Source organism: Orbicella faveolata, unplaced genomic scaffold (genome assembly GCF_042242905.1).
Source record: "Orbicella faveolata isolate gen_17 unplaced genomic scaffold, um_ofav_v1 contig_13, whole genome shotgun sequence".
Lineage (NCBI taxonomy): Eukaryota > Metazoa > Cnidaria > Anthozoa > Scleractinia > Merulinidae > Orbicella > Orbicella faveolata.
The window spans coordinates 13,289,802-13,417,352 of record NW_028301540.1 but is presented as its reverse complement, the minus strand read 5'-3'; the positions used below and the strand labels follow the sequence as shown (position 1 = coordinate 13,417,352).

General features: G+C 39.1%; 10 protein-coding genes and 1 long non-coding RNA gene across 13 annotated transcripts; 7 read left to right on the top strand and 4 right to left on the bottom strand.

Annotated features, from left to right (window-relative positions):
* Positions 1-3,155: 3,155 nt before the first annotated feature.
* Positions 3,156-4,443, top strand: LOC110057023 (pancreas transcription factor 1 subunit alpha-like). Its single transcript, XM_020763601.2, has 2 exons — positions 3,156-3,623; positions 3,945-4,443. The coding sequence occupies exons 1-2, from the start codon at positions 3,239-3,241 to the stop codon at positions 4,100-4,102; spliced, it is 543 nt and encodes a 180-aa protein (XP_020619260.1). The 5' UTR covers positions 3,156-3,238; the 3' UTR covers positions 4,103-4,443.
* Positions 4,444-16,336: 11,893 nt separating this feature from the next.
* On the top strand, positions 16,337-27,679 carry LOC110057029 (dnaJ homolog subfamily C member 1-like). The gene is made up of 11 exons (XM_020763607.2): positions 16,337-16,515; positions 17,717-17,818; positions 18,481-18,527; positions 20,030-20,201; positions 21,583-21,688; positions 22,783-22,974; positions 24,394-24,536; positions 24,969-25,088; positions 25,616-25,679; positions 25,810-26,186; positions 26,614-27,679. The coding sequence occupies exons 1-11, from the start codon at positions 16,360-16,362 to the stop codon at positions 26,683-26,685; spliced, it is 1,551 nt and encodes a 516-aa protein (XP_020619266.2). The 5' UTR covers positions 16,337-16,359; the 3' UTR covers positions 26,686-27,679.
* Positions 27,680-33,219: 5,540 nt separating this feature from the next.
* Positions 33,220-42,076, top strand: LOC110057016 (uncharacterized). The gene is made up of 5 exons (XM_020763592.2): positions 33,220-33,688; positions 36,611-36,787; positions 37,163-37,810; positions 38,089-38,278; positions 39,938-42,076. Exons 1-5 carry the CDS (start codon positions 33,316-33,318, stop codon positions 40,314-40,316), a joined length of 1,767 nt encoding a protein of 588 aa, XP_020619251.2. The 5' UTR covers positions 33,220-33,315; the 3' UTR covers positions 40,317-42,076.
* LOC110057017 (RNA-binding protein 45-like) lies at positions 42,034-50,397 on the bottom strand. 2 transcript variants are annotated; one of them, XR_002297496.2, is made up of 3 exons: positions 50,067-50,397; positions 46,408-47,652; positions 42,034-42,460 (listed from the first exon to the last, which is right to left on the bottom strand). XR_002297496.2 is itself a non-coding variant. In XM_020763593.2 (2 exons), the coding sequence occupies exons 1-2, from the start codon at positions 50,361-50,363 to the stop codon at positions 46,471-46,473; spliced, it is 1,479 nt and encodes a 492-aa protein (XP_020619252.1). In that variant the 5' UTR covers positions 50,364-50,397; the 3' UTR covers positions 44,299-46,470. The 2 variants fall into 2 exon arrangements, 1 of the variants encoding a protein (XP_020619252.1); XM_020763593.2 differs by lacking the exon at positions 42,034-42,460 and having other exon boundaries at positions 44,299-47,652.
* Positions 50,398-50,842: 445 nt separating this feature from the next.
* Positions 50,843-66,477, top strand: LOC110057021 (zinc finger protein zfp-1-like). Its single transcript, XM_089284687.1, has 10 exons — positions 50,843-51,100; positions 51,192-51,271; positions 52,365-52,419; positions 55,083-55,192; positions 56,806-56,909; positions 57,784-57,880; positions 58,546-59,627; positions 60,353-60,441; positions 61,804-62,927; positions 65,220-66,477. The coding sequence occupies exons 1-10, from the start codon at positions 50,989-50,991 to the stop codon at positions 65,274-65,276; spliced, it is 2,910 nt and encodes a 969-aa protein (XP_089140813.1). The 5' UTR covers positions 50,843-50,988; the 3' UTR covers positions 65,277-66,477.
* A 3,607-nt stretch (positions 66,478-70,084) lies between these two features.
* On the top strand, positions 70,085-76,949 carry LOC110057015 (calaxin-like). Its single transcript, XM_089284685.1, has 7 exons — positions 70,085-70,238; positions 71,513-71,647; positions 72,472-72,576; positions 73,397-73,482; positions 75,004-75,069; positions 75,333-75,437; positions 76,617-76,949. Exons 1-7 carry the CDS (start codon positions 70,172-70,174, stop codon positions 76,662-76,664), a joined length of 612 nt encoding a protein of 203 aa, XP_089140811.1. The 5' UTR covers positions 70,085-70,171; the 3' UTR covers positions 76,665-76,949.
* A 1,449-nt stretch (positions 76,950-78,398) lies between these two features.
* Positions 78,399-83,445, bottom strand: LOC149115086 (uncharacterized). The gene is made up of 5 exons (XM_089284686.1): positions 83,308-83,445; positions 82,399-82,513; positions 81,457-81,573; positions 80,517-80,595; positions 78,399-79,681 (listed from the first exon to the last, which is right to left on the bottom strand). Exons 1-5 carry the CDS (start codon positions 83,391-83,393, stop codon positions 79,590-79,592), a joined length of 489 nt encoding a protein of 162 aa, XP_089140812.1. The 5' UTR covers positions 83,394-83,445; the 3' UTR covers positions 78,399-79,589.
* Positions 83,446-83,461: 16 nt separating this feature from the next.
* On the top strand, positions 83,462-96,591 carry LOC110057022 (glycylpeptide N-tetradecanoyltransferase 1-like). Of its 2 annotated transcripts, XM_089284684.1 has the most exons (12): positions 83,462-83,915; positions 85,825-85,949; positions 86,663-86,754; positions 87,941-88,057; positions 88,807-88,977; positions 89,608-89,716; positions 91,144-91,215; positions 91,598-91,636; positions 91,811-91,870; positions 93,033-93,200; positions 93,964-94,101; positions 94,727-96,591. In XM_089284684.1, exons 1-12 carry the CDS (start codon positions 83,531-83,533, stop codon positions 94,745-94,747), a joined length of 1,497 nt encoding a protein of 498 aa, XP_089140810.1. In that variant the 5' UTR covers positions 83,462-83,530; the 3' UTR covers positions 94,748-96,591. The 2 variants fall into 2 exon arrangements, with proteins under 2 accessions (XP_089140810.1, XP_089140809.1); XM_089284683.1 differs by having other exon boundaries at positions 93,964-96,591.
* A 2,481-nt stretch (positions 96,592-99,072) lies between these two features.
* Positions 99,073-105,691, bottom strand: LOC110057018 (uncharacterized). The gene is made up of 3 exons (XM_020763595.2): positions 105,468-105,691; positions 101,499-102,181; positions 99,073-100,153 (listed from the first exon to the last, which is right to left on the bottom strand). Exons 2-3 carry the CDS (start codon positions 102,013-102,015, stop codon positions 99,348-99,350), a joined length of 1,323 nt encoding a protein of 440 aa, XP_020619254.2. The 5' UTR covers positions 102,016-102,181; positions 105,468-105,691; the 3' UTR covers positions 99,073-99,347.
* A 1,955-nt stretch (positions 105,692-107,646) lies between these two features.
* On the bottom strand, positions 107,647-114,690 carry LOC149115085 (uncharacterized). Its single transcript, XR_016205979.1, has 4 exons — positions 114,188-114,690; positions 112,802-113,165; positions 109,241-109,301; positions 107,647-108,295 (listed from the first exon to the last, which is right to left on the bottom strand). It is a non-coding gene; the product is annotated as an uncharacterized LOC149115085 (long non-coding RNA).
* A 9,736-nt stretch (positions 114,691-124,426) lies between these two features.
* On the top strand, positions 124,427-126,205 carry LOC149115084 (uncharacterized). The gene has a single exon (XM_089285637.1). It carries the CDS (start codon positions 124,601-124,603, stop codon positions 126,203-126,205), a length of 1,605 nt encoding a protein of 534 aa, XP_089141763.1. The 5' UTR covers positions 124,427-124,600.
* Positions 126,206-127,551: the final 1,346 nt, after the last annotated feature.

Sequence of the window (127,551 nt, the reverse complement as noted above, 5' to 3'; positions counted from 1 at the left end):
AAAGACTGATTGGTCAATATCTGAGCTTTCCGCTTGAAAACGGCTTTCGCAAGACCTTGGTTACTCATGGCGAATGTGTTTAAAACAAGACTGGACACCGTACTGTTATGAAGTTTATTTACCATGGCATCGCTTTCAGTTTCTTTAGTAAATCAAGACATATGGTTTGCTATTAGCGTCTGATCTGTGGAATGTAATCCAGTTTTCTCTTTTTAGCCTTCGCCGACTTGCTTCGTACGAAAATCTACATATTAAGATCAAAGTATTTCAAGCAATGACTATGTTAATTAGGTGGTAATCTTTTTTGTCATAGCATTAACAGAAAATAACCGCTATCATAATTGCAAATTAAAACAGTATATGAACACATCTAAGGATGTAAGATTTAAATTATGTTTCTTTTGATTACGGAATGACTTAAACTAAAAATTGGTAATTCTTAAAATAATATTTAAACACGGCGGGTATATCTAGTAGCATTTTAGGATTGTTTACGCGTGTAAGAATTCTTCTTAGCGGTGGTTAGGTTGCTTTCTCTGAACTTACTCTGTCTAAACAACACGTACAGAATATTTCTCAACCGTATGAAAGGGCAGGCAAAATTTTCCGTTGCTTCTTCTGCCTAATTATCTCCGCCGAATTAAAATGACTTGGAGGAAAAAGAAACATTTGCTACCGTTTATCACTCTTTGTTTTGACAATAAAGAAATGTAACGACTGACTCTCCTTCACTGGCGAGTGAATCACAAACGCAGCGCTCATCGTACCATATTGATTGTCACTGCGTATCTCTTATTGTATCATTTAGGTTTTTGTCCGCAAAACTTCTAGCTTCTCGAGTGAAGTCCTGTGTGCCATACATAAATTCTACGTCTCAATTTTTGCGGATTTTAACCAGCGTTAGTTTTCCGGCTATTTTTCAATGTCTCCACTCGATGGCGCCGATCCAAAATGTGAAATTCGCGGGATTTGCAATATAACAACAGTATATCACTAGCGGCAATTAACCAACTCACAACAATTCCATATATACTTTTAATATGCCAAGCCATCTGCTAGCCTCTTACAAACGATGAACAAAATGCCCGATTATTTTAGTGCTTCAAAGACAAGACGCCTAACAAAGGCGATGGAGATGAAAGGCACTCGAAGTGGGAAAACGTTATAGAGACTTCGACACAAAACACGTGCAGCCCGAGCGTGTTGTTTTTTTATGCACTTGAATTGAAAAACAAAATATCGTTGACTCCGCCATTTTTCTCTTCGTTAGAAGGACCAATTTCTTTTTTGTTGCTCTCTGTTGCCCACGTGACAAAGCTAAGTGGCTTAATTCCGACTTTTACAAGAACACTTTGTTACCATCAAGTGATTAACTGATCAACAGCGGACTGAAATGGAAACATTTCAAAATATTCGATTTCGTTAAGTCCTCGCGGCAAATTATCACATCGACTGATTTTGACCGAAGTCCCTTAATTGAAAGTTAACATAACCGAAACCAGAGAGGCGTATGCTAATGAAGAAAATATATATTCTTTTCCTTGTTGTACTTTACACAACTTCGTGCATACATCCACTGCTGATAAGGCAGGCTACAGGAAACATCTGTCTACATTTTGATATTTTAAGGCAAATTATAACCTTACGATCGCAAACTATACTGCACTACGAATTCTAATTGCCTGTAAAAGCGATCTCCTGTCCAATTTGTCCTACATGGAACTGATAGAGACAAATTTTTCTGCGAATAAAGAGAATTAATTAACTGGTCCTAAACTACAGTGTTATCACATCATTTTACCCGCGAAGTATCTTTTTGACAGTTCACCCCCTAATCAGGACCTATTGAAAATTTGGCTTGAGGCTACAATAAGTTTGGAACACGACATTAAATAGCAGTGAAGGTTCGTAACAATAGTTTCCTCCACTGTTTCGATACAATACCGCAATCTCGTTCAGTTTATTATCTTTTATACATTATTTACTCGCCTGGCGCTGTCCTTTTGTTCACCTTAGAAATCTCAAAAACATCTTCCTCAACACCAGTTGCGCATCGGCCATACTTAATGAAGCCCTTTACGTGTAATTCACATAACATGGTACAAAAAATATCCCGTCACATTTGCAGCAACTCGCCGTTTAACAGAACAACGTTGTCCGGAAATAACAGATTGGATGCTTTGCCATTACACGGTCGACAAATAATACGAAATTCATTTTTGACAACTCTGCATCCAAATTAACTTAATTCAGAGAAATGTGCATTCGTTGGTCGGAGAAGGATCCTTCGCAACGCTCAAAAAATCGACTTTTGATACAAAGGACATTCGAGGCTTGAGAAGAGGGATCGAGGCGAGAAAAACGTGGTTAATAAAAAAAAGTTTGTTCTAGACTCCGAATCAACATTTGTTTTGTTTTTTGTGTGTGTGTGTGTTTTTTTTTTTTTTTTTTTTTTTTTTTCATTTTCTCTCATTCTGCCTTTGTTTGTCGCATAACAGATGACGTCAGAACAATTTGATGGGAATTTTTGCCCGACCACTTGCCAATTGAAATGCTTGGTTTTTCGTTTGACGTCCTCGGCTGAACTCTTTGCTCTGCGATTGCTTTGTTTTAACAAGGAGACGTCTCGCGTTTTTATTCATGTTTACCTTGTCATTCAACGCGAAAGAACTTTGTTTACGGTTTCGAAGTCACAAGAGGTTACTCCGGGCTGTAGCGTTTTAGTTACCATATTTTAAGTAAGATATTCATTGTTTGACCTGACTTCGTGATCGATGCTAAAATCTGGAAGAGAAGCGAAAAAAGAGGCAATAGATCTTGCTTCCAATAAAATCTTGATTCGATTCAAGAAAATTAGGCTTTTCCTAAGCTCTGAACAATACGCGACGGCAGCAGGTTGCATCCTCTCGACATCATGTATGTCTCATTTGCTGCTTTTTAAACGCAAATCAAGCGTTATGAAATTTCGTCGTGTATTGTAAGTTTTTACATAGTTTTATTAAACGTTTAACTCTCACTTAGTTGTAGTCGGCAGGATGCCTCGCACAATAGGAAGTGTCACAAACCTTGTATCGAGTGATTGTTTTTTCATGCTCGCTCGTGATTGGTTCGTTGGCTGCCTAAAAATGGCTATAAGCCGGGCGACTTGTAAGAAACGTGTGCCCACGAAACCATTAGTTAGATTTAAAGCCTTTCACGAGCTTCAAGTCTCCCGAAGGAAAATCTTAATCGTTAACAGATGGAGAGCCCGATCTCATTCCGTGAAAGCCAGACACAAATCACAAGCCAGTTTCATTACGCCTCGGCGGAGCATCATGACAAGAACTTGAAACGAAAGCGAAGGAGGAAATCCCCAACGCAGCAAATCGCGCAACGACATGCTGCAAACCTGCGCGAGCGGAAACGCATGCAGAGCATAAACGAAGCGTTCGAGGGACTTCGGCATCACATACCGACTCTACCTTACGAGAAGAGACTTTCTAAAGTCGACACATTGCGGCTTGCTATCGGTTATATTGGTTTTCTCACGGAAATGATCAGTTCGGACATGAGCCACAGCCAAGCACTACAGCCAACATCTTCAGAACAACCGCGAAAAGTCATGATCTGCCATAGGGGCTTCGGTAAGTGTGAGCGATTTTCATCTGAATACGTCGCTTTAGTATGTAGTTTGCGCGCATCTGGGAAGTTCTCACATACATGTAGGGCTGATAGCTAATAAATAAAGTGACGTTTTGGTAATGTTTTTGCATTTTATAAGCTGCAAATTGAGGGAAATCTTGTAATTTTCTTGCGCCAAATTCCCGTAAAGCAAACATATGTTTTCCCTAAAGCCGTGCAGTGCGAACGAGGAAAAATCCACACACATTTTTTCAAGATCATTTCTTTTATTTATGTTTTCATGTTTGCTCATTTTTTCTTCTTGTTGTTTTACCTTCTGGCAGGTACTCAAGAATACGGTCTTCCTCCATTAACAGGGCATTCCTTATCATGGACAGACTCGAAGAAGCCAAAATTACCCTCCAGTATAATGAAGGCAAAAATCTGGACCCCCGAAGACCCTAGAATTCATAACAATTCAATGTATCCCTCGCCATTGTAAGTTTAAGGAAATGTTGTTCAATTAAACTGTACGTCAAAGCAGGGAAAAATTGGACTTTAATTGTATTTTAGCAGAGGTAGAATTATTTTTTAATTATAACTAGTGGACGAGAAAAACATGAATGTAACATATTTGAATGCTCGAACGAAGTTTTAACTTTCTTCTAAAAAATGCTATTCTACAGACCAATGCTGTCAAGTCGCCTCGATCTTCTGTCGAGAAAGAATGCGAATGAAACCTGTTTCAACGGCGTTCGGTTTCTGTAAAAACATATTTTGTAAATTTTTGCTCCAAGCTAAGCACATTGAGAGTTTGTATATTAAAAGACATTGAATTCGTCACTGCCTGTTGGTTTTAATTGTTGGGAATTCTAAGTGGTATAATCTCTTTGATAAGTAAATTTATGAAAAAATATAATTCGTTGTGGGGATAAACGCTCAGTCTTTTATTACATTGGGGTTTAACAAAAGAGTGAATGTGCTAGTTCTGCGCGGGAGACTTCATTTGCATAAACTGCTTGACTTTTCGTAGTTTCAGGATTCTTTGGAAATTAAAAATTAATGAGGTGCATAAAACGTGATCCGCTCGAAAACGGGTCGCGTTCTCTTCCGTTGATCTCAATTAAGACTCAATCTACAAAACGCTTGTGTAATCTCGTTGAAGGGTTCACCTAACGGGAGTTCAACTTTGTCTTGTGTGCCCCTCGTGTGTTGAACAACGTTATCAGATTTCTAAAGACTCCTGTGGAATCGATCTGTAATCTTGTTTCCCAGGAGGTCTATTGGGTACTGCAGACCTCACGGCACCAACAGACGAAACACTCAGGTTAACTTGTCGGGTTTCCTAAGAGAAAACGTGGGTCTGTACCAATGAACACTTGATCTTATCGATTAGTCATGTCTACCCACACGTGCAGACGTGTTTGCTCTTCTATGGGTTAGAACGAAAACATTTGTGCAGTGAGGTATTTAAGGGGTGTCACACCCTCTGAGCTGCGGGAAATCGCAACCTAAGCGGCTTTGTTCTGCAGAGGTGCCTCACATAAGCATTCCTAAGTGGGATGGGCTCAGTAAATGATCTTGGGGTGTTTGGTGTAAGGTACAATTCAAGTAACAGGTTGATAAATGTCATATACACTGCCCAAGATCCCCAGGTATGGCATTTATTACACTAACTGCGCGAGACAAACGAGTTTTTAATCCATTGGTGTGAATATCAACCACGAGTCTTGATACTTGTATTTGCACGAGGCCTCAACGTGTTATTCGCTTTATCAGGGAGATATAGTTAAATGATATTGGTACACACATCTACTGTGGAGGATTAAAGCTATAATGGACGAAGTAATTGCTTGTGTCGGTTCTGGCCTATCAATACAAAATGCTGTCCCCGTTGCTGAGACTAAGAGCCATATTTCTATCACAGCTGCGGGGAAAGTATTGTTTAGAGGACAACAGGCAGCTGCGAGGAGCCATTTCCAAGAGCTGCCCCATTTAAAAGAAAGAAGACAGGTATTATGTGTGGACACGTTCGAAGATTTACACAATTGGTTGCAACCTGCGTGCTGGTGAATAGCTCTTTTTTTTCATTAAGACACTGGTCGATATCTACCCTGTGGAGACGAGAGCTGATTGGCGGAAAACACGACACATGAGTTTTGTATAGCCCGCCCTGAATTAAGCAGACCCTGAACCAAGATCAATTATTTGACTCTTTCAGATCTTTGTTTCAATTGTCAACGTCTCCTTGCGTATTCAACCGCTGCATGCAATCGCTTACTTGCTAGATTTCCATGTCAGTAGAGTCTAGGAAGTGAAGATACAAACTCATTTACGATGCAGTCCCCTCAGATAACCCCCATTGTCTCCAAGAACGAGCGTGAATTTCAAGAGCGGAGTCTGCTCTCAACTTGTATCTTTTATTAAAGGTGTTACCCACGCCATGCAGTGAATTAGATTTTTCTTTTGTTTGTAGAGATTTAAATAGGAGAAGCAGATGTTTCTTGGGCTTAAAAATAAATCATGAATGAATAATCAGGGAGTTATCATTCACTAGCTGCCTTTGGAGGGAGCTGGCAAATTTTCTATCCCCACAAAGGCCCCCTTTTTCGTCCTGGTATCTCCCTTCCCCTTCCGGCAACCAAACAGCAGCAAAATATTGGATATTTCGGCAAAAAATTGTTTGTGATGTGAAATATATTAATTAACGATGGATAGAGAGAGTATTGTTTTGTCGTAATGTCAACACATTTGACTGTGTCTTGTAAAAAGCTTTTAAAAGTTGCCAAAAAACACAAGATACCTAGCACGTTGAGCGTTAGTAATTATGTAAACAGGCAAATTTTATCATTACTGTGATAAAGCAAGTCATAATAAACTTTCTTTTACAAATGGCACTTTCGGAGCCGAGTGAATATTGCACGAGCGCTGAGTTACAAAAACGAAAAACGCTAAAAACTTAACAAAAAATGCGGCAAATTTATGCAAAAAAGAGGGTTTTTTTCATGTTTTATTCAAATTGATCTAATGACTGAAATTCAAGTGCCTTAAGAAACTTTTTTAAATTATAAAAGGTAGCTCCCGTTAGATGTCAAAGTTTCAGCGAAAGCAGAAAAGTGCGGATTGCAGTGAAAAACTACTTCGGTGTTAAGTTTAAAGTTCTGCGCATGCGTTATGGGGATAAAACAGATTGAAATCACACATAACCGCAAATGACAGGCATTTTAGCGTGAAATTGACCACGAATGTTCATCTTTTCCAGGTGTGCTGGGCATTTTCCGTTTTCCCAGCTAGTTTTCCTCGCTGCCAGCGCGACTAGCCTTCTCTTTCAGGGAAATCGAAGACTGCTTCGGCCTTTCTCTACCAAATATGAATATTTAATTAACTGCAGTTGTGTAGACACAATCGTATCGTAATCACACTTTGCGGTTATTTGCTGTAAAAGTTCTTGAAATTAAACCTACACGTGAAATTCTGTGGGCGTTGGAAAGTCGATAGGTGGTGTAAATCCCCGTAGAACCCTCTTGGATCATCTCTACTCATAAGCGGCTTAGAATTTCGCGATTAAAACCTCAAATTTGTCGTTTACTCACGCGAAATGTGCTTCGCCAACGGGCAATCTCGAGACTTTTTCAAGATATCTACAGCTTTCATATTTCATAGCAAATGAAACACTCTAATAAAGTACACCGCAAATGAGTTCTTAGCTAAGCCTAATTTCGCTCGTTTTCGCTTAAAAGTTAACTTAAGCTTCCTTTTGAAGTAAACACACTCGCGTGCGTTCAGGTTTTGCATTTCAGGACATGAACGTTTCAAAGATTGTTAAAACCAACGTCAAAACAAAGTCGACAGTACAATTAGAAGAGTTTAGTTATGGCAATTCGCAAAACGTAATCACTTTAACTGCTTGGATCGTGCCAGAATTGAACAACACGTGCTGGAAATCTTAGCTTTTAAAAAGCTGTTGTTTTCAATGTTAAAATGCATACAAATTATTCCATTATTTTCCCATTCGGGGCCAAAGGTGACTGCTATTCTATAAGCTCTTATTTTGATCAATGGGATCTGTCTGGAAAAAATCGTCCTCCTTTCGGAAAATAACCGGAATGGTTGCCACAGTCGTTTAAAATCTATTGAATAGTTGCGAAAAACATGTACATGTAATTTTTATTTAGCTCATCACCGTTCATTTATCACGCAAGTAATTTCTTCATGGTCCGAAAGCGCTGTCAAAATTCACTTAAACAGTTGTATAACTGCTCTTCTATATTGCTTCAATACACAAGTGTTACTTAACATCTTCGTTCAAAACAATGCCATATTAAAGAAATGAAGTTTCCTGCGGCGGCAGTATACAGGTTATTTTCTCCACCGGACGTACTTCACACCAAACAATAATTAAAACTCTCAGGAAAATAGTTAAATAATTTACCGACTTTACAATGAGCGTATCAAACTTTCCGATAAGAACCGCAAAAAGGTGACTTCATTAAACGGAACAATAGAAAACACTACGGTGATAATATTTCGAGCTCTATTAAAAAGAAAAATCTTTAGAATGCTTGTTTTATTTTTGCGGACGATTTCAGGGAGAGAAAAATATACTGCAATCAGATATTGGTGGCGTGGAGGGCCGAAAAACTTGTTTACTCGCTCCGGAAGGCAATATTAATGATTTGTGTTTCGCTTTTCTAAGAGTAAAAATAAAAGCCTATATTCCGTGAAAATAAAACTATAATTCGGGAAATTTGAAAAAAAGTAATACTTGTAATAACGTGACGATAATAAGCTTCTTAAATTGCCGAAAAAAAATTTCCGTAATAGATGTGCCTCTATATAATTGGGTTTCAGCTAAATGGAAAATAGTATTGATCTAAATTGATAACTTGTTTCTGGTATCTAAATATAACTGACATGGAAGAAGAAGGAGTCCGGCCTGTTAAAGTCGAACACAGCACCTCTTGGGTAAAGAAATTGATAGAAAAGAAGTCAACACATTTGCAAAATTTGTTTTAAAATCCGAGCCACTAAAATCAAACACAAAAGCTATTCACAGACAACTTAAATCATTATGTATCGCTTGTGTCCGGTTAACCTGCTTAGTCTTTCATTTAAATGGCTTCCACCTTTTTCGTTTTTCGTTTCTTTTTAAGATAAAATCTTGGCTGTTTCAAGGTGTTTAGGGCAGCCTTGTCTCGCTTACGCTTCCGAGCGAGAAAGCATACAATATATTAACATGGTGTCGTGCTTTTCTTTTGTCTAATCTTTCTGTACAGAGTATGATACAAATGCACAAGATATGCTAATGAGGTTTTAACTGCTACATACATAATAATGACACGATCCCTTCCATTATTAAGCTCAATTAATGCATTCTTCGTTAATAATTGTTTGTTTAGTTTTGACTACAGCTGCCTGAAAACAGCTCTTACCGTGGGAAAGGAACATATGGACAAGTCATTTCTTCGCCCACAACAGAATAGAGAAAATTTCAATTTATTTTGGTGTGATACTTGAGCGCAAAACAAGCAGAAACAGCTTCCTAATGTTGTGCATTTCTCGAGGAATAAATTCACCAATCTAAGACTCACCTGAATAAACGATTTACCATTTACTGAATTTCGCGTAAATTGTTTTACAAAATAGAGGAACATGCTATACTTTTGGAAGCGAAGCGAACTAAATCTCTTTGCAAGGGCGAAACATACAATTATTATCATAAGTACATATCACTCTGAGCCACAGCATGTGCTGTAAAATGGCAAACCGTGCGATTGAAACTGAGAAAAAAATACGGTTTTTTCTTTCAGCTTCGCTGGAGAGAGTATTCATTTTGAAAAAAATGACAAATGAGTTGCCCTGTGTGATTTTCAAAAAGTCTGTTTTTTTGATTTTTAATTTCATATTACACAAGTGTCAAACACACTATTGTTTCATTACCCGATCGAGGGAAAGTCTAAAAGTTGTCCCTTTTTTGTTAGCGGACATAGTTTGGTTTCGGGCCAACACAAATTTCATTTTCGCTAAATTTAAAGGAGAAACAATTCAGAGCTTTAGCGGTTGATTTATTAGAGTTGAGCGATATTGATTAAAAATATTTACTTTCAGTGTCGGGCGTTTCGCGAGGCTCGCTGCAAATTTGCTTTTCAATTAACCTTCCTGTAAACTTTCTACAGCGAATACTGACCGATTAGCATTTCAATCTATTTGCATTTTAGTGATTAAAACTTGGTCCGAAGTCAAAAGGATCTTTAGATCTTTTAGATAGCTGACAATACGATTACTTAGTTCACTTCCTATCTCGTCGAAAGGCTTGGCTAATGGCGAAGAAATTAAAAATTAATGAGAACTTCAAGAGCCGACGGAAACGGCGATGAAGATGTATCAAAGAAACGACGAACTCGGTTAATTGTGCTTTCTTTTTTCTTTAAAAGATCTCGGACGAAATTTGTTTTTCGGTGGAAAGTGGTTTATGGCGTCAACTGTTTTAAAATTTTTAAGAAGGCAGAAAAAAGTACCCCTTCTTCTTCTTTTCTTGTAAATTTTCAAACACGCAAATTTGACTTTGTCTGGATCTGTTTACCATTCGATTTGTTAACGGCAAATAACTTTAAAAGTGTGAAATCTGTGAAATTTTAAATCAAACCTGACTAACTTCAAGCTCTATTTGAAGCTTTCACGAACTAGATCACCTCCCCTATATGAAGTCAGTTGGTTTTTCAATAACATTTGCCTTGCCAAAATCTTGTCTAGCTTCCGAAATAAAATACGGTTGAAACCCTTCGTCCTAAGATCTGTCGTTTGCTAAAAATCGTCGTACTCTTTTACCCTTTACACTTTGACGTTGCTGGAATATTTGATCTAGTGTTAGGACGCCGTTTTTTTTTCCTTATAAATATATATAGCGACGTTTCGACGGAATTCTTCGCTAACATTACTGAAACGAAGATGGCTTGTCAAATATACATGAAATCGAGCTTTCTAGCCGTCGTCAAGCGTTTGTGAATCTCTAGCTATCAACAAAAAAACTAAGTTACAGGATAAACTTGCCTGTTCATAAAGCTAACACGTTTTCGTCGCTTTTACTTGAGGAGACACCAGTTAAATTGTTAAAGTTCGCTTTCGGTCCTTAACCAAAGCCGGCCTAGGAAACTCGATTTTAAAAGTGGAATTTTTCATGCCCGAAGCTACACTAATATCAATTATATTTCAATTTTTCTCAGGTAATTTTTCTTTTTACCGTAGTGTTCAATATAGCAGAATTTTCTTCTAGGAGATAGTGTCAGCGATTTGGAATTTTAATTGCGGCTTCATCTCCAGTTTTTGGCTTTTCCCGGCTTTAAGCACGAAACTCAACTAGTTTCACACTGCTGAATTTGCTTAAAGTAGTCATAAAAATATCGTCCTATGAAATCTTACAAGCGACTTCAAATGAGATCAGTATTCTTTGCTATAGAAGGTACATGAAATTTGTCCATCTCGTGAGAGCTGACGTGCGTATGTGAAGTGTTAACGATATGCTATTCAGCTTAGAAAAAGCTCGATCCCCTGAAACACAGGCTGGTTTTCGGAAATCACTTTTGAGAGCTCAATACAGACAAGTAAATCACCAATAACCTGAGGTGAGTCTTAAAAGTCTAATTTGCGCTCATGGAAACCGCACAGAAAGGAGGTACGATCTAGAACTGCTTTTCGAAGATTTTCTGTTAATTAAAATCGCGAGGGTCTACCTTTACCATAGAAATCAAATTCGTGGCCACGTAATTGCGTTTCCGCGTTCATCGATACGTTATTTACTTTCGCTTCTTGCAGACTGTTTTTTCAGCTTTCAATTTGAGGTTCCCTAAATTTGGAGTACGTGCGACTCGAACAATAATCCGGCTGCTTCATGAAAACCAAATTAACTTATGATGAATTTCTTTCTAGGAAACGTATTTTTCCACAAGGAATTTATGTGTGGCCGTTGTTAGTGCATTCGAGCTGTTCTTCGACTTAACAGCTGTAACTTTTAGAAAAGTTCGCAAATTGGAAAATTATAGACCGTAAACTAAATCGCGTTCTTGTATGATGAAATAGACCCGTTTCGAATGGAGTCCTCGCTGCGAAGAACAGTGGCTAATTTAAACTTAACATTTAATTTCAGGTGGTTGGATCACTTTAATTGTGTCTTTCCGTTTCGCTTGTGGTAGCGATGTTGAAGTAAAAACAATACTAAAATAAAAACAGTAATACGTCATTCTGTGATACGAAGTGATCTCTCTGAGAAATGACTAAGTGCACGAAGGCTTTGATTCAAACGCCACAAATAAATGATACAGTGACGATGTACTAGCGAGCTGCGTGAACTAAAATAAAGATGAAAAATATGAAAAATAGTACGCAAGAGGATATCTAATAAGTGAAAAATTGCAATCACTGCTGATAAAGATTGAGTTAAGTCTTCGTATCTAATCAACTGACTTCTGTAATAATTTTACCACTGTTTGACACGGTGGATAAACTTGCCTTCTCAAATGAGCTTCGACGTAGTGAATGAATACGACATTGAAGAGCTTGCCTTCTCCGAGACGGAATCTAATCTGAAAACTAACTTGGGTAAATTGAAGCAGTATACCGTTAATAGCGCTGAGGACGAATGTTCGAAAAAGTAAATGTAGACATTAAACTTTGGAAGGATCGAAGGAAAGAAACAATAATAATAAAACAGGCGTTGAAAACGTATACAAACCTTGGAGGCACAAAGTATAAAGTGGCTGACAAGAACACGTCAAACTGCTAGTGAGCGCGTCCAACGAACATTTGATCGCAAATGAGACTCTGTTGATTTCATGCGCTTTTTATCTACGCCTTGAATCAGGCAGGCCGTGAGAATTTTCAGGGACAAACTTAGAGCGAACATAGTGTCTTTTTCTCACGGACTGTTAGAAATTATTATGGAAAATCATTAAAATCCTTTTAAACAAACAACCCATGGGTTCCATCTGTCCAGATCTTTAAGCTTCGGTTTGACTTGGAACATCCGTCAAAAGCGAATTTCTCTCCTCTATAACTGATTATTTCTCTTAAAACTTTTTGGTAACCGCAGTTTGGACAACCCGGCTAAAGGGGATTTATTTCTTGTAGCAAATACTTTCCAGTCAGTCATGACGCCATCGGGTTGCGCCTTCAAAGAGAAATTAAAATTCAAACTTTGTAAATCTCAAAAACTTTCTCGCGGCCGGATTTTCAGGGATAAGCGACATTAGCCTATTCATCAAGATAAATTGCTTTTTAATTGATTTTTGTCCCCAAGCGATCGCCTGCGTATGGAAAACTAAAGAAAAACAACATATGTACATTTAGGAACGATATTTCAGCCTTCGGAGATTTTAAATAAAACATTGCAATCAAAACAAGACTTTGTTGACTCGGTCGACAAATCAAAATATCAAAATTCACCTGTGCAAACTGCATAATTATTTTATCAGTGTTTCACTGCTGTTGAACAAAACTACACATGCACTGCCGGTATACCAGAAAACCAACCGAAGAAACTTTAAAAAATAACGATTTCGAATTTTGAGATGTGTTGGTTTTCGCCGCTTAGAGACTTGCTTCATTTAATTGGCTTTGAAGTTTCTACCAATCATTATAGCTCATTTGTAATGTGTCAAGTTTTACCAAGCACATTAAATAAAGCTGTGTGTGTTTTTCTTAATTAAGGCACGTTACTAGATATAGTTGATTATTTATATTTCTATCGTTTTGCACTTTTTGAAGTCTTGGACCAAATTATCAACCTCGTCGGGTTTTTTTTTATTGTTATTATCCGTCCATTTGCCGAAATCGCAAATCTAATTCTTGGAAAACCGGAAAGTATTCAAGAACATTAGGGACTTCTCATGTAAAGATTCGTAATCTCAGGAAGAGAAAAGTTTAAAATCAAAATAAAGATCAGCTAAAATCGATTTTTTTCACGTGGTCACTCAAGAGATCTGTATTTCGCTTCGTTCCTACTTTCTTTAGCTAAGCAGAGGAACACAACACTTCCCCTTGAAGCAATAACGACCAGTCGTCCCCATAATTGTTCTGGGTCCGTTCAGCTGTTTCGTATCAAGTTACCATCACAAATCGTTGCACTTGGCTTTGAGATGATAAAAATGCAACAAAAGAGTTCATTGAAGACCTTGAAATTGCGTGGCATGATGTTTTCTTAGCTGACCTCCTTCTTTTCCAGAATTTTTAATTTCTCTTTCGACCCGTGCCTTCATACTAAAAGGAAAAAAAATTGTGTTAACTGTAAATGTGTAAATCGCGTCGCAAAATTCCCGTCAACTGATTTCAGGTAATGAATTAAAAGACCTTGAAAACAAGCTTAAGAAATCTTACTCTGGGGGTAATCATGATCTTTTTCAGGCAAACAAAATTCCAAAATTTTTGTTCTTGCGTGTTTTGTTTCGGTTGTCACAACCAAGTTGTAATTGTGCCATTAATAAAGCAGTTACTTGGATCCCTTGATCCTGAGAAGCGAAGAGTTTTGGTTAACTGGTAATCTTAACGGATGGCGTTAGCATGTGCTCTTGATAGTATTTATAGAGAGGTTCAAGACCATAGTTCTCTGAGCCTGGAAGTTTTGAAATTTCAATCCTCGCGCAAGGTAGACACTTTTAAGTGTGTGCTGGCCTGTGTGCATGCTTCACCTGTTTTCCTTTAATCGTCTTAAATAGTGGAGCGTATTGTGGACGGAAAACATTGATACGTTTTCAGAGTGAGACCTCTATTTTCAAATTCCTCCGCGTGGCGTTCGCCGACTGTTACGGGCGTTCCCGCGCATCAACACAATACGATCACGTTGATTCCTTAAATGTGTGCCTTGTGCGCGACGCTTTATAGAATTTTCGCTATCTGTAATACTGACGCATGGACAACAAAAAGGTTGTTCAAGATAACATTAAGCTTTACTACTAGGGACGCTAACTTAGCAAAAAGCGATCAGTACGAAAGGGTCCGCTTAAAGAAAAGTTCTACTGACTATGTAATCTAAAAATTAGGAACTAAAAATTTCCAATAGTATCGTACAAGTCTACTCGGGAGTGAGTGATGTATCCAACAATTATTTATACTCCACTTTGAATTGATCACATTTAAAAATGGATTCATGATTCAGTTTTCCTTTGTACCAAATTCCACTCGGCATTAATTCGGCAACAAAGTTAATTATGGTCGAGTGGCCCCTCTTTCATTACACTCAGCTTTCCGAGGGTTGGTTAACCCAAATTGCTGTTACATTAAGGTGTGGTATCTACTACTGCGCCAAATGATATTTCTCAGTTTTAAAGTTACGTACAAAACTGTAAAGACATTTGTGGTTCCATAAAGCGCGAGTAAGAAATCAATTAAATTACTTTACCATAGGACAATAACACGAATAGTGTCTGACGACTAACGGGGCTACTGTACATGTGGGACTATGTTCATACTTGGCGCCCAAGCACGCTGCCATAGTACTATCCTCTTTGGGCATTAATCTGAACACACCTTTGTTCCAAGTATTCACACCAGAATTCGGGCAGTGTTCTTGCTGGGCACAAGGTCTCGACCTTGTACTCGAGCACTAAATCCGGTACTTGGGCACTTAAGCCGTCCAGCGTCTGAAGGCAATGCTCGGGCACCAAGTCCTGAAACAGTCTAAGTTATTAAACAGCCATTAAAACAAGAGAGAGTGGTTTCATCAAGAGACATTGCAGAATTCAAGATGGTTGGAATCTCTGACCACCGCACCTCTGCTTTGAGAATTGAAACTAAATCTCAACCCGCGTGAAGCTCGCAAACTTTGGTGAAATATCCAAAACGTGTTATTTCACTTCTACCACTTGTTAATTGACCAAAACAATTTATGTGGTGGAGGTGCGTAAATTTGCCCTCGTCAACCAGCCTACTCTCGTCTCGCCCTCTACGCAACTTCTTGTGATCACGTGATCAGTGCCTGGCTTTAACTAATGGGCGCAGAGTTATCCATGAAATTTCCTTCGTTCGTCATTTCTCAACCCCAGTACTCATCGCTTGACTACCAGCGCTCGTCTTGATAAACTGCGAACTGCATAACAATTCTGCATACTGTCATACACTTTATACAAAACCATAGAATGTAATTACTTTTGACTCTGAGGTTTAAAACAGAGCACCCCCTTAGCTTCCCTCTGACGCAAATAACGCTGTAGGTTAATCTGATTTTCTTTATCTGGAAATCTCAAAGCTCTAACGAATTCCAAGCGCGGAATACCACCCGAAAGCTAGGTAACAATTTTCAAACAATGTGCTATACTGTTTGTTTATAATTTTCTGGCAATTTTCGTTTGAAATTACATGTATGTTCACACCGTGAAAATAGAATAAAAAAATTCTTGTTGAATCCTCCTTGCAAAAATCAGACGAAATTTTTTGAGAGATAATTTTTTCTAACACTGCCGATCTGAAATACCTGCATAGAAAATGAACGCCCCAGTGCTTTTATTACTATCTAAGCTAAAAGCCGCGTCTATTTTGCTCTGTACACATTAGGCATCGGAAGTGGTTTCTAGCTGCTTCGACTGAAATCTGGTAAACGGGTACGCGACCAACCAAGTCTATACAAAATTTCCCTTCAGATAAGAATTCAATTTCACCAAACAAGAAAGAGGGAAAAAAACCAAAGAGAGAAAGAGTGGAAAACTGTTTCCCAGGTTCCTGTGAAGATTAGTCTTAGGAGTCTGGGCGCTAACATGCCAGAAATTTTCCAAGATGGCGGCTCCTTCGACAGGACACAGAGTTTTTCTCTTGTTGTTTATTTTGCCAAGGTGTACAGAAGTTCACGGTTGGGATTCTATTGATCTAGAGCTGTTTGACCTTGTAGAAGAAATCAAGGATAATTTTTATGATGTTCTTGGGTTGAAACAGGTAAGATCAATCGATATCAAAGACTTCTTTCGTGCCAGAGAAATCTGAACAATGAATGTCTTTTATCGAAGAATGATCGATTGAGCTTGAGTTCATATCATTTTTACTTCCAGCTGTCTTGAATTAAAGGCAAAATTTAGATCTACAGAAAACCAGAGAAATCAAATTGTTGAAGTAAATGTTTAGGAAATTTTGTCTGAAAAGGATTTTAGATATTGGGTTAGTACTGGCATACTTTCCGACGTCACAATGTGGTTTTAGGATCGCGTTCCATTGAATTCCCTCCTCCTGTATATTTTTTTTATTTTTTTTATTTTATTTATTATTTATTATATATTTATTTTTTCCCCACTATGACAACATTTTAAGTGTTTTCTTGCGGTTTAATAGTTCCGCGGGAATCATCATAATGAGTATCTTTATTTCTAATAGTTCTATAAACAGATTGTAGGGCTAAGAATAAACCTGCTACCAGCCCTGGAATCCAACAGTAGTGATTCAGTCACAAATTGCACAGGGATTAAGAACAGGGCATGTATTCTAAATTAGAAAACTTAGGGTGCGTTTCGTTAAGAAAATCCAAGATTGGATTCTTACATCCGAAAGAATCTGAAAACGGATTTTGCGTTTCTTTACTGAACAGATCAATCCAAAATCTCTTGGATCATGGTGCGTCAAAGGAACCGAAGAATCCACTATAGGAGTGGATTCTTCTACGCACCATGATCCAAGACGTCTTGGATTGATCTGTTCAGTAAAGAAACTCAAAATCCATTTTCGGATTCTTTCAGATTTAAGAATCCAATCTTGGATTTTCTTAAAGAAATGCACCCTTAGAAAAAATATACAGTTCAACCCCTATTAAGCAACCACCCTCAGGAAAATGGATAGTGGCCACTTAAAGGGGGCTGGCTGCTCAATAAAGCTGTAAAGGTAAAAACAACAGAATAGCCCTCGTCGCGATTTTGATTACTGGGCGCCTAATAGGGGTGGTCATTTAATAGGTGGCCACTTAATAGGGGTTCGACTGTATTATATTTCGAAGGAAAATGAGCAATAAAAGGGAGCAAACTGACATCATAATTGGAGACACCAAATAACAGTTCTTTACCATGCCCAATACACTCACAGGTACACTCTCCCCTTTAAAATATGAGCTTAATGAAAACTGATCAATTTGAATGTTGCTATTCTACTTCAGGATGCAAGCCAGGCAGATATCAGAAGAGCGTATCGTAAACTTTCCCTTCAACTTCACCCTGATAAGAACAAAGCACCAGATGCCGAAGAAAAGTTCAGACAGGTGAATGTAAAATTGCAATGAATTAATCACTGATCATGTCAAAATTTTTATGATTAAAAATGAAGCATCACATGGCTACATGTAATTTACAACCTCCTCTTCCTCCCTTGGAAGACAACTTGGCCTAATGGTTAGTGCGCTGGACACTGGATCAATCAGTCTGTGTTTGATTTTTGGTCAGGATCACTGCATTGCGTTCTTGGACAAGATGCCTTATGCTCACTGTTTCTCCATCCAGGCATAAAAATGGGTACCTGCGAATTTCATGCTGGAGGTAACCCTGTGATGGCTTAGCATCCCATCCAAGAGGGAGAAAAAATATTCCTAGTTGCTAAATGCTATGGAAACCAGGATGAGCTCCAGCATGGACCACTTGACTTGACCTTAATCCTTAATCCTGCTATGAAAAGTACTTACTTTGACTGTGACTTTCACTTAAAATGGGTTTTTTTCCCATTTCTCCCCCTCCCCCCCCCCCCCCTTCCCCACAGATCAAAGTATCACAACAGTCATGTATGTTGAAGCTTCAGTTCTTCCTTAGCTTTCTTTCTTTCTTTTTTGCACAGGGATTTTTAAACAATAATCTTCACAATTCTGTATATTACTTTTATTTTTAATACACAACTATGTTCATTGAATTATTGAAATTGTTATTTTCACAGCTTGTTGCAGTGTCAGAAGTTCTGAAGGATGAAGACAAGAGGAAAAGGTACAAAACAAGGCATTTAGATATTGTATGCTGGTCTTTACAATCAGCCTCAAATTTTGAAGAAGATAGATGAAAACCTGGTTCAAACTTTGCATAACTATTTTAATTTAGTTATAGACTGTCCACAGATCCTCTACTTTGTCTTGAGTTCCTCATGATCACAAACATAACAAAATATTAAGCTGGGCATTAGCATGTCAAGGATCCATCACCTGTGCATTGTACGATTAGAAGCAGTTTTTGTCACTTCATTTAGAGTCGCTTGCTGCCAAATTCACGTAATGGGACCATAATGTCACACAGCTGATCTTCTCATATGGAAACAAGCTCGCCTCTTCATTGAGATCTTTTGATTTCAAGCAGAAATACCCATACATAGTCTTTTTATTTAGTCATGGAATGTTTTCCAAACTCTACTTGTTTACCACAAGCAGTATATATAAAATGTAAGATGGCAGGGAGGTCTGTTGCGTTTTGTATCTTTCATGACAAGTTTGTGGCTTCTATCTTGCAAATAAATATAAGGTGCTTTCCCAAAAACATCATAGACAGAAAGTAACAGCTTCATAGGCTACAGAAGTCAAATGGTTCCGATTTCCCCTCTTGTTTGCTTTTTTTCCAAGAACTTTAAAATAATTTTGACTCTACATACTCCAATACATGGGTGACACCATACATGTACAGTTGTTATTTTGTATTTTCATTGATCCCTTCAGATGTTGCTCAATTTAATTTAGGGAGCGAGGGCAGAGGTGATTTGCTCCATAGCCACTCTCTCACTCCACGCTCGCATCTCTTGTGTGCTCAAAGAAAAGTAACTCGTAGCAAAAAAATAAATGTCTGTGGACAGACTACTAAAATAACTTCCATTAGTTACAAGCTTTTTATGTATGTGTAGTTACCTTTGCCACACTGTGATTGAGTGATATCAGTCAAATGTCTGAGTGTAGAATTAAGAAACTATCTCCTGAAAGAGTAAACATTCTCCCTTTTTTTTAATTTCCCACATTTACTAAAGACACAGTTGCTGGCACTACAGCACTATATCTGTTGATTAATTTTGTTTCACCTCACCAACTAAAGGTGAAGCTCAATAACTGAGCAGACAAGGTACATAAATTATTTGTGTACCTTGTCTGTGGTCCAGATATCATCTGATGACAAGAGCCACAAAACTATTTGTTAAATACAGCCTGTATCATACATGTATGAATACTGGTGAATATGCAACAGCTTTTGTGTAATCTTAATGGAGGTGCAGGGCTGTCTTTAAGTTTTGAGTCACCCTGTAGCCTTGGTCTCCACACCCATAGTAAACTTCTTACTTTGTGAGTGAATTCTACCAACAAAAGGCAATTTCACCCATAGCATCAAGGGAAAATTAACCGTACTCAGCCATAACAGGTGTTACGGGTTATGGCCAGTGATAGTCTTAAAGTGGGAAATTGTATTTAATTATTAGAATGCAGTTTTGTAATATTACTTTAATTATTTTTTTTCAGATATGATGGCATTTTGCGGGATGGATTGCCGGACTGGCGACAACCAGTATTTTACTACAGGAGAGTCCGTAAGATGGGACTTATAGAATTTGCACTCCTTATTTTCCTCATATTAACAGTAGGACACTACATCGTGGCCTGGTCAATATACCTGGAGAAAAAATTTGAACTGGTATGTTGCTGATCATTCCTAGGAAATTAAATATTAATAATAATGTTAGCATTATAAAGATAATAGTGAATACCAATTGAAGAATTTGAATAATAAGCCCCTCTCCCTGAATAAAATCCCCAAAATAAGCCCTCCAAATCTTGTGTGTTAATATCAGTTCCTATTGAACAATAATTAGATTATGAGCTCAAGATTTCTATGAGGTGATAGTTGATGAGGCCGAAGGAATAATCTAATTGTTGTAATAGAAATCTAACTGAAATTTCCTTCAAATATCAATTTCAGTTATTTCTGGTCTCAGTATTAAACTTCACACTTAAGAGAATTCACGCAGACTGAATTGTCAATTTGACATTTGCAGCTGAGTATGCATAGATATCAGTTTCTTTCAAAAATTTCAAGCTTTTTTAATTAAAGAAAGTGTAATGCCATCCTTTTAGTCTTCTCGGGAATTTGATTGTCCATTTGTTTCTATTAGTAAATGTTATTTCAAAACTTCGGACTAACAAGGAAACATTGCAATTTTGTCGATCACACCAAGCCACTGCACACTAATTAAACAATAGAGTGTTTCTGTCGAGGAGCTATCGGCTGATAGTTGCCTCGCGGAAATTTGATGTTCTTAAAACAAATATTTGCCTGACAAGCGAAGCTTCAAGGGCAAATATGCTAGTTTTATGAACATCAAATTTCCAAGGGGCAACTATCAGACCGATAGTTCTGAGACATAAACACTCTATTGTCTTTGTTGTTCACAACTAAATTTTCTTCTGCGCACCAGTTCAAAAATCATATTGAATTATTTTCAACTTTTTTAGATGAAAGCTGTGAGAGCCAAATGTAAAATTTAAAAAGGAAAATAAACAAAACCCACTTAATACAATTTCAATTGTTTATTTTTTTATATGTTTGCTTGTTTACAGAAAATTTTTCACGGATGAGTACTATCCATCCAGGTATTTTCCTCAGATGGGCACTATGGGCTGATAGTGTCTCTCCGTGCATGAACACTATTGCATCACGTGATCAATTCAAACCAATAAGAATCAGGGAAAATTTAGTGGTGAACTATAATGGATGATAGTGTGCAATGGCTCAGCCAATCAGATTGAAGCATTTGCATTAGTATACTAGTAGAATTCTACTAAACAATTTTAGAAAATAGCTTAACAGATCATAGAACTCAAAAAAAGAAAACAGAACTCGAGGAAGTTGTGGAAACACTTGCCTGTCGGCTTGTGTACCTACAGAAAAAAACTGTGTCCTTTGTTAGCCCGCACAACTGAATTTCCTAGCTAATAATAAGCTTTACTGACTCTAGATACTCTCAAGCAAGGCTAACAATGTTGGTAATTCGTTTTTTGACTTTTCAACTCCCTAGGAAGAACTCTTATTTTCCAAGAGGAAACGAGAAGACAAGAAGAGAAACAAGAAAATGAAATCCAAACTGACTGATGAAGACATTCCTGATCTAGCAGATTTAATGGGTGAGAAACGTTTTCCTGTTTATTCTGACAATTTATTGTTACAAGGAAATGCTACATGTATTGCAACACTGACAGAGTGGCCTTCAATTGACTATGGTAAAACCAAAACCATAGTTGTCACTCCTACTAAATCGTAAAGGGCGCAGACAATTCACTGAAATAGTTAAAACTCGAAGCAAATGCATGTAGCTGAAGCATTAAGCAAGTGGGTTTGCATTGCCACACTATATGATTGGCCTTAAAAAGCTCGCGCTACTTTGTTATTCAATCAGATGTAAAACCAAAACCAATCGTGGTTCACTCACTAAGACTCGTTTTCCCACGATTTTTATCAACTACAAGTATTTGCTTCGAGTTTTGATTGGTTCTTTTGATTGCCAGTGTGAAACTTTTGATTGGCTAGAGTGCTTACTTTGGTTATGCGTCACACAACTGAAAACCAATCCATTATAAGAGTGCATCAACTACAGTGTAGTGTGCGTGATTATCACGTGCTACTGGAATATCAGTCCCAGACCCTCTGCTTCTACCAGGCAGCATTATTAAGCAACGATGATTGTAAAGTAAAATTAATTTGAAAAAAAAAGAGTTGTCTTCATACTGTCCCCTAATTGATATCGTATAATATCATGACATTGATGTCTTCTCCTCCACTATTAAATGAGAGGGTTTCAGTGGGGCTGTGGCTTTTGCAGCTAACCGTTTTACAAAGTTATTTTCCGTACGGTTAACAGAAATTAGAAATTAATCGCCATTGTTTTCAAAAGTTAAAAATCATCTTTCATCTTTTAATAAAGTGAAAAATTTATTTTGACTTCTGTAAAACATATTTAAGGCCTTAGGATCATTCCGGGATGGAAAAAGGTATTATTATAAAAATTGTAGACCAAAATAGCTTTCAAGCCACAAGACAAGACACAAAAAAAGTCTTGCTTTGAGATCTTGAGACTTTCACTTTCGTGGCTAAAATTGTTGTACGGTTAATATTTTTTACGGCTAACGGTTAAAATTGTCCAATTTTGACGCTTAACGGTTACATTTGTGTCCCGTTTTACCGCTGACGTTTAACCTCTTGTGTGTTTGTCCCCTTTCAGTTCAAGAGGTGGGGGTGTCCAAACCCACATTCATGGACCTGCTGCCATTTAAAATGACTCACGTGCTCATTGGATTCTTTAAATCACTGCCTGAACGATATCAAGCTCTCTTGGAATACTGGAAAGAAAGACGGAAAGAAAAGATCGAAGAAGACGAAGAAGATGATGATGATGACGAAGAGGAAGAAGAAGGTAGGTAACTGTGGTTATTGTATTAAATCTGCGACAGGCTAAAGTTCGAGGCGTCAGGTTTTCAGATTTGTCACAGCGGTAATTAGATCATTTCCGAGTTACCTTGTGCCTCTGTTTCGTGTTCTCTTGCAAAACCTTTCTTATGAAAATGAGTTTGATTTACATATTTATGAACTTGTTGGGGGGGGGGGGGGGGGGGGAAGACTCATCTTCATATGATTGGAATGGTTTCACGCGGACTCGTTTTGACACATAGGTAAAAGACAAAATTTGCCTTGATCACGTTTACGATGGTAGTTGACTTAGGTCCGGTTCATACGTCGCATTTCTGCCGTGTCGAGTTCAATTCAACGAATTAAATTCGATAGAAATTCGACGTCTGAACCGGCAGCCGCACTTCTGCCGCACGTTCGACTGGTCGCATTATCCGACACAGAAATACGACACCGATTCAAACGTCGAATTTCTGCCCTGTCGAATCTAATGCATACATTATGTCAATGTATTGAGCATGCGTAAATTTGGTACCGCTAAAGAAAAAGAAGAAACATTGCCAATCTGCCAATCTCATCCCAATGTAACCTGAACATATTGCAACACATACTGCTGCATTGTCAGCCTTCTCCTCGTTCCATTGGTGGACAATTTTTCGCAAAATTAAAGTCCTTCGTCGCTCGGTATCTTCGTCGGCCATATTGAATACTCTACGTTTAAAAATTTTCTGCTGACCAACACGCCCAACAGTATTATTTCAGAATTAAGTCCTACGTATGAAGCGACATTTTCTACAGTGAGAGGAGAGGGAGATGTATATTTGCTCGTGTACTCATTATGAAGGCCCTCTCTCTCTGGTTTGCACTGAAGGATGTTGTGTTCGCGTCTGTCCTCTTATTTAAAGGTGATCACCAAAGCCTTTAACAAAGCAGCCAAAGGATACACTCTGCGAATGACCTTGTGAAATGTTTCGCACTGAATTTCATTTCGAAACAAAGACGTCAAGGTGAATATTGCGAGGGCAGACTCATTGCAAAACTGATAAAATCATAATAAAACTTCATTCAGTAAAAACACAATTACTGGTGACCCAGAAGTTCACACTGTGGCCCTCACTAAGTTAAAAATTACAAAGCTGAAAATTGGACTAAGAATAAGTGAATTTTACGTACAGATTAGATTAGGCTTATAAACTCCCCCGGATATAAACCCCTCCGTTTATGAGCCCATCCAAAGTTGTATTAGCTCAGGGCTTATAAGCGGCGGTTTACGGTATTTCCCAATTGTCTTTTATACATACATAGTCTATTAACTGTGATTTCTTAAAGATCGCAAGACAGCAGCGGGCAATTACGACTACACCAACTTTGTATTTAATTAGCTTATGAGCCTAGGTTTATTTTGCGAATATTTAAAATCCCTTAGAGCAACCATCCAGACCAAGGAGACGACAAAGAGTGAACATTCCTCAAGAAGACACAGATGACGCCAGCTGGGAAGGGGCACCCGTCACAAATGCGATGAACATAGCAACAGAGAGCGTGCAGGAAACCACTGCAGTAGAGAAGGTATGGATCGCACTTTAAAGGAGCTACGTCGCGGTTTGTACATCTTGAAAAGTTCAGCCTAAATTTTTCAAGTTCGTACTTTGTAATCTGTGTTAATCTTCTCCATCCTTAACCAACCTTGGTCCGTTATCGTTTATTATTATCTCTGTGGTGTTTTACTATCTTAGTAAACTACTATTTTCGCATTTCCTTCAAGCGCGAAAAATGGAGCGAGTTTTTTGGCTCTCGCCCCATTTTCCGCGCCGACAAAACACCGAAAATCCCGTTCCTCGGTCTTTCTTTGCTTCCAAACCCCACGGAAACGCTTGCTACGCAGGCTAGGGAATTTCGAAAAGTGATGTCCGTGGCAGCCATGACAGTTGCAGATGTAGTTTCTGTTTTCTTATAATATGGGGAGTGTAAGTTTTTCTTTGTTTTTTTTTTTTTCCTCAGACGGGCGAGTGGACAGATCACGAACAGTCTCTGCTGACCCGTGCTATGATAAAATTTCCCGGGGGGACCCCGAACCGCTGGGAGAAAATTGCTGTGGAGATTGGACGATCAGTAGAGGAGGTTAGTCATCTGGCAAAGTGTTTGTGCTTTGTTTTAAGCCGTTCAATATCAACATTAACGGCTGCTATATCAGACTTCTCATACTGGACGCACATCATCATACCCACTGAATCGGACTTTGATTAACTGAAAAATATTAGATCAACCGATATGAGCCTCGCTGTGTTTCATATCACAGCCTAAACTACCATATCGAACTCTCCCTGTTTATTGTTACTATGGGATAATTCGAAAAGGCTATAGGAACATCAGCTGCAGGCAAATGTTTCCACGGCAATCTCGTTCAATGAATGTTTGTTAAGGAGATTTAATGTTTTACTTTTGGCATTGTTATAACGACGACATGACATCAATGACTGTGACCGGATTGGACACTTAGTGTCTCTTTTATATCGGGTAAAGAAAAGACCTGGTCCATGGCACCAAATCGTAGGGCTGACTCTATGTACTTTACGTCATGTAAAAGTAACCAAGTGTTTCAGCTGGTTTGGTTCCTTGGTTTTCTGAGGTCTTCACTACTATTGCAGGTTACAAAACAAATGAAGAAGCTGAAGCAGTCCTATGGAGCAAATATTCACTCAGCGAACACAGGTAGAAAAAAAAGTTTAAATACTGTTCCACACTACGTCATTTAGTTTACAGACCCTTTCACTTCAACTCGTAGTCTTTTGGGCGGAAAAGTTTGTCTTACTGAAACGTTCTGTTTTCTCGTCGTTTTAAGGTACAGGAGACCTGGGGTCGTTAGTGATGAACAAGAAGAAGGCGATTGTGAGCGATGAATGCCTTTCGCAAGCGGATGAATGCTACAACTTTGGGACTAATACAATTCAAAATCACAACAGATCAACGAAGAGCAAACAGACAGCGGCAGAGAAGGCAGCGGATCGGCCCGTTAACACAGCATCAGTGGTGCGTGACGGAAGTAACAAGACGTCGGAACAGATGGATGGCGTTACCAATGAAAACGTGATTGGTAACGACAGCTCTGTTTGGAGTCAGAATCAACAGAAACAGCTGGAGCTTGCTCTTCAACAGTTTCCGAAGACAGTGACAGATCGGTGGACTTGCATAGCACAGGCGGTGCCTGGGAAAACAAAGGTAGTACGGACCTGGTTCGGTGGTAATTAATACCAGAGCGGTTTTCATTGGTCTAAAATCCAAAACTGCTTTGGTACAGATTTTGCTATACTACCGGTTTTAAAATGCGCGCCATCTGCTTAGCCAATCAGGTGCAAAGCCCATGCCAGTCACGACTTGGTCACGTGCGTTTTCCCGCGCTTGGAACCGGTTAAGTAAATTTGCGTCCAGTTTTCGTTGGTTGACTGTGTTGTTTAGAGAGGTATTCATTCCATTGTCGCAGATTGTCGATAGCCTCCTTTCTTTCGCATAAACGCGCCACTCTCTGTGAGATCTGATGTAGGACTTAATCAAGGACGTTTTTCGTTAACTGTTTCTGCGCACGCTTACTGAGCACGTAATTCATAAAGCTTCATCTTGATCAATATACTTTTTCGTTCGCTTGCAGGAGGAGTGTATTTTGCGGTACAAATTTCTTGTGGAATGTGTGCGGAAGAAGAAGCTGGCTGGACAGCAATAACAGATATTAATGAATTGAAAAGAGTATTTAAATTATTTTTAGTTTCTCCAGTAACTTATCAAAAATGTCAGAATGGATGTAAAAGCAATGTATTTCGCGACTCTACTGTCGTGTTTTTGGACAAAATAGAAATATTTTTCTATGTAAATGAAGAGAAACTGATACCTGAAAAATGTTTAAGTTGTTATAAAAGAAATACAGACTGGTTTTGCAATGTGAAATTTTGGTAAACACAAGCCTTTTGGCGAGTGTTATTTGTGGTAAATCGCATCGGGAAACAACTGGAAAGCAACCAACAGTGAGGAATTACGCAATAGTCTGCTTGTCCTCAGTTACAGTCGCCTTCACCACTATCCTAGCTGCTAATTATTTACAGTGTAGCGAGACAATTTTTTTTTTTTTTAAGTATGTTTGACATCGACCACCACAAACAAATCTGACAAATTTTATTTGGTAGAGAAAGGTATTTAAATCTGAAAAAGCATTGGGGATTAACTGATATAGCATTAATCCAGCTGACAGAATACAGCCAGAACATTAGAAAATTGAATCAGCAATTACACAACTCTGACTAGTCTCTTGTCAACCCTGTGCACAACGTAACATTAGAAATGTGCAGACTTGGAAAGGACACGGACATTGTTTTCCCGTGTGCCTTGCTGGAGTATTTCCTTAAGTACATCACACGGTGCATGGAGGAACATACTTCTGTATAGGCCGGTTTATTTATTTATTTTCTTTTTTGAATCGTCGTCGTTCTCCGTCAAGTTTTCTAATGGTCCACCGCTTAATATTTAGATTCTGTTTTTTGCAACCTTATGGCTGGCAATTGGCAAGTCACTAGGTATTATCACGATTAAAAATGACGATTTTCAGATTATTTTTAATCCGCATTTAAATGAATCTGAAGTTGAGGTGGGTGTACGCTTTGTTTGTTGGCGAGAGGTTGTCAAGTCATATGATTAGAAAAAAAAAATAAACGAAAAAGTAATTATCTGTTCGATCTGTACGGTAGAAAAGACGGCTATGGAACGAGTCTGCTGGCGAAGTTTTTGTTAAACATCTAATCGAAACAGACAAACCATCATAACGTTTTCATCCTTAAAGTCAAAGATTGACTCATGTGATACTGTTTATTGTATTGTACAAGGCGGTTCTAACTTGCAAGGCCGTGGATAAAACTCTAGTGTGTGGCCATGCAAATCAAAACTATTGAGCAGTATTTTCATGTGGTGCTGTTTATTATGCTGCACAAGGTGGTGGTAACCTTTAAGGCCGTTGATAAACTTTCAGTGTGTGACTATTCAAATGAAAGCTATTTAGCAGTACTTTCATGTGGTGGTTCTTATGCTGTACAAGGTGGTTCTAACCTTTAAGGCCGTGGATAAACTCTAGTCTGACCATTCAAATGAAAGTTATTTAGCAGCACTTTCATTTGGTGCCGTTTATTATGCTGTACAAGGTGGTTCTAACGTTTAAGGCCGTGGATAAAACCCTAGCGTGTGACTATTCAAATGAAAGCTATTGAGAAATACTTTCACGTGGTACTGTTTATTATGCTGTACAAGGTGGTTCTAACTTTTAAGGCCGTGGATAAAACCCTAACGTGTGACCATTCAAATGAAAGCTTTTGAGCGGTACTTTCACGTGGAACTGCTTTTTTTTTTTTTTTACTACATTGGTTGTTCTTACCTTTGCTAAATCCTGAGTGCACATTTCAAGTGAAAGCATTTGAACTGTGCACCCATAATACATTGACATAATACAAATATATTGACACATTAATGAAACTTTTATTTACCTACTTACACCCAAGCGCGCGGTGCTTTTAGTCAACCTCGTTAAGGTATACGCATTAAGGATGTGGAAATTATAAAAAATCTAGTCTTTCTGGGTTAAAACGAGCTGTACCTGCAAAAATTAGAGGTGTCTGTATTATTTGGATATTGATAGGAAGAGGTCTGTTTTACTGAATGGACCGTTTATTAAACAACAGAACCCGCTTAACGAAGTTAGTTCAAGAGGATTTAAAAAAGAAATACAGTCATTTAAGGAACGTCCGGGGATTTTGAAATAGTGGGATTCTTGGCAGGGATATATCAAAATCCAATTACAGTTCGTACGTATGTTCGAGTAATTTTTTACGTCAAAGAGAGTTTATTTGCAGTAACAATTATTCAGGGCCTTTGAGGTTTTTGTACCAAGTGACTGCATTTGGTGGTAAAAACACATGAAATAACTCTGAACTAACTAAAAATGATGAGGGTATATGAGAATAAATTTTCCTTAGCAACGGCTTGAAAAGATCGGTTAATGGGCCCTTAACTGGAATCACTCAAGAAACCAAATATCAGGTGAGCCGAGAGCACAATTGAAGACTATTCTATGCGGGAAGTAAAATATCAAACACGAAAGACCGTTACCACATTCCAAACACCGAGAAGAGAGTTGAAAATACGAAGCGTAGCGGAGTATTTTTGACGAATTTCGAGGTGTTTGGAAATGTGGTCAAACACTGTTTTGAGTGTTTGATATATCTTCCCAATCGAAATCAAAACTAAGAAGAAAACGGAGAAACAAAACCGTAAAATTGCGAGTTGCCTTTTGCCTTTGTGTCAAAACGAGTCTTCGTGCCAAACTATTATATGAAAATGATTCTGCCTTCATGTCCATTTTCACCGGTCAATCAAACTCATTTTCATATGAAAGGTTTTCCACGAAGATTAATTTTGAAACAGAGACTTAAGGTAACTCGGAAATGTTGCTATTAAGATCAGATATCCAAACGCAGTCACGGTCATGATTTCCATTGTTTAAACTTGATGAATGAGTTTTAGAAGACTACCGATCAAAACTACTGATCGAGAAGTTCTGGTTCAAGTCGAAGTCGGAGTCGCCTCAATCTCGTTCCCAGAGTCTTCGTTCCCCTTGACCAGCGGTCGGAAAACGAGAGCTCTGGGCGCAACCATTTTGAAATAGCCGAATTCTGGTGATTCTGCCTATCCGGTTTCACTGCGCAGTCTGCATTATGTCGCATGTCTGAAATGGCTGCTCCCAGAGCTCTCGTTTTCCAACCGCTGGTTAAGGGGAACGAAGACTCTGGGAACGAGATTGGAGTCGCCTCCCTACAAATAATGGTCTGCTGATGCGTAATACCGTCTAAGTGTGTTTTGCTCATGCGTAATTCTAACCACGATCTTGTGTTGTAAGGTTATTCCCCTGAAATAAAACTGCACATAGTTTTTGTTCAAACTTTGTCCAATGAGTATTTATCATATGAGAACTCAAATTATAAAATAAAAAAGGGGTGCCCATGCTCGTCAAGGAGCAGTGAGGCATTGAAAATGTCCAATTTTAGCGTTATTTAATGCTATTACAGGAACGCATTCCAAGTTATTGTAACTCTTTGTGAGCCCAGACTCATGAAAACACGCCTCAAACTACAGTCAATATTTGTGTCGGACACAAATAAACCTTTTAAGTTTGATTTTGGCGGACAGCTGGATCTTCGTTGAAATATTGGAACCAAATTGCTTGCCACGGCTATCAAACTGCAAAATAAAAGACTTCAGTGCAGCTGCTATTTTTCTTATTTATTAAATTTTCAAACATAGAAATCAGATCAGTCTTTTCTCACGCAAAGCTAATGGTTAGTTGATTAGAATGACTGGAAAAAAAATGTGGGTTGCCCGAGCTTGTTAGTGAGCTATAGCCATTTTTCAACTGACAGAACTCAATATCAAGGTAAATCCGCCATGTTTTAATTTCAATGTGCGCGTGCACGAACGCGAGCTAATGACGCCATAAATTATGTGCAGTAAGGATGCGCAATGCAATACTGGGGAATGACCTTAAATGGCGGATCGCTTCCCCGAGCTGTCAGAGAGAGATTTAAATATGAAAACAAACTTGGTGATCGAATGATAAAATAATTATCAAACTCGGTTATCGCAAAATATTGTGATTTGGCAGTGTCACATCAAATTATTTGCCTCAGCCTTCGGCTTCGGAAAATGAAAGACCGGTTGGCATCAGCAGATTACTGACATTTCTTATCACAAAACGGCCATGCAAAAACATTCAGTCGCAAAGCAGTAAATTAAGCCGGATGGGTTTAGAGCTTGTGGTGCACTGATTTGATTTCCTGATTGGAACGTTTCATCAGGTGATGCTCTCACCCGATCTTCGCTCCGAGGGTGAAACTAAATAAACGTTGATGTAACCATAAAGGAACGTTTTAGTCCCAGAGCACACACAACTGAATGTCAAGGTTTTAGCTTCCCGCTGTTCTCATGCGGTGCTCGATGTTTACGCTGGCGTTGATGATCATGATTACCACTTCTAGCCTTAATAAGATCTAAACTATTTTTCTCCTAAACTGACAGTCATATGATTCGTTTAACGCGATTCTAGAGAGTTCCAGAGAGAGGTTGCTGGCATGTGAGGAGAAAACATGTCACACATCATTCCCCTTGTTCTAATAACATGACTGTTGCAGTCGGTTTTGATACACGTGACATGCACGCGGCGGGTCGGAAAATTGTTGATGCGGTCGAGTTGTTGTAGTAAAAAAAATTGGAGTATCCAAAAATTTTTAGGAAAGAGTTATTTCTCTAATTAAATCAATTAACAATTGGATACGGGGGGGTGCTTCCAAAAATGGGTGGGGGTTGCAATGCACTTCTTAAAAACCTCACCCTAATTTAATCAGACCAAAATAAGCTATTTTTCTCTCTCTCTTTCATAGTAGACTCTCTGCAGAAACTGCCCCTCCCCCCACCTCCCCCCACCTAACTTCACACGGAGGTTTAGATCGGTCAAATAGGAACGTTGTTCGTGCAGGATCCTATCAAAAGATTACAATCTAGAATTGTGTATTTACACGGCAAAGAAGATTAGACAAAAGTCAGTGTGGCGTCACAAATCTGAACAACCTCTGCCCTTGGTGATCTCAAAATATACCCTGAAGCTTCAGGACAAATCCATGACAAACTTCCGAGAGAAAAATCTGGAGCAGTTTAAGATGATTTCCGCAGGACATTCAAGCAATAATGGCACAAATAAAGTCACCAAAAAAAAAACCTTATAGCATGGTAATATTTTGAATAAAGGTAAGAAGATCTTATCGAGACTTAAGCTCTCAAGCTGACCCCGCGAGAGAAATTGAACTTGAAGTTATCCATATTTCAATAAAAACGGACGTTTCGCGTTAGTTGAAAACACTATAACACACGCATTAAGAATTCTTACGAGGTTTGACATTAAATTTCTCGAGAATGCTTAGGGATTTAATCGCGGGGCCACCTAGAGAAATGAATGACAGTAAGATGTTTTAAATTGTATTCAAAAAGTTACCGTGCTGTGAGCCCGTAGATTTTTAGTAAATAATTTTTGCACTTATTATTCGAATTTTGAGCGGAATCCGTCGTAATAAATTTCTGTTTTTTTTTTTTGTTTTTGCCTGATAGCGAAAAGCCGATCAAAATAAAAGCCCCAAGTCTTGTTGCGCAAAAACGTTCCAATTCTATCGTGTTCGTTCAAGCCGTAGACGTCAGCATTCAAATTCTCTTTACCATTCCCCATACAATTCCTATAATCTGGTTGGGAGAATTTGTAAAGTCATCACGACAATTTAACTTTGGGGTATTTCATCCGTGACCTGTCTCCTTGGAAACGCATTGGCGCGCGCATATATAATAATAGCAGGACGAAATTAAAGCAAGGAGGTCTCTGCGATCATGCGAATACAGCCGCTTTTCACCGCCCTCTACTGCTTTGGGCGTTCAAGTCTCTGGCGCGTAGAGCGGTCAGATGCCATCAGATATAGCTGTGTTCACTGGCTGAATAAAGATGCATGCATGCATGCATTAATTTTACGATTTTTAGCGATCTTGTGCCCAATATGACCTTGTTGACAACGGTGAAAATTTGCGCAAAAGTGAAAGAGACCTCCTAAAACACAGGCATTTAATTAACGCTAATTCACTGGGAAGCATGCAAATGGTTCTTCTCACATCTGGTTGCATTCATTCGTTTAAGTGATAGTTTGGCACGCTTTCAAGGAAATCGTATGTAAAATTTCGGAGTTTTGCCATGGCCTCGTTCGTCTATGGGAGTAAAAGAGATCTATTCGAATTCAGTGTCCTTTACAGAGTTTGGGAGGTCAAATTTAGCTGCATGACTTTCTCAATCTTCTTCGCTTCCTATTTTCTCCGCAAAATAGATTAAAACAACTTAAATACGTGTGAAATTTTCGGCAAGTTACAGTTCCTCTTTCCATGTGACCGAAATATCTGTAAATGCGCGCACAAAAACAAACCTCCTGCACACCTATTTGAACAAGGAAAACGCCTTTCTTAACCCGTCGGCATCCTGTTTCCATTGACCTTGACGCCAATCGAAATTGAAGAACCAGGAAAGAGATAAAAATGATGTTTTAGTTTCTCATATAATCAATCCCCCATCAAAAAACCACGCAAAGAATAGAAAGTAAATAATATGGGAGATATTGATTTCACCGACCCCTCACGACCCGCCTCGCTGACAGCTTTATGTACATTATATATACACACTTTCGATAGAGATTCACGCATTTGTGTTTTCCGATTGTACTTGTAGCCGGTTCGCACTATGACGAAGGACAAGAGTGTAATTCAAGGCTCCTACAAAACGTGGCTGTGTAACGCTGCGCTTTTTGCTCTGATCTGCACGGCTTTTGCAGCGGGGATACTTTTGGGACCCATCGTTTCCACGCGGGGAAAGGACGATTTGAAAGAAATGTGCAACAGTCCGGGTGAAGCTCGAGTAAAGTTCGCAGCAGAAAGAGGCGCGAAGTCGGAATGCATCTCTCAAGGGCAGCTTAAGGTGTTTATGGAGCAATGGCGCAGCTCCATGGACGATTTGATTGAGGAAAAAATGTTCAACGTCACTAAGAGAAAAATAAATCCTGCAATAAGGAAACTGTGGAGGGTTAAGGATGCTACTACGAAGAAAACAATTCAAGGTAAAGTTACAATTTCAAGAGTTGTTGTTGCATTTCAAATGTCAATAATGTACAAAGTTATACCTTAATCTACTTTAGTTTTCCGCACTCTGCTGGCTTACGAATTAAAACGGAGACTGAATCGTGTTTAGGGAATTGAGTGATCGCTAGAGATTGCGAACATTTCTAAGGGCCGGAGAGCTGGAAGAAGGCCACGATCGTTTTTTCAATTAAAATACTAAACATTTCAAACAATGACGTGCAGTTCCGAAAGGGAAAGCATTTTTTCACACTGATTTTATGTCATCGAGAATCAATGGAAAACAAACGACTTGTGATTGTTCCAAAAGCAACGTTGGCACGCACGTACCGAATCAATATATATCTCAAAAAGGAATTAAAATTTAATACGCTTTCTCAGTGTAAAATATAAATCCTTCCTAAAAGACTTCATAGACTTTATTTCAAAAACTAAGACAACAAATTGTTGTGAATAAAGTCAATTTCAATAACAGATTTTTGCAATTTGCACGCGGTAATCTTAAGCGATATCTCTCATCTGTTAGACGAAAATAATAATTAATTGCAGAGATTTGTCATGAATTTATGGAAGGTCCTAAACTTGTTCGTGAATTTTCACTAAGGCATGAAAAAGCAAAAAAAAGCTTATATTAGTTGGAGCAAAGGCCAGTAAAGGCCACCCAGAGGTTTAATATGACATTTTTTTAACAAATTCCAACTAAAGTTAGTTTAAAACAGACACAAAACAGTGAAAATTAATTAGAGAGCATCGTAGTTAAACGAGGTCGCAACATGGCTGCAATTCGATAATTGACTCTGCATGGTGCAAGAAATCAATGCCACCTAAAAATAAGTTTCTTTCGCCCCTGGGCCATGGAAGTGAAACTGATCTTCACTTTCAGGGGAATTGTTTATCTAATTCCATCCTTATCACAGAAACCTTAGGTAGAATGTTTGTTATCGTGCGATTAAGAAGGCACGTACGCCAGCCAGTACAAGTGGCCGTGTTAATCGGACGGAGTTTGGTAGTAATCTTGTTATTCAAGAGGTACGCTTTTGGATAATTCGACGTACTTAATGCTAACACTGTCAAAGGGTCGTGATGATAAAACCAACTTAAATTTTAGCCTGTCTCAAACAGGACAGAGTTATTTCGGTCTCCGACGCAAAGAAACAAAGAAAAGTTTCCCTTAAATAATACAAATGTGTCTGCCTTGTGCAAACTTTACACTGAGCCATTACTTGTTTTTCATAGCTTCTGGAATTCTTGTTTTCGCAACATACTTTCCTTTCCTCTCGTCAGGAAGTATAATCATTAAATACTTCCCATTCTCAAAGACACAACTTAATTTAAGTTACCTAATAGAAGTAGAGAAAAGATAACTTATACGTACTAAACTAAATTTATGTTCCTTGCACGAATGACGCACGCGACAAAACGAGGCCTGCAAAATTAATTTCTCGACTACATAAAATTGATGCAATTACCATACCTTATCCTGGATCTGACCGAACGGAAACGACTTTTGCCGAACTCTGTCATTGAACAAACCCACCTTGTTATCAGCGTTGCGTGGCCATTTATCGCGTGAGTGGTGAGGAAGTTCAATGAGCTATCGGTTACCGCTGTTGATTGCGTGTCGTAAATAAACGTGCGTTGAAAACCGAGCACTCACGCAAGGCGCAATCAAACCCTGCAATACCCCACCGGGTGGGGGACAAGGTTAATCCCTCCGAATTCATTCGATGACGACCCGCTGCGCCGGTCCGGGGTGAAAATTCTCTTGAGACGCCCGACAATCTCCAGCTTTGATTTTGGACAGGGATTTTTGTGCGGAACAATTTTAACCACGTATCGATTGGTTGCAGTTCAAAATTAACACTGTATGGTGTTTGAAGGGGAAACCTAGACGGTTTGAGGGTTCGAGAGCAAGACAAAGCCGGACCCCGACCGTTCTCCGCACTTCCTTCAATTTATACGCGGGTTGCAGGGAAAGCGGATTCGTTTTACATAACATGATCATAAAGAGTTTCCGATTGGTAATCTCTGCGGAAATAGGTGTATCCAGAATTAAACGAAACGCAAAAAGGAAGGAAAAAGCTTAAAACTACTTAGTTGTAACTGATACCAACTTGGAAAAAAGAGATAAATTAACTGTCTTGTTGTTCAAAAAATTAACGAGAGAGAGAGAGAAAAAAAAAACCCTCTTAAAAGGGACACCGAAGGAGAAAAGAAGATACGAGGTCACTAGTCTATCCACAGACATTTTATGTCCCTTCAGACGGGCGCGAGCCGCCGTTGAGCACGCGCAGAAAGGGGCGTCCCCCTTGCTTTTGAGCTTTTTCAAATTCCCTGTGGTTAATACTTTTGCTTGCCATCTCGATGAGCTGAAGTCAAAATAGAGGATCTGTGGACAGACCTTGTCATTTCAAAACGCTCGAGTGACTTAGAAAAACTTGATTGTTACTGCCGATCCAGTGTTTACTGAAGTACACGTGCACGCATTTTTTGTTTTTAAAATTGAAAAGAACTGATCCTTTTTTTACTAACTTCCACGAAAAAAAACGCTGAGTCGGCTCTCAGTAATTAAAAATTGTACTTTGGACGTTTACTGCCTCTTTCCAGACCGTGAAGGTTTTTTTCTTCTAATCATTTTCAGTCGTGTAATAAATCTATTCATATTGGCTGGCTTTGGTGTTTTTTGTTGGGACATCGCTGTGCTCGGACAATCCTGTCAAGACCTCGGGTCATTCTCTCAGTATTGCCCAGCCGCTCGGTCAATCATCGCGTTATCCCTAGTGGTCTATTGAGACTGGAACAAAATATATCTATCAAATGACAGAAGTTTACATTGTACATGGTTGTAATTATGCTGACAACGTGCTCACTGATTTTATTCGCTTTCTAATCCCTTTTATTAGCGATGTTAAATGCGATTCTGACGAATTGGACCGCTCAGTTGTCACTGATTACGAACAACTTGCCTTCAGAAAAACCGAAGACGATTCACGAAACAGTCACAGAGAACACAGTAAAACCCACAACAAAAACACAGCTGGAAGTGATCGAGGTGGACTCAGTTGAGCCTGCAACACGAGGTAATTTTTCAGATTTTGATAAGCGTTTTACCGCGTCTTGGTGTGCTCATGCGCAGGCTCCATTTCATCTTTCAGTTTTTGTCAATCTCTTAAAATTGAGCTTTTGCTCGTGATCCTACAGATGTGCTCATAGATCCTTTGACTGAGAAAAATCGGAAGAACAAATAGAGATGACCGGATTTTGAACCTCTCATCTGTAATTCATTTAAGAGACCGGCAACTCCAATCCTTTTGCCGTTGGCTGAGGAAATTAAAAGCCTAAAACCTGAAGATGTTCGGGTCATATCCCTTATCTCCTTCCTTAAAATCTGACTACATAATTTGGTGAAGTGTTGTGACCCCCTACTAACCGTACAAATGATGTTTGCCCCTCAGAAACACATGTAAATATGCCAGTCCCGATTGCCTTATATCCTCTTAACGGAAAGTACACAACTTGGGACATAAGCGGACGGAGCAATCCCAACGGCCTTGCGCGCGGAGTTCGACTCGCCCCTGGACCAGACGGACACCCACAAGGCTCGTACCAGTTCTCTGGGAAGAGTAGCAGCTTCATCGAGTTTCCAAATACCGGAGCGCTGAAAGCAAAAGAATCTATAACTTTACTGGCTTGGGTTTACGTCAAGTCAAGAAGTGGACCTATTTTCAACTACAACCCGCTGGGCTGGGGAGTTAGCCTCTGGGTGAATTCAAAACATTATCTGTCCGCCAAATTCGTCGAAGATGATGGGGGCTGCAAGACCTGTTTCATCAGCGCTCTACCGCTGAAAACAAACGCGTGGAATTACGTTGGAATGTCTTATGACCACAACAGTGGCGTTGCAAAGCTGTGGGTGGATGGCCAGGTGAGCAGTCAGCGTAATATTGGCACCAAGATAAGACTCTCAACATCAAAGAGTGTGAGAATGGGTGCGCGGGCTACGAATGATGGGAACTATTTCAATGGTAGGATATCCCGAATGCAAGTTTACGACAGGGCCCTGACTCAGCGTGAAGTCGAGGCTGTGGCCGGTCCAATTGAAGGTGAACTTACTTTTCTTTTTATTTTTTTCTCTTCTTTCCTCAATCTCTTTATTTCTTCACTTCTTCCTTGTAAGATAAACCACACCACATGTGGTTTATCTACCCGGCCTTGGTACTACAGGTTTTCACTCATGTATGCGTACTCTGGGATTTCATAGGTTCACGAAACATGAGCGGTAAAGTGTGTTCCACACTGATTTTCCATATTTGTTTAAATAAAAAATAAATTATGAATGAGTTTGAAAAGGTTCACTCTAGGTTCATTTTGTTTTCCGCAGCTGGCGGGTGCCCGCAAGGTTGGACGGGATATCACTCGTCATGTTACTTGGTGTTCAACCGGTTAACAGATCAGTGGAATCAGGCTAGACAGGTTTGCCAGGAACACGGAGGAGACCTGGTCGACATTGAGTCTCCAGAGGAGAACCACTTTGTGTACACGCTAGCGCGCTCTAAAGCTGCCAATGAAAGGTAAAAGAACTTGAACAAATCAGTAAAGACTGCCTGAACGGTCGTGGACAGCAGGCGCGTGAATAATAATAAGGGCGAACTGGCGTGACGTACAAGAGAGAAAAGAAACGCGAGCGCGGAGACTGGCCAGGAAGGAATCCTTCCTTCTCCGCCTCGCGCGTGGCACCGCTCCAACTTGCACATACGACTGCTACTCAAGTTATAGAGACAAACAATTTTAAGAAAATGTTTGTTTTTGCATTAAAACGTCTCCGACCCTTAAGATCTATCCAAGAAAAAAAAAGGACTTTGCATTCGCCAGTACGAAAAAGCAATCGGAGTTCATCGTAAAACTGAACTTTTGTTTGTAACACAAATATTATTTGTCGCTGGAAGTCTCAACCTGGCGCGGCTGGCGCTCCCGTTAAACCCATCGAGAAAATCCAACTGTGATTAGTTGGGAGACGTGACTGAACCACATTTCTATTTAACCCTACGTCACCTCCCAAACCCCACTTTCTATCAACCAACTTAATTATTTTCAACCGTGCTCATTCGATCTGAAGGAAGCCTGAAAATAAAACACCAAAGAGATAATAATAAACCATACAGGATTACAAAGGACGAAATTTAGGCTAAACTTTTTAAGATTCGCAAACAGTGACGTACAATAAAAACCTACATGTAAGAACCTACATTTTTTCAAGTCTGTCAAAATAGGTGCTTTTTTCTATTGTTATTATTATTATTACAGTCGAACCTCCCGTAAGCGACCACCCAAAATGTCAAGCTTAGGTGGTCGCTTACGGGAGGTGGTCGCTTATGAGAGCTTAATCCATATTGGGTCAAAATTTTGCCTCATCAGCATATGGTAATTTTAAGACATTTTAAGGTCGTTTCTTTTGAGACTGATAGCGTACTGTCTATGTGTATATTTTGTTTCAATTTTTAAATGTTTTATTCATGTCAAGAGTCCGAGATTTCCAGGAAAAATCGGGTACTTCCCATTGAGAAATTTCCGTCTCTTCCACTATTCAGGAATGTGATGTTACAACACCTTATTATTCAATGTTTGCTCTATTATCTGTCAAGTGGTCGTTTACGGGAGGTCAAAAACAAAAGAAAATTTCAAACTTTTAGCTCTAAAAGCGGTCGCGGTCGCTTACGAGAGGTGGTCGCTTACAAGAGGTTCCAAATATAGTGATTTGACTTGGAAACTTTTGGTATTTTGGAAAACTGGTCGCTGAGGAGAGATGGTCGCTTACGAGAGGTGGTCGCAACCGGAGGTTCCACTGTATTATTATTATCATTATTATTATTATTATTATTATTATTATTATTATCATTATTATCATCATCATCATCATTATTATTATTATTATCATTATTATTATTATATACAGTATTTATTCACAAAAGTGCTATGTATTTTCTTGCAATGTAAATTCGCAATCTCAAAGTTACAGTCCTAGGTTAAATAAAATGTTTATCGTAATTTAACTGTAACCCACGTACATATACATAAGAACCTGCTTGATCTTGCTTGGCTAAACAGGTTGTTATATTGTTGGGTATTAAAAAGGCAAATGTCTGCCAGCAGGTTCTTAAATTGTCGTTTATTGACAATTTAGTCTTGAGTTTGGATCTCTTTTCTTATTGTATTTTACTTTTCTTGTCAAGGTTCATGTGGATCGGATTACTGCGCGGCTCACCTGATGAACAATTTTCATGGGTGGATGATCCGCTGCCCACTTTGTACTCCAACTGGGCTCTCAGTGAACCAAATAACTTTGACGGTCGAGGCGAGAACTGCGGGCACATGTACCTCTGGACAGGCGAGAGGGCCATGCAATGGAACGACGAGCTGTGTGTTAACCCAACTATTGGATCAATGATTTTCATGTGCGAGATGAAACCGGTTGGCTTCGGCCCCAAACCGGCCAAAACCGGTAATTCAGTCGACGAAGAAGGATCGGGCAAAGCGGGATCTGGGTCGGGAGAGGTTTCGAGCGGGTCCGAGAGTGGAGACGACTCCCTATTAACGTTGAATGGAATGTAAATTCGATGCATGTCAATAGAAAGGAGTGTTTGACTTTGAAACTGAATACACGTAGCTGTATGCCGATTCTAGGGCATCATAGAGAAGACCAAAAATGACCGGCGCGTAGCTCTGTCGATATTCTATAGATATCGTTTCAATAATTTCATTTTTTTCTTTTAACATTTATACATAAACAAACTGATATACTTCCAACCCTTTTTTTACCCCTAACTTAAAATCTTAATTCGCCTGACATTCCACACTTTCCCATTATCTCATTGTATAAGAATTTAGCGTGTCATTAGTCATTGCTACGTGCTGCATAACGACGCTAAATGGCCTGTAACACGACTGGTTATTACGCATAATCGTTTGAATAATCAGGATTTTTGACACTTAGTGATTACTGAGAACCCTGGGTGCTTTTAGAAAAAAAAATATCCTTGATTTTACCAAAATGAGTCAGCCCTGCTCAAAGGAAAATTGTCTCTGCTTGTTTAATGAGTCATCAGTCTTCACAACCTCGTTTCCAGGGTTTCTCTTCTTCCGCCTCCCGGGTGGGAAGAAGAGAGACCCTGGGAACGAGGTTGCAGTCTTCATAATGCAGTTCGAAATTCTGCGCGCCTTCAGATTGACCTGAAAAGCTATGTTTTATCAGAGCATAGAAAAGTAACCCCGCCAATGATTAATTTTACGCACAAACCGACCTAAAACTCAGTCAATAACTATTTATCACATCACCCATATCGACGTTGATGTAAAAATGCCTTGATAAATGTTCTTCAATTGAACTGTTGACTCTGTGCCCGGTGACCCGACGTCTTAACATTTTCCTGAGCAGCTGCCATCAACCCTCCCAGCCTCGCATTTTGTTAAATTGTTGTTACCTTTTTGCCATTCATTCACTTTTCTTAAAGTGAATGGTTAAATGGAGGTATAATTTCATTTGGCTATATTGCTTATCATGAACGGAATACTCTGTAAGCTAATTCAAATCCCAGTATAGTTTTAAAACACAGAAATGCTCCAGTAAAGAACATCGCCATCTCGTCAACTCATTAAGTACTGGAAACAATATTGAAGTCACTTGCAGTTGTGTAAAATATTACTGACAACTTTGCTTCCAGAGCTCTGTTATTCATAAGCAAAACGTTAAATAAAAGAGTAAAAACGAAGGAAAAAATAACACAGAAAAATAAGCGACCGAGTAAATATACAAGCTCTACCTCTGTACAAAAAGCTTGGTTTCGTTTTTCCTACTGTTACTGTAACAAATGGTGGGATATTTAGGTTATTGTAGACTAAATATGGGACTCAAAAAACACGGATCATTACATACACAGGGTTGTTTAGCAGGTTCTAAAGAAAATGTTGGTCTGGGTTGGCGAGCAAGTAAAACACACAGCTATTTATCAACTTGATGTTAATACGACTCTGATAAAGGTGACTACATCGCCGTAACCAGATTGTCAAGCTTACTTTTCAAGCATCAGTCTCTCCACAGAGCAAACACTTGGTCTGATGAACAGCAAGGCTTGAAACGCTAGTTTGACGACAAAACTTGTTACGGCGTTAATGTACCTTTATCAACTCCAAATGTTTCACATTACTACAAACGAAGCCTGTTGTCAGTTAAGTAAGTACATTTACCACGATACAGTATACTTAGTTTCACTTTACTGTATGTCCAACAGACTCGACGAACACGGTCAGCTAAATCAAGTGCCATACGCTTAAAAAAAAAACAAATAAAATCATATTTTATTTAGTGCCTTTAATGATGCTTTTTGATTACGTGTGCACTTTAAAACTCGTTAATTCTATCAATAAAACGATAATTTCACTTTGAATCGCATCTCTTCACTAATCCGAAGCCAGCGAGGTCTCTTGTAAGGTTAAAATTTGTGTTACAAATTTGCTTTGAAAAAGAATTGTCTCCTTTAGCTAATTGGAAAGTGCCCTTTATTCTGTCCCAGTCTCCACGCTCACCAGGATTAACGCTTAGTCAAGAAGCGGGATTGGGAAGGAGGTTTCAATTGTCCGGTCCAGTTCCTCTCTCGGCCCACTAAATTTGCAAAGGCCCGTGACCAAGTAAGAGCTGCTTTTCCCGGCTGTTCCAGAACCTGTGGAATGCAATCCGTCCAAACTCTATCTCAGGGTTTCTGAAAGAACAGAGCAAGAAAAATTGCTGGTTTTTAGTGTCACGCCATTCAAAACAGATCAAAATAAAAATCAAAACAGTTCAATAGATTAAGTCCAGAATCTGGGAAATGAAAGGAAGTAAATATGCAAAGACTCTCGCCAAGATTCTGGTCACAGCAATTTTTATTTTTATGCAAGATATGCGGAGAAATTTTTTACCCAAATTTATAGAGATTTGTATGGAGACGCCATGCTGGTGCCCATCCGTATGGGCACCAACATGGCGGCCGGAAACCAACAGAAACATCTGTCACTGGGTTTTGCTACAAAAGCGTGAATTTATCCCTCGAGGAACTCTAAAACATTAAGATAATACTTTTTCTAAGACGCGAACTGTTCAGATAGCCAAATTCTCCGAAATAAGTCACTTTTTTAACCATCATGACGCCGTCATGTAAATGCCGCGTCATGCAAGAGCTTCGAAATTCAAGCGTAGTGTATCACAAAACCAAGAACCAATTCGGAGCGAAAATTTGTACGAATATTAGTTTTCAGCTGCTCTTATACATAATTAAAAATCTCAGGAATATCAATAGTTTTGTAGTTTGAATTTTAGTGACGTCATGTGAAAACCAGCTATAAATTGACCAACTATTATCCACTTCCATCCGTGGGATCCTGTTGTTTTTCTGTAAATAGTGTGCAATAATTAAAAAACTGAACTGAAAAACTGAAACCTGTGCCTCCCCGTCAAAATACTTGTTTTATTTTGCTCTGTAGCATCTTTTTACCAATTTATTTGTGGAATTCATGGCACGCATTTAGCACGATAACACGGAATTTCGGAAAAGAGAACTTTTGATGGTGAGCCGGGCACTGTTCCCCCAACTCTGTATTTTCCACCTCCTTCGCCGAATCAGAAGCACGCAAAATAACGCACTAAACGAGAACGATAATCTCACGATGTCTGTACTCCAAAAAGACCGTTCAGGTCTTTTTTAAATTCGTTCAAAAGAGGTAGAAGAACAAGTGAGTTAATCCCCTAATTAGGCAACCTTGAAATTATTTCAGACATGGTACCCAGCTAGTTCTTCAGCGGATAATGCCACCATGCGCGCGCGTTGCATGAAAGTTTTCGTGGAGGATGGAAATGCATGTAAAGCTACCTGGGCTGTCCACGCGAGTAAAACCCACGTCACAGGATTGGGTATTTCTAGGCCTTCAGGATTTCCGAAACCGTGACTGATCTAAAAATAGCTTGAGGCATACGGCCTTTATGGAGGATCAACTTCTTTACTCTTCATCTTCTCTTGAATGGTTTTGACCATGAGAGAGCGTAAACACAGTTCAGATCAGGATTTCAAAATATACTGATATGCGCAACACGATGTTTTTTAACAACTGCAGAAATTTTCGCGCGCTCATTCACTAATTTTCATTGTCAATGAGCGGACAAGAACAATGTCAAAGTAGTCTGTTTGACAGCTGGTTTGACAATGTTACGACGAAATTCATGATCAATAAAAGGAGAGACGCATGAACAACTGGCGTCAATTTGTTAACTTACAACTGCAAACTGTAATCGAGAAAAATTTCTGATATCACCCAAAGAGCCAATCTTGTCTAGGGCGCATAGAAACAGAGGGAGGAAGAGGAAACTCTGCCACGTTAGTCGTTGGACGCCATTCACTAATAGAATGTTTCTTGTGGAGAGCATTATAAAGGGAAACAGCCGACGAGAAAGACGTGTTTTATGCTCAGTGAAGAGTGAATCGCTCTTAGTGACCAACAGTATGCAAATTTTACGAAACAATGGTAGAGGATCAAGAAACTTCATCTTCTGTAAAGGGGCAAGCAATGGAATTCAAACAGAGTTTAATATGTTCATTTGCTACAACGTAAAATATACTTCGTAAGGTCACAACGGCAAATGATTTCAATGTCGCAAATCAACTTATCTTCTCTGTGTATATTATTCAGGAAAGAACTTCATTGCAAATGGTTTGCATCTCGTCTTAATCTTTACAAACTGCTTTCTTCCCCTTTGTCGTCAGCCAATTACCATTTTAGGATTAATTACAACTGATTTGATGATAATTTAGCCTAAAACGCTAGCTGGGGGCAAGGTTTGGGAAAATGTAACTGACTTTTTTCCCTTTTTCATTCCTCTCGACATTACAACAGAATGTTTCTGTGGAACTATTTTTCCAATTACATACTTGCATAATCTATACAGGTATTTTTGCTCATCACACGGTCTCCCCCTGCAAATAACAGATTACATGACAAGAACTTCAACTTTCAAAAAAGCAACTCGTATACCTTTAGAACTGGTAAATATCCCTAAGAGATTTTTTGTACCCTAAAAAAATCGTTCACAGCTTTTTTTTAAAGCTACAATGCTACAAGTTGTGAGATATAACGTGTGACATGTTTCTTACATTGTAATTCACTCTAGAAAATCAATTATAGTGACTTTTCCTTTCATGAAAATCATCCAACAACTTCCAGATAACAAATCTTGCAAGACACATCACAAAGCTTTCATCCACTGAATTACAAATCAGCCTTGTTTTAAATATAATAATATTAAGATAACTTTCAGCAACGTGATGTAAGAAAAGGGAGTTAAAATATTACTAAAACTTGACAATATCCTCACCAAAATGAGCACCACGAGGCACAAAAAAATCACTATGTTAACTTTATACTCCCTTGAAGAACTAACACAACCTACATTATTTTGATACTCTTACTACAAAACCTAACCTGCATGTAATGAAAAACAGAGAGCTAAAATGCAAGACCAAGATCCATTTAAGATGCTTTTCCAATCATTACAAAATTAATCAATTGCCACAGTACTGGACCTTTGCAGGCATTATATAATTTATGAGAAAGAAATCAACATGGGCATTCATTGACACCCCAGTCGGTCAATTCTCCCGATTTTAAATATAACACTACTTAATTTTTATCCATTAGTAAATGTTCATATAAAGACAAACAAAGAGCAATGGCTACTTTCCCTTATAGCTGATAGTTTGTTGCAAAAGAACTGAGAAAAACAAGCGGTAAAATGGCTGCACTAAAATCACATTGGAGGCGCATGTTTCAGGACCAGATTTCAACATCACAGAGGCAACGAACTATACAAGAGAAACCTGAATCCTGTGGCAACTTGAACGAATTGCGGTTGATTAAATGTAAGCAGCCACTGAGTTGAATATATTTTAAAACTGCATGGATGGAGGCCACAAAGGACTTGTTACAAATTAAAGTACCCACTGTGTAGTAAAACAACCTGACACTGAAAACCTATGCTAAGACACAACAAAGATTGCTGTCTGTGACCAAACTGCACTATGAACAGCCAAGCAATCTACCATGGAGTTAAAATCATAAAATATGTTAATTAATATAAGACAATAGTTCTTTTCACGCTAAAGTTCAAAGTTTAAGTGTTAGGGTCATCCTTGATTGCCTGCTTTTCCGCAACAACTTAAAGTACATGTACACGCCCTGTAACACTGTACGTGTCGTGTGACGTAATGTTAAGCTGTAAGACTGGTATCTCTTAAACGTAGGAAGTTCAGTCACAAGTCCCATGACACTTCCTGTGAAGTTACGTCCTGAAGTCCTAAATCCTCTGTGAGGTTCAGTCCACAAGTCTTGATGTACATTACAGTCCACGAGAGGCGTATCTCTCCTGACGCAGTCTGTAAGTGCCGTGTTGCCAGTGATGTTCTGTCCATAAGTTCCACATATTTTGTGACGTGCAGTCAAGTGTAGTCCATGTCCAGTCCACAAGTCCCATATTTCTCCTAGCGTCAGGTAGGTGTAGCAGCCCTTGTAGCAGTCGAGCGTGTGTGCTTGCATATGAGGAAAAGCTTGTAATCTAGTCTGTTCCCAAACTTTTAGCAGGTGTCTTGTATGAGAAATAAATGTGAAACTGTTTGTACTTTACCTTTTATACATCAATCCATGCTACAGTGGCAATGTGGTTCCATTAATAATTCAGGGGGGGTCATCATGTGCGTGGGCGTTTTCTGGAAGCTTCTGACTTTGGTGGGTCGGCATGCATCACCTTAAGCTTCATCCCCAGCACTTCATGGCCGTGTATACCTTCTATAGCTGCATCAGCGGACTCCTTGCTTGCAAACTTGGCGTAACCAAAGTTACGATCCTTCATCATCCACACGTCAATCAGGTTTCCGAACCTGCTGAAGACATCTTTTAGTGCGTTCTCTGGTGGCGGTGCTGGCTGGCAAACTATAAACAGCCTTGATGCCACCTCAGAGTTTGCATCTGCCAAAGGAGATGGTGCTGGGAGGGCTGCTGACGTGTAAACAGCAGTTGAGTCCACGGCGAAGGAACCACCTGTTAATGACGACTTAGAACCATATGACTGAACCTGAAAAGTTGCATCACTGCCCTGTCCTGTGCCATTGTTGCGCATCCCTGGGGGATCTTCCGCATACTTTACCACAAGCTTTGAACCCAAGGGGTATTCAAACCCATTTAGCTTTTCTTTGGCATATATTGCAGACCCTACAGAGTTGTATGTGACATACGCAAACCCCTTTGATTCCCCAGTGTTAAAGTTTCGCTTTAAATCGCACATTTGCATACCAGGGATGATGTCAAACAAGCGTGACAGCTGTTCCGGTCCTATCATCGGGGAGACCTTGACAAACAGTCGCGTGGGGGTATGCGATGTTGTTATTGATTCTGCTACGGCTGCCACGGGGTTTTGCCCACTATAGTAATCTACAACCCCCTGTAGGGAGGCTGAAGCATTTGCATTCATGTTGACTGAGGGTGTAGCAGTAGGTGGGTAGTTGCTTGCCTCTAAGAAAGGATTGTGTGGGATCAATGTGGACTGCATTGCTGCAGCTGCTGCAGCTGCATTCCGAGCAATTTTGGCTGACTTGGGTTCTGCCCAGACGGCCTTAAGGGTTTTGTCACAGTTTTCAAGGGCAACAGCTGCTGACGACGACTTTTTAAACTTCACGTAACCAAATCCCTTGTTTTCACCAGTTTTGTGATCACGTACTACCTGAACATACTCTATCTCCCCAAAGCCTTGGAACTTCTGGCGCAAGTTATCCTCTGAATATTCTTTGGGGCAGATAATGAATAGACGGGTGAGTGCTGTTTCATCATGAAAATCTGTTTTGGAGCCTGAAACCTTAGACTGGGCAATCATTGCCTGTGAAAGCAAGAGAAACAAAAACTTGTAGTGCTGCAGCAATAAACTGAATACTTGAAATACTGGTATTAAACAAGTTTACCAGAATTGGTGTTTCAAGTTTGCCCACAATCAATTTTCACAGAATTGATGCAAGCTGGTATGAACTGAATTGCTGAAAGTCAACCGATACTCAACAAAGCACCAAAGAGTCAAACTTTATTATGCTTATTTTACTTGGTCGACACCCAGAGATGTAGAGTTCATGCACTGAAATACCTGTACCACGATGTAGATAAATCTAGCATGATTGAAATAAATTATGAAACCTTTAGTAATATTTGCAGTTTGCATACATTGTACATGTACATGTATTGGTAACTATGCTGTGCTGCTACATCTGGGCAAGACACTTAATTCAAAAATGCCTCTCTCTAGCCTTAAGTGCAAATTGTTGCTAAGAGATTTTTTTAATAAATCTTTCATACATGTATTAATTACTGTCGCACTGTGAAGGACTAGCTTCCCATCAAAAGAAAGTAGCAATATTTCTTATTTGCTAATGCTAGGGAAGCGTGAAATAGCACTACAGAGTTTTTCCCTTTCCTACAAGTTGTATACACCTGAGTACGAGGAATAACAGAATGATTGTACTACTTAGCATTTTTGGTCTACCCCAAAATACATTTCGCTTGCTTGTTGATATAGAGAGACTAATTTATCAAATAAATGTCTTCAATTTTGTTTGCACAGAAACATAGATAAGCCTTGGCCACAACCAGAATGAGGTTGAAGATAAAACTGATTGCTTCAAATGAAACAAAACTGAGTATCAACAAATCATATGAGATTGGTAGAAACCTGCTCTGCAGGACATTAATATTAACACCATATCTTGGCATCACTAATCGTCCTTCTCTTGACAGAAATTTTATAGCCCCAGAAACAGATGTTAACATATAAATAAATACAAAAATTAGAAAACACAAAATCCCACAGTATATAGCAGTTATATGCATGCAAAATGAGAAATCTGTTTACAAATTTGTACACGTGTTTACTAGTTTAGGAGACACAAACAGATTGAATGCAATCGCACAAAACAAACAACAAAGTGAAATGGGAAATTCAGTTCCCAAACTCCAAATTTCCAAAAATGTAAAATACACAGTACAATGTTATTAGGAAGAGACTGCCAGGTGCAAATTTGGCAACGCTAAAGTAATTTCAAAACACCTACAAAATAATTGGCCATTTTTCTAAAAAAAAGACATTTAAGTTTGATTTACGAAGAGTGCAATTATAGCTATAGGTTTAATTGAAAACTCTAACAACAATATTGGTGTTGAGATATGCAAGCTTTTCAAAATTCAATTATTGTTGAAAAAAAGGTTCATGCATGTTTTCATAACAACTATACTTTCCACAAAGCATCTTTTAGACAAATCTAGCAATCTTTTCACATATTGTCAAGATAAATGTATCTTGAAGCTATGAATCAGGTCATCTGTCTTTTTGAGGAAGCAGATAATTTTAATGCACCTATGAAAAATTTATTTTGGAAGGGAAAATCCTTTTAGAATCTCCATCCCAATAGGGCGTCAAGCTTCCACACAAACAACAAAACAAGATAAGGACTAGTAATTTGTCATGAATTTTTAAAAGTTTCCTCTCATTGCTTTGAACAAAGGGCTAATGGAATTGAGCTGCAGGGACAACATGTAGAAACCAAAACACAACTTTCAAATTCGAAAACCTAATTAAAGTTGTCAAGTTTTGAATACATTCAAAGTCTGATAAAGAATTGAGGTTGTAAGAGTTATGGTAGTCTACTGCCAATTGTGAAGTTAATTGGGGAACGTGAAAAATTTATGCTTTGGAAAAAGATCTAGTTTGCTATTCCACGTTGCAACAGCCACAGTGAATTTTTTGGGTCATTTAAACTTATTTTAGTATACACTGAACAAATAACATGCAAATGAAAATTTTGAGAGAAAAGAAAGCTTAATAAAGCAACTCATAGAAAAAAAAACTGTGGTAAAGCAATTTTTCCCAAATGGACTCAGCCATAATCTAAACTGATGGTAAAGAAGTGGTCATGTAATATAAATTATTGAACGCTTTTAAAGCACTCGTTTTAAAGATAATAAATTTAGTGTTTTTCCTCTAATCCGCCAACAAATCCGGCAAAATTCTTCAACAGCATCTCAGACAAAATCCAAATCTCAAAGGACTAAGAATATTCATGAAACATGAAATCGCTGCACGGAAAAAAACGCCTCAAACCTCTGACTGCTGTTGTTTTCTGTCGGCGCACATGGCATTTTGTAATTAGTAGGTTGCCAGAATGCTTTCACAAACTTTAACGCAAACTTCAAAATTTGATGGCAACGATAAATTGTTTGAACACTGAGGGAATTAGAATCTTGACGTACCTTAATGGGCTTTGGATCTTCCCCAATCACCTTTCCATCCATTTCTTCGCAAGCTCTAGCGGCGGAGGAGGCTTTCGCAAACTTGATGTAACATACGCCGCGGTTTTCCTTCGTGTGCTTGTCTTTGACAACCCAGATATCCTCGATGCCCCCAAACTGCTCGAATGCAGCCTTCATGTCATCTGACGTGTGCTTCTTACTACAGACTATAAAGATACGAGAGAAAGGCGGATTGTCGACATCTACACGACTAGAAATAGAGCCTGTTTCCATGCTTTGCTGACTGTTCCCAGCCATTTTGAATCGTTGAACGCAGCCTAGTGACGCGAAGTGCCTCGTGGGAAATGAACAGTTCCTCGCTTTCCTCTCGCCCCAGTCTCAACGATAAGCGCTTTTTGAAGGGGATGGGAGGGTAAGGTAACATTTGATCTTTATTTGACCTTTTATTTCCGCTGATCATTCTTATAATAATATTTGTTAAAGAGATTGCAATTTTGTAGTTGAATAATCGTATTAGAAAGCCAAGGCAAAAATATCCCACCATACTTCAAACTTCCGTGGAAAATCTTTTATTTTTTTTCAGTGACTTCAGTGAAAATTGTACGCATTTTATGGCTAACATGATTTCCAGAAAAATATCCGATTATGATCAAATGAAAAATGGGTAAAAGACACCAAGAACATGTATAATTCTAATTTGGCCAAGTTTTCGTGTTCCGCAATCAACCAAGTGTTAGGTCAGCGAATACTTTTATGTCACGCAGCCGCACTGAAGTCATGTAGCCTCGCGCGTCCATTTTGTTTTTGAGAATTGCTCTGAATCTATGGCGCGGCGTTCTTTTGTCTCCCCGCTGTTTGATAACCTGTAATCCAGGATAGTAACGCTCTTCAAAGGGCTTCATAATCGTCGAACTTGCTAAACATGGTAAAAGAGATGATAGGAGGTTGCTGCGTTTGTTCGGACGAGAGAGGTTGGGATGAAAACCCACTGGTTTACTGCGATGGACATGGCTGCAACGTTGCTGTGCATCAAGGTATTAAAGCTTTGCTTTAGACGCCTTTGATTCTCCTAGCAAGGGTAAAGCTTGCTTGATAATCTGACGCTTCTATTTTCTTGATAATCAGCGTGTTACGGTATCGTGCAAGTTCCAAAGGGACCTTGGTTTTGTCGGAAATGTGAATCGCAGGAGAGAATCGCTCGAGTGGTAAGTTGAGCTTGTTGTATTAAACCGAAGACTTTGACAAATTAAACAAACGCGGTTTTGTCGCATAGTGCTGGTGACCGTGGTTTTTAGCTTATTTGTGAAATGATTGTTTACTGGGCTTCGTCTCTTCGTTTCCTCGGAAGAAGGCTGTGACAATTCAAAGCTCGCGTTTCACACGATAGCGTGACTTCGGTACGCGCGAGTTGTAGATTTCATGCTGTTTTGATGCAGTTTTTGGGTAGTTTGTAGAGGATTCAATGGGACAAATATCTTATGCTTTTACACTTAGCACAGTTACTATATAGACCTGGACCAACTTGCATCAAATTTCTAGGATTCTCACGTCGTTGTTAATGCAAAATTAGTTTCAACCTCTTCTCTCCAAGAATGATTAATATCAATTTCAGTTCACAACATGAATATGCTGAGAAGAAAACTGGAGGTCTCCTTTTGAGGAGAAGTTCATTACGATGCTTGAGAGGTTGCTTAAATCCAAACAGCATTCGTCCTCTTTTGTCTCAATTGAAACAAATGTTGCTGACTGGTTTGATTTGATGAAATGCTGCTGGATTGCATTAGATCTTGCACCCTTACCTGGCAGGTTCCTAGGACCACAAGGGACTTTGCAGGTTTAAAATTCCCTGATAGTGTGTGGCACTCAAGGCAAAAAAGTGTGATTTGCCTCTGGTGTTCTTTGATTTGCTTCAATTTTGTTCTCTATTTTTCTATTATTTTTAGTAAAACTGAGTATCAAGGTTTACAGTAGATTCCCTAGATTGTATGTACATATCATAAATATGGAAAAGATTTAAAAATTTCAATTAAAGTGACAAAAGTTGTCCTTATTGAAATATTTGTCACTTCTCTTTTTGCCAGGTTTACTTGCCCCTGACCCATCCTTGGGTCTCCAAGGATTGTTAAAGTATCACTTAAAGTCAAAATTGCTTTATATGCACATGGAAAAATATGAATCACCTAACTCAAGATATCTGAATTCAAAAAAGCAAGTTTCAACTGTGCCATTTAGCTCTAAGATCTCAGTGAATTAAAGTGACATTGTCCTAATAAAAATAATAACAATTTGACTTTATAGAAATGCGAGTTGTGTCCGTACAAAGAGGGTGCCCTTAAGAGAACAGACACTGGAGGTTAGTATTTGTAAATCCAAGTTACCAGGGGTTTGATTAAGGGCCAGGCACCAAGTGATTTGACTTGCTGTGAGGATGATATTGCCCCACTGGTTTTACTCTCTAGAGGTAGGTTTTCATAGTCTGTCTGTGAATACCAGTCGCCGTGCTGCTGAAAATGTTTACTTAATGAAACCACTGGATTACTGTACAGTATGTTTTCAGTAGTTACATGTACGCAAGGGGATGTTATTGTCTTGGTGTTGACAGTATGGGAAGCTTATGTGCTGGTAGCATTGAGTATTCTGGACAGGTTTGAGCGCTGACAAGACTCATTGTGATGTGTTTTTAGACAACACACTTTACTCTCATTGGCACTCAATAGTATAAAAAAGCACCAGAAAACTGTTAGGACACATTACTCAGGACTAACACGAGATGGAAGTTGCACTCCATCCTGGACAAATGGCAATATTCCTATTTGCATCATGCTATGGAAATATATTTACACTCGGCAAAACTAGACTTCCAAGTGGAATGGCAGATAATGCAAATAGTTTCCTGTTGGTGTGAAATGCATGAGTGCAGTAGAGTTTTTTTGTTTTTGTTTTTGTTTTTTTTTTTGTTTTCAGATATTTATAAGGATTGGCAGTTGTAACATACAGTGTATTTCATATTTTATTGTAGGACTCTTTTATATCTGAAGGTCTGGAAGGTTGGGGAATACTGTCCTATTTTTCCCACTGGGGTTTTTGGTTTTTGTGTCAGATAGTCACACAAATTTATACTTTAGTGCTATCTCATTTTGTTGTGTACCTTGTTCTGTAACTAGTAAATATTGCATTTGAGACAGAGCTACATGGTGTACAGATGTAGGTAACCCTACGCAGATGACATTTAACACTCAGGCTCGCAGGTGTAGCTGTATGCTTATCCCTGTGTATGATATGAATATCAATAGGAACCTGGATAAGCCATTCACGTGGACCCAATGTCAGTCAGTCAGACAAAACCAAACCTATTCATTATGTACATGTACACTGTATGTGTTTTATGTAGAAAACAATCAACATGGAAAGCTAGAAGATGCCAAAAATGTTCTGTCTACTATACAATTTTTCGGACCTGGAGATATAGCTGGATATAAGTGTGGAAAATAATGATGTGAAATGTCTGGAAGAGTCTGCAGACTTTTCCAAGTGTCAGTTTTTCCTGTGTCGGTCCTGTTATTGATCACGAATTTCGTCATAACATGACGAGTGGATCTGCAGACTCCCTTGACAATGTTATGACAAAATTCAGTGTTTTACAGTTAACAATTATTCGCCAAAGGCGAGGTGAATATTGTCGAACAATCCCTGAGACGAAGTTGAGGGGATTATTTGACAATATTCACTGAGCCTAAGGCGAATAATTGTTTTAGTATAAAAACAGGGACCCAATCATTTGTTTGGATACACATATGTAGCCGTATAGTTTTAATAAGAAGCTTACATGGAAGCTTTCATCGATTGTGAATCAGTGTACTCGTTGAGTTCGGCAGTAAAACAAACAAGCAAAACACTACGAAAAATAAATTCATCCCATACCTTTGTTTTATTGCTATTGACTTCATCCACAGTTGTCAACATTGTCTCAAAATGAGTAGCTTTAGTTTGGAGAAAACAGATTTCAGTCAATCGATCTGACCTGTGGCAATCAGCGTAACCACTGCATTTACGATTCTTAACTGCCTTGAACATAAGTTCTTGAAAGGATCTTTGGTCCAAGGATGACAGCACTTATTTTGAAAATTCTCCATCCTTTCAAATATCCTGGACTTATAGTGATGTCTACAGTCTTCCAAATAGATGAAAAATTCATTCACCAACTGTGTGCCATGTTTACTTGCCGAGATCGCAAAGGTGGCAAGCTTAGTAGCCAGGTCTCGAAAATGATATATAAACCGCCTAGCGTAGTTTATATAGCGTCATATAAGGGATCGCTGAACCAATTAGATTGCTGAAACTCTTTGTTCAGCTCTGAAATTAGACTAACAACAAATTGTCAAATTGCCCGCTCTCCCTCATCCCGTCAACATGGTGTAAATTATAAACTCATGTGTCTGTCCACTTAAATTGACAATGAAAATTAGCCAATGAGTGCACAAGAATTTCTGCAGTTATTGTAAAATTCATAATTGAAATAAAGTTGGTCTAGGCTGGTTAAATTTCCTGTTCCCGTCAACATGGCGTAAATTATAAATTCATGTGTCTGTCCACTTAAATTGACGATGAAAATTAGCCATTGAGTGCACGAGAATTTCTGCAGTTATTGTAAAATTCATAATTGAAATGAAGTTGGTCTAGGCTGGTTAAATTTCCTGTTCTGGCAGGTTACAACTGTCTCACGTTTTCCTATTTAAATCTGTACTTTTGATTTTGAGTAAATTCTAATGACGGCTTTCTGTAGTACGATGTCCTTATATGTAGCTTCTTCATTTAAGACGAACAGTAGCTCTAACCATACATCAGGCTATGCATAATTTGTCACACCACAATTGACAAAACTGAGGAAGAAATGAGAAATGGAAAAATGGAAGCAAATGTCTCAACACAATTTTTTTGTTTTATTATCATTATTGTTCACTATATCGTGAGTACAAGAACAAAATATGCTAAATTTTTTCGTGTTCTTTTTTGTAGGCTGGGCTCATGTTGTCTGTGCACTGTACATTCCTGAAGTGCGATTTGGAAATGTCACATCCATGGAGCCGATTATCTTGGCATCTGTGCCACATGATCGCTTCTGCAAGGTACTGATGTTAAATACATAATGTGTGATATTGTCAACTAGTAAGTTTGGTAAATACTGTAAGTAGTATTGTACATAATGTGGCTGCTTTATGTAATTGGAAGGTTGGCATTGTAATTAATTAATAACAAATAAAAAATAATTAAAAGGTACTTATATTTAATAAGAAAGCCATACCTCGAGCTAAGAAAGGTTACATTTTAGAAACAAATCTCTTTGGAAAAAGCTAGCTTTGCTCTGATAAATTTTGCTTGTTGGCCTTGTGGTTTAATAGTGGGCAGGACTCTGGATTGAACAGTCTGGGTTTGAGCCCTAATTGTGTTCTTGGGCAAGACACTGCTGTCGCAGTGCCTCTCTCCACCCAGGCTCTAGTTGTTCAAAGGGCGGATAATGCTATTCACCAGATAACACACTATCTAGTGGAAAGCATAGTTTGTTTTGTCAAAACTTATCCACTGTTTAGTGACTTCTCCAGTAGATAGTGTTATCCAGCCATTGAACGACTGGGCCCAGGTGTAAAAAATGAATGACCCCTGTGAATGTAATTGTGGTGTGTGTGTGTGTTTATAGCATCCAATCCAGAAGGGATTAGAAATACTCCTAATCATGTAATGATTCAGAACTTAAGTAGGATATTAGCTCTGGTGGTACTGTTTCAACCACTCAACAAGACATAATTCAGACACTACCTACCTACCTACCTCAGCGTTCTAAGCTGTGACCAATTTGATCACAGCCTGGAGCGCTGAGGTAGGTTGGTAGCAGTACAGAAGGCTGACTGCTCAACAAGAAGGTTTTTTTGTGGTATAATCATCGAGTATGTAAAAGTATTGTTACTTGTATTTTATATATTATGTATTATGCATTAGGAACATTTGTAATAGTGTCCTCTATAGAGTTTACTCTTTAGCCACCATTTCTTCATTCTAGATGAGTTACTTTTTCAATGGATGTTTACTTGTTATCAAAAGCAAGTTCTCTAAGGTTGCTAACCATGCATTTGATTGGATGCGAGAGAATCTGAGCTGTTATCATGTATGGATGTTTTTAGTCCATCCATTCACTGACATTTCAAGTTTGAGTTTTCCTAGAATATTCTTGGCTACAAACAATGCAAACGTGACATTCAGAATACCTTGAAGCTGAGTTGTCAGAGATTCTTAGAGGAGATAGCTGATTTTGCCATCCATTTCAAATGAATAATTTTGACAAATCTGTTGTTTAAAGAAGTTATGAAATTTTTAGAGAAACTCCTGTTGTTTATTCAACAATCTCAAACTCATTAGTTATTCGTTGAATGTTAAAATTAAGGAAGTCATGACAGTGTTTGGATATCTGATCTTAATTTCCAGAGATTTTTATGATTTTTATTTCTCTGTTTTCTCCTTAGTTTAAGTTTCAGTTGAGAAGATATATACCTGTATCAAACACTCAAGACAGTGTTTGACCACATTTCCAAACACCTTAAAGATCATCAAAAATACTCTGCTGCACGTCATATTTTCAACTCTCTTCTCAGTGTTTGTAAATGTGGTCAAACACAGTCTTTCGTATTTGATATATGTATAACTGCTGAAATTTTCAATGGATTGCTTTGCCTTCATTTCTTTCCAGACTTGCTACATCTGTGAAGAAAGGGGAAGGGAGAGTAAGACGGCACATGGTGCATGTATGAACTGTAACAAAACAGGATGCAGGCATGCTTTTCATGTCACTTGGTGAGTGATTCTCTTCATTTAAGGTATAACAATGCAGGGTTTGTTTTTCACCGAGAGTTGGGGTGAATGCTTATAAAGTTTGGACAGTTTTATTTTCGGACACTTCTATGTCTGAAATAAAAATTGTCCAAAATTTTAAACTGCAAGTGATAGTTGAACTGCTTTTTATTATAAATTGTCTAACTATTTGAGAAACCTTGGGTGAGATATTGAAGTTGCCAAAGATGAATTGATCACAGGATGTGAAATTAAAAATTAGAAGAAACTTAGGAAAGCTCTAGATAAATATTATAAATAATAATAAAGATAATAATAACAATAACAATAATAATAATAATAATGATAATAATAATAATAATAAATTAATATATTAAACATATTTAACTAGGATAAACCCGTCAGCAAATGCTGTTAAAAACTGACAAAACTTTAACATATGTTTAACATTTCTCTGTGTTCTTGTTATGATTATTATTAATGTGGTATGTTGCACAAAATTCTTGAGAAACCTTGGTTGTGAAAATCAAAGTTGCCAATGAAAAATTCACACTAAATTCATATAGGTCACAAAATAGGGGGGAGCAGTGAAAACTGATTTAGCAAGCCACAGTGAAAAGACAATTGAAGTGAAAGTGTTACTCACTATTTTACACCGTGATAACTGTACTAGGAAAATACATTAATTTTTTAATCAACTGGGCAACATCAAGTGCTGTCTGATTTTTAGGGAATGGTTTTATAAAGTGCCTGCTTGCCCCAGTGGAATCAGTACAAAATAAAATTGTTTTGTTTCTCCAAATGGACAATCGAACCACTAATTCAGTTTCTTCTAATGGTACCGTGTAATATGCTAGATTTGGCTTTTGTGTTTCAGTGCCCAGAGCTCTGGATTACTGTGTGAGGAAAATGACGGTCAGTCAGGACCCACTGTCAAGTATGTGGGCTACTGTCAGTTTCACTGGAACAAAAAGGTACTTCAAGTTTTTAATTTCTTTTAAGATCCTTGTTTGTTTGTTTGTTTGTTTGTTTGTTTTTGCATCTTGACTTTTACTGTGCCTTTCAATAACATGCAAACTCCGAAGTTCAAAACCTACATGTAACTCAGAATTTTGTTGTTGACGTTAGAATTCCTTTCATATGTTCCGACTACATGTATTACAGTAAAAATATTTTTGTTTTTGTATCAACTACATGTATTTCAGTAATCACAAACTATACTTTTTTTAAAGCAGAGTCATAGCCTTTTTGTAGCCATACGGCTACACGAGAGCTGCCGTAATAACTGATGCGCAAATTTCGCGGGAGATATCAATGGATTTACACAGAAAATGTTGAATTTAGTACTAAACATCAAATCTGTTATTTGGCCCGAGGCTTTTATTCTGGACCGGAGACATGAGTTGTCTACTAATATCTGATTGCTGATTGGTCTGTAAACGATGAAACTGGGTAGGCTACATCATAGCTTGCACGTGAGCCGAACAGAGAAACTGTTCCTTTAAATCAATGCTGGGGATAGCCCTTGCAATGGAAATGTCACCTCATGCTAGTCACCTCATGCTACAGAAACCAGAGATTAAGCCACTTGGCTCGCATGCAGGCTTTCTCTTACCCTACATTTTACTTTTCTGTGCAGGCTAAAGGTGTTCTCTTTAACAACAAACCGGCTGAGAAATCAAGCAATAAGGTGCCAGAGAAAGAGAAAGAGAAAGAAAAAGAAAAAGAGAAAGATAACAAGGAAAAAGAGAGCAAAGAAAAGGACAACAAGGACAGTAAGGAAAAAGACAGCAAGGAAAAAGCCAAGCCTGACAAAGAAAAAGAAAAGAAAACAACACCTAAACCAAGGCTTTCTGTTGGAGCTACTGCAGTGTCCACTGAACAATCGCCAAAGTCTGACAGTAGTCCATCAACCTCATCAAACCAGCCTGGCACTCCTAAACAGAGAGGCAGGAAGCCTTCTGTTGTGAAGACGCCCACTGAGTCTCCGAGTAGTACAAAGACGACACCAGAGAGCCAAAAACCACCTAGCATTCCTGGGAATAGTCCTGGGCGGTCACCGCTGCCTATTTTAGTACCGTTACCAGCTGCTGTGCCTGCTGCTCAGAGCAGCACTTCTCTTTCGTCGACACCCACTAAGGACACAGCTTCAGTACCTGCGAGTGTTCTCGTGCCAGAGATGCTGCCAAAGAGTGTTGCATCTCAGTTACAGGAAATGCCGCAACCTTCCACGAGTGTCCTTCTACCCGAGATTGCAAAACAGATGGATGTCGATGTGCCTGCAGCGACGACTGTGCCCAAGCAAACGCCAAAACAGACCGCGACAGGTAACACCTCTAAGAAACGGGCTGCACCCAAAGCCAGTGATGAACCCAAGAGAAAAGTTGGCAGGCCACCCATCAAGAAGAAGCCAGACACTCCATTGGGCGTCCGTATGAACAATGCTCATGCTGCGTCATCTAATACAGTAACGTCGCCGTTAAATACAGCCTTCCCATCAACTTTTCCCCAAGTCAGCCAGGGGACATCAACATCCATGCCAACATTTGCAACCTTCTCCAATCAGAACATGTTTACAGGCAACAGTCAAGGGTCTAGCGTGCCCCAGAATGGGCCAAGGACTCCAAGCCCCAATGCCTACATGATCCCCCAACCACGGAACAGAGGACTCTTGGAAAATGGGCATGTGCATCGGCCGAACAATACCAGTCAGGCTCCTCTGTAAGTGCTTATTTTACATTTTGATTTGGCTCGGACGTTGTTTCCCCGTCAAACTAAAGTATACAACCTTGTGAAATATAACCATTCGTAAGATGACACCGGATGATCAATGGGACGTATTGAGACCAGCAGCTCAAATTTGGTCTTCAGAACTTCTTAAACTGTTCGCTTGCAAACGCGTGCCATTCATGGTTTTATATCTCTTGCAGTTTAAGGTGTTAACATAGAATTTGTAAAAAGATAACACTTCGGCCGGAAAGTGGAGCTTGGAGTAGCTGTTACATTTATTCTGTGTCTAAGCGCTCAGTATCAAAAATTGCTCGAAATTTAAAGTGGGAGTGTGGCAGGAAAGAGTGTGGCCTTGAAGGCGATAAAAAGAACCAACAAAACTCTGAAGGCTTCAAAACATGACTTCAAGACATATTTTGGTATTATTTGAAGCAATTTTATCGAAACAGTGTTCAACTGTCGGTTCATTTACTTTTGTGATGGTAAAAGTGGCAATTTAATGTATTTTTGCGGGTCATACAGTTCAGCGCCTGTAGTACCACTCTTTCCGCAGTGAAGCATGCTTCATTTCAGATGAAACTAAAACTGTTTTAGCCCAGTGCAAAGGCAACAATAGTCTACTCTGCTAACTAGCTGCATGAGAACCTGGAAACAAGACAAAAAACACAACACTTGGTGTATTTTAACAATGGATTCTTGCATTCTTGTTATTGCAGGCAACTTCCGACCAGCCTGGAAGAGCTGCTTGAATACCAATGGGAGCAAGGAGCCCAGTTTTTAATGCAGCAAGCATCGCAGTATGACGGTACAGTATGAATTCTCCATTCCAATTACCATACATTTGTCACACGTGTTGGTAGTGACTGTATAGTTGTACATCAAGAGAATATCCGTTATTTGATGATTGTCTATTTTTTCTCACTATCTGTCTGCTTTACAATGCACAGATTCAGGTTTTGGTCATTTGGTTAATGAAGGGTGCAACAATCTTAAACCATGTGTACTCCTTGTTCTCTTTGTAGTGGCATGCGCTAAACTTTCTCTAACAGTAAGGCCTAGTTAACATAACAACATAAACGATATAACGGCATAATGACGTAACAACATAATCGCTTATGTTGGGTAATGTGGACATCGACATTAAGACCTTAGGAAAAGATTAGTGGTTTTTTCCCTTATGTCGTTATGTTCATGCTGTTATGTTTTTATTACGTGATTATGTCATGATGTTCACACTGCAAACATAACCACATTACGTCCCTCGTATGTCGGTATGTGTATTAATGTCGTTATGCCGCTAGTGTGAACTATAGGCTTTAGGAAGCAGGGTGGCTTATGGTTAAAGGGCTTAAAGCGCTGGACTCTAGTTCGTGTGAACCGGGTTCGAGCGCTTGTCGGGGTTTGTTATGTCTTCTCAGACAATGCACTTCAACTGTGACATATTTCCCTCTCCACGTGGGATCTAACGGCATGAATGGGTACTAGTAGATAAGCAGTTGTCCATGACCTCTATTTTATTTCCCCCAAAGGATTGCGCGTTCAAGAATGGGCGAAATTGTGAACAGCCTCTGAGCAAAATTTGGGAACGACCTTATACGATCAGAAATGTTGAGGGGTAACTTAACTTCTAATGCACTAACATTGGGGGTGAACTATTTGACTCTTTAGGGGGGAGGGGGCAGGGCTGTTTGATTTAAAAATTTATATTCTGCAAGCATACTTGCATACAATGTGTTAACGCAAGTAACTGTCAACTTTATTGTCAATTTTCACCCGTGAATTTGTGCGGTCTTGGATCCTTATGCGATATAAGGCGAGATTGCTGACATCATTTTGTCAGCGAACGGGACTGGGCGCGATGCCCAACGAGTTTGCCAAGCAGAAAGGTCTCTGATGAGTCCCTTGGCCGGGACGAAACGAGCTGCGTAAGACTAGCCACGAACAATGTATTATCACAAGTTACTGTCAACTTTATTGCCAAGCATACTTGTACCACAACAAAAGGCATTTATATGCACCACACCCCACAGGAAGATTCAAATGGTCCACCCCTTAGGCCAAGGGGGGCTGGGGGAAAGTAATAGTCGCTCTATGCTTGGGAAACCAGAGTTGAGAAGTGGCAGCTTGGGGATTGTGTTGAACATTTTTTATGTCTTCTCCGTTGTAGTTGCTTCACTAATGTCCAGCTTGCATCAACTAAAAGCCGACAATTCGCGTCTGGAGGAACGTCTGGCTACCCTGACAACCAGGAAAAACCAGTTACTACAGGTGAATGCTCGACTGGCCACTCCCATGTCCTGTACGAGTACCAGTTCTACAGCCACACCGGTCTCCACCAAGCAATCGACTTTGAATACCCCCGGCGGTGTAACGGTCTCCTCGCAAGGCTCCTTATCGACCGAGACCAAAACTACGGTGAGCGGTGGTGGCCCACGAGGGTCCGTAAGTGCCGGTTCAGATGGGGCGCCAAAAACAGATGTCTCCCCGAGCACATCAGAGGGGAAGGTCATGCTGAGCTCTAGCGTTAAACCAGCGAGTAGCGTCGCTGGTGAGCGAAGGATTCCAAACGGGGATGCCAAGAGCGGCAAGGCTAAGGAACTGCAAAACAAACGACCGGAGACGAATTTAAATACTGTGTTTTCGTCGTCTTCTGCGTTTCAGAAACAGCCTATGAAAGTTAACAGCTTGCTTGTGCAGTCGCCGAAGACAACCTTACCTCAACAGACGCTTACAGCTCAACTTGACAAAGACAAACAACAGAAGCAAACGCCTGTGAACGCTTTAGCCCAAGTTATAGTACCGGCTCAGCCCGCCTCCAAAACAACACAACAACAACCACAACTGCAGCAACAACAACCACTACAGGCGCGCTTTCAACATCAGCATAAGATTATCCTCCCTCAACCTTCACCCACAACCCAGGGGTTTTCATCGCCTTCCTTCTCACCGCAGCCGCAGCAAACAGCCAGTCAGCAGCATGTACTCTTACAACTCATTCAGCAACAAGATGATAGTCATCGCTTAGTGGGTCAGAATTCCGCCTTCAGCCATGACAAAGCACAGTTAGGTTCGCAGCCAGTCCAGACCCAAAAGCTGTTGCCTAGCTCGGTCCCTAACCAACCGTTTTCGGCGCATTCCCTGTCTCTGTCGTACCCGGGTGCGTTTTTGACCTTCAGTGATCCAATGGGCTTGAGTGGGCCCCGGGTGGACATGATGAAGGCCACGCATTTAGCACCACTTCAAATGGTCTCGCTGGACAACAGTCAGACGGGTCCCAAGGAACGTTCTCAGGTACGTGTCAGTGATGCATCCTTCCGGATCGGAATCAATATCAACAACTCTTTTTTTTTTTTTTTCTTTTTTCTTTATTTAACAAACAGACAGCTAGCGAATCCTCTCCATCCTGCGAAACCAGTTATTAGGGACCTTAAGATACGAGGACGGGAAGGCCAGGACGGCAACGGCAGTGGACGCGGGAAATTTTCGCGGGTCCCGCAGTGTCGCCAAAAACAAAATGCTTAAGGCCCGGTTCATACGTCGCATTTCGGCCGTGTCGAATTCAATTCAATTAAGTGCGGCAGAAATGCGACTGGGGATTCATACGTCGCACTTGTGTCGCACTTAATTCAGAATTTATACTGTCGGGTATGTCGGTCAGCGGAAAATGCTTTAAACGTAGAGTATTCAATGTGGCGGACGAGAATACTGAGCGACGAAGGACTTTAATTTTGCTAAAAATTGTCCGCCAACGTAACGAGAAGGAGAAGGCTGACAACGGAGCAGTATGTGTTGCAATATGTTCGGGTTGCTCTGGGTCGAGAATGGCCAAGTTTCTTCTTTTTCTTTGGCGGGAAAACATTTACGCATGCTCAATACATTAACATAATGTATGCATTAGATTCGACACGGCAGAAATTCGACGTCTGAATCAGTGTCGCATTTCTGTCGGATAATGCGACAAGACCAGTCGAACGTGCGGCAGAAATGCGGCAGCCGATTCAGACGTCGAATTTCTGTCGAATCTAATTCGTTGAATTCAATTCGACACGGCAGAAATGCGACGTATGAACCGGGCCTAAGATGTGCATTTTCGCAAAGGACGGCGACGTCAATAATTCGAACCTCGTACAAGCTATTCACAGAAGCAATGACATCCATTAGACTATAAAAGAGATGGTAGAAATCTTATCCTATTAGGCTTAAACGATAGTGAACAGCGATGCTGAATTTCTTTTTCTGTATAAGCGAAGTAAACATCTGTCAATATTTTAATAGAGAAACCATAATTTCCGTATGAAAAATTAAACGAACAATCTGATCGACCTGCTTCAGATGGCTTTTCAGTTACCACTAGAGCGTTTGGGAATTCTGTCGCGGAAGAATCCTGACTTTTGGTGAACGTTTCAATTTCCATCTGTAATTGTAACAAGCATCATAAAAATCAAACAAACGTTGCTTCAAGTTCCGGGTAGTATAAAAAAAACAACTAAACATCAGTTTGAAAATGTGTATTTTATTTGCTCGATAGATGCTCCATGGCATTCATTCTTACAACATTTTATCGACTGTACTTACACTGATGTATTCTCAATGCATAGGGTTTGTATTGAGCTTGCACACTCGTGATGGCGTCTGAACAGTGACTGCAGAAACACAAACGAACAGACAAGAAATATTTTTATTCACATTTTCGTATCTCAGCGTAGTGTTCTACACTACAATCACGAAAACTGTGAACCTTATAAACATTCCTATCAATGTAACTGAAAATACAGTCGATTGGAACAGTTATCGAGGCAAAACAAGAGCAAAATACTCACGTTTTCGATACGACGGCTGGTGGGGCGAAATGACGTCCTCGACGAGATGAGGACGGCAGAGAGATGAGTCGAGAGTTCTCGTGCGCATGCCCGGTTGAGTGAATTTACTTCCGGTAGCCGTCCTAGCTCGTCCCGTCCTGGTATCTTAAGGTGCCTATTAGTTTGATTTGCAAGTGAAACACACGAATGGTTTTGCACCATGACTCGTTTTGACACAAGAGGAGAAAGACAACTGCAAATGGTCTCGATCTAGGCGGCACACATTTGGATTTAAGGGAAAAAGAAAAAAATAACCTTAATTTGGCAGGGCACACACACACACACACACACACAGTGCTTCACTTAACTGATGACAGGTGATTACTGGAATAAAAGGACAAAATACTTGAGCACTTTTTATTTGATGAAGAATTCTGGTTTGAATTTCCGGAAATTTCCAGTGACAAATGGAAAGAACATTTCGGAAGAGGACAGCCTTGCGTGGTACACCGAAATTTTTCGGACATTTCTTACCGAGAATTTTCGTTCCCCCTGACTGTCCTGAATTTTTGGTTGAATGGTCCGCCTTTCGGAAACTCGCTGGTTTTTCTGGAAAATTTCCCAGGAAATGTTTAGTTAAATGGAAAGCGTCCCTTGGGGTTAGAGGGAGGTTGAAGAGGAGAAACTTGCGTTGGGTAAGCGTGGAAGACTTCTATTACAGTTAGCTAAGCGCTGGTGCTAATAAACCGCCTTTATTTCTTGTTTTCTTTTGTTTTCTTTCCAGTATTTCGACATGGACAAAGGTTCCAGTTCCTCGGATAAGACATCAAGGAGCGGATGACAATCCTACGACCCTTCTTGTGTAATGAGAAACCTCAACACCCGGCCGAACCAATGACTGTGCAGTCCAAACGCGACGAGAATCAAAGACAACGCTGTAAAATACTCAACCCAGTCTAACGCCTGATTCGACGCCACTAATTCACAAGTCAGACTCAGACACTGGGCAAAATCTGTGAATTTCTCATCCACGTCATCATTCATGAACTTACATAACAGGGGCTAGGAGACACATTATTTGAGACTGTTGTCAGAGAGGCGCAAGGGATTACAGATGGTGAACATTATACCAGAATGAACCAAATTGCTGACAGAGCCTACTATATGGCACAGCCTACAACCTTGTTCCCAGACCCCTCTCTCTACCTCGAGAAACCCAAAGTACGAGGTTGCACAGTCTAGTGGAGTACGAAAGCTCGTCGCGCGAGATCATTCACGCGTGTCGCGTGAACCTCGCACGCAACTCGCAATCCCCGTCGTGCTTACTTTATAGCGATGCTCAGTCACGTGATTGAAGTGACTTTGGAGCCCGTTTGTGAAGAAGACAGCCTGTCCCATTTTCGTTACCTCAAAGGTGTCACAGTAACGTTTATTCTAGCTAAGGATTGCCCATTTTACAATATGTTTTTATCCTAGTTATCCAGCCGCGATGTTTGCTAGTCGTTTTGTACAAAGTTTTTACTTGGCTGTAGAATTTCCGCTGTGTCAGCTTCCCGTTTAAAAACCGTTTTTAGCCTCCCTCGTGTTTTCCGTGATTTTTATTTATTACAGCACTCTTTTAGCTCACTTCACCACTCATCACCCTCTTGTAAGCGAAGAAATTGTTTGAATAGTGTCCCAAGATGAAATTATCACCAGGGAAAGAGAATTCAGATGGGACAATTTTAGTTTTTAGCGGGGGACGACTGAGTCACCGTCAGCTACATTAAATGCTCTTGGCTGCAGGGCTGACAGAGGTATAACGACGTCCATTTAGAACTGTTAATAGCAATACGCGTTTTCTCTCATTTACTCTCGATTATTTAATGATAATTATGCTTAAATTGACAATGTTTGGAAAAACGCAAAGTACTATGGGTCAGCGGTCAAGGTTTGATTCGTTGGTAGCTTGTTATATCGCAGGAACGACGCTGGCTAGCTGAGAGTTGTAAAATGATACGAGATGTATTTAGTTCTTCATGAAGTTAGCGATAAATTTTGAACTTTGTTGGTGCTTTTGTTTGTATCAGAGAATCCCTTGTTACCAGGCCAGCGGAAGGTTATTGCGCGTACGCGGTTTGATGGGTGACGACTAATCCTATTCAGTGTAATCCTCTCACACAAGCTCGTTCCCAAGTCACATCCAGCTGCGCGGTCGAAATCATACATGCCGCTACCCCCGTCCCCTCACTCCAACCCTCACAATAGGTCTTCACTACTTTTTCACGGAATGTCGTTTTCGCACGAGAACCTGGTCGTATTTTTTGAATAACGAAAATGACTGACTGACGCAAAGTATACAGAATGTAACAACTAGTTTGTGGGTAGACCACGAAACAAAATATAATTATAACATAGCGCGCGCGCTGGTCCTATCTAATTCCTATTGAGCCATCATGGTAAAAATCTTAATGTAAACAGGGTCGTGCTCAATAAAATGACGCGTGCAGTTTCGATCAATTTAGCTGCAAAATTTCCGTCGAGTTTAGTGCAAGTTCCTTTTGTTAAAGTTTCGGCAATGTGAAGATTATTCTACTTCGAGCCTCTGACTTTCGCCAAGCTAAGACGTTTACTTAAGGTCATTCCCCAATATTGCATTGCGCATCCCTGCTGCGCATAATTTCACGCGTGATTAGCGCGTGCGCATTAAAAAATAGCGGCTTTTTCTTTCCGGCTGGACCTCGCCATAGAGGTAAATCGCCATTTTCTCGCAAACGAGTATGGTGACCTATCATTTTTTTTCTGTTGTTTTGAATTGAGTAATATATTTCTCTGTGTAAAATAAATATGAACCAATTCTCAGTGTAGAACAAAAAACAACCTTCGGAAACGTGAATTTAGCAAGTAGTCGTGACTACAATCACGGTACTATTATAAGGATTTATTGGGTACAAAAAAGGTGCTGCTGCTCCTAAACGAACACCGGGACCCCTCATTTTTAATTCAAAATTCAAGTTCCTATAATATAAACAATCAATAGGCAAAGTTTCACAAAAATCTCAGTGCAGGTTCTGTTTCAGTGGAATGACCTTAAACGTGAGTATTTTGACTTTGTCTAAATTTTCATCGAGTTTTTATTTTTTTTACTTTGCTTGCCTACATTTTCATTATAATAGGCCCTTTGCAGCTAAGCCATCACGTGACCTACTTTTCATAAAGTTATGGGCTATAACTTAACGAATGCCAGAAATGGAAAAAGCATGTCGAAAATATCAAAATGGCCAAGTTTGAGGCCCCCATCATCAGAGAATGAGATTTTATGATGGTCTGAATTTTTGAAAAAATAAGAAGATTTGTATGGGAAAATGTTGCTGGAGAGCAAGACCTTGCTCTCCAGCAACATTTTCCATACGAATCCTCTAAATTTTCCGAAAATTCAAACTATGGTATAAACTTACTCGTTTTTTCCTGGGGCCTCAAACTTGGCCATTTTGGTATTTTCGATGCGCTCTTTCTATTTCTGGCATTCTTTTAGTTATAGCCCATAATACAACATTTTTTTAGGAAAAATTTGGTCACGTGACCCCAGCTGCAAAGGGTCTATTAATTCGAAGAAGCGAATTTCCCATTGACAAGTTTAGAAACCAGGTTAAGCGTTTTTGTTCAACTGTTGCTCAACTGATTGTGGCGTGTTAGGATCCTAATGACCTTTGTTTTCCTTCACCGCGCATCGTGAGAACTAATCGTAGTCAATCACAAATAAAACATGTTTTTAGCGCCCAAGTTGTTGTCGCCATGTTATAAAAGAATTGGTTCATGCAGTTAGCTGTGCGTATATCGAGTTATGGATGCAACTCTTACGCTTCTTTCGTGCTCTGCGAACTTCCCGCGTGCCTCCATAACTTGATATACGCACGCTAAGCATGAACCAATTCTTAAGTGTTAAATATTCTCGCACGAGCAATCCCCGGACTTCCGGTTGAATCGCACATGCCAAGCTGAATAAAACACAGAACAGAAAAAAAAAAAAAAAAAATGGGACCTACCACGTACTAGACAGGGTATGCTTTTCGAACATCTTAGTCAGGAATTGGGTAAAATAAAAACGCGTTCACTGGTCTGGCGCAGGGTATCATTTCCCAGAAATCAGTACGCGTCCAATTTTGACCATTATGCTTTTCGCGCTTTTGTTTTTGCTTTGGCTTACATGATAGCGAGGATTCCATATCGTTTCCAATGCTCACAGCGCGCAGTGCATCCTGGCCTAAACCTGCTTTGCAGGCCGGGTCCCTAGTGGATGAAAGAAATATTAAAACGCCTGTGGATAGATAGACTGACAGACAGACGGACCGACGGGATGGGTGGATAGGTAATTTTCCACACTAGGCCGGAGAAATTTTAAAAAGCAGCTTTGTTTCTACGTTAGGCCAACCGTCCACACTAATCCGTCACGAAAACCGTGGAGCTCTTCAAACCAGATTAATTTGAAAATCGGATGTACAAATAAAATGTTTGATGATACAGAGAAGTTTTCCTTTTTGTTTTCAACGGAGTAGACTGCAACCTTGACTTGACTTGGGATTTAACTAAAAGGGAGCGCTTAACCCTGTACTATAATTCTGCGGAGGAATTGGGGCGGCTGGCGGGATTTCAGTGTTGTTTTTTTTCGCTTCGAGCGGGGGTCAGTCCAGAATCGAGTATGTAGCCTTTACTCTTTCTTAGTAGAGGAAAACCAAAAAGCGATAACTCGGTTAAGAGGCTTCGGATCGAGCTGAGAAGCGAGATGACAATAGAAAAGACAACAAGGCATTGAGGTAAGTCATTTTTATTGCAAAAATATCAAAATTTCAGCTCTAATGTCGATTACCGTTTTTCCCCATACAAACCTTCATAAATTCAAACCGTTGTAACACAACACCACCATATGCTGCAAGGCGAAGGTCACGTTTCGCGTAACAAAACTCGGTGGTTATGTAATTGTAGATGTCGGCGGTAAATATGTCACGTTTCACGCGCTGAACGTTCGCATCGTGAGCTTGGGCAGCCTGTGGTAACGGCTACATGTTTAAAACACGAATTCAACGCGCACGCCATTTTACTAAATTATGTGAAGCTTATCTGATTTCTTTTAATATGTAACGAAGTGATTGGAAATCGTTATTTTGAAAAAAAAATGATTGAGTAATTCGATTATTCGCTCTTGATTTCTATTTAAACTGAATAGTCTCTCCGTCTAGGCTGGCAACAGTGTCCAGCACGCTGCTAACAGCAATACTTTGAAGTATGAATGCTACCTCTGTTTATCCAGTGATGTTACAAGAATGGTAACACAGTAATGCCCAATTATCAGTTAACCAGTTGCGGTCATTCTTTTTATAATAACAGGTCACCATAGCAATGATATAACCTGTTAAAAACACCCTTGATTTTAGCTTTAAGCGCTTACAATTCAAAAACGAGTTTGGTGACCCCCATTTTGAGTTATCGAATCGTGATAAGCATGATAAGATGCAATTTTTCTACAAAATTAAAAAAAAAAAAACTGTGAAGAATGTTAAGAGCCACCTTAACTTTTCGAAAATTTTTCACAACCGAAGAATTATTAGGAAATGGGAAAGAACTGGGTCATAGTTTGGCAACTGCGTGAGGTCTGGGCCCTAGGTACGTCACAAATACATAGCAACCACTTTGACCCCTTCTTCAATAGTAAAGAAAGTAGGTTGTTGTTGGGTTGTAAAACATCTTAAACGCAGAGAAATGGCAAGCATCACGGCAAGAAGAAATCTGGACAAGAAAGCTGAAGAACTATTCAAAGAGACGCACTGTAAGTATTACAAGCGACTTTTGTTTCGCGTCATCTCTGACTTCGATTGCTCGCGCCATTTTTCGAAACACCAACATCGATCGATGATTCGAGCTCATCTATATCAATGTTTATGGGAGCTTCGTGGTATTTTTTGCATTACTGCCTCGTTTGTTTGAATTGTCTTCCTAAAAGTTCTCTTTTAAATCGATCAGTTGAAGTTTTCGATCACAAGTTCGAGAACATGACAGCCGATAATTTGGTTCACATGGTGTACAGTAGCTGTGTGATGTAAGCTTATAATAAGCTTAAAATTGTCTCCTTTGGAGGCGGAGAGAAGACTGCCGATTTCTCTTCCATTTCTTTTACTGTTTACAGTGATAATTGTTCTTATAGATTTCTCCACGGAAGTTGGTAGAAATGCACGATGAAGCTCAAAATGCGTGCCCAACTTGATTAATTGGCTCGTAAAGTCGTATGCAGAAGCTGCATGTTGTGCCCTACCGAATCTTCAAAACTTTGAAATGGTGTAGTGGAACTATTGGTTCAATGAATTTCTTTATAAGAAAAATTCCTGGCATAATGAACAACATTGAACTTCAGCCTGGTGAATTAAGTTCAAAGTATCCAGGATGGAAAGGAACTCTGGGCCAGTAAAATGCAATTCACAATAAAAAATTAACACGAAGCCCAATGCAAAACTAAAAATCTACCCCAATATATAGCAAACACATGTCATAACGTTATCGAATTCAAAATGTGAAACAGATTAACAGGGATATAAATCCTTTTATCCTATTACCCTTCCATTATGATTGTAAAATGCTTTAATTTCTCTGTCATGGGGTTAAAGGATGGCTTGGTGCATGTGGCACTTGTGCTGTTTAACATTTGCAAGCTGCATACTACATTTTAGACAGGCCTATAGAGTGCTCTGGTTAGCCTGAATATCACTCAGGTTAGCCTGAATAGCGGTCAGCAGGTTGGCTGTTTATGGTTAGTTGTTGGTGATGGAAATGGGAATGCGATATTAGTTAAGAAGTCTGCTGAGTCACAGTTCCCAGCACAATTTGTGCGTTGCTCATCCTTTTTTTCAAGGTACATACTGTATTGATCTTCAATTTGTTATCATAGGTATGATTAATTAGTGGCAGTGAAAAAGGCAATGGTTACAGTTTCGATTGCTTGATTTTGAACAGCACAGTAAACCTGTTTTTTGTTCAGTGTTACAAATCATTACCTCTCATTTGGGCTGTTGTGAAAACTGATCAAGGTAATTTCAATTTTAATTTCAGTCACAAAAGATGAGGTAGCAAGCTTGTTAAGAATGTTTGAAGACCATGCCAAGCACGAAAAGATTGACAGGGGCACATTTAGAGATATATTGTATTACAATTTTGGACTGACAGAAGACATTCTCATGGACAGAGGTTAGTTCTTGATATATTAACATTAAGTGTCTCCTTCTAGGACAAGCTATACATGTGATTTATTAACCTCTATTTTCCTATTATGGGTGGCATGCTGGTCTTAAATGGGTTGAGCTGTACCGGCCCTCCCTATTTTGGGTAAAAAAAATAGCAGAAGGAACAATAGTCGGCAGGGCAAGCAAACCCCCAAACCCAACCCCCCTCCTCCCACCCACCTAGCTCAAGGTCTGGATCCACCAGTGGTATCACAGCAGCTGATCATTTATGTTTACAGCTTTCAAAATAAATGAAACAGATTATGCTATTGTTTGAAGATAAACTGTGATCATGCAAAAAAGATGTCAGAAGCAACAAACAAACACTAAGAGCCAGTCAAGCTGAAGACAAGTTACCAGTATCAGCTAATGTAATTGCACTGAATTTAAATAATTGATTTATAAAAAGTTCAATATAATTTATTTAGTACAATACTATTAAAATATGAATCTAGACATGACAACTATACACATACATTACTTTCACCGATGGGATCAGGCAGAAGGGTCTTAGTCTATTTTTGACCAGTTAACAATTTAGCATGGAAGTCACATTGATAAGAAAACTGCACTACTCACAGTAAAATCACTAGAAGTGTTATTTTATATCTAGAAAGGAGTCTAGTAATTAGCTCACATAATTGATCAGTATTATTCTAGCAACAATAGCACTGAGTCATTTCTGTTTTAATTTAGTCAAGCATGTGCTGCAAAGTGAGTGTCAGTAGTTACTATGACAACAATTATAGTTTAATATAGCTGAATAAAAATGTCTCTTTTTGTTGACAGTGTTCAAAGTGTTTGATGAAGATAATGACAGCAATATTAATATGAAGGAATGGGTTTGTGGCTTTTCAAAGTTTCTTAGGGGAACAAATAAAGAAAAAATGGATTGTGAGTACTTGATTTAAGATAATGATATAATTACTGTTTGTTGAAACATACTTAGCTGGCAGGAGTAGATTGTCTGGGTTTAAGTGCAAATAGATACTGGTAATTTTAACTCTCTAGTGTCTTTTTATGGAAACATTCTTTTCTACCAGTGAATTACCACTGATTTCATTGATTGAAACAAAACATGTGTAGACATACTACTATTATTTATAAAAATACACAATTTATTTCACGTAGTTTTACTTGGAATATTTGTGAATAATTTATAAGTTTAGCATGATTATTGCCAGTTTTGTACACTGGAATGCAAGGAAACTATACATTCAATAATTATCTGCAAATTATACTCTCTGCAAAGATATTGAGTAAGAGTCCACACCAATGGTTTGAATCCAGTTGAAGAAAAAAGGAAAGAAGGAGGGGAGGGAAGAAAGAGATGAAGGGAAGGAAGGGAGGATGGACAGATGAATGAATGGACAGAGAGACAGACAGAGAGACTGACTGACAGACAGACAGACAGACAGACAGACTTACTGACACAGACAGGTAGACGGACAGACTGACAGAAGGTAGACATACAAACATACATGTACTGACAGACAAACATACAGATGGGCATGCAGACTGACAGACAGACTGACAGACAGATAGACAGACAGACAGACTGACAGACAGACTGACTGACCGACTGATAGTGTTTCACCAACACCAGTTAGGCAATTATCTTTGAACAGTGGTTTAAGATGATATTTTTTTCCCGGACAAGGGTTTACTAACTCTAGTCTGACAATCTTTAATTTGTTATTTTTCCTTCGTTTAGTTTGCTTTAACGTTTATGACCTCAATGGTAATGGTTATATACTAAGGGAAGAAATCCATCACATGCTAAAAGACTGCATGGTCAAGGTAAGTTAATATTAATTGCTTATCTATCAGATGCTATTTATAGCTTGTACATGGAACATGTTAAGAGCTTAAAGGGCAGCTTCGACTAGAAATAATTAAAGTATGGTTATCATTTGATTTCATTAGTGATCAAACTAAAAGAAAATGGTAACTGGAGAATTGCCAAGCCTCTTGTATTATTGAAGAATTTAGACAACATCCTCAAAGATCTTGGTCAAGAATCTTCAGGATCTTTTTTGATTTTTGACAGCATCTTTAAAGACCTTGACCAAGATCCTTAACTTTGTAAGGACTGTAAAGGATCTTCAATGATTTTACTCAACCGTCTTGCCAAGATCTCCAATTATGGAGGATTCTTGCAAAGATGTTCATTCCAAGATGAGTACTTGTAAGATCTTTTGAGGATGATCTTTGGAAGATCCTAAGCTTATCTTAAAAGAACTTTTAATTTATTTAGTACAATAATGCAGGTCCTACAAAAGGTGTTGTAAGATCCTCAAAGATCCAGGGTTTTTACTAAAGAAATAAGAGCTAAAAAATTGAGAGGGTTTGGATGGAAATTTATGATTTCAATATTAATTTCAAGTTTAAGTTTATGGCATCCATAAACTGATGTTAATGAGACCTGAGAGACAATATCTCAAAGTCAGGCACACACATTCTGCATTGTAACACTTTATTTCAGAGACATGTAACACTATGAACTTCGTGTCATGCTCATAAGTAAATCCCAGTAACATAGGTAACATGCCACCAATTCCTGATCTCAAAGTCCATCAGGGATTCCCAGTTGAAAACAATCACCCCCTTTGGATATCACAACAAACCTTTCATTTCCTAAGTAAAGCCACTGTTATCTACATCTGTAAAAGACAGTGTATCAATGGTTCCAGTCATGTCTCTCACATGTCCACCTCATGCCCCTGACCTCTAGTCAAGCACACGCTCCTCGTTGTATTCAGTCTTCTCACTTGTGCCGATCCTTCGCCACTGATTTTTCTTCTGCGCACCCATTAGCTGCACTTTACCCCACAGTAAGGCTCTAGCCCACTGGAGACAGGTTCGGAGAAATTACCTATTCCAAGGTGGCTACCCCCGGTACCACCTGATCTGTACTCCCCCCAGGACTGTGGGATATGGGCCTCACCCCTGGAGGCAGGTCTAGAACTTTTATTCCAGGGTGGCTACCCTCGGTACCACTCGATCTGTACTCCCCCAGGAGGGCCCCCTTCCTGGGCCCCTACTCCCCAGTCGTCCTTCCCTGCCACCCAAATTTTACCCACAGCCAGTGTGTTATTTCCTAAATGTAGTATCGTTAGTGGAAGCTCAGACCAAGCCTTGAAAGAGGATCATTAATGCCATTTTAAAACTTACAATATTTTGCAGTACAGCCATAGCTCTAATAGACCTAATACTATCTGCAATTGCAATGGGTGATTAGGATTTTGTGAGTGAGGTAATTTACAGCATCAATATATGTAAGTGTGACTAAGATGGGATCTGTTTGTTCTTTCCCCATAGTCATCCACAGAAGAAGATGCAGAGGAAAATGTGAAAGAACTTGTTGAGATAGTCATAAAGAAAATGGTGAATTTTTAGTCTACATATCATTTGGTTAAATTATTGTTAGACTTGTAAAATGAAACCTGCACTAGGGCACTTGCTTATTTTGAACAGTTTTGTTTGCCCCAACAAAAAGCTCATAAATAATTTATAATTATTTATATTTAGTTTCACTTTATACTGGTATATTACCCTGCTCAATGCAAGCATTGCTTAATGTGGGCAATGAATACTTTTGTGTGAAACAAGTTACATATTCTCATATAATTTAGTTTATTCTGATTCAGGACTTTGATCATGACGGAAAGCTTTCGCCATTGGATTACACCACTGCTGTCACAAAAGAAAACCTCCTGCTGCAAGCATTTGGAAAATGTCTGCCAGGCCGTCAGGTATGTCTACCCCTGCTATTGTAAGAAGTTCATGTCTCTTAATTGAGGTAGAAAACTAACTTTGTTCTCATGTGAAAAAGAAAAAGAAAACTAAAAAAACAATGGACAGGTAAAAAAGTTGGAACAGGATGTCAAAGGTTAATTTAGGGGGGTGGGAGGGGGGTACTCAAAGAGTTTTTATATAGAGAGACTCTATCCTAAGTTCAAAACCGTTACCCTTTAACACATTTTTGACAGGAAAGATTTAACTTATTGCGTAGAAAATGGTAGTGCCACCTATACTTACAGTAAAATTACTGCATCTTTTCCCCAAATTGTCCACTAGAGCAACCCTGTCATAATTTATCAATTGTCTAATTTTTTTTTTGACTCAGCTATTAGGTGCATTTGTTTGAGATATTTTGAATGGCCCATTTAAATGCCTTAATGCCAGTTTTCCTTACCTTCAGTACATTTATTGTGAAATCTCCCATGTTTGTTATACCTTTGCCTCTACAGTAGCTGGATAAAGGTTCCCATTTTGGACAAAGGCTCTATAGAGTATACAAAAAAGTACCTCCCAAGCCCCTGGGGTCACTCAGAGAGAAATTTAAAACACTCTTGACTTGTCTGAGCGATTCTTCGCTTATTTGATGACTGTTTGAATTTGAATGATTGTCAGAGCAGGAAAAAATTCTGAAATCCAGTTGCCCTTTCCCTTGTAAAATAAGGACCAGGACCTTGGTGGGATCCCGCCATGATCTTGGTGGGAATCCCGCCAAGATCCCAGCGAAATTTTGGCCACCAGGATTTTTATTCCCAGTGGGATCCTGGCAAGATTCTCGCCAGAACGCAAAATTCATGGTGGCCAAAATCTCACCGGGATCCTGGCGCGAATCTCGCAAAGATTCTCGCCGGAAAGCAAAAATCCCAGCGGCCAAAATCTCGCCGGGATCCTACCATGAATCCTGTCAAGAAAACGGGGCACCACGGTGGGATCCCAGCAAAAGCCAGGAAATTTGGCGGGATCCCAGTACCTATTTTACAAGGGTAAAAAGCTTTGAAGCCAACAGACACCAACTGAGCACAAACAAGTTAGCACAAACACATTTATACAATGTTTACTGAGATTTCCAGTCATGGAACATAAGTGAACATAATATTGGACCAAAATTAATTTTCTTTCAATTGTTCTCCTAGGAAGTGGATACATTTACGGACAAGTACATAAAAACTAGACAGTCCTGACTGATCTACCAACACAAGGTTGCTATAATTTCTACTCAGATAAACGACTTCATTCTTTTCTACGTTATGAACAACAGTATTGTTAGTCACAATCTGGCGATGCATGGCGTCAGTATCAGCTGACCGTCATCAGAATTGAACTGTGCACTAAGTGTAAAATATATTTAGGTATCCAGTTGTAAATAAGAAGTGAGTGGTTGGACACGATGTAAGTGTTGTTTGATACTGTAAAATAAATACCGTCAGAAGGCCCATTTCAGATGAATAAAAATGTAGGCAACTGAATTTCTGAACGTAGTCATTGTCTTCATTTATTATTTTGATCAAGATCATGAGAAGTTACAAAAAAAGCAGAAAACAACCTAACTGTGCTTCCCAGTCAACGCTTTACTTGCCAATTCAAGCCATTTTGGGGAACCTTGGCCACCAGGGGCCCATTTCTCGAAAGCCCCGGAAACTTTCCGGGCACATAAAGCCACTTTTAGTTAATAATCTGTATTTAAAACCATGCAGAGGGGTGTGTACGCCTGAAACATCTTGTATGAAGGGAACCTCTGTTCATGTTACGAATATATGGATAAAACAGCTCTGTAATCATAAGATTTAACCTTTTGCTATGGCTTCCCGGGTGCGGAAACTTTGCGTGACCTTCAAGAAGCAGGCCCCAGGTTTGGTCCGTATTCCTCTTTTGACTGCCTTCTGCCATGGCCGAGCCACTCTCTATAGCTATGGGGGCTTCAAAGAAGCTGGCGATGACTGGACACTTAAATACTATACCAGAATTTACTGGCACACTTCAAACAGATGAAAGGTAAAGTTTTCTCTGCTGCATGTTCTCTGTTGTGGGGTTCTGAGACATCTATCTCCCATCAGTCTAGACAAAGATACACTACTTTAAGAAAAGGTCTACTGTCAGACAATTTCAACAAAACGTTTTCAGTCAGAATGTGTTTCAGCTATCAGTGAGAAAAAACTTGCAACTTCTCAGCTGACAGCAGAACTCAATGTTGCGACTGCTGGGGTCACCAGTGCGACCAATTTTTTTTTTTACTGGCGACTTACTTTTCACGTTGTTCACTGAAATACTTTTACTGGCAACTAAATCTGAAGACTTAGAGAACAGCTTGCACCAAGGTTTTTTTCCTGAAAGTCTAGCCCTGTGACAGCTATAATTTTATCTGATTCCGATCAGCTATCGGTTAACCCCATCCAAACCTTCTTTCAATCAACTTTTTCAACAACAAGAGTTAAATGGAACAATGCTTGGCCAACAAAAAGAATTTTAAAAATTGTAAGAGATCTGAGGAGAATACTGCAGAGTGAAATGACGGAAAAAACAAGGCATTGCTTTGTAGCACAATTTTGTGCCAAGTCCGGAATTCTTGAAAGAGCATGGAAATCTACAACTTAGTTTTCTTGATCTGGAAAAGTGCGTAAAAGTAAACATTAAGCAGGTAAAATGGTGCAGAGACTGGACTTTTTTGCAACCAGAAGTGCATGATTGCTAACCGAAATCTTTGCCAGCTGGTTGCATTTCAAGTAAATTTTGTCCTAGTCAGAATGTTCAATCACAGAATCTTGAGATCTACATTGTATCTCCAAGGTAATACCTCTCTCACTCTTGACTTGTGTCTGCATTGTATCAGGGTTACTGTGAATTTGCAGTGGATCTTGGTTGCATTTTGGGAACATCTCCAAGATGTGTGGGATATGTGTGTACCAATATCAACATGCTAGAAGAAAATTCAGTCTGTATTTATTTGTTCCGCAAGTCAAAGTAATTATTATTGTACAAATTGGTGCATAACTATTTTAATCATAGAAAAATAACTACACTATTCCTTTCCATTTTGTAATCTAACACAGAGTAACTAACTTATTAAAGTTTCAGACAAATTGTTCATCATGTCATTAGTGATCTACTGGTATTAACAGACACTTGATTCCTTTAGTATTAATAAAGGCATGTCTCTATAATTTTGCAAGACATACAGTGAACCCCATTAACAGAGCCCTAGCTGTAGCAAGCACTGATGATGTCTGGAATATAAGTTCAAAATCAGTAGCACTTGATAATTGAGTGCAAAGTGTATGAACTGGAACCAACACCCCTGTCCATAAAAAAAGATGTATAGTTTGTAACGCTAGCTTTAACTGCATTTACCATACAAGAAATGTTTGCATTACAATAAAAGTGCATAGAACTTTTGCACATTCTAACAAAAAATGACACTACCTCAATGCTAGGACAGACAAAATATGCCAAAAATGTAAATATACTATGAAATTGTCAACCTCAACCTTTTGTGGGTGCAACTGCAGCTGAGCATATTTAAGCTGAAGTGGAATGCAGGAAATGTCTTTAAGATGCAATCATTAATACTAAATAAGAAATGCTCTGAAGATAAAAAATCTGAATATCTTTACTGTTAATCTTTAAGATTTTGTATATATATGTAGCAGTGACTTACTTAACAGTACCTATATTCTGGCAAGTTTAGAGTCAAGATGGACAGACTAATTATATTAATTTTTGGGGGTCTATTTTTGGTGCTGTTATAAACAAAAATGAGTCTTAACAACTTTGCAACTTTCTTTAGAGTTAAATTACTATGCCTTGCATATCTAAAGTTCAAGTCCTAATGATTGTGTTTTGGCTGCCATTAAATATCACAATTATGATGACAACCTCAAGCTAATGTGTACTCTGAGCTGATCGGTTCTTTGATTTTGATGTTACCAGAATCCTTTAACGTGAGAAATTAGATTGTGATTGACATAAGCACATTAAGGCAATGTGTTACAATCGCTCTTAGCCGGTGAATCAATCATTATTTCTAATCGACAGGGGCTCTATGTTATGCATGTTTATCTTGTTTTGCAATTAATGCTCGACTCTTTCACCAGAACATTTTTATGCCTCAGTTAATATTTGTTGCAATTAGCCGAGGTGTACTGTGTGCAGATTTTATCATCTGTTTTTTCACTGTATTTTGGTAATTTGTCAAGTCCAGCACCTATAAACAAATAAAACATTTATATTTTATAAATAATTGTCACAATATTATTATGTTATCAGATAAATATTTCACTTAAAACGAGGACATGCAAAAATTCTTAAGTCAGCCACTACAATGTACATCTAACATTTAAATCAGTATCCAAACCCCAGACTCCTACCCAGTTGCTATTTACTGATTTCAAAGAGAAAGCGGTCTGGATCAAGTGGAGCATGTGGGGAGTTATGAGAAAAGGCAGAAGAAAAATAGCGACGTTATGTTTTCTTCGACCCTTCCAATGACACCTCGCGCACCTTAATCCAACCTACTATCCAATGTTCTCTCCCCAAAACACATGTAAATAGCAACTGGGTACAAGTCTCCCCAAACCCTTGGCAATTTAAATGTGGAGTATTTCAGTATTTTCTACCCTGGACAGGATACTAGAGGAAGTCCATAGCACGAGTCAACTATCGCACAATAAATTGAGAGTGACTAATTAACCTAATTGTTTCAATCAGTATAAATCTACTAGTCGTTCAAACCTTAGTCTAAATCCTAGCTTCAAGGACACTTAAATAAAAACCACCATTTTGTTAAGAACTGCACTGTCACTGCTACTAGGCTATTCACTATCTACAACAGAATTACTAGACAGAGAGTAGGATATCCTCTAAGAGAAGAGCATTTGTGATAGAATGCTAGTACTGAAGGCAATTAATAATATCATTTAACATCATTTAATTTACATAATTGTACCAATTGATTGGTTGCAAAATGATGTCAAAAGTAAAATGAGAGTATTCATGTTCATGTTCAATTAGCATTCAGCAAGCACACTTTTATGTATTACCTGTGATCAAGTTATGAAGATTACAGTAGTTTGTGCCATAGTCCAGAAAAGCATACCACGTTTCAGAAGTCGAATAGCCCTGGAATAAAATTTGCATTTATTTAATTAGTTATAATTGTGCCTTTAACTCAAATTGGGAAATAAATTAAAACAGTTTTTGTCAAAATAATGATTCAATATGGATTTATTTTTTGCAATGTACATTATATAAGTGTACATTGAGCACGTCACATACAATTTTAAGCACAAAATTATGCATTCTGAGAACTCAAAACTCTGACTCCAGTATTCACCACAGCAACGATTAATTTGTTCACGGTTTGGTCTCCACATAATTAATGAACAGGCAAAGTTTGAGTCTATCATCTTCTGTATGGCTCGAGTCCTTGCATCTTTACCTGGATTTATTACCAATTCGACTGGCAGCCTTATAATGCTTAGAACTTTACATGGTAGTTTGTTGCAACAAACACTGAAACTAACGCTGCCAATTTAAACTAGATTCAAAACCAAAAAATTAACCAGGAAAATTAATTATGTTGACCATAGCCATCCTTTTTTCTTCTGAGACTCAAGAGTTTTGTAGGTTCCAGTTGCAATATTCCATTACTTGTTATACTACTTCAGTACTGATCATCTCTGTGCTGAGTGGTTTTTGTCTGTTTGATCACAAAATTTGAAGACTTCTAGTAAGATCTTATCACTTAACTGTTGCTCTAGAAAGAAACATTTGATTTGATCTCAAAATCTAGGAAGCATCTCTCTGTATGAGGAGTCACAAAGTCTAATTTTCTGTGTTTAATGTTTTTCAGGGGCTAAAATCAGTCTAAAAAAGTATAGTGACACTAGTCTCATGACCCCAAAATTAAAAGCAGTGTGACCTGAACTCTATATTAAGCTGTCCTCAAAGAAACAATTCAAGCCTGCAAGATGTCAATACCTGCACCATGCAAATCTCACTTCCATTTTTGCCAAATGTAAATGTGAGGTCATCTTTATAGTGTTTCACTGGTGTGGTATGGGTTGCCAAAATCTGATATTCAGTCACATTTTTCAGCTGAGTAGGAAAATATATTTAACAATCAGTAAATTAATTTGAATATTGTTATGAAGCAGGGGGACTCCTGGGAATTCTTGTGCCTGGATATATCCCTCTAGATGTACCCAGTCACAAAAAACTAGTTGAAGGCGGCACTGAACTTGAGTATCCCATCACACCAGAGATTATCCCTGGGGGAATTCCCATATAAAAAGAACAGGGGTGCTTCAAGAACTCCTAAGAGGTACCAAGATCCTGTTTTGTGGGCATGGCTTGAATTATCTTCGATCCTAAGAAGGTACCAATTCTAAAACAACACATTATCTCCTGTCATGTATTCTTGCCTCAATACCCTAAAAGGTATTGCAAAAGCCCCCACTGTAGAACTTTTGAGGCTGAACAACCAAGGCTGTAAGAGGCACCAAAACTGCATTTTTAATCCCTAAAAGGTATGACGAGCACCCCCCGTCCTCTTTATGTGGGAGTCCTCTGCCCCACCCCCTCCCACCACCCCATCCCTGGAGCTTATCCTGTGCATGGTCAACATAGCATAATATGACAAGCTGTATTTCTATCCTGCCTCCCCTCAACTCCCCGCCTCCCTTCCTTCCCTAAACTAGATAGTACATATGGTAAAAAAAATATATTTGCAGGGCCACCCTGCTGACCCACCACTGACTGGCTTTGTGTGTCTGTGTTTTCAAATACTGTGTGTGCCTAATTTGCATTGAAAGAAGATACATCCAGACCTGAACTTTTGTCATCAGAGTATCAGTCCCTTATAAATTGAAAAAACATCACTGACAGTTATGGATAAAGATTTACTTTAATCAGTTGTCTTACCGTATACAGACATTTTTCACCAGGTTGGCCGTCTGGACAGTTGTCATGTGATGTCCATTTGTGAATTTGATCCACAATAGCAGTTTTCACTTTATCACAATTCACTGCCCAAATCCTAAAACAAGATAATACAAGAGTTTTTCTTTCCCTGAAGCAAGACAAGAAGCATTTCTTCTTCCTTCATTCCATGTGGTATTCTAATCAAAGTCACCAAACATTTCAATTCAGTGTACCTCCAACAACATATTACAGTTCCCACAGGGCATCTAGAAATTGCGAGAGGGCAGACAATCTGTTTGATTTTCTTGTGAGGGGCACTTAGTAATTATATTACTGCCTTATAGGGTTTTCTTGCAAGTACCATGTTGAGCCCAGAATGCAAGTTTAGTTGTTACCTCTGCAGTACCACAGAAGGAACACAAAATTCTGGATGGATAAAGTGAGGGAGGAGGGGGAGGGGTTCAAAAGGCCCAAGATATTCTGGAGAGGGAGGGGATGGATAGTTAGATTTCTCAACCTTCCACTGTGATTGGGAAAAAGGCAGGAATCCCAACCTTTTCAAATCAAGATATTTGCAAGGGTTTGATTTATATTTATTACAACTTTATTTGCATAACAAAGATATAAATATCTACATGCAAATAGTGTGGCCAGCAGGAAGGTCAGGGAAGAACTTGATCCTCACGTTTTGGGTGCAGCTCTCTCCAATGATGAAGGTAACGTAGCAATATAGGATGAAAAGCATTCAGCCACAATGCTAAACAAACGGCATTCAATGAAATACATGAACTGAAGAGCAAAGTGTATCGCGTGAGCTATGCATGCATGAAAAACCAATGCAATCTAATTGCGTTACGTAACCTAATTGCAAGACTTGTATTTTCTTTCCATTCATTATGTAAATCTTACCAGTCTATTTTGCAAGACGCATGGAGTGGTCCTTGAATGGGTGTTGCAAAGTAAACCGCAACCAAGAAGACGAAAATACCTTTCATTTTCGCTCGTGAAGTGGAACAGACGACTGGAATTCACAAGACTCAACTGACGTTGTGACAGATTCACATGACATCTCACTATTTGGGCATGATGGGAAGGAATTGCTTGAGTGGAGACTGGGTCAGACACATGTGTCATGCTAAAGATGGCGGACGGCATTGGCAGGGACGAATCGCCAGAACAAATTGAGTCTCTAGACGAGCATAGAGGCGACAAGGAAGTCCCAGATCGCGAAATTAATGGCGATATCGAAGAAGAGCCTGCGAAAGGAAGCCTTCAACCAGCGTCTGGGGGCTCTAAGAAGAAAAAGAAGAAGAAGAAAAAGGGCGAAGTAGGAAGTGAAACTTCACCGGAGTCTTTACCTAGTTCGGCAGTAAACTTGCAAAGCTTACGGCAGCTGCAGAATTTACAGAAGAGTTTCGAACTTTTGCGAGCCGGGGAAGCGAAAGCCCCCAGGACGACAGAGGAGGCTTTGAAGAAGACATATCAATTTTGGGATACTCAACCAGTTCCCAAACTAGGTGGGTTTCGTTAGGTTTTGTTTCAACTCGTTTGCAGCTGGATTCCGAGTAATAATTGGATTTGATTTGTTGTTTTATTGATTAGCCTCTGCGCACATGCCTCATGTATAAGGAAGATGAGAGGTCAAGTCAATGCATGACACCCTTTTTGTATTCCAGACATGGTTTGTTTTTTTTTCCTTTTCGCGGACTTTAATTGGCTTTTTATTTTCTGTTTTGTTGCTAAGAACGTTTTTGACTGAAAGTTTGCTCGATCACAAATTACTAATTAAAATGTAGCTACCAAGTAGATCAGTTTTGAGATCATTGTTTTTCAAAAGCTTCCCTAGTGTCACAGTATCAATTCACATGGAACGAACATTGTTCAGTAATGTTGTTGAAAATAACTTTTTCCTTGTTGCCCACGTGGATGTGTACAATACAGTTTAGAGAAAGTTTATGGAATGGAGAACTTTACAGTTTCATTAAAACAGGTGATTGATTTTTCTTATTCAGCTTACAGAAAAAAATAACGCTAGTCTGTTGACAAACTTTTATTTCTTCCTATGAGTTATTTTTTTCAAGCGTGCAAGCAATGCAAGAAAATTAAACGAAAGGAAAAGGAAAATTGATTTGAATCTCAAGATTATTGTTTCCAGAGGAATAAAATGTGTCCTGGTATCCTAGGAGAATAATATAACAATAATTTTGTAATTATAGCCCAAAGCAGAGAAGATTATTTTGAGGGTCCCCTATACCTCTTCTGAAAACAGTTTCACGCAAAAGTAATTGGCATTTTCATGCATCATGAAAAATTCGAAAAACAGCTTCACATTCACAGAAAAAAGTAAGCAATCACGTTTCACGCGAAAATGCAAAGGCTAAATCAAATTCTAAATGCAAATTCTATTCATGTTTCACAAAACATACAAATACAATCATTACAAAAATGTATCTGGCAATACTGAAATGTACCACAGTAGATATAGCTGCACATGGCCATGTTTTGATAATTTCAGACTCTCTCGTCGTCAGCATGTCTAGATCTTTTGTGGATTGGGTATTATGCATGTACAGTGCAACCCCGTTAATACGGACACCAAGGGGACATGAACAGGTGATGACATGACAGGTTACAGGAACACTATCTATAAAGGTTGACAATGCAGACTGCAGCTAGGTCATGCACGAGGTCACCAAGCAATAAAGATGACAATATGAATAAAATATGCAAATGCTACCTTCGTGAAGACAAAAGAAAGAATCCAAAAGACATATTACACTTTGTTGACATATTTCAGTTATGACATCGAAGCGATGGCTGAGCAGACATCATTTAAGGCTGGATAGAGTGTGGATACTGACAGATTAACTCACCTTTTCCGCAGAACCCTCCATTTTCTGTCTTTTCTCGATCGGAATTGCGTGATACCCCGCGTGTGTGACACAGTGTGACAGACTAGATTCTAGGCCCTCCTGGTTCACTGTTGCTGTGGTTAGTTCTCAGTCTTCCATCCTCACACGTGTCGAGAGATGTCGAGAAAGGCAGGCCGTCACGCTTTTTACATCCAGTTTGGTGTAGTTTACGAGCTTTTATGAGACAAATCTCCAAAAATGTGAAAAATTATTCCCACGAAAGTCGATGGTTCACAAATCACGCGAAAGTAAATGCATTTTTCATGGATCACGAAAAAATAGAAAACCAGTTTCCTGAGGACGGAAAAATACAGATTCACGAATCACGGGAAAAAAATCCTCATTCATGCTTCACACAAAGAAAAAACGCCCATTCACGCGTCACAAAAAAAGTAAAGGGACACCAAGGGGACATGAACATGCATATCCCCTATACAATATTCGAATTAGTATCAATCATATTTAACTAATTAATAATGTTGTTGTAATTAATATACATTTTGTGTTGTGTTAGATGAAGATGTTAATGAGTGTGGCTGTATTGAAGATGACAAGCCCATTGAAGAGCTCAGGAGAGAGCCTTACACTCTCCCCCAGGGGTTTGTGTGGGATACCCTGGATATCAGTGATGAAAAAGTGGTTTGTACAGCTCTGTTTTTACTTATTTCTACGTTTATAATGTGGTAAAGATCATAGTTACGTCAATACACTCCTGAAATGGCTTTGCAAGAAACCACTGTCTGTAGGTAATTGCGCTATCAGGTATTTTAGGCACCATTTCCTCTAGGCATGTCTCATAGAGAGAACTGGCCATCCAACTTCGTTCCCAGGGAGGTTAAGTGGAGTGTCAATCACAATCTGAGAACTTCAAAGCTAAGAAAAACTTTGCCTTGATGTTTCAACTGGTACTCATTATTTTAACTTGAGGTTTATATTTTAATGCAAAACTTGGACTCGAAACAACAACTTGAACTCATGAAATGGTCAGACTCTGGATCTCACAGGTGTTTAAGAACATTAAGAAAACAACCCTGAGAAAATATGTGCGCTGATTGGTGAAAAATTCAGTAATTCAATAGGAACACAGAATGAGCATGAGCTGGTGACGTAATGATGGCATAAGCAGTTCTCTTTGTTCCTATCAAGTTATAGAAACACTTGTGGAAGTTTGGGAGAGCTTGAAAAAGCTGTGGAAACATTTACCTGCCGGTTTGTGTTCCCACAACATTTCTTGGTCTCCCAAACTTCCACTGGTGTTTCTATGACTCGATGGAAACACGATACATATTTTCTATTTCTTAAGTGTTTAATTTATTTGTTTAAATTTTTTTATATATTTGTTTTTGTTGCAGTTAAAGGAGCTTTATACGTTACTGAATGAAAACTATGTGGAAGATGATGACAATATGTTTAGATTTGATTATTCCCCGGAATTTCTTTTGTGGTGAGTGCTGAATGTCGCAATTTCTTTTGGTTATTAATAATTATGAATCAAAATATATTGCCATGAGTAAATTGTGAATGCTTTAAAAGTGCAAAGCTAGGGATATAGACCATGTGCATATTATGACATTGTAAATTTTGAGGCTTTGTCTACATGCACAATTAACAATTATTCCACAAGTGTGCATTGGATATAAGAAGATAGATACATGTACATACTTCTTACTAACCAAGTTCGAGGTCCATACTGTAAGTTAGGGACCAAGGTTTTTCCTCTTCAATTAATGGCCCAAGCGCAAGGTACAGGAGAGTACATGTATGGCCCGCTAAATTGACCAATCACAGCGTGCATACTAACTGGGAGATATAATAATAGAAAATGATGTGCATAGTCTCAGGCTGGCTATAATCATCTGATATTCAACAAGTGTGAATGGAATATTTATTGTCGTATAAAAAATATCCCCAAACTATAGAAAAATCAAAATCAAAATACCCCAAAAATTATACAATCATATATTTAGGTTAAAACCATATTTTAGAGCATGGTGTACATGTACAGTAGTTGCACATGAATATACCATGATGACTAAGCCAATGAAATCTCTTGAATTGCATTTATCCAGTTTTTAACATTTTTCCATTATCTTGATTAAGCTTCTTGGGTAATTATTTCAAATTCATAAACATTTTCACAACCCATGTTTCCCTTGTCTCCATGATTTTCTAAATTAAAATGAGTTTCTCTTGTGCTATTCATTTACATTCAATTACTGTAATTCCCTTTTTATGAGGGAGAGGGGGTGGATTTATTTAACTGTGATAATTTTGTGGCGGCACCTATTCAACCTGACATGCTTGGTGGAATTAAAGGGCAGTTATTAATTAATTTACAGAAATTAGCACCCCTCAGTTACATGATACTGTTTGTTCAGTTAAGGATACTCAACTCTTTTAACAAGTTTTACTTTCAATGATTTTTATTCTTTACAATGATGTTGGATACATCAAAATGTCAAATTACGTTACTCCTTATATTTCTTGTTAAACGCTTTAACAAGCAACTGCTGACCATTCGATCACTTAGTGTTATGTACATGTTAATAATTGATAATTTATAAAATGCCATACATAATATATTTATTTATATATTTTAATACATCTGAATGCTTTGTTACACCTTGCAGGGCTCTGAAGCCTCCTGGCTGGAAGCTTCAGTGGCACTGTGGTGTACGTGTGGCAAGTAACAAGAAGCTTGTGGGTTTCATAAGCGCTATCCCAGCACACATCAGGGTCTATGATCAGTGAGTATGGGATTGGAAAATGTGTTATGTTTAGGACTGTTATAAAACCAAAAAATTACATAGTACCATTAAGATGCTAATGTAAGTATTTAAGGATGCACACTTACTCATGTGGTAAAAAACTCTCAGGGTTGATTAAAACTGTATTGATGGTACATTGTTCTGGCTTTTATTGAAAATTCTCCTTCGCAATTTCCATATTATATTTTATTGCCAAATGAGGCTTAATGCACCAATGAATCTACACAGCAAAATAGAGCATTGTTAAGTATTTTGGAGAAGAAGTACATGTACATGTATTGGATTATAACGATGGAAGTTTATTTCAATTCATCAAATTAGACGGCCAAGAAGTCTGCAACTGCCAATTTTGATGTTTGGAATCTCTTTCTTAATATTCATCTTAATTTGGCAGGTTTTATTACTTTGGTTTATTTTTTCTCTGTCAAATTGTCCCTTTATTTTTAAATAGTGCTTACTCTAGGTTGTGTTTTCATCGTACAAAATTTTTGGAACTTTGGGTGAACTGACAGTTCTGTTCCACAATCAATCTATTCTGAGCAACAAGAAATAATTTTGTGTCGTAAAAAAGCCTTGAATGTCCTTCAATTTTGTTGTTCTAAATCTGTACTTGTAAACCATGGTTACTGGTAATCAGAGAGTGTTGTAGTCTTGTAGAAGATCTCAAGTGTGTCTGACTAATGCAACCCATTTGGTTACAAATTTGCACTCTCTCTCCCTCTGTCAAGGACTGTCCTGATGGTTGAAATTAACTTCCTTTGTGTTCACAAGAAACTTCGATCAAAAAGGGTAGCCCCTGTATTGATACGAGAGATCACAAGGAGGGTGAACTTGGAAGGAATCTTCCAGGCTGTTTACACTGCTGGCGTAGTGCTGCCCAAACCTGTGGCTTGTTGCCGGTGAGTACAACATTCTGAACTCCACGTTAAATGATTACTTAATCTAATTACCTAAATTACATTGTATTGCACTGCATGATGCAAAGAACTACACATCACTATGCTCTTACTAATAAATGCTGGCAATGTGACTCCACCTGTAACAGGGATACAGCTAAGGGCGGGCTGCTGGCTAACTTCACCTGCCTGGGCTGAAGAAAACTGATTGAAGTTGCTCATGACGGTTTTTAGAATTTTTTTCCTTGGGTAAACTTTGAAGCTGCCAAGGCCAGAAAAGCCAGCTGGGCTAGTTAATGAGCTGGCTTACATATAAGTAGTGCTTTTTTAGCTACATCCCTGTAGTAAAATGGTGTTGAACATGCAATTGGCTTTTCACCTCCTGATTGGCTGTATTCTTCAGTGCATGTTATAAATTTTCATTTTGAAGCTGCCACATCATTTTGAAATATTCTTGCAGCCTCCTGAGCTTTCAAAAATCAGCCGCAAAAATCTTACGTCCGACAGTCTTTTGTGCTGTGTTCAATTCATTGTCAAAAATACGGTAGCATCTACAGTTACCGGTATGTCTTACATTCTACATACATGTACATAATGTACATGTTATGTAATTCTTTTGGTTTTTTTTTTTAGGTACTGGCATCGGTCTCTTAACCCTAAGAAACTTGTAGATGTCAAGTTTTCTCATCTTAGTCGGAACATGACCATGCAGAGGACAGTGAAACTCTACAGATTGCCTGATGTGAGTCATTCAAGCAGAGATTTTTCATTACTGTTATGTAGCTAAGAAAACAGTCTCCCAGCTAAGATTTTCATTGAGCCGGTCACCATTTTTTTGTTTGTTTGTTTGTTTGTTTGCGGGAGATCTGGAACAAAATTTTCGTCCTCAATCTTTTGCAACACCTTGAATGCTGGCTATCAAGCTGTGTGTTTACAAGATAACACTGACTCAGTACACGGAAAGAGAACACGCTAAACAAGTGCTCAAAACAAAATTTTATTTCAATTACTTTACTTGTTATAGTGGCACCAATACTCAAGGTAGTAAGGAATTTATTCCAAACGTTTCATTCAGATGGTTCAATATGGTTCAGATATCAAATGATTGTAGGCGCGTAACCTAAAAACCGTTCATTGTCCTTTACTGAGTGATAGCCTGCCAAAGTCCAACCAGTGATCACCTCTTTGTCAGCTGGCGAATTTCACCTGCAGCTGGTGCTTAGCAACAAACCTGGCAATGCTGTTTTCTTCTGTCTAGATGACAGTACCCAAGTTTCAATAATGACCAACCTAGCTTTTTCAATAGACCTGTCAATGCTTGTTCGCAACTTCAAAGCACGATAATTGTTTATCAAAAACTCTAAATGCATGTTGTAAATTATAGAATCATCAAATCACTTAATAACCGAGGGCTTTTTACATTCCTGCAAGAGACTGACAAATTTCTATTACTTGTGAAGCCCTCGCAACATCATGAAGAGACTAGTAGGACTAATCTAAATGATGCTACAACATGAATTACACTCTATGTCATGTAATTCAAGCCTACTACAAGCATGCAGCTGTCATGTATGGCTCTAAAAATGTCAGAAAATGTTTTAATTGAAATTTTTTAAAACATGATAAATAGAATGAATAAGAGAAAATCACATCAGCCTTAGCTGGTGTTCATATGGCTCGTCTGTCCAGGTCCAATCAGAGTTTAGAATTGTTGGCTGTTTTTTTAGGAGGGAGGAAAACTGGAGAACCCAGTAAAAAACCCTCCGAACAAGCCAAGAACCAACATCAAAATTGAGCCACATATGACACTGGGCTGGAATCAAGCCTGGGCCACATTGGTGGGAGGCAAGCCCTCCACTACTGCCCCATCCCTGCTCCAAATGTTGGAAAACCTGAGGACAATGGTAGCCTTATAAACCCTTAGCCCATAAAGTAATCAGTTGGTGGTACAGGACGTTACAGTGTGTCCTCTAAATCGGGAATTAGAGAGGTTGATAAGTTATCTGAGTTACATCCATCACAATGGAAACAAGCTGAATATGTGATCTGGTAGTTTCTGTTTGGGTTGACTCCTGTTGTGGGAACTTTGAAATTCTTTATTTTCTCAGCTTAGTTGTTGCCAAGTGGCTAGGAGTGATGAAGTGAATTTAATGTTTGATTATTTCACAGGCCACAAAGACTCAGCGCATTTTTGTACTTACAGCTGAGGATATGTCTTCTGCCTTTCAAAAGACAACAGAGGTAATGATTGTCTTAAGAACAACTTTTGATCAAACTGTATTTCTAAAAATTTTAGATATTAATTGATATATACACTGTAAATTGGTTCATTAACAAATTAAAGTGGGCATTTTATTCATCTGAGCTATTGGCAGTAGATGGCATCACAAATTGTCGAGGTCACCTTTTTCTGTTGCCCATTGAATAGATTAATGACAATTGCAATTTACTTCTGAGATCTGAGCATGCAGGGCCTTCATAAAAAGTTCAGGCACATTATAAAGCTTCGTCTTTCCTCCAACTTACTCATGATGTAGACGTTAATGATGAACGGTTTTTTCTGTCACAGTTGTTGTAAAATTAATTATTTCTTTTCTTTTCTCTTTCATTTTATGCTGAGTAGTATTTGAAGAAGTTCAGCTTGGCACCGGAGTTCTCTGAGGTAATGACTCCATGACATCCTAAACAAATATTTTGTCGGTGAACCCGAGATTTATAGCAGAACATCAGCCTTGTCCTTGCATGATCTCTTTTTCTTGCTTGTAAAGTCCGTGACTGATTCCTCAATTCCTTTTATTACAATTGAGAGTGACTGAGATTTTTGCTTCCCTTGCAGGAGGAATTTAAACATTGGTTCACGCCACGCGAAGGCATTGTGGACTCTTTTGTTATCAAGGTACGTTTTGTTTCGAAGGCACCTTTTTGAGCCACGCGTGCTAGTAAATAAGTGGAAATGACACGGACATGAGGCACCTGGGCACTCAATCTCGTTTCCAAGGTTTCTCTTCCCAGGAAGAAGATAGACCCTGGGAACAAGGTTGCTATAGGCACTTACAAATTTGCGTGTGGGTTGTCAAGTGGTGTGCAGTGATATATTTAACCGTAAAGATGAGTTATCTGTTATTTAGGCGCATTTTTTTCAGAGTTCTTCAAGTCACCAGTACTTTGAATTAGCAAGTTGGTTTTATTTTCAACTGGTGAATGCAGTTGAATTGAAGGGTTAGAGTTTATACAGTGAGCTGTGATACAGTTACTCTCCTTTTCACATTCACTTTTTTCTTCTTTTTTTTTTCCGTGGGAGAGGGAATGCTTTTATTAAGCTGAAATGTGCACCATATTTGGACCAATCTGACTTACCAAAGTAACAATAATCTGAAAATGTACACATAATTAATTATTATCGAAACTTTTTTATGTATCATAATTAGCAATTATTCCATGAGCATGCGTTGGATATGAGCTGGTAGATAGCCAAAGAGCCGTGTAGCGCTGAGTTGAATATAATCATATCATAAAATGCTCTTAAAATAGGGAAAACTAAAATAAAATAGAAATGAGAACGCAGTCACGCGTACACTTACCATATTCGTAGAGCATGGTATGATGGCACATAATCCATGATGGCTAAGCCAATGAAAACTCTTGAATTGCATTATCCAATGATCCAGTTTTTAATAATTTCTATTTTTCAATCATCTTTACAAAGATACTTGATAGTTTGGGTGCAACCAATTATGTATATTTAGTATAAATCTACTAGCATTCTATCACGAATGCCATTATTTTACTGGCTTAATGCTACTCGCTATCTATTCTGTGACAGATTGCGAGTAGCCTAGCAGTGTGCGCTTGGTAACAAACTGACGGCCGCTTCTTTTCATTTTCGAAGTGTCTGTGAAGAGGGTTTAGATAAAGTTTTGAACGACTAGTAGATTTATACTTAAAAAGATTATTCGTTCTCGATTTCTATGCGTGATAGTTGACTCGGGCTGTGCCCTCGTTAACTATCAGGCGATAGTTAAATGGACAATTGTTAAATGGACATTTTGTGTTCACAGGACGAGGAAGGCCAAGTCACTGACATGATCAGTTTCTACACATTGCCATCAACAGTGATGCACCATCCCGTACACAAACAGCTCAAGGCAGCTTACTCATTTTACAATGTCTGTCACAAGACTCCGCTCATTGATCTCATGCAGGATGCTTTGATTTTGGCAAAACAGGTGAGCAGTAGGCCAACAGGCTGCTGTTTGTTGCTACCCTTTGTGGGCGGTAGCCTGCGAACAGGCTCCTGGCAAGGACGGAAAAAAGCAATTGGCGAGTGCGAAACAGATGAATGAGCGAAGCGATCGGGGCGGGACAGGGCTCACCCGAGAGCCTGTTTGAAGACTATGTGGGTGGTGGACTGAGGAACTGTGTCAGGCGTGGATTTTAGCCAAGTTTAGACATTGCAAGAAAATGGCCAACAAACTGAGTGAAATATAAAAGAACCAATTAAAACAGTGAAGGAACATTTCAATCACATAACAAATGCGAAAGAAGGTACAGATGGCCAAAAATGGGAGAAGATTAAAACGGATGGCAATGTGGGTTGTTAAAAAAAGTGTTTGGCTGAAGAGTTTCGAAAGTTAATCTCGTTTGTTTGTCGGCTTTAATTACAACGCCTGTGAGACATATTTGTTTGTAATGAAGATATGGTTTTGTCATTTAGATCCACAGAGGTCATTTCTTCTCGAGTATTTGGCAAAACTTAATAAAATATGCTAACTCAGCCGTGACACAGTCCCTTTAAGGGTAGGACAGTGGATTGTAGGAAGTGCCAAGACCTTTCAAATTAAACCCTCCGCAGCTTTTTGTGTGCTACTGTTTACAATGTATTATGCTGGACAATGTGGTTCTATGTTATAAGTCTTTGAATGAAACCTTGTTGTGTCACCATTCAGATCAAATCTATTGAGCATTACAGGGTTGTGGTTTGACTTGCAGCGTGGCTTTGATGTGTTCAATGCCTTGGATCTGATGGAAAATAAAGAATTCTTAGAAAAGTTGAAGTTCGGCATCGGCGATGGAAATCTGCAGTACTACCTGTACAACTGGAAGTGTCCGTTCATGGAACCTGCAAAAGTGAGTCAAATAGCACTGGAGTATATTCTGCACGCCTGTAATGCACGGCAATGTGCGAGTCTCCAACGAGAGGTTTTGAGCTTTTAATTTGTGGGGTGGGATAGGCCGGAAGAAATCTGAGATTAAAGGGGGCGGAAACTCTATGGATTGCGGGGAATTCGAGAAGCAGAGAAAGATAATAATACCGAAAAAGCACCTGAAGGACGGACTTGTCAAGGAAAAAGCAATAACCGGAGTAAGGGGTATGGGAAGCGGGAAGTTAAGATCTCCCTGCCCCCCCCTCCAACACCCCCTAGATCTCCATGTACCCCTCCCTCCTTGACTCCCCTAACTAAATGCCCCTTGCAACATGTCCTTAGCTTTAAATACTTGTTCTAGTTTGTTTTTGTTTTTGTTTTTGTTTTTGTTTTTGTTTTTGTTTTTGTTTTTGTTTTTGTTTTTGTTTTTGTTTTTGTTTTTGTTTTTGTTTTTGTTTTTTTTTCTTGAGAGTGATCTGTTTCACTTTGTTAGCTGAGAGCCAAGCTCAGTCTGTTGTTGGGGTTTCTTACTACGCAGATTTTCATGATTTTATTTTGAAGGAAAAAAAATTAACAAAGTCGTAACAGTGTTGTAATTCTGTCGCTAGGTTGGACTTGTTCTGCAGTAAATATGTTCTGAATCAACGCGACGTCTACATTTGACTGTCAGGAAATATAAACTTGACGAATTATATCATAACATCCAAGGCTAACTGGATAATGAAGGACATTCCATGAAGAAAGTCACGAAGTAGGAGCTTGCTCGACGCAAGCCGTGCTGTGTTACTGTATTTCGACCCTAGTAATATGCCGGCTGGTGATTCAGAATGGACTTCAAGAAAACTGTATTGAATAGTAAAAATACGCTGCATCTAGGAACAAGGGAAGTATAACAGACCAAGGCGGACATTTTAAACAAAAAAAACCGTGTGGCTATGTGCGTTTATTACTTTCAATTTTTTTTTAGATTGGAGCGATTTCAATTAAGTGTCATAAAACTAAAACCAAAGTTATGTCTCTGGCTAATCACAGTTACACAGCCAATCCAGTGAACCAATCAAACGCGTTGCAAATACATGTGGCCGAAGCAAAGCGTGGGAAAACGCGTGCGAGCGCGTCACAATTGGTTTTGGTTGTACTCAGTTGCGATTGGATTACAAAGTGGCGGGAGTTTTTTAAGCCAATCGCTTGGCGTAGTGACGCAAAACCAAAGCAAATGCCAATTGCATTCGACAATCAAATGAAAACCGCTCTATTGGTGTAAAGGTATAAGATAGTTTTTTTTTTTTTGCTTTTGTTTCGGTGATATCTAGGTGCTGTGTAGATTGTGATATAGGTTTTTAAAATTGAGTGTAAAGGTTTCGAATGAAAAGTGATGTACGATGAGCATTTCACGTTTACGGAAGGTGCTAGGCTATGCTGTGTTGTGGAGCTCAGATTTCTCGTTTTGTTATCAAAACTCAAAATTAGTTACGTAAACAAACAGAGAAATAGGGATGGTCAGAATTAGCCAAGGTAATGCAAAATTTCCGACGTCAAGAACAGCTGTCTCCAGCAGAAATCAAATTTAGGTTCATGTATTCTCTAGCGAGGATTTTTGTTATTACGCGAGTAAAACATTTTAAAGCTCAGATTCAGTACTTAAATAGGGAGCTTAAGCTAACCACGACGACTGCAACGAGAACGTCACCAAGCAAAAGGTTTAATGAGCAAAACAGTGGCTGTGTACATGGCCTACAAGTCTTTGTTCATTTCTTAGCCGTCCTCTGCAAAACAACAACGTGAAATAACCAAGTTCTGCGTCGTCTGAGGAACGCGGATGACGACGACTAATTTCTCGTATTTCCATTTGGAATTGAATGCTGTTACTGCATATTTAGCCTGAGCACGTTTTTAGAGCCATAGGCGTACTGAACAGATCTAGGCAATCGCGAATTTCGCTGATAAAATGTAAATGTATTTTTGACTAGGCGTCGTCCTCGACGTCGTCCTCGTTGTTGCTTAAGCTCCCTATTAAAAAGAAAGGTAACACTCGCTTAAGGTAGCGTGACCTACTATGAGTTTGCGTGACCTATTGTGACCAAGTGCGAGTCAACGTGACTTACTCTGGCTTAGCTTAACCAGTTGTGATTTTGCCCTGTTGTGATTTAAGCTACTGTTACTTACATGTGTACGTAGCGTGACATATTGTCTGTGGCTTTGCGTGATGTACTGTGACATAGCGTGAGTTACTGAGGTTAGTGGTTCTTTGGCTAAGCGTGACATCGGTTGTGGCTTAGCTTGTCATCGGCTGTGGCTAAGCGTGACATCGGCGTGGGTTAGCGTGACATCGGCTGTGGCTTTGCGTGACCTAGTCTCCTTCGAAATGCATCGTAATCGAGCTAACAAATTTACTCGACAGACATGCACTGACACAGAAACTGAGGACAAATCGTTCACATGCTAATTAATAAACGTTAGAAAAAAGAAAGAACACGGTATTTTAGGTGTCTGTAGAATATGAAAATGATTGATCCCTTCGACTTCGTCAATCTCTAAGGGAAAAGCCACGCTCGTATGGATCGTTTTCACTCACGTGGCCAGCAGCCATGCAAAAATATTGAAACAAAAGAAAGTGTTTAACATAAGAAAAGAGTTCGACTCCTACGGGGTTGGTTTGGTTCACCAACATGGCCGCCGTTTCATTGTTTTGGGACACCAATATGGCTGCCGTGACGTCATGCGAAAACACTATAGCAGAAAAGAAGAGAAGACGAAAGTGTGGACCACATATATATGATATTGGCCGGCTGGGAGGTCCGTGTAGCGAAAAACTGTGACCGAGGTCTTCAAATTCTGATCGAGGCCGCAGGCTGAGGGCAGCATTTTCAAGTACGAGGTCACAGTTTTTCACTACGCGAACCGATGACAGACCCTGGGAACTAAGTTGAATCCCGGCCGCGCTTTCAGAGCGGTAAAACGTAATAAGCATTCGCGAGTTTTGGCTGCGCGCCAGGCTCCCAAAATCGAAGAAATGGCGGGAATTTCGTTCATCTTTTAAACAAAAGAAGTTACGAACTTTCTTTAATTTGCTTTTGTCATTTTTCTGGTAGGCAGCAACATTCTAGCGTCACTAATGGAAAACTGGTGTATTGTTTTCCTGGGGAATCAATTTTTTTCAGACAAACTTAACCTAAAGAAGGTTTCCGAACTCTGCATTTACCCGCGGTGGACACAGTTTTCCCACAAACACACTTTACATATTGCATCCAGATGAGCTTACATACATATAAGCAAGAGAGCCTCTCGGCAGGCAGGGGGGAAGACTTGTTCTCCTAAATTAACATTGAAATGCCGAAAAAAATTCGTGCTTGCTCAAGTATAAATAAATCAACCGAACGACATCCTCGCGTACCTTGGTACATGCCGCCGCTCTTTCCGACCATTGCGAAATCATTGCAACTTGCATTATTACCTGAGCCCGAAAGTGGGGTTAGGGATGCACAGAAAGCTCCGCAGTACGTTTTTCCGCCATGAAGGCCGCGCTAAGTACCAATCGGATTGCAAAATTCGTTACCATGCCTCTTAGAAAAGAAACTCAAGTATTCGCGCGTGAAGTGCGTAATTAAATAATGTAAATAACTCTGAATAATTTGCTTGCGGACAAGAGACAGGAGGAATGATTTTTTTCCTCACACGGTTGTCTTGTAGCAAATTATTCGCTGACAAAATTAACGCGCCCCTCCACGTTCAGGTATTCTTTTAACCTGGTACCCAATTCTGACCGCGTTTATCTGGTTAATGTTGTGTTTCACGTATTCATGGCGGCAATTTCAAAATGGTATTTGAGTCTTATGGAGCTGCCAATTCCGTCAAGAAGCAAGGTATGTGCAATTTCATTTTACAGAACTGTTATTATTAAACACTTGCAATTAGGACGTAAATTGGCAGCGGAAGCCGTTGTCGCGGTACAATTTAAGCAATTTGCGAACGCCGACACATCGTGTCGACTCGACGTCTTTCCGACTTTGCTTGTTTTGTAATACTAATGATGAGATATATTGACTAAGAATCGTTCAAAGCTCCTAGAAATAGAACGTAAGGCGCCGGTAGTTGTTGACATCTGTTAAGAGGCGTTTGTTCTAAGTTAGTGTACCAGCTTTCCAGAGTCAGTCGTTGAAAATTGTTTGTACTGTAGGTTAAGCACTGAGCAGAGTCCCAGACAATGCTGTGGTTTGTCAGTTGATGATGTACAGCAATGTGATTGTTGGCGTTACCATTTCTCGTGGCTCGTTTATGTTCAGTCGGTCTCGTGTTAAGGTTTCTGCCAGTCTCACCAAAGTAGGAAGCCTGGCAGTCGGAGCATTTGATCTTGTCAACAACTACCGGCGCCTTACAAACGACTTATCCATGACGGAAACGAAACCGACAAACGGACTTCTAACAGACCGACTTAACAATACACGGACTAAAAACCGACCTATTTGGCCAACAATAGACGGATCGAAACCCACCAATGACTGATGACAAACTTTACACGAGTCTTTCAGCCAATACCATCATGGCTATACTGACCAATCACGTTCAACGGACCAGACTTATAACATCATCGACTGTCAAACACTACTCACTTGACTCTGAAGATGACCTCTGCTCAGGTTGTCGAAACGTCAGTCACCAGCAACAGTTCTTTTCAGAACTACACTCACCCGGACGATCACACTATACGAACTACTGATACTCCTGGGTTCAAACCATTTACTATGAAACTAGAAATGACTTGAAAAAAAAAACAACAAAATGAAAACAAATCTTGCCGGTATCCTGGACTTAAATCTAAGCACATAATCTAGTATCATATTTTATTAATGGTACTTTTTAAGTGGGTAGCGTCCTTGAAAAATTAGAATTTATCTTCTGGAATGTCCTTGAAAAGTCCTAGAAATTTAACTCCAAAAATAAGTTCGCAGCCTGATTTCAGTAACATGTATATGTGTTTTATTTCTGTTGCGTTGAGTGTAATACACCTTTTCATGTTTGGTTAATTAATCTTAGTTATCTCAATACTGAGTAATTATAAACAGTTGATTGCTCGGGCTAAAACCCAGAAGAGCTAATGCCCGAAAAGTCGGCTTTCAAAAACTTGGCACGGCGGGCATTCAAGTTCACATGGGTTAATTTTCACCTTTCTGTCGATGCAACACAGCAATTTCTTTACAATTCAATCTTGTTATTTATGACCTTCCTCGGTTATCGCAAACACGATGTAGTTCTATTCCATCCACCAATAGCTCTTGTAAAACAGAAATCATTAAATTCAGCTGACTGGAGACAATGTTCCCTCAGGGTTGGTTCCAGTACCAGTCCGACTAAACCGGCGACTAAGACGCCGGTACTGGGTCCGACCGAAAGAAAAGCGCGCGAAAAAGCCTTGCCTTTGACATCTTCGCTGCCTACCGCCATGAGAAAGGTGTTCAGGTACAAACTTCCCGCCAAAAGACCCACAATAAATATCAACAATAACACAACCCATACACTGTGAAGAAAGCGATACCATGAGGCAAAAGTTAAAAAGATAAACAAGCTCAAAAGCACTGTCGATAAAGTCCAAGTTTTCGTTATAACCGGCGTGCATTTGGAGTTCAACAGGAGCAGAAGAGTTATGTAGGATCTGCCGATGAATTCGCCGATCATAAACGCGCATGCGTAGTAAACAAAATGGTTCCTCGGGTCGAAAGGTGAGTTAGGGAAGGCCAGTGATGTGACGACGCCATTAAGGGTCAAAAACTCGGCGAAATATCCGAAGAAACATGCTATCATTAGCGGAAGATTTCGCCAGATTAAAGTTCTTTTTTCACTCCACATTGATTTTCCTTCCTCTTGTTCAGTCTTTAGATTAAGTGAAGTGTAAGCCACATCTTTGTGCGTTGTAGCGTCCTGTGCAGGTTTAAACTGCCTCTTTTCCAAGACAGCGTAAAAAGGAAAGATCACTACAGGCACCCAGGAGATGATAAGAAGAGTTGTTTCTGGAGGCACGCAAATTATGGTTGTCATTGCTGTGAAAAGGAAGGAGAAAGTTCATGATTTTATTATCATTTGAAATAAATAGTTGAATAGTTAAATCGCGTTCACGAGATGCTAGTCGTTTCTTGTTAGAGTTTGAAAATCGTGCTCACTTCCACAGAGGTACATAGTCTGGTAGCGGCTTAGAGGACGAATTTGAAAAATAAAACAGAGAAACAATAGGCAAGAAGACAAACTTTATATCAGTCATTCTTCAGAAATTTTTCAGTGCAGTGGTACCTAAAAATAGCCGACGGCACGCCTCAAATGATGGATTCTGGTGCATTTCAAGTTTTCGCTTTCATCATTTTCGCAGTTTTGTAGCGATATAAATTACATTACACTATGAATACGTAGCAATGGATGGCGCGAGATATAAAAATCTGAAGAAAATGTTTTACAAATGATCTTTTAACATCGATATTTCTTTTTTCTTTACTTCAAATTTTACTCGAGTTGTTGATTGATCAAACTTAAAGTGTTTAAATTTTTAGTTCCAGACTGAGGTCTTGAGGGTCCGTCTGCCCAGGAACTCATTTCGCCACAAGTCTCGCACTGAGAAAGATGTCACACTTCTGTTGTGCCACTACGCAACCAAACTGATTAAAGTTTACGGTCACTCTGGATTTCCATCTTCGTTTCCAATGTCTTTCCTCACTTAGTCATGCGTGGGGACTGGTAGGGACTTTATAACGCCACCTGCTAAATCACTGACGCGCTGCATCGACCCGCGAAATTCAGTATGTTTGGTTCGAAAACAGTAAGGTGGAAAATAAAAACACTATTAACAGAGCCCTGATCACGAGAATTGCATTGATCATCGATAGAGATGGCGAGTACAATAAAACAAAAAGATGGCAAGTTGACTGGAATTTGTAGGTCCTGATGTGCTTTGAAATTAGTCGAATGGAAAATCATTCTCGGCTTTTATCCTTACAAGATAGCCAGATTCCTTGAGCAATATGCCAATTTTTGTTAAGCAGTTCAGTTTAAAGTCATGATATTAATTGAAACTTTTTCCGCTATGTGTGTGCTGATGCGAAACGGTTTAAAACCTAACAGATAAAAATATATGGTCAAAAAAAATATATGCTTTTTTTTTTACCTTGAAACGATAAAAACTAAACCGACCACCATGACTTACAACTGATCATGAACGATGATAATGTCTTTATGGCGCCAAACCGCGCACAACTTGAGCAGCTCAATCAAAAATTATGGGCAAGTTTCGTGCGTCAATAGAATGCAAAATATTTCAGCCATGACCGTACAATCTGAATTAGGCTTTTGGCGTCAAGATTTCGTTTAAAATCTCAACCTTTGTCAGTTATTTCTTACCTGCATAGTACAGAGGCCCAATGACAAATCCTATCCCTGTGCCCGTAGCATAAGAACTCATTGCGGCGTCGCTGTAAAGCGCTGTCATCGCCACGAACGTCACTTCTCCAATGGCTATTCCGGTTGAGACAACAATCACACCTGTTACACGAAGAACCACATGTTCGACCAAGGCGTATAGCAACACACCGGTGATACTCAGGAACACTATTGGTACCAAGAGAACTTCCTGCGCCAGCTTGAGAACGAAATATGGGAGAATGGAAGTGATGAAGGAGAAAGGTAGCGAGGCAGAGATTAAAACAACTGGAGTGGGAACCAACGTTTCTTCCAAGATGTCTTGAGATGCTGAAATTCCGATAGAGAAGAAAATTTGTAGGATGAAACCAAACACGCCAAAGACATATGTATGAATCGTTTGCTCTCCTTCTTTAGAAGAGAACGCCTTTCTCTTGTTCGCTTGATCGCTCTGGAGATCCGTGGAGGACGAATCCAATGTTTCTGTGCCAAAATCCATCGTCGAAACTTTCTACGGTTTTCAGTTTATAATTCGCAATATTATTAATGAGTCTTCTTCAAGGTGTTTTTATCTTGTCGATCAGAACGAGATATTTTTCACCATCTTTGTAGCATCTGTCCAACACGGCAACCTCAAGCAATTTAATCCAGATTGAAGAATGCACCTGGAATATTAATTACGATTAGTATTTTTCACTGCACCTCTTTTCGTTCAGCGCCTTGAAGGCCCGACACTTCACAGCTATTGTGATCACTTGTTTAACGCTTCATTTGTTTATCCGCTGTTGCGTTCTACCGGTTATTTACGATTACGTTCACGGTACAATGCTTCCCTTCACCAAACACTTGATCACAATCTTTTCAAAAACACATGCTATAGGATTTCACTGAATTTCCATAGAAAAAGAGAGCTGATATCTTACGAATATTTCAGCACACGAAGATTTCCAATTACATATTATCTACCGTTGCTAGCCAGATCAAGACTATACCATTTGATTTCAGTTCAACGTACGACCCTGTGAGAGTCACCTGAAATTTAGGTTTAAATGCTGATAACTCAGAGAGGAGTTGGGTAACCCACATTTGTGATCGCGCTATTCTGGTACATATTCTTTTGCATCACGGAAATGCATGGCCCGGCCACAACTTCTGTATCATTGATTGAGAGTTGTTTGATAGCGTTTTTATTGCATTAACTGAAAAGGAGTGGTATCATCGATCACAACGCAAGAGATAGAATCGGCATTATTTTACAGCAGCAAGATAATATTACACTTGTATTTGTCTTCAATTGCAAACCCTGGACGAAACTGCCGTTAAGTTAGCGAAAATGGTTCTACCAGAGTGATTTAGTCGGCAAAGGATTCTACACTGTGGCTTTCCTTGAAAATCGGAGAGCGTGTTTCTCATAAGTATGATTTCATTTAGAAGAAGCTGAAATGGTTACTTCTGATTTCTAATATCTCAGGCCGGTTGTTTTTTTTGTCCTCTGGCACGGAAATGGGGGACTTTGGCTGCCTCGTGCCCAGTCAACTGCGCGATAATAAAAGCGCTTTCTTGCTCACTCCCGGTCTCCGGATCCCAATCGCTCTTTGGGCTCAGGAAAAAAAAAAGCCTGTGGAGAATGTAGAGGCTTTGAGTCCCTTACCCTGTAACTGTTAAGAATATTAACGCTATGGCTATCAATTTTTGAGGATGTAAAGCAGGTCCAAAAAACGTTATAAATTCTGAACAGGCGCCATCTTGGATTTATCATGGGATCTTATGATTTTTACAAAACGTTCGCAAACCGCCAAAAATGGTCAAACCATCAAAACTATGATCAAGGTCATGGTCTCTTGTCAAAACTGATAACAAAAGCTAAAATTATCTTTAGAAATGAAGTTACTACAAGAAAGTAAAGAGAAATTCATTTAATTCAACGGAATTAAATTCGAAATTTGAAAAACATGCCTGTCAAAGTAAGGTTGCCATGAGACATCCAGATCTTCGACCAATAGACCCGGCCTATTCATAAATGGCTGCTATTTAAAAACTCTTTTGTAATTATTAAAGTTTACCCAACTAACCTCGTTTTTGAGTTGATAATTCAAAAGAACTTTCACTCTCAAACGAGGTCAGTTGGGTTAATTTAAACTGATGCATACAAAATAATATTAAAATGGCGGCCATTTATGAGTAGGGTCTATAGTATGTCCCACCAAAGTCTTGCCAGATAAATTTTGGAAAAAGTCAGTCAATCAGTGAAGTTCAGTTCTTCAATGCTTTCAAAGGTTCAACCATTTAAAGTAAATAAGGAGCGGAAAAGTCTTCCCCCCCCCCCCCTCCTTCTGAACAATATGTTAAGTTTTGGATTATAATTCATCTTTTTGCTGGTCAATTCGTGATCATTAAATCTTGCTTTCTCGTCACTCGGATCGTAAATGATTATTATTTGGTTCAGTTCTCACCAGGGACGTCTCGAGTTTAGTCGACGTTTTAAGGCTGCATGTCAACTGATAAGTAACTTGCTGTACACGAAAAATCATTTTCTCATTCCATATGTGTACAGCTTATAAGCTGATCGACAGGCCATTTGGCTGAAACGATTACGAGTCAATAGAAACGCTTAGATGTCACGCTCTATAAAATTGAAACTAGTGCGGTTTCAAAATTGGAAAACATAACCCTATCTGACTCTCGTGTTTGATGATCGCATATTTAGGAAGTTGAATTGTTTGAATACAGTGGAATGCCGTTAATCCGGTCAGCAACGCACCACAAAATTCCGGCCGTATTAACGGGCTTCTTTAAATAAGAAAATGCGAACGACGGCAAGGTTTTGAGTTTCAAGAACAAAACGTCTCCCAGAGCCTCCCCCACCCGTGACATCAAGAAACCGCCTTACAGAGAACTCCTACGGCGTAAAAGAAAAACAAAAATTAACATCTTTGACCATTTTCTTTCAGACGGTTTATTTAATTTAGTGTACTTATTAAAAGAAATTGAGATTTAAAAGACGACAGTTATTTTTAAAATTCATTGCATAAATATTTTGCCCGTTTTCTTGTCTTTACATCATTTTATTTCCGCTTTTAGTTTCGATGATTCGTGCTTAGTGTGAATTCTGAACATCATGGCTACATCAATGTCGTCTCATTGTTAGTATTTTTCTTTTTTTCTGTAGCTTGAGTTCACGCATTTAATATTGTTTAGGTTTAAAACTCTACAGCGGCGACTGTTTTTGACATCACTTCACGAGTGACGATGATTTGTGTCCATTGCCTTTAGTAGAGTTCTATTTAATTGTTTCGTTTCGTTTCGTTTTTTAATACATATATTACTACCGCGTATGTTATTTCAAGACATGATAGAATAAAATAATACAAATGGCTGAAAAAACGAAAGCTCATATAGGAATAGATTCCAAAATAAAACTAAACGTTAGAATAGAATAAACCCAACCAACAAACCACATAGTACACGTAATGTGTAACTGCAATTAAGAAGAAGGCGCTAATTTGTATAACTTTATCTGTACCTGTTTTTGTTTACACCGCCTCGGGTTGTTAATGTCTTTTCGATCCTTCAAAAGGAAAGTGCTGCGAATTGTTATTTATGCAATTCGAGCACGAAAATTCAGTCATATTGAGTGGTGGAATGTTTGCCGTCTTTGTTTCCCTCGATGTGCAACGACCAGTTATTACTGATATTCAAAGGCGAAATTTGTGAAAGATTAATTATTTTTTTTCCCAATTAATTACGCGCACTCCTAAGTTGACTGCTCGAGCCCACCATCAGCTACGCATCAAAAATTAACCGCTTGAAATGTATATCCTTGTCTGAGCAGCATGCTGCTCACGGCTTCTAGGAAAATCCTTAAATCCTACTTTTTGTTTTTAAATTAGCCATCAAAGTGACCATCAACGGCGTTCTGTATGATATAAAATCATGTGAGATTGTACCTACCTTTCGTCATAATTTCATCAATATTAACCACCGATGGCGCGGTATCTAAAGTGCAAAGGAAATCTGCAGGAGATGGATGAATGGCCGGCCTTCTTTTAGTTTCAGCTTCTTTCTTTAGTACAACGAAACTAATAAAGAACAAACTGCTAGGTTTCAAACGCCCGAGCTGAATAAAACGTGGACGGTGATCTAAACCCAATTATGCGAGTGAAATAAGCTGAATATAGTGCAACTCGATTTTTGATTGGTTTTCCTCATGGCTCATTGACTTTCGTGATTAGCAACAGTGATATAGTTTTTTGTTTAGCCTTAGGCTACAAAAATGCAATTGAACTCTTTCCAGTGCCTGGCAACGGCGACTGCTTTCACAAGAACTCACAGCAGCCACCATCTGAAAGAGTTGTTCGCTAGTCAGTATTTCTTCTTAGACACCCCTCTGTATAAATCAAAGATTTGGTGAAAGCTGTTTGTTGACCAAAAACTCTATCAGAGCAGACAAAAATCCAGCGTGTAGATCCAATTCCACACCAGGACAGCCAGTGATTAATATAATCTAATGATGTATGTAGATACACGAAAGAGTGTGTGAACCAGTATTTCTAAACATGCTAATTTTTAGTACAAGTGGACGACGAGAACTTGAGAATGGGATTTGAACAACTGGTTAAGTTGTGTACATAACTGTGATTCGTGCCTTTAAATCTGTCTCCACAGTTCAAACATATGATCTTTCATATAATATTCACTTGTTTCTTCACCATCTACGGGTATATTACGAACTCATAACGTGACGTGTTCCCAGTTGGCTTGATAGCTCAGTTGGTAGAGCACTGCACCGGTATCGCAGAGGTCATGGGTTCGAATACCGCTCAAACCTGAATTTTTTTCAATCTTTAATTTCACAGCTGCTTAAGTTCTGTGTACAACTGCGGTGATCAGTCATGTCTTCATATCTTTCTCCCCAGTTCAAATATATGATCTTTCATATATTCACTTATATCTCCACCATCTATGGGTATATTACGAACTCATAACGTGACCTGCTCCCAGTTGCAATTGGCTTAATAGCTCAGTTGGTAGAGCACTGCACCGGTATCGCAGAGGTTACGGTTTCAAATTTTATACAAGCCTGAATTTTTTTCAGGCTTTTATTTCACAGCTGCTTAAGTTGTGTGTATATCTTCGATGATCAATCATGTCTTCATATCTTTTTCCCCAGTTCAAATATATGATCTTTCATATATTCACCTAAATCTTTACCATCTACGGGTATATTACGAACTCATAACGTGACCAGGGGCCCGTTTCTCGAAGGTCTCCAAAAGTTTTCGCACCCAGAAAGCCATAGCAAAATCTCGAAGCTTATGATTACAGAACTGTTTTATTAACGTATTCTTAATATGAACACAGGTTCCCTTCATACAAGAAGTTTCAGGCGTATACACCTCTCCGTTTTTAGATACAGATGAACTAAAAATGGCTTTTCGGGCCCGAAAAGTTTCCGGGGCTTTCGAGAAACGGGCTCCTGCTCCCAGTTGTTTTCAAGATCACAGCATGGATTCGAATCCCGTTTAAGTCTGTTTTTTTATTATTATTTATGTTTTTTTTCAGGCTTTAATTTCACAACTGGTGAAGTTGTGTACATAGTTGCGATGACCTTTGATGTCTTTTTTTTCCTTTCTCCGGCAGCAGTCATATTGCCAATTCCCAATTTGACCAGGTCCAAGTTGGCTTGATAGAGCTAGCTCAGTCGATAGGGTACAACAGCGGTATCGCATACTAGTACATGTAGGTCATGGGTTTGCATCCCGTTCAAGCCTAACTTTTTTCAGGCTTTATTTTCACACCTGGTAAAGTTGTGTAAAGATCAAGAAAAGTGATGATCATTTACATGGTGTCTTTAAAGCTCTCTCCGTAGTTCAAATATTTAATCAATATAAGCTCTACTCGTATTCTGCTAATATCCAGCGTGGGTTTAGCGTGCGAAAAGAAAGCTAAAACCAACCCTTAAACCAACCCTCAACTTAGTCTACCCGTGCGGGTATAACGGGCTGTAACAGGAGGCGTGGCAGAGTGTTTTGATTATTCGGCTAAGGCCTTCAATAAGGGTTTAGACTGGAAACCGAGAGCTCAACGACTTTTCAGATTCTTAACCAGAGAACTCTTTTACACAAGAGGATTTGCATGCAATACTAAATACTAACTCCATTTTAATCAAACATCAAATGTGTTAGGGTATATACAAAAATAAATGGTAACATTTGGAATTATTAAATAAATGTAACAGACCCACTTATACAAAATATGACAAAATGGCTAGCATCCCTTGACTCATCATTAAATATTTCTAACTAAAAGCCTGCATGGAGACCATGCTGGGTATCTTTCACAGCGTTTTTCAAATTAAAGATGTTTTTCACACGGTATATCTTTGAAACGCTTCTTTACGTAAGCAACCTCGTTGCCTGACCGCAGTTAAAGATTGAAAAAATTCTAAAATTAGTAGATTAGTAGACCGTAACTTTTCCATAGCGCTGAAAGAATTTCCCAGCAACGGAATAGACTAACTTATGGTAAATGCGACTTTCCAGCGATCAACGAAATATTCAGATTAGATTGCTTCTCCAACTATGTGCCGGTTATTGTATAATTCAATTTCATCACTTGTCCGCAGAGGTTTTAAACAATCTGCACATTCCCATGGCTCATTGCTGTCTTCCAATTAGAAACAACTTGCTTTGAGTCACGACTGGTGCTGTAAGGACCTCCATTTTGTGATGTTGTTGCCTCGTGCAGCCATTTCTTGATAGCATCCACCATTTCAATTCCTGTGAAATTGTACAATCCACTCACTACCGGCAATGGATTCAGAGCGACAACTTCAAACCGGATTAACTTGTACCCATCAGGTAAAAATGTTCTAATGAACTTCCCAATTTTTAAATCAATCTCCATTTGACGGCAAATTTTTCTCGCATACTATGATAATTCACGTCTAGGATCAGTTGATTGCCTGAAAAAATTCAGAGATCTCGAAGACTCAACAACTGCTCTTGGATCTCTGACCAAATGAATTATTTTACATTCACTCGCACCGTTGGAAGAACAACTTTGCAAAAAGTTATTGTTCCACTCATCACGAGAAATTGATTTTCTAGGAGAAAGTATTTTCGCAGCAAATACACTATAATTATCCTTACAGACAGTTTCAAGGTTTTGTGATGTTAACGTGTGGCATACAGTAGCAGATTTTCCATTTTTGTCACAAAATGGAGGAGAGCTTAGAGCAATGGTACGTTTGCGATATTCCGGGAGAAGGTGACGGATAAAGACGCCACTGGTAAACTTTCAGTTCATCATATCATCAGTTCACCATGTAAATGCCTTCGTTTGGTAAGATGGGGATAAATAATCAAACTCGAGACCGGAATGTTGGGTTAAACCTTTTTTGCACAGTATGTAATGGCTCAAAAAGGTAGAAAACTCCTGGGTGCTGATTGAAAATTTTGCCCAGAAATGAAGATCCCGATCTTGGAAAGGACATTGTGATGATATTGACCCTCTTGGGATGTTGTAATGATTGTTCGTTCCTCTTTGAAGTGTTTTGGAGTTCTGATTCAGGAAAAATGGCTTGGAAAATTGTGTTGTTTTTAAAAGCATGACAAATTCCACTCTGTAGTGGGCTCCTGATTGTGCACATGAAAGCAATAGAGAAGAATACTAAACCCGTTGAATAGGATATAAAGGATTTCTTGGAAGCGAAGCGGACGCACCATGTTGTTCTCCTTATTTAGAGAGCCTGTTGATCCATCTGTCTGTTGTGCTGGTAGCAGCCTGTAGAATAAATAATACATTTTACTTTATCAGTCCTGAAAATGTTCAATATATGTAAAAGTACAGTAAACTGTAATTGATTACCGCTGGGCGTCAACTAAAAGTGAATGTAAATAAAAAGTCATGTCAGTAGTAACGTGCATTCTTCTAGACTCAATTTAACAAATTGACATCAGTTTTTTATGCGTCTGTCCTCTTATTGATGACAAATTGCGTCATAACATTGTCAAATTGGCTGTGTAACCACGAGCCGTAGGCGCGTGGTTCCGCAGTAAACTTTGACAATGTTATGACGAAATTTATCATTAATAAGAGGACAGACGCATAAAAAAACTGACGTCAATTTGTTTTTCACAATAACAAGACCCCGAAATGGACAAATGCCGGGAATAAATGAGGGGAAAAGACGCCGTAAACTTGTTGTAAACAAAGATAAGTAAATTTTATTCAAAATGACGCGAACATTGTCAGTAGCTTCTCTCGCTTTTTGATTGGCTACATAAAAGTCCATAAAATCTCATTGGTTAAAAAGTTGACAGTTTGACAGCTGAAAGCTGACCTTAAAAGCTTGCATCAATTAAAATTTTATCCGTCTGTACTCTTATTGATAATAAAAATGAGCCAATCAGCGCGCGAGAAATTAGAAAGTTATTGTAAAAAGACCCTTTGCAGCTAGGCTATCACGCGACCTACATTTCACAACTTATGGGTTATAACTTACAGAATGTCAGAAATGGAAAAAGCATGTCGAAAATATCACAATGGCCAAGTTTAAACCCCCTGGCACTAAAGAATAAGATTTTGAGACGGTCCGAATTTTTAAGAAGATTTGTATGGAAAAAGTTGTTGGAGAAGAAGACCCAGCTCTCCAGCAACATTTTCCATAGAAATCCTCTCCAGCTAAATTATCCGAAAATTCAGAGAGTCGTATAAACTTGCTCTTTAAGGTTAAGGGCCTCAAACTTGACCATCTTGCTAAAGAATGCCAGAAATGGAAAGAGCATTCGATATGCTCTTTCCATTTCTGGCATTCTTTAAGTTATAGCTCATGATATTAAAATATATATATATACCTCTTACTAACCGAGTTCGAGGTCCGTACCGTAATTTACGGACCGAATTTTTTTCCCCATCGATTTATGACCCAAGCGCGAAGCGCGCGGGCCATCCATAAATCGAAGGGGAAAAACGAGGAACCGTAACTTAGAGTACGGACCGAGAAAAGGAGGTTAGTAAGATATTTATTATATCTCTACTGTGTGTCTGACGGGCTCGGGAACGATTTCTAATCACATGGAACGGCTTCAAATTTCTGACGCACTTCGCAAGCAAAACGAGTCAATTTGAAATCGCTGTTTGACTCTTAAGTCGTCGGCCGGTCAGGTTTTAATACTCAAATTCAGAAGTAAAAGAAAGTTTTAAATTTTTACTTGCTAAAATAGTTAACACTTGGCGATAAATCATGAAACATTTTAGCAACGAAAGGAACTTTAAATTGTAGTTGGCCGTACAGTAGAATACGGCCTGCTAAACTGATCAATCACAGCGCGCTCACTAGCTGAGAGATATAATAACTGCAAAATATTTTGTCAAGTGACCCTGGCTGCAAAGAGCCTATTTGACAGGTAGTCACTAAATAGCTTCACTATCGTGTCGCCTGATGATCGATTAACGGGAGATTTATCATCGTCATTAGTAAAATGTGTCACGCCAAAAAAAAAAAAAAAAAAAACCTAAAAAGTGTGACGCATATATACCGTTTCAATATTTTTCAGCCAGCTAGGGGACAGCACATTTACATGACGATGCGTTCGGTCTATTAGGTTTACAGAATGAAAACTCGCTATTTGTTCATCGCGTCATATTGGTTGCCTGAATTCTTGATGCCTGGCTTCATAGATAAAAAAAAATTATTGATATTTTATGATATGAATTGTCTTCTCTTTATTTTGAGTGAAAACAGCAGAACTCATGTTACCTCTCAGGGTTTGAGTTCTTTCCAGCCTGAGCAAGAAAACAAATAACGTATTCTAGCAACACTGGCATTTGGTGGCCTTTGCGGGCTTTTATTGTCCAAACTCCACTCAATATAATTGCCTTCGTTGCAAAGTGTTGGAAATGTCATATAGCTTACCATCTCGGTTGAGGATGTGAAGATATAAATAAGCAGCGAATTAATTAATCAAATGCCTTGTAACTTTTCAAAATGGTGAGTATTCATTCGGCCGTTTCACGGCTTCATTTGTCATTTAAAATACTCTTTTCCCCCTATTTTTTACCGAAACCAACCCCGGTTAGGGCTTTATTTAATAAAATGGTAATATTTAAAAAAACAATCTAATTCTTTGCTTTTAAATGACGTCACCAAATACTAAAATCAAAAATCCTAAGGCCATCTGAGTTTTCCAAGAGATCATTTGGGTTTTTATATTGATCAACCATAAGACCTCCAAAATACACTGATATTTTCTTACAAGTTTTCAGCTCGATATCATCCTAAATTGGTTTTAAAGTACCGCTTAATTAAAATCCAGGGGTCTCTTTCACTTACACCACACGACATGAAAATGACCGAGCTAGCGAAGACTGTGACGTACCTTGAAAAGAATCACTCTCCCTGTCATTTTTAGCAGTCTTAATTCTTAACGTATTAGAAAAAGTGAATATGTTTACGACTTCATGAGGGTGAAATGATCGCGTCAAATAGCAAAAGTAGATTCCAGATGTTTCTATTGATTTTCGGCCGCCATATCTGGACTCCTTCGCGGGACACAAATATGGCGTCTCCATACTGAGCTCTGTAAATTGGTGTGAAATTCTGCGACGGATAACTTAAGTAAGGAATATCTCACAGCTTGGAAACTCAGAGAAGTGGAATATGTTCGAATATTCATTCATCTAGCTTCTATAGCGTATCAAACTCTTGACTTTTGTTTATTCAATGGTTTCACTTGTTTGTGGTATGTGGTAATCAGGTATTAATTCTCGAGCGCAATTTTTTGTCGAAAACAGACCACTAAAGTACACATTTTACTTTTAAAAAAGGCGGCAACGTAAACTACGTCAAATTCATCATTAAAAAGGATTCGTGACGGTATTTAATTAATAATAATAATAATAATCACTTTATTTAAGTGTCGGTGTATTTAGCACTAATGTGCTAATTGGGGACACTGTAAATAAGTAAGCAAATATTTCAAATATAACATAAACTATTAAGAATCCCAACTGGTGGGAGGCTGACCAGTTGGCTATTATGGCCAAATCAACCCCCTTCGATTTCGTTTTGACTCGACGAACAATGAACTAAATATACTCTGCAGCCATTAATTTCGCGGAATGTTGTTGAGACGGGAATTGCAGCCCTTATTTGCAGGGCTCAGTTTCGGTAATCAAATTATGTTTTAGTTCATTGTTTTAGAGGCTGCCTTTAGAGGCTGCCTTCCGAGAGATTTGTACTGTTACATATGGAAATAAACTGGGATTATATATTTACTCACCTATGTTGTACAGTGTTGTGCATGGATTTCAGCTAAGTCAGCCTAATACGTAAATTAGTTTGCTTCAAACTAACTCTTCAAACCGGCTAACTTTGGAAGAGAATACAAGAGAATTTAAATCATGCCAACACGTGAGAGGTTATCCCGATATTCTGGTATAGTTTCTGGCAAATAAATTCATCTCAGAGGTGAAATTCGAACAGAGAAAGTCGGCTCTCCAACACAATAAACGCACAAGAAAGTTCTGCCTTTTGTCACACAATACCACCCAGCGATGCCTAGTTTACAGAAAGTACTGCTGAAGAAAAAACGTCATACCGAATCAGTCTTTGTTGAGGGAGATGTATAACTAGCTTTCCTCTCTCTAGAACAAAAGAGAAAAAATTACTCTAGTACATATTTGTGAGATGTAACTTTAAGAGACTATATTTGCAAATAGTGGGAGCCGTGTAGCACACCTTCAGCAAATCGTGCTAAATGTCCTGACTGCCATGTTTTATTAATTACAACGCCCGTTACCAGCTGATAATGATAGCCGACAGTTTGTTTTCATACTTAAACTATAATGAAAATTAGGTACGTGAATTCTAAAGGGCCAATAAGTAAGAAATAAACGCATTTCAACTGGTTCCTTATTATTTGGGATAAATGTTGCGTAACTAGGCTAGGCTTGCAGTACACTAGTATAACTAAAATACTCCAAATTTAGGCAGTTTCAGTGCAAATTTAACAAGTCAAATCCTTCTAAAGATATAGGGGTAATCCGATAAGAAATTGCATTAGGCCTATTATGGACCTATTATGTACACGACAAAATACAAGAAACTCTGATTACTCGTGTTATACTGAATTCCGTATTCTATACATGTTTATATAATAACCCAAGTTATTCTCGCATTCTGATTGGTTCTCGCCCATGATCTATTAGAGGACAGACGCACGATTGACGTCATCATTTCAAAGTTTTTCCCTCTGTGTTTTAAAATGGCGGAATGTTTTGAGAATTTAGATAATATTTTACATGACTGGGCAAAAGACAAGATACAAGAAAGTCTTGTCCAGGCATTGAACAGGTACCAGAAGAATAGTCTAGTAGGAAGAAGAAAGATAAAGCCATTTCTGTTTTAGAAAATGACTCAGAAAAAATACTCGAGCAGTCTCAGTCGGCAGTCGAGCGAGACTAAACCAAACACAAAATTGGTCTTGGTAAGCCGAGAACCATTGCTTTATCTCGAATCTAACAAACCCAATAAACAAAATGTTTATGAGATTAATTTATTTAAAACACTGAACTTCTCTCAGTCTCAAAATAATTGTCGATACAGCGATTGTGTGGAATAAAACATTAAAACCACGTCTTAAAATCAGTGAAATTAAACACATAACCTTGCTTTCCGATGCGAATGTTCCAGTCCTTTTCAGGGCACAGTAGCGAGCAAAGTATAGCTCACTACAGCTCACGGCCAACTGTATCGCAGCTAAAAGGTGTCTCCGACACTATTTCAAACTGATTTGAGAATCACCAACCACAGAGGACACAAATTTCCACCATCACTAACGCTCCTTTCATTCAAAACTCGAATCGAATGGCCTCCAGGTTGACCGCAACCGCAAGTTTTCCGAGCGTAGTTTTTCAACTCCTGCAATATTCGAGGCTACATCCAAGGTTTTCGGCTCACGGGGCTGCTCTGATGACAAAAATTGACTTGACTTATCCAGCATTTTCTTTAAGATTTGTAGATTTCGCAGTTCAATTCTGCTTTTGCTGTGAGTTTTCATTCGAAGAGAAGCGACGCGCGAGTCAAGTTTGACAGTGGCGTGATTTTCCTGGACCAATCACAATTCTTTACTACGCATAGCAACCAATGAGATTGCTTCAATTTGTATAGACTATAGATTACGTCAAATGGTTTTTTTTCGTGTTCGCCAAAGTGGGCAAAGGTCGGCTTTTGAGTTATGTGGAAAGATTTTGAAACAAAATAAAGCTTTATCTGTAGTAGTTTGTTTCGTTATTATATAAAACAAATAGATTCCATGTTGCCGTGCGTCTGTTCAGTAATAGATCACAGAAGACGTCAAAATGTGGTAAGAACATCAGTGACACACTCGGCTATCGCCTCGTGTGCCACTTTTTTGTTCTTACCACATTTTGACATCATCTGTGATCTATTACTGAACAGACGCACGGCAACATGGAATCTATTTGTTAAATATATTCTTAAGATTGGAACTACAAACAAGGGGCGTGGGTTTCTGATAGTAAAACATGGTAACTGGCATCCATACATACGTAAAAAAAAAAAAAAAAAAAAAAAAAAAAAAAACAGAAACAAAGACAGTACTCAGGAGAAAAGGCATAGTTCTATCTGACATTTAAGCCTGTTCAGGATCGTGGGTCTCTTGATGATGTAACGAGCCGTTTTTTGAACAGTAGGAGATTTCAGTCAGAGAGATTGAGAGATTTCATTACTGTCCAATATTATGGTGATGCAGGGAAGTGTTTGTAGGTAGAATTCTTTCTCAATTTAAGTTGAGGATAGAAATCTCAAGTCAATATTGCACAAAAGACACGTGTGTAAAGTAGGTTTGTGGATTTAGGCCACTTTGTTCAACGCGATTTAAGTGGCAGTCTCTAAAAGCGGTCCACTGCATGTATGGTCGGAAAAAAGTTTTCCCTCAAACTTTTCTCAGTGAACTATCTTGGGTCATAAGTAAATGCAAAGACTTAAGTTTTTGCAAATACGTCAAAATAATTTTTTTTAGAGCTCAAAACAATCATAGCCGGAAAACGCCTAAATTTGAGCGTTCCAAGAACGGAAAATTTCCTAAATTGACGAGCTCGCTGCTCAAAGACCACCAAACGTAAAAAAAAAATTGTTACTATCCCTACATTGAGTGATCCTTCAAGGGTAAGAAATGCACGTTACTTTTGATATATTTTGTTTTGGGGGATCCTGAAAATTTATTTATTACCACCCCTTTTATCACTTTCTGAAAACCTGCGAAAGTAGCTTGTCTTCGCTGGCATTTATTTCCCAAGTCCAGATCCGGCCGCTCAAAACTCCAACGGAATTCTGCTAAACAAGGGTTAGGAAGCATATAAATATAAAAATACCTTGCGCTTTTTATCCTCCTTTCCCACAGCGACTTCGAACTTTTTGTGCTTTGTGCGAATCTCACAGATCATTATGCAAATTAGGTTGTCACGCAAGTTCGCATTCAAAACGCTTTAGCATTGTTACATTTCACCCAAGTCTAAAATAAAAACGGTCACAGAAAAATAAAAATTACTAACGGCTTAAGTAGCTTAAAGTGGTGACTTATTTGTTCCCTTGTACCGTGCCGTGATGAAATCGTTGGGAAATGATGTGGCGGCTCCAAAGTATTATGCAAATTTGGTTGCCTGTAAAACTTGGTCTATATAATCGGGAAACTCTTTCATGTTTTTGCATCTAGCTTTTCTTCTATTGACGATTTAAAACAGAAATATGTGTAATTCAATATTTGCATGTGCTTAGGCCCAGTTCAGACGTCGTGCTTCTGCCGTGCCGAACTAAATTTCAATTAGGTTCGACGGTAGCACGGCAGGAAAATAACTTTGATTCAGACGTCGTGACAGAGTCGAACCAAATTCAGGATATACTGATGCCTTGTAACAATTCCCCTCCTAACTCCCCGTGGGAACGCAGCCTCGCCAAAAGACATTAATATAATTTGTGAATTTTGTTTAGCGTGGCAGAAGCACGACGTTTGAATCGCTGCCGCGCCAGAGTCGTGAAGCACGGGAAGGCTTGTCGAACTCCATTGCTTGCCGAACTTAATTCAAAAGTTTGATTCAGACGCTGTGCTCCCGCCGTGCTTTTGTCGAACTTAATTCCTGAATTTAGCTCGACACGGCAAAAGCACGACGTCTGAACTGGGCCTGAGGGTTGTGATACTTAAACATGTAAAATTCAGCTTTCAATACGTGTGAAAGGCTTCTACAATGAACTCTGAAATCGACAATTTGTGACCAATGCATTCAATTCAATGAGCTTCTATTCTGTTTATTATCTTCTATTCGGCAACTGACAGTTGAAAGGCGACATGGCTTAACTTTGTAGGTTTTCGTGGATTAATATATCCGTATCATTTATGAGCGAAGTTAAATATTTAGTAACTTGAAATAGTTTGAGCGGCAAGAATCAATATCAAAAAAATCACTTTTGGCTTTTTTTTATTACCCGTTGAAGCGACCGCCCAACAACAGGAATAGGCAATTTTATAACTAATTTTGGTGGCCTCGTTTAGCATCAATTTTGTAATTTAATTTTAGGGGCTTTTTTGGCAAGAAATTTCAGTACTAGTTGTGTAGTGTTAGTTTCGGCTAAAGCCTAGCTTACATGATTAAATTTTACCACCGTGTTTGACAAATCAGATTAAACGGATACCTATCTCAAAACAAAATGTCGTGCTTTTTATCGTGGACGTGTACAGACCTTTGTGGGGTTCAATAGGAACATCGGGTATCATTAGCTTACTTCAATGCAGTGACTCCATAGAAAATCGCCTTGCTTCCATCCATTAGTCACGAGAGACCATAACAGAGGGACAGCTTATCTTGGCGAGGGCTGGCCTTTTTGATTTAGACGGGTCGCTTGTCGCGCAAATGTCCGTATGCGTCAAGCACAGGCACGCATATGGGAAGTTCTGGCGACCCAGAACAGCCTGTCAGTATCCAGCACATCGAGGGCGTCCTGGTAGGAGCCAGAAAAGGGCAAAGAGCCGATATTCAGTGAATCTTGAAATGGCTAAAGCCATCAAATGTATGGTGTTCTTGTTCAAGTCGATTCAGGTGCGTACAACAAATTGTAACTTTCTTACACACCTTTTGTTACATAACACAGGCGTTAAAACATTTCATCGTTTTTCTTTGCAAAATAGTTTACCTCAGTTTTAGATTTTTATATGGGACAGGTTTTCGTCCTGACATTGACTTCGCAAAGTGAAAGTTCAAGCGGAGCAACAACGGCGGAGGCAGAATCCCTGAAAAGTACCTCACGATTGCAAATGGGATGGGCACTTCAAAAGAAACACGCAAGTGTGAGATTTTCTCAAAAGGCTAGGCAGTACCTGATACAGAAGTTTAACATCGGGTAAGACACTGGTCAGGAAGAAGATCCAGCCCAGGTTGCGAAGGATACACAGACTGCTTCCACAATGGATGGAGAGAGAATGTTTGATAGAACGGAGTGGTTCTCGAAGTGTTAAATTCAAGGTTTCTTTTCGAGATTGTCTGCAAGCATAAAACAGGGAAGTCTGAGGCGAATAGAGTTAATGAGTGGAGGTGAACTAGATACAGACACAGAGGAGGAGGACGATTTAGCAGAGGAGTACGCTTGCAAGTTAATGTAGACGGGGAGCATTTGAGAGAAACAAGGGAAGCTGTCCTGGGGATTGTAGGCTTGACCCACCCAATCTTGTACGATATTTACGATCTGTGCAGGTTTACAAGAGAGGCGAGGTTACCAACTTTCAAGATGAAGATGCTTAAAGAAATCTGTACACATTTCGACCTCCCATTTCAACCTAGAGATACCAAGGCAGATCTTGTTACCAAAGTGAAGGAAATGCTTTCAGAATGTAGTTGTAACACCCAACAGTAATGGCAGTGAAAGACGCTGGTATTTAAAAATAGTACGCAGCTGATCTGGGGACGAGACTAGGCATTAGTGGTACCTGTAAGCGTTTAGACCATATTCCCTGCGAGCAACGGCCCAGCAGCCTGTTTCTCGAAAGCACCGGAAACTTTTGGGGTCCGGAAAGCCATTTTTAGTTAATCAGTATTTAAAGACAGAGAGGTATATACGCCTGAAACGTCTTGTATGAAGGGAACTTCTCTTCATATTAGGAATATGTGAAAAAAACAGCTCTGTAGTCGTAAGGTTTGAGATTTTGCTACGGCTTTTCGGGACCTTCGAGAAACGGGCCCCAGCCCCGGGGGGCATCGGCCTGTCGGATCCAAATTTAAGGAGTTTGCGCAGCGATTTTGGTTACCTTGCCTATGTATAAAATTGTAACATGACAGAAAATTGTCCTGGTCACGCGCATGCTCCAAACTGGTGACTTCATATAAAATATGTTATATGTTATATGTTGTGTTATATGTATATCATCGAAACGACATGTTTTTAACGTCATTTCTCAAGAAAGCGATTGAAACGGATTATACGACAGCTAAGACACTTTAGGGTTATTTGGTGTTTTATCCGGCTGTAATGTGTTGAAAGCTGTTTCAGAGGTAATAGGGGCACTGCTCCATAGAGAAAAGGTCAAATTAGCTGTCCCTGAGTGGCATCTGAGTTCACATAGCTGTTACGTCAGGACACCCTCACCACAACACAACCCATTCTCATCCTTGTGTTGACTTTTTGATCATCCTGATTCTCGCTCTTCTGGAGTATAGTAAAACACATGAGAGTGATCTGAGTAATTTGGTTACGAAAACGTTATTAGATAAAGAAGTACTTAGTTAGGAGAACAATAATTGTTACCAAGTCGATGCTCATTTTGAAGTGTTTTTCAAATGCATCGCAATCCCATTATACCCAACGAGCAAGGAAGGTTTCAGTGTAAGATAATGAGTATTGCAAAAGCGAATACACACTGTGCGAACCTGTACACATTGGTTGACTTTGCAGTGTTTGGAGCAGATGAGGAGGTAAAATCTTTGTGGCTTGTGCAACGCAGCTGAGATTACGAACGTCACGATGTTGTCGATTTCAATTACAGCGTTCTGTAAAGATTTGATATCAATTTTCAAGTTTTAACATCGGCTAAATAGTACGTTTTACTTTACAAACATGAGTGGAAAATGGAAAGAAAGTATAAAAACACTAGAAAAGTTTTGCAAACTGACCGGTCTATAAACAGGACTAGTAGAAGAAATGGACCGTGACTAAATTTGCAAATATTCCGGCCACGTTTTCCTGACTTTTCCACATAGCGTCTAAGGATCACTGCTAATAATTCAGCAATGCTACTTATTTAAACCGTTTCTGAGTTTTAGTCTTTGTCGGATCCCTGTATCTTAAACGTGGCATGATTAATTAAAACAACATGAGAGCGTTTTGAATGAAAACAATCTGAATTAGCGTGACAACTAATTTGCATAATGAAGTGTGAGATTCGCACAAAGCACAGAAAGTTCGAAGTCGCTGTGGGAAAGGAAGATAAAAAGCGCGAGGTATTTTTATATTTATATGCTTCCTAACCCTTGTTTAACAGAATTCAGTTAGATTTTTGAGACGCCGGGTCTGGCCTTGGGAAATAAACGCCAGCGAAAACAAGCTACTTTCGCAGGTTTTCAGAAAGTGATGTAACGGATATAACGGGCGGTAAAAGATAAATTTTCAGGATCCCCCAAAACAAAATATATCAAAAGTAACGTGCATTTCTTACCCTTGAAGGATCACTTAATGTAGGGAAAATAACAATTTTTCGTCACGTATGGTGGTCTTTGAGCAGCGAGCTCGTCAATGTAGGCAATTTTCCGTTCTTGGAACGCTCAAATTTAGGCGTTTCCCGGCTATGATTGTTTTGAGCTCTAAAAAGGTATATTTTGACGTATTTGCAAATACTTAAGTCTTTGCATTTACTTATGACACAAGATAGTTCACTGAGAAAAGTTTGAGGGAAAACTTTTTTCCGACCATACATACAGGGGACCGCTTTTAGAGAGACTGCCACTTAATTGTTACTCTGAGTTTCATGCTTCCTCGCGAAGCAATCGTCAGGCAAGTATCATAATCAAACATACTGAAAACATAGAACAATGCAGTCTCTATCTGTCATCATTATACACACACCTCCCGCCTCCGCTTGCTATAGTGTAGCGGCTAACAGCTTCAATTGTTCACTTGGTGATACAAGCATGAAATTTGGCAGGAACATTCTAAATTGTCTATTCTTTCATTCTAGTCAATTAGCCGCTTGAAATTCGCATTAACATGAGTTTTTTTCAAAATGGCTAAAAATGGGTGCGATGTGATAAAATGGCGGCCATTTTAAGTAATATCCTTACTTCCAACTCATCTTGAAACAACATTTGAGCAGTTTATTACTCCCTGATTACAACGTTTTACTGCTAGCATCCTTTAGATACAATTGACTATTCCATACATCTTTCAGTTTCTGAAAATGGCCAAACAATTCTAAAGAATTCTTTCTTTAACAGGCGCTCATGATCTCATAGTCACGGTACTCTTATATACAGGTTACATTATGTGCCTATCCTGTATCCAGTGTAATGATCAGCGGTATTTCGTATTAGTACAAAGTACAGACATGCGCATTGTACCGGGACTCGGTCATTCTCGTCCCCAGAGCCTCCGTTTCTTTTGGTCACGTGGTCGGAGAAACGGAGGGCTCTGGCAGCAGCCATTACCGGATGTCCGTAAATCACGGACATCCGGTAACGCATGCGTAATTTTGACCTGCATATCTGCTCATGCTCAGAAACTAATCCTGAGGGAGGGGAGAGAGGAATAGAATGTATTCTTCAGATGTAAACAGGTCGGAACGTTGACATGTGTTTTTACTTCGCTGAAGTTAGGTGATTTAGAGTTAAAAAGAGAGTAGAACGCGGCCTTAAATGCCGTCACCGCTTCAAACACGATTGCCAGCTTGTGTAATATTTTACCAACGGGTTTCGCGGTGCATTTTGTGGTGGACCGTCTAAAAAAATTCAGGGATCGATAGCTGTGTTCTTGTTGTTTCTTCTCTTCATATTCGATAAAAAGGAGAAGTTTAAAGAGCGAGGTGCAGTTGTTAAAGCTTTCAAGCAAAGTAATAAGGATACGGCATGTATTACGTCTATTGATGACAAGGTAAAATTTGTTTATGGACACACGGAAGCGTTTGTGGAAATCAGCCGAGGAAATTGCATCACTGACCAGAGGATTTAAATATAAGCCGTGCTGACAGATAATGGGAAAATTTTTTAATGGTAAGAACTATTTACTTCCTGGTTATTTACAAAGGTTTGTAAGCTGCAGCAAGAATAAAAATCTGTTGAACTCGGGAAAGTTTTGTTGTATTAGAGTTTTGCTCATGTTTCCTGGCAAGGAATGTAATAAAGGTGCTCACTTTCATATGATCTTTCGTGTCCTCATTTTTTCAAGTAACCACATTCTGCTCTATTTTTTATTTTTTATTTTTTTTTGGCAAAAAAGGGTCTTACACAATCAACAGATCATTAAACTGTCAAATTAAATAAATCAATCAACTTTTATTGTGCATTATTTACAGAATTAATTTACATCAGTAATATAATTAAATAAATATGAGAAGAGAAATCTATTTTGCATATATATGGCTATGGAAAGAATAAAAAAATATGAGCGTGGTAACCAGGGTATAGGGTAACAATTGGCTTTTGAAGTGGTTATTACCATGTTAAGAAAAATGCAGAGAACAAAAATAAAAGTCCTGTGCCAGTTGTTATTGAGTGGTTATATATGTGTGCTTGGGGCTTCCATAATTACTCTGCAGCAATTTTAATTAGCGTATTTAGAACATCTAATGAGGATTTTTGTACATTCAGGCTTGAGAAAAGGCTGCAGACATTACAAAACTAGATATAGGGCTATTCCCACCATTTTGTCCCTCAACCCCCACTGCTTTTGTTGATATAATTATTACATTGTTTTTGTTCATTTTATACCTTTCAACAAGTTTATATAAAGCCTAATCTTTTGGGTGCTTTCAACAACAACAACAACAACAACAACAACAATTTATTTCAGTATTCCCATATGAGTACATGGTGTTACCAAAAATACAATACAGCTAAAATGATGTAACTATAGCATTGGTATTTGGCATTGGTATACATGTAGAGGTGCCTGATGTGAAGAGAGTGATTCATATTGGTGTGCCTCAATGTACATTATGAAAGATTTCTTTTAGGAAACTACATGAACAAAATGAATGGGAAATAATGCAATGTCATTGCTCTTTTACAATTCGTGTTACTTCATGGTAATAAGGCTCTTCAGCCTGTTATACAACCATGTACAACAACAAATTTCGAATGCATACTTTCTACATCTTGAGGTTGATCAGAACATCAACCACATAGCTTTACTATTAATGATGGTTCTATCTCCATCTCCTTTTTTTCCAGTATTATTTATTGAACTGCAAGAGCAACATTCCTATTTGAATTATCCGTATATGGTCATCCTTCGAGGAATTTATGTAACACTATTATGGTCTGAAAATTAAAAAAGAATAGTAAATAGTGTTGGGGAAAAAAAAATCTTTCAAAGGCTAACAAAAAGATTATGACATTTTTCTTATGGGGATATTAATGTAACTCTGTACACCTATAATGTTTGATTTGTTTTTAGTAGAGATAATTCCCACATTACATTTGGAAACCCACTAGTCTGATGATTTGTTATCAGTTATACATGTATAAATAATTGTCTCTTATATTTGTTCACAGTTATTTGCAAGGATGATAAATTATTGTTATTTACTGATTAATGTTATTGTGATGGAATAAGGTTTTGCTAGTTGCAGTTACTTCCTAACTAAAGTGGGGAGAGAGGAAAGGGCCTCAAATTTCAGCTATGATTATCTATGGTTATTTTCCTTAACGCATCATTTCTGCAAGTAAATTATTAAAAATAAATAAATTTGGGTGGAGGCTCTAAAGCAAACTAAACTCTTACCTGACCACAAAAGGTTTGTTCGTGTTTTTTGGGGGCGAGACTATTGGGGAGGTCTCAATAATAAAGAGAGGGGAGCTAAAAAACAGATATTATATATATCTATAACAGCAGAAGCTTCTTAACAGATAGTAACATACATACATAACAATATGTGGAGGAAACAAACCAAATTTCATGTTCAGACCATTTGCTGCATCATCCAGGTACGTAGCAGAGTATTATAACACAAACCTTTGACTCATTTTGGCAATTTAATATCAACACATTTTGGACTGCTAGAATCTGTTCTGCTTGATCTTTCAGAGAGAGAAAAAACACACTCACCTTCGGATTTCCAGCGCCACATTTGCTTAGCAAGAGTGATATTTCTTCGTCTTTTCACCTGGCTCTAAGTTTCCTTTTGAGCTTTTCATAAAGGAAGACAAACGTTACTTGAAACCCACTGCCGATTCGAACCTAATTTTATGATTTCTTGGGGTATGGCCAGCGACAAAGTAATTGTTGTATTAGCTGGTTGATTCTCAGAGTATTGGACGTTTCTTCCCATCTTCTCGGCTGCTACAACAAAGGACGATGATTACGATCGAGAATGACATCGTTGCAGGCGACGTACTTCTTTGGTTACGTGGAAACTTAAACGATTCCTTCGGATCGATCGGGAAAGGTCACCATTTGTTTTGCTTTTTTTTTCGTGAAGCGCGCCTGAGTAAACTGAGCGAAGGTGCCGCCATCCGGGCCGGAAGTAAAATGGAATGCGTAGAGCTTTGTAATTTTCATTTGTGCTGCGCATTCATTTTTTTGTCAGCCAATGAAAAACTTCGAATTTTTTGGTGCGTCCAGAGCTACTCGTCAACGACATTTTAAGACGAGTAGCACTGGGGACGAGAATGGGACTCGGTAGCCATGTTGGAATAAAAACTTGAATGTTGTTTACTGGAGCTGTGTTTATCCGAATCCATCGTGCTCTTAGAACAAGATTATTACATGGTGTCAGAAGTAAAGTACGAAACAGAAATTCAGCCACCGATCCAGCGAATTTTGGACCGTATTTCAGTGCAGTCAACATCGGCGATCGTAGCTCATGTCACAGGATCAGTTGAATCCTATTGCGCCCGAGGGAGAAGAAAACACCGAAGAAATACAGCAATTACCAGTTGAACACAAAGAAAATACACCTGAAATGGCTATGCAGTTGGGCCTTCCACCTCCAGAACCTCTCGACTTAAGTGGGGGAAACATCTCGGCCAACTGGAAGAAGTTCAAACAGAAATACACAAATTACGAAATTGCGACCGGAATAAGCTCGAAGGACAGTTCAACCAGAGTAGCAACACTTCTGACTGTCATCGGCAACGATGCTATTGATGTCTTCAACACACTAACCTGGGATGAAGAAGGTGATGACAAGAAAATCGAAAAGGTACTGTTGAAATTTGAGGAACATTGTGAACCGAAGAAAAATGTAAGCTACGAAAGATACAAATTCTTCTCAAGAGCCCAAGAAAGCGGCGAAAGTATCGATCAGTACGTAACGATATTAAGAAAGCTTTGTGAAACATGTGAATTTGGAACGTTGAAGAACTCTCTCATCAAGGACCGAATTGTACTTGGTGTAAACAACACAAAAACAAGGGAACGATTACTCAGGGTGCCAGACCTTACTCTAGAGAAAGCATTAGATGTGGTACGATCTGCAGAAGCAACGGAAATACAAATGAAAGAACCGGACAGCGACTCATCAGTACATGGAAACAAGAAAACATCCTCAGATAATGAAGAAAAAAGACCTCCGAGCAAGACGTTCAATTGCTGGAACTGTGGAACCAGACATGGCTCAAGGGAGTGTCCTGCATATGGCAAAACATGTAACAATTGTCCGAAACGAAATCACTTCCAGAGTGTGTGCAGATCACGAAAAAAAGTCCATCGACTGGGCGTAGAGCAACAAGGAGAAGAACATGATCTTGACTCAACCCTATTTGTAGGAGCTGTCACTACAGAAGTTCAGATCCAGAATGAGGAGTGCTTTGTGATGTTGCCAGTGAAAGGACATATCACAAGACTCAAGATAGACACCGGCTCTCAAGTCAACATCATGCCACTCAAAGATCTAAAGAAGATAGTTGGAAGCAATCCACAGATAAATACCTGCAACCATAATCTAGTCAGTTACTCCGAAGACAAGCTAACAGTACTTGGCACTGCTAAACTGCCAGTGAAATCCAAGACAGATGTAGAACATGAGCTGACTTTCCATATAGTGGAAACAAATCAACCAGGATTATTGGGACTCACCTCATCTCAAGATCTGGGTTTAATCAAAGTAGTTATGATGGCTAAGACAGAAGAAAAGCAAACGGAACCAGACCAAGGTGAGGACGTTACGAAGTCGTCTGAAGAACTGAGAGAAGAAGTACTGCAGAAATATGCACAGGTATTCACTGGGTTGGGACGTATGGAGAAACCTTACCACATTGAAGTAGACCCTACTGTGACACCTGTCATAAACCCGCCAAGAACTATCCCAGCAGCCCTTTGTGACAGAGTGAAAGAAGAATTAGATGACATGGAAAAGCGAGGAGTTGTTCGCAAGGTAGAAGAACCCACAGATTGGGTCAACTCTATGGCCATTGTTGAAAAGCCTAATGATATTGCGGATCTGTTTAGATCCAAGGCACCTCAATAAAGCAATAAAGCGGGAACATTTTCAGCTACCCACCATCGAAGACATCACTACACGCATGGCAAATGCAAAATGGTTCACCAAGCTAGACGCAAACCGAGGATACTGGCAGATACCTCTTGATGAAGAAAGTCAACTTCTAACTACCTTCAATAAACCGTTTGGGCGGTACTGCTATCAGGTCACTCCATTCGGAATCACGTCTGCCCAAGAAGTCTTCCAAAAGCGGATGAGTCAACACTTTGGCGACTTGGAAGGAATTGAAACCGACATCGATGACATCATAGTGCATGTAGAAACAGAAGTAAAACATGACCATCGTCTACAAGCAGTCCTTGAACGATGTGAGAAATTAACCTAACACTAAACAAAGAAAAGTGTGTCTTCAAAGTCAAAGAAGTCACCTACATTGGTCACAAACTCACGCAAGAAGGAATCAAACCTGATGATGAAAAGGTACGCGCCATCAATGACATGCCTGCACCAACTGATAAGAAGGGAGTAGAAAGACTCCTTGGAACAGTCAATTATCTGGGCAAGTTCATCCCAAATCTGGCAACCGTCACTGAACCTTTCAGAGTTCTACTACGAAAGGACATTGAATTTCAGTGGTCACATGAACAAGATAAAGCACTTCAAGAAATCAAAAGCGTCCTAACCAAAGATGGAGGGCCAGTCCTGAGATTCTTTGATGTACAGAAGCCAGTTACTATCAGCTGTGATGCCTCCCCAACCGGCCCAGGAGGGGTGCTGCTACAAGACCGACGTCCTGTTGCCTATGCTTCAAGATCCCTCACTGATGCAGAATCAAGATATGCCCAAATAGAGAAAGAACTCTTGGCTGTTCAATTCAGCTTAGAACGTTTCAACCAATACACCTATGGAAAGAGAGTTACTATTGAGTCAGATCACAAGCCACTTGAGGCCATTGTTAAAAAGGCACTGGCATCAGCGCCACCAAGACTACAAAGAATCCTACTCAGAATGCAGAAATATGATTACACGTTGGAATACAAGCCAGGAAAGGAGTTAGTGCTTCCTGACATGCTCTCCAGAGCACCACTTCCTGAAACAGCATATGGCAGCATGGAAGAAGAAATTGTACTACATGTCCACTTGCTAACTTCAAACCTACCGGTCTCAAAGCCCAAACTAGAAGAAATCAAAGAAGCCACAGCGAATGACCCATCACTGAAAGAACTGAAAAAAACGATCAAGTCGGGATGGCCAGAAACAAAGTCTCAAACACCAGCAAATATTCAAATCTACTGGAATGTAAGAGATGAGCTTTCTGAAGTCGAGGGTGTTCTTCTCAAGAATGACAGAATAATAGTCCCGTCCTCTATGAG

Coding starts and splice junctions, on each gene's coding strand:
- LOC110057017 (XM_020763593.2), bottom strand. CDS start 50,363: ATGGCTGGGAACAGTCAGCAAAGCATGGAAACAGGCTCTATTTCTAGT. Junction 47,653..50,066: donor AAGATCCAAAGCCCATTAAG/GTACGTCAAGAT, acceptor TTGCTTTCACAG/GCAATGATTGCCCAGTCTAA.
- LOC110057018 (XM_020763595.2), bottom strand. CDS start 102,015: ATGGATTTTGGCACAGAAACATTGGATTCGTCCTCCACGGATCTCCAG. Junction 100,154..101,498: donor TGGGCCTCTGTACTATGCAG/GTAAGAAATAAC, acceptor TCCTTTTCACAG/CAATGACAACCATAATTTGC.
- LOC110057021 (XM_089284687.1), top strand. CDS start 50,989: ATGGTAAAAGAGATGATAGGAGGTTGCTGCGTTTGTTCGGACGAGAGA. Junction 55,193..56,805: donor CACATGATCGCTTCTGCAAG/GTACTGATGTTA, acceptor ATTTCTTTCCAG/ACTTGCTACATCTGTGAAGA. Junction 62,928..65,219: donor GTCCCAAGGAACGTTCTCAG/GTACGTGTCAGT, acceptor TTTTCTTTCCAG/TATTTCGACATGGACAAAGG.
- LOC110057022 (XM_089284683.1), top strand. CDS start 83,531: ATGCTAAAGATGGCGGACGGCATTGGCAGGGACGAATCGCCAGAACAA. Junction 83,916..85,824: donor TCAACCAGTTCCCAAACTAG/GTGGGTTTCGTT, acceptor GTGTTGTGTTAG/ATGAAGATGTTAATGAGTGT. Junction 88,058..88,806: donor CACATCAGGGTCTATGATCA/GTGAGTATGGGA, acceptor CCCTCTGTCAAG/GACTGTCCTGATGGTTGAAA.
- LOC110057015 (XM_089284685.1), top strand. CDS start 70,172: ATGGCAAGCATCACGGCAAGAAGAAATCTGGACAAGAAAGCTGAAGAA. Junction 73,483..75,003: donor TAAAAGACTGCATGGTCAAG/GTAAGTTAATAT, acceptor CTTTCCCCATAG/TCATCCACAGAAGAAGATGC. Junction 75,070..75,332: donor AGATAGTCATAAAGAAAATG/GTGAATTTTTAG, acceptor ATTCTGATTCAG/GACTTTGATCATGACGGAAA.
- LOC110057016 (XM_020763592.2), top strand. CDS start 33,316: ATGACGAAGGACAAGAGTGTAATTCAAGGCTCCTACAAAACGTGGCTG. Junction 37,811..38,088: donor TGTGGCCGGTCCAATTGAAG/GTGAACTTACTT, acceptor TGTTTTCCGCAG/CTGGCGGGTGCCCGCAAGGT. Junction 38,279..39,937: donor TCTAAAGCTGCCAATGAAAG/GTAAAAGAACTT, acceptor TTTCTTGTCAAG/GTTCATGTGGATCGGATTAC.
- LOC149115086 (XM_089284686.1), bottom strand. CDS start 83,393: ATGAAAGGTATTTTCGTCTTCTTGGTTGCGGTTTACTTTGCAACACCC. Junction 82,514..83,307: donor GCGTCTTGCAAAATAGACTG/GTAAGATTTACA, acceptor ATCTTGTTTTAG/GATTTGGGCAGTGAATTGTG. Junction 81,574..82,398: donor GTGAAAAATGTCTGTATACG/GTAAGACAACTG, acceptor TTTCCTACTCAG/CTGAAAAATGTGACTGAATA.
- LOC110057023 (XM_020763601.2), top strand. CDS start 3,239: ATGGAGAGCCCGATCTCATTCCGTGAAAGCCAGACACAAATCACAAGC. Junction 3,624..3,944: donor GATCTGCCATAGGGGCTTCG/GTAAGTGTGAGC, acceptor ACCTTCTGGCAG/GTACTCAAGAATACGGTCTT.
- LOC149115084 (XM_089285637.1), top strand. CDS start 124,601: ATGTCACAGGATCAGTTGAATCCTATTGCGCCCGAGGGAGAAGAAAAC.
- LOC110057029 (XM_020763607.2), top strand. CDS start 16,360: ATGGCGGCTCCTTCGACAGGACACAGAGTTTTTCTCTTGTTGTTTATT. Junction 16,516..17,716: donor ATGTTCTTGGGTTGAAACAG/GTAAGATCAATC, acceptor ATTCTACTTCAG/GATGCAAGCCAGGCAGATAT. Junction 22,975..24,393: donor TGACGAAGAGGAAGAAGAAG/GTAGGTAACTGT, acceptor AAAATCCCTTAG/AGCAACCATCCAGACCAAGG.